The sequence below is a fragment of the Podarcis bocagei genome, assembly GCF_964188305.1.
Source record: "Podarcis bocagei genome assembly, chromosome: 5".
NCBI classification, from domain to species: domain Eukaryota; kingdom Metazoa; phylum Chordata; class Lepidosauria; order Squamata; family Lacertidae; genus Podarcis; species Podarcis bocagei.
The window spans coordinates 2,246,541-2,389,424 of NC_138129.1; the positions used below are offsets into that span (position 1 = coordinate 2,246,541).

The 142,884-nt window shown below is 49.9% G+C and overlaps 1 protein-coding gene across 1 annotated transcript; it reads left to right on the plus strand.

Annotated features, from left to right (window-relative positions):
- The first annotated feature begins 19,212 nt into the window (after positions 1–19,212).
- CTNNBL1 (catenin beta like 1) lies at positions 19,213–113,322 on the plus strand. Its single transcript, XM_081196419.1, has 16 exons — positions 19,213–19,570; positions 38,958–39,143; positions 39,816–39,922; positions 44,291–44,430; positions 49,726–49,823; positions 53,394–53,487; positions 54,941–55,032; positions 56,951–57,023; positions 57,326–57,384; positions 58,625–58,773; positions 69,785–69,966; positions 97,886–97,983; positions 100,211–100,291; positions 106,891–107,028; positions 108,155–108,227; positions 113,086–113,322. Exons 1-16 carry the CDS (start codon positions 19,541–19,543, stop codon positions 113,172–113,174), a joined length of 1,689 nt encoding a protein of 562 aa, XP_081052545.1. The 5' UTR covers positions 19,213–19,540; the 3' UTR covers positions 113,175–113,322.
- Positions 113,323–142,884: the final 29,562 nt, after the last annotated feature.

The window sequence follows — 142,884 nt, forward strand, 5'->3', positions numbered from 1 at the left end:
CAATTATAATGTTATGAGTTTGTGGGGTACCTGGACTCCTATTCCAATGCCTGGGTGCCAGACACTAGATTTAGCATGTTCAAATCAAGCCTGCCTAGCTTAGCTTGCTTAGGAGAATGCCTGGGGTGGGTCATTCAGAAGAACCTTGCAAGGGGTTGGTCTTGATGACCCTCAAGGCCCCTTCCAACAATCACAATAATTGTAATTATTATGATTTTAACAAAAGGAAAGTGATGAGCCATTAGGAATCTCGTCAGAGAGGAGGGGAGGCTCCTTCAGCTCAGGGGAAGTAAGAAGACAAAAGGCCAAAGTTTCAGAGAGAGTTTAGGATTGAGTTTTTGCAGAAAGGTTGCAGTCTGTAAAAGTCAGCAAGCTGGAGAGAAGGTCAGAGCCACATTCGATCTCCGTTGAAATCTTAGGCCATGTCTATGGGAAAAGTGAGACCCTTGTGGGGTGTCAATGCTGTGAGCCCCTCTACTGGAGGCTCAGATTGCATATATGCGTAAATAAACAATATGCAGTGGTACCTTGGTTCTCAAACTTAATCCGTTCCGGAAGGCCGTTCCAAAACCAAAGCGTTCCAAAACCAGGGAGCGCTTTCCCATAGAAAGTAATGCAAAACAGATTAATCCGTTCCAGACTTTTAAAAGCAACCCCTAAAACAGCAATTTAACATGAATTTTACTATCTAACGAGACCATTGATCCATCAAATGAAAGTAATAATCAATGTACTGTACTATAAAACAAATAAGACAATATTGTAGATAATAAAAAAAAAAATTCTTACCTGCATTGATTATAGTCATTGTTTGGATGGGGGGTTTTTATCCATTTCCGCAGCCACACAATCAATCAATCAATCAATCAATCATAAAACAAAAAACAAGCCACAGACACAAAAATGAAAAAGCCACACAAACAAAAATGCAAAAAATAGCAAAAACAAGGGCGCCAAATATCACCTCAGAACACTGCAATCAGAAACGGAAGGCTTTAATTACGATGGGAAGGACTTAAATTTGCTGCTTCAGTGTTAAACGGGAGGGGAGAAGCCTTAATTACTATGTGGGGGACTCAAATTAACTGTTCAACAGTGAAAACGGAAGCTCAGGAGCATGTTCGGCTTCCGGGGCAAAGTTCAAAAACCGGAACACCTATTTCCAGGTTTGCAGCGTTCAGGTTCCAAGTTGTTCGGGAACTAAGTTGTTCGAAAACCGAGGTGCCACTGTTTCATAAAGACACACAGGCTCTGCTGTGCCTCACTTCTAAAAGGAACCATAGACCCTGAGTAAGTGCCTGGAACCCCAGGGATCTCACACCACTCAGAAATCAGGACTGCATGTAACAATGCAACAATCTAGATCAAGGGAAGTAATAGTGCCACTGTATTCTGCTCTGGTCAGACCTCACCTGGAGTACTGTGTCCAGTTCTGGGCACCACAGTTCAAGAAGGACACTGACAAACTGGTACGTGTCCAGAGGAGGACAACCAAAATGGTCAAAGGTCTGGAAACGATGCCTTATGAGGAACGGCTAAGGGAGCTGGGCATGTTTAGCCTGGAGAAGAGGAGGTTAAGGGGTGATATGATAGCCATGTTCAAATATATAAAAGGATGTCACATAGAGGAGGGAGAAAGGTTGTTTTCTGCTGCTCCAGAGAAGCAGACACGGAGCAATGGATCCAAACTACAAGAAAGAAGATTCCACCTAAACCTTAGGAAGAACTTCCTGACAGTAAGAGCTGTTCAACAGTGGACTTTGCTGCCAAGGAGTGTGGTGGAGTCTCCTACTTTGGAGGTCTTTAAGCAGAGGCTTGACAACCATATGTCAGGAGTGCTCTGATGGTGTTTCCTGCGTGGCAGGGGGTTGGACTCGATGGCCCTTGTGGTCTCTTCCAACTCTATGATTCTATGATTCAATGGTTTCCTTTCTTCCGGTGCAAGAAAACAGGAGGCAGTTGTGGTTATTTTCCTCTTCCTCTTGTGTGGCTGAAACAAAGAAGCTTCACCGTCATCCAGTGCAGCAGCTACTCAGAGCGGTGGCCCAGAGACCTGTGCCAGTCCACCAAGAACTGACTGCTGGCCCACAAGAACCCCACCACACCCAGGTTGGGTGGGATGTTTCAAAGACCAAATATGGTACCGGTTGTGGCAAAAAGAATTTTTGGTTCTCCACATCAGATAGTACATTGAGAAACACTGATCTAGTCCACCTTGAGGGAGGGGATGCACTGACAGGGGGCCAAATCTCCACATGTGGTGGACCTGCAAATCTGTACATAAATTTTGCAGAGGAGTTTTATAGGGAATGTCTGAGATTGAAGGCAGAGCAATGAATATCCATGCCAGGCTATGTTTGTCATCAACATTCAAAAATGGCAATAATAATAATTATAATTTAAAAAATCATTTATACCCCACCCTCCCCAGCCAAGACCGGGCTCAGGGCAGCTAACACCTGATATAAAAACAATTGATTGATATACAACTTAAGAACAAGATTAAAATACAACATTAAAACATTAAAATACAGCCTCATTTCAGTGGAAACTCAAATCAAAAACTTTTTTGGGGATGAAAACGTCAAGTCTTCACCGAGGCTAACTATCCAGACTGGTCCTACGTGGGGGAGAAAAAAGCCAGGGGAGTCCCCAAATAGGAGTTCCATCACAGAAGGAGAAAGGAAAGAGGGGGAGGGGATCAAGTTGATTTCAAGCCAAAGGCCAGGCAGAACAACTCTGTCTTACAGGCCCTGCGGAAAGAAATCAGATCCTGCAGGGCCCTGGTCTCATGAGGCAGAGCGTTCCACCAGGCTGGAGCCAGAGTTGAAAAAGCCCTGGCTCTGGTTGAGGCTAATCTGACTTCCTTAGGGCCCGGGATCTCTAGGGTGCTGCTATTTATGGACCTTAAGGTCCTCCAAGGGGCATCCTAGTTTGTAAAACTCTTATTATATATTTGTTAGATGCGTCCCAATGATGGAGAAACACACCAGACTTTCCCCTTCACGTTCAGAAGACTCTGCATTTTGAACTTTCATAAGAGATGACTCATTCGGTGTGTGTTTCAAAAGGCACGGCCAAACCAACAGAATAGGCCGCCATATGGTGGATGTTTTTGACATGTATTAAAAAAGAAACTCATGGCTGGCCATTTGATTTTGTTTGGCACTGACTGCATACAAATATCCACTGCTAGTACTCGTACTCTTGTCTCCCATTTTCTTCTCTGATTTTGGATCAAACCTCTTCATGTTCCAATGTCCTATCCAAGCATGACAGGATTGAAGCCCAAGAGGAACTCTCCCCTGGTTTCCAGCAACTGGTATTCAGAAACCTTGTTGCCTCCAACCATAGGAGGCAGAGCACAACCATTATTATGGCTGGTAGTCATTGAAAGTCCTTCCTCCATAAATTTGTCTCATCCTCTTTTAAAGCCATCCAGGTTGTTGGCCACCACTGCTGTGGCAGGGAGTTCCGCAGTTTAACTCTGAATGAAGAAGGACTTCCTTTTCTCTGTCCTGAATCTTCCGACGTTCATCTTCCCAGGATCTCCACGAGTTCTGGCCTTATGAGAGAGGGAGAAAATGTTTCCGCGACCCGCTTTCTCTACGCCACGCTTTTTCTCGAAACGAAAAAGACGGGAACGCTGAAACCTTTTCTCACAGGGGAGTCGCTCCCGCCCTTTGATCATTTTGGTAGCCCTTTACTGAACCTTTCCCCAATCTACAATATCCTTTTTTGAGGTGAAGCGTCGACCAGAAAGTACTGTGCATCTATCAGCCCGTATGTACTATGGATCTAGAAGAGCGAGCGGCCTGATTCTTCGGTTTCCTTCGCTATAATATTAATAATAATAATAATAATAATAATAATAATAATAATAATAATTTTATTTATACCCCACCCTCCCCAGCCAAGACCGGGCTCAGGGCGGCTAACACCCGATATAAAAACAATTGATTAAAATACAACTTAAAAACAAGATTGAAATACAACATTAAAATAAAGCCTCATTTCAGTGGAAACTCAAATCAAAAACTTTTTGGGGATGAAAACGACAAATCTTCACCAAGGCCAACTCGCCAGACGGGTCCTACGTGGGCCAGAAAAAAGCCAGGGAAGTCCCCAAATAGGAGTTCCATCATTTTATAGAACATTTCGATTACTTAATAAAGTTCAAATAAAAAAATTCCTTCCAGTAGCACCTTAAAGACCAACTAAGTTAGTTCTTGGTATGAGCTTTCGTGTGCATGCACACTTCTTCAGATACACTGAAACAGAAGTTGCCAGACCCTTCTATATAGTGAGAAGGTGGGGAGGGGTATTACTCAGAAGGGTGGTGGGAATGGGAGATTGGCAGATAGCTGAGATGAGCCTGTTGACGACTCTTAACGACTGTAATAGGTCTTACAGGAAAAGGCAAGGGGTGGGAAGGTGAGAAATGGCTTAGTAATAAAGTTACTAATAAAGTTCAAAAGAAAAGTTAATAAAGTTAATAAAGTTCAAAAGAGAGAGGACAGCACACGGAGGGATCTGTGCAAACAGCGATCGAGTGGGGGTTGTTCCAGCCGGCGAGCAAAGCGCTGCCACGATTTGCTAAGGCGCCTGCCTGCCTCCCCGTTCCGCCGCGCGTCTTTGCGCATAGGAGGAAATCCCTGCCAAGGGACTATGCCGTCGAAGCGCAAAACCCGCCCGGCGATGTCCAAGCCCAAGGTGCGCCCGTGGCCTCTCCAAACACCGCTTCTGCCGCTGCTTGCTGCTGTTGCAGATTTACTGCCTTTGCTCATGCTAATTTCACTCTTCAATTATAAGCGGCTCGCATTTTCTCGTTTTAATAAAAACGAAAGCATCCGGAAACGCCGCGGTGCCCGGGAAAACGGCAGATCTGACATAATTAAAAAGTGGCTTCGATCAGGCTGTTTTCCTAATGGTTTGTCATATCAAGCTGCAGCTCCCAGAGAGAGAGAGAGCGCCCCCCCCCCGCCCCACTCCGACTCCCAGCCCCCTGAGGCATCATTTACATTTCTTAATAACCCCTCATTAATATTCATGACGTGGGGAGGGCCACGACGGCTGAGTGCACACCACTAATTCAATTTCGCCGAGCCTCCGTGTGTTTAGTTAATCACCGGGGGACCTGGGTGGCTCAGTACAATTATTTATTCGGAATGAGATCTGGAGGCATCGGCATTGCGAAAGGAGCCGAGGAATACAATGCAGGAAAAAGGGGGATTCTCCGCCTCATCCCTGCAGGCACCTCGTCTGGTCCCCAGGAAGGACTGGAGAGAAAAGCCTCTGTTTCCCTGCCGGCAGTTTTGTGGTAAGAAGTGGGGAGTCATCTCCGTCCCTACAGCCCTTCAGACGCAACGCGCAGCTGCAAGCAAACGTCCAGGTAACCAGCGACTATAGGGGGTGGCCAGGTGGCTTAGGTGCACAGTCCTCCCCCTGAGGTTGGGAACAGGAAAAGAAAAGGAGAGCCTTCTTGGGTCAGACCGATGGCTTGTCCAGTCCAGCATCCTGTTCTCACAGTGGCCAACAATGTTTAGGCAACACGATGACCATGTTGTTGTTTTTTAGTTGTGTCCGCCTCTTCGTGACCCCCTGGACCAGAGCAGGCCAGGCCCTCCTGTCTTCCACTGCCTCCCGCAGTTTGGTCAAACTCATGCTGGTAGCTTCGAGAACACTGTCCCACCATCTCGTCCTCTGTCGCCCCCTTCTCCTTGTGCCCTCCTTCTTTCCCAACATCAGGGTCTTTTCCAGGGAGTCTTCTCTTCTCATGAGGTGGCCAAAGTCTTGGAGCCTCAGCTTCAGGATCTGTCCTTCCAGTGAGCACTCAGGGCTGATTTCCTTCAGAATGGAAAGGTTTGATCTTCTTGCAGTCCATGGGACTCTCAAGAGTCTCCTCCAGCACCAGAATTCAAAAGCATCCATTCTTTGGCGATCAGCCTTCTTGATGGTCCAGCTCTCACTTCCATACATCACTACTGGGAAAACCATAGCTTGAACTATACGGACCTTTGTTGGCAAGGTGATGTCTCTGCTTTTTAAGATGCTGTCTAGCTTTGTCATTGCTTTTCTCCCAATAAGCAGGCACCTTTTAATTTCGTGGCTGCTGTCACCATCTGCAGTGATCATGGAGCCCAAGAAAGTAAAATCTCTGACTGCAAACATAACAAGTTCAAAATGAAATCTTAGTCTCAAAGTCTCTGAAAATCTTTAAATGAAGTGAGGTACCAAACTTTGAATTACGAAAGATAAGCTGTAGAGCTTTGTGTATTCAGCAAATATAATGTCCAACACTGAACAGAGATTCCGGATATTGACTGCTGTTTCGTAGATCTTCGTCAGCGTGGTGGGAGAATATAGAATTGTTTCATGAACCCATCTTATTTCGAATGAATATATGTGAATGAAAATATCAACGTTCTCTTTGTCAACGTTCTCTTTTGCAACATTGTCAACGTTCTCTTTTGCAACACAGGGGTTTTTTGCAACACGGCTACCTATCTACTACTGGAACCATGGAAGGCACCACATTGAGCCGTATGAAATGGAAGTCCATCAACCTCACCAAGAAACTTGCACAGGTACAGACTGATATCTTCTTTCTTACTAAATGCAAGAACCTGGACATTATACCCAAGGGTCTTAGAATTAAGAACCCTCTACAATCCACGTATCCCACTGAATATGCAAGAAAACTATGCAACACTTTCTCTAAGAAGCTGCTCAAACATCTGATCAGCGTTCTCTACTCTAAACAGAAGCTAATAAAGGAGGAACTCCTTGTATTGGACAACTCTATCAGGAACCACCAAGCTTGGCAAGAGTTCCAAAAGGAAAAACAAAACATTTACCACTCTCAACTGGAGCTACTGAAAAAACAGAAAAACAAGAAACTCTCCAACCTTTCCAACCTACAGGCTACTAATCAAAACAAGATCAACAATATTGTCAATCTCTCACAACAAGCACTCAGCCCAGCCGAGGAATCAGTCCTTTCACGTGGACTGTCATTCTGCCCTGCCAAATCCCCACACATGATTCAGTTCTACGGGGACTTGGAAGCATTTTTCCGCCGTTTACGCCTGAAGGAGTATTTTCAACACACACAACAACAAGACAAATCAGAGCAAACAACAACTTCACAACACAACACCTCTCAACCCACTGGAGAACAACAACCACCCTCCCAACAGAACACGGACCACCAACTACCACCGAAAAAGTGTTACACAAAAAGGGACTCCACATGGACCCCTCCTGATGGACGCAATACCACACTGGACTTGTACATTGACTGCTTCCGCCACAGAATCCAAACAGAAGTGACCAGAAAACACCATCGCTTACAACAAAATCTAAACCATGCTGAAAGGAGAGCCATAAATAATCTCAGAAACAACCCAGATATTATAATTAAAGAAGCAGACAAAGGTGGAGCTGTCGTCATCATGAACAAAACTGACTACATTCAGGAGGCTCACAAACAACTTTCCAATACCGCCTTTTACACAAAATTGGACTCAGACCCCACACAAGAATACAAGAAAGAACTAAACAAGATTGTTAAGGAGCTACCCCCCCCCACATCCAAGAACAGATCCTCACCAACACACCAACAGAACCTCGACCAGGAACTTTCTATCTTCTACCCAAAATACACAAACCAGGAAATCCAGGACGCCCCATCATTTCAGGTATTGGCACTGTTACAGTGGGTGTCTCCGGTTATATGGACTCTGTTCTGAAACCATATGCCATCAATGCTCCCAGCTATGTACGTGACACCACAGATTTTCTGAGGAAAATACAATCTTTAAATAATCTTCCCAACAATACTATACTAGCTACTATGGATGTGGAATCTCTGTATACCAACATCCCACACAACGATGGTTTACAAGCTATAAGGAACACCATATCAGATAAAACCACAGCGGACCTTGCCACTAAACTCTGCCAATTTGTCCTTACCCACAACAACTTCAAATTCGGTGATGACCTGTTTCTTCAGATCAGCGGCACAGCAATGGGCACCCGCATGGCCCCACAGTATGCCAACATCTTCATGGCAGATTTAGAACAACGTTTTCTGAACTCCTACCCACTCAAACCTCTCTTGTACCTGCGATACATTGACGATATTTTTATCATCTGGACACATGGTCAACAGACCCTGGACACCTTTCACCAGAAATTTAATGATTTTCACCCCACAATCAACCTTACAATGAATCAATCTATGCAAGAAATACATTTTTTGGACACTACTATAAAAATACAGGATGGGCGCATAGACACCACCTTATACCGCAAACCAACTGACCGACAAACATATCTACATGCCTCTAGCTACCATCCCAAACATACCAAACAGTCCATTGTATATAGCCAGGCACTACGTTACAGCCGCATCTGTTCCAATTCTACAGACAGAGACTCTCACCTAAGGGATCTACAGCAAACCTTCTCAGAACTAAAATACCCAGCAGATGAAGTTAGACAACAGATCAACAGAGCCAGACTGATACCCAGAGAGAACTTGCTGCAAGACAGACCCAAAAAAGAAAATAACAGAACACCTCTAGTCATCACATACAGCTCCCAAGTTAAAACAGTACAACGCATCATCAGAGATCTACAACCTCTCCTGGACAATGACAGTTCTCTTTCTCAAGCTCTGGGAGGAAGACCTTTCATTGCCTACAGACAGCCACCCAATCTTAAACAACTCCTAACCCACAATAATACTACAACCAGACTTAACACAGACACTGGCACCAGAGCCTGCAATAAACCCAGATGCCAACTTTGCTGCCACATACACCCGGACAACACCATTACTGGCCCCAACAACATCACACATACCATCTCGGGACTATTTAATTGCTCATCGTCTAACATTGTGTATGCCATCAAATGCCAACAGTGTCCTTCAGCTCTCTATATTGGACAAACAGGCCAAACCTTACGCCAAAGAATAAACGGACATAAATCTGACATCAAGAATCACAGAACAGAGAAACCAGTAGGAGAACACTTCAATCTCCCAGGACATTCTATACAAGATCTCAAAGTAGCTGTTTTACTACAAAGGAATTTCAGAAATAGACTGGAAAGAGAAGCTGCTGAATTACAACTCATTACCAAACTTAAAACCATGAAAAGACCTGGACTGAACAAAGACATTGGATTCTTATCTCACTATACATAACTAAACCATTTCTCACCTTCCCACCCCTTGCCTTTTCCTGTAAGACCTATTACAGTCGTTAAGAGTCGTCAAGAGGCTCTCTCAGCTATCTGCCTATCTCCCATTCCCACCACCCTTCTGAGTAACACCCCTCCCCACCTTCTCACTATATAGAAGGATCTGGCAACTTCTGTTTCAGTGTATCTGAAGAAGTGTGCATGCACACGAAAGCTCATACCAAGAACTAACTTAGTTGGTCTTTAAGGTGCTACTGGAAGGAATTTTTTTATTTTGACTATGGCAGACCAACACGGCTACCTATCTACTACTGAAACAGGGGTTTTTGTTTTTTTTGATACTCACAGTGGGCAGCCTGACGCCTGTGGGAAACCAGGAAGCACATGAGAAAGACTCTTTCCCCCTGTGGTTTCCAGCAACTGGCAATTTCTGCAAACATGATTTTAGGCCTTGCAACATCAACTTTGCCCTGTGGGAATGCCTTGCAAAGGACCACAGTGCCTGGAGACAGGTCCTGCTTCCATTGCAGTGACCAGAGGAGGAATGACCGCTGGGAGGAGCGCAAAGAGAAGAAGCGGCCTGGTACATCTACAGCAGCACAACCGGATGCCTTCCTCTGCCCCAGCTGCAACTAAACATGTCTCTCCCATATCAGTCTCTACAGCCACAGCAGGCGATGCAGCCTTTCACCAATGTGACTTCTCCCTTGAAGGAGCACTCCTCCGTTGTCTCCCGGGACAGATGGATGCCAACTGTTCAAGTCATCATCATCATTTTATTTGTATGCCACCTTTCCATTGTTAAAATAATGCTCAGGGCGGCTTACAGCATGACAAGATTTACATAATTACCAACATAACAAAAGTCATAAACAATAAATAAAACACATCAAAAGCACACAACCAAACGGAAAACAATTCCCACATAAATGATAAAATCTAAAACTAAGAATACAGTGGATGCTCAGGTTGCAAACGTGATCTGTGCGGGAAGCACGTTCACAACCCGCAGCATTCGCAACCCGCAGCGCCACGTCTGCTCATGCGTGGGTTGTGATTCGATGCTTCTACGGATGCGCAAGCATCAAAACCCGGAAGTAACCCATTCTGGTACTTCCAGGTTTGGCGCAGTGCGCAACCTGAAATCACGCAACCTGAAGCGTCTGTAACCCGAGGTGTGACTGTACAGCATTAATATCAATCAAAATTTAAAATGACATAGATAAAAAATAAAAGCAATTTGAAAACAAGGAGGGGAAAAAAATGGAGCCCTCTCTGCCCAGCAGCAGCAGCAGCAGCAGCAGCAGCAGCACTCCTTTATGGAACCTGTCAGGCCCCACCCCAAGCCAGGTGAAGAGAAGTAGGGCAGGGCCCTTCAGGCTGTGGGGGCAGAGCTATCCTGGCCAGCTGCTGTCCATAGCCCTCTCCTCCTCCATTAATTCGTCCAATCCTCTTTGAAAGCCATCCAAATTAGTCATCACTGCCTCTTGTGGGAGGGAGTTCCATAGTTTAACTGTGTGAAGGAGGACTTCCTTTGATCTATTCTGAATCTCCCAGGCCCTAGTCCAGCACTCTAACCACTGCACCACACTGCCTCCCTCTCAAGCTCCAGAATATGGGTGATCCCAGAATATAGAAGCAGGATAAGCACCCCAGAAAATCAGGGTGGGGGAGTGAAGACTGCTATAGGGCGATCCTGGGAGGGAATATGCCTTTTGAGTTGCAAGGGCAGCTTTTGAATGATGTTCTGCTTCCAGGCGAGCTAATTTTGGGCTTCATTGGAAGCTGTTTCCAGGCAGCCGCGTCTGGGCCTCTCTTTCCTGGCTTGCATTACATGGGGGGAGCCTCTCAGTACCGAGCCCCCCCCATTCCAGCGCCATGGCTGCCCCCGCACTGCTTCCAGTCACTCACTGGGGATTGTCAGAGGCCCTGACAAACAGCTCCGCGGCTGCTTCATAATGCTGCCAATGATGGAGTTGTGGAGGCAACGGCAGGGAGAGGAGCCAGGGGTTGGGGGCTCTTGTCATAACTTTATTTGTGGGAGACGAGCGCTTTGTCGGGGGTTTGATGGATGGGCCAGAAGCAGCCTGCGAGGCGCATCCCCTGCGTGGCTCGTCATCGGCACAGCGGAGCAACCTTGCAGCTGAAAAATGAGCTGGGGGTGAGAGAGAAAAGAGAAGACAATGGTTGCAGTTGCTGTTGCAGTTGCTGGTTTGTTTGCACAAAGGAAAGCAGCGTTGATATGGGGCCTTGCAAATCCAACTTATCTAAATTGCAATAACATGATCCTATCTATATCTATCATCTATCTATGTGGCTATCTCTATCTCTATCTATCATCTATCTATCTATCTATCTATCTATCTATCTATCTATCTATCATCTATCTATCTAATCTATATATCTATCTGTCTATCTCTCTATATCTATCATCTATCTCTATCTATCTATCTATCTATCTATCTATCTATCTATCTACCTACCTACCTACCTATCATCATCTATCATCTAAGGTAAAGGTAAAGGGACCCCTGACCATTAGGTCCAGTAGTGGCCGACTCTGGGGTTGCACAGCTCATCTCGCTTTATTGGCCAAGGGAGCCGGCGTACAGCTTCTGGGTCATGTGGCCAGCATGACTAAGCTGCTTCTGGTGAACCAGAGCAGTGCACGGAAACGCCATTTCCCTTCCCGCCGGAGAGGTAGCTATTTATCTACTTGCACTTTGACGTGCTTTCGAACTGCTAGGTTGGCAGGAGCAGGGACGGAGCAACGGGAGCTCACCCCGTCACGGGGATTCGAACTGCCGACCTTCTGATCGGCAAGTCCTAGGCTCTGTGGTTTAACCCACAGCGCCACCCACGTCCCGTTCATCTATCATCTATCTATACCAAACTTTTTCAGGTCAATGCCCTCTCAGTTGCACAGACTCCCCCTTAGTGAGTCTCACCCCACCCTATAAAAAGAATAGTTAACAACCCACTGAGGAATAAAATTCAAAATGGCAACAATTGCACATTTATTCAAAATCCAATCAAAATGAGTTCAATTAATTCAACAAAACTGATGGACTTGATCCAGCGATACTAGCTTTTCAAAGTCTGCTGGTCATTTACAGCTTCAGCGCCCCCCCCTTCCCTCTTAGCGCCCCCCCCCGGCCATCGAATTGCTTCTCATTGGGTGTTACCACCCAATTTGGGAACCACTGGGCTAAACCGAAACCATCCCATATCCAACTGTAACCAAGCCAAAGTTCAAAGCGTTAAGACCCCAGGAGAACTTGCTTCTCCATTAGTCACAGCTTTGGTTCCAGCACAGAGCAAGCAGGTCTCTGGGTCTCCAGATTCCACCTTTGCTTCCAGCCCAGCTCTATCACACCTGTCGGGCTCTTGTTCTCCTACCTGGCAGCTAGGTGAGGGGAATAGAGGAAAGGCCCATCTTTAAGCTTGGAGGGCTCAATCTCTTAGTTGTAGCTCCTGCAACCTTAGCTCATTATTTTGGGGTGCCGATGAGGACCCTAAAGTGGCCAGCTAAGGTCACTGCCTTTGTTATGTACTGAGTTGAATAGGATCCAAAAGGCAGCAATCTGATTGGTCCTAGAACAATAGGATTCAGAATGCAGCAGTCTGATTGGTCCTAGAACAATAGGATTCAGAATGCAGCAGTCTGATTGGTCCTAGAACAATAGGATCCAGAATGCAGCAGTCTGATTGGTTCACAGGAGCCACACAATACAGCTCCAGGTGGAAGTGAATCCGCAACCTGATTGGCCTACAGGAGAATCCCGGAATTAGCCAATCACGTGGGGCCCATTGTGTAAATAATGTATATAAAGCAGACATTTTGGGGGGAACTTCCATTCCTCCTCACCACCATGAGCTGAATAAAGAGCAGAAAATCCATTCTCGACTCTGAGTATATTTCAGCCTTAGAGATTTGTCTGACCAGTTCAGCAAAGTCCTCCATTTGATTCCCACCCCCACTGGATACAGAACCCTAAGAAATGGAAGGAGCTCAGGGCACCGTTCAGACTGACCCCTCCCAAACCCCAAGCACCTGGAAAACTTGTGCAAGATAATTTAATTCGTGTTTTCTTCTTACATTTACACTTCCCTCTGTGCTGTATCAGGCTCTATGTGTTTAAAAAATGATTTAATGAGAGCGGACATGTGGTTGCTTGGTGCCCTCGCTCCCATCGCTTCCTTTTTACCTGAGGCTACAGTTCCACCCTAGCAGTCAGCCAGCCTGCAACGTGCTCCCAGCCGCCCCTCCTGTTTTCTCCAGCTTCTCGTCTTCGTTTGCTTTCTGTATTTGCCTTTAATTCAATATTTTGTCCCCATGCTCCATCTCCCTTTATTGGATAACACTGCTCTGTTATTGAATCCTCCCTCGCAATCGTGGGGGAGAGAATTTAGTTTCCCAGGCAGCAATAAAGCCGGATTGGAGTCTTCGGAGGCCAGGAACGGCGCTACAGTTCGGAGGTGTGCGAGAGAGGAGCCCCAGGGGCTTCTGGGAAAGCCAGACCTCTGCAAGGTCTTGTCTGTTTTTCTCAAGTTAGCAAATTGAGAAAGCAGCAAAGAGCCATCGGAGACGGCCTTCTCCAACAACAGTGATAACTTGTTTGAGGATTCCAGCCCACACCCATTTTATTCATTGTAGCCATCATCAAAAATATTTATATACTGCTTAATATGCAAAATCCCTAAGCGGTTTGCATAAAACACAGCAAGATGATTTTTTAAAAGAAAAATGCCTACACAACAATTAAAACCGAAAAGGCAAAGAAACGCATCCGTAAAGACAGAGAAGCTGTCAATAAAAAAAATCATTTAAATATCAATAAATAAAGGAGAACAATGTGGCGATTAGTGTATATCCAGGAGGTGTGGCGCTGTGGGTTAAACCACAGAGCCTAGGACTTGCCGATCAGAAGGTCGGTGGTTCAAATCCCTGCGACGGGGTGAGCTCTCATTTCTCAGTCCCTGCTCCTGCCAACCTAGCAGTTCAAAAGGACGTCAAAGTGCAAGTAGATAAATAGGTACCGCCCAGGCAGGAAGGTAAACGGCATTTCCGTGCGCTGCTCTGGTTCACCATGCTGGCCACATGACCCGGAAGCTGTACGCCGGCTCCCTCAGCCAATAAAGCGAGATGAGTGCTGCAACCCCAGAGTCGGCCAGGACTGGACCTCATGGTCCCTTTACCTTTACCTTTACCTTAGGAGGTGTCAGAGTTCCCCTCATTCCTTCCATGTGCTCAACACACACAAATACACCCCCCTCTCTGTGGCTGAAGACATCTGCAAATGCCCCCCAGAACCCTGGCTCATTTGAAGCTTCCACCCAAAGGTCCCACTACAAATCCGCCCCCAGGCTGTGCACAAATTTCAGCTCGGCAGCTGCAGGAGAAACCTGAATTGTTTTTCCAAAGAGGAATGCCAGCCAGCAGACCTGCCAAGGGCCCAGGTGGGTTCCTGGTGATGAGTTGCTGGGCAATGCTGTGCATTTGGGTGGCATCACTTGCCTGGTCCGGGCGGCAGATTCGAGGCTAGATTCTGTGGACGACACAGGAGGCTGCTATCTGGCGCTGCCAATGGTTGCATACAAATTTAACAGATATAATACTAGAGTGATAATAACGATAAAGGACTTCAGCCTTGATGGATCCATAGTGATGGTCTCCGTCGGGAGGTGGTGCACTCTCCTTCCTTGGAGGTTTTTAAGTGGAGGTTGGATGGCCATCTGTCATGGATGCCTTTGCTGAGATTCCTGCATTGCAGGGGGTTAGACTAGATGACCCTCAGGGGTCCCTTCCAGCTCTAAGATTCTATGAACTAGCGGAGCTATCGCAGAAACATCCACTCAGATGGGTCAATTGATTCTTTTGCTTGTGGTGTTACACCTGCTGGGCTTTCGGTTCTGTTTTGCAGTACAGACCTTGGTTCTCAAACGCCTTGGTACTGAAACAACTTGGAACCCAAACAGTGCAAACCCAGAACTAAGTGTTCTGGTTTGCGAACTTTTTTCGGAAGCCGAACGTGCTCCGTTTTGAGTGCCACACTTCTGTTTCGAGTGTTATGCTGAGGCCTGTCTCTTTTTGCTATTTATTTTGTGTTTCTCATGGCTATTTTATGTTTTGTTTTTGTGACTGTGTGGAACCCAGTTCAGTTCATCTAATGATTAATTGATTGTGTGACTGCAGTACATTGCTTATTGCTTTCATTTTATGGAGCAAGGGTCTGGTTAGATAGGGAAAAAATCATGTTAAAATGCTGCTTTAGGGTTGTTTTTTAAGTCTGGGATGGATTAATCTGTTTTGCATGACTTTCTATGGGAAAGCATGCCTTGGTTTTGGAACGCGTTGGTTTTGGAATGGACTTCCGGGATGGATTAATTTTGAGAACCAAGGGACCACTGTAACTCTTTCCTTTTTTACTCTTGTGCAATGCCTCTTTTACATTTCCTAGGCGGCCATTCTAAGAAAAGAGAAGAAGACCCTGCTGGATCCGTGCCAATGGCCCATCAAGTCCAGAAGACAAGAAGACAACCAGATAGATGCCCATTGTGGGAAACCTGCAGGCAGGATCCGAGCGGAAGAGCCGTCTTTCTTCCCGTGGTTTCCAGCAACTGGGACTTGGAAGCAATAGCAGGGTCCACTTACCTTAACTGAACAGGACATGGGTCTGAGCACATCATGCGTAGGCTTGTGCTGTCAAGTGTTTGTTCTCTATTTATTTGTGTACAAATTATTGTGCCTTCTTGCTCAGCGCTAGTCATCAAGCTTCCCAGTAACTCTTCAACATTCCCAAGAATACACTGATCTCCGCAGCGTAACTGCACTGGCGTCCCTTGGTCACAGCTGGCTCTATCTGGATGCTCAATAAAAAGGATGATGCAATAATTATGTGCCATTTATCTCTTCTTTAGAGCAGAGATTTGTGGAGTTAATTTCATCCTGACTGGTTCGTCGTCAGCTACACTGAAACGACTGGGGCGCTGGCTGAAGGCGTCTGTCAAAAAATTATATATGTTTTTAATTTCAGGCCTATCTTTCAAGAAAACTCCCACAGAGATAACTGTGCGTACTCCGCTGTTGTTAATGATACAGGAGTTTGTTTGTTTGTTCGTTTTCCTAAAGGGGGTGGGAGAAAAAGACACACTACACAATGTTTTGCAGGATTCCGTGCAATTAGCTTTCTTTTCCAATTTGTGCTGGCAGTTTTTGCTTTTCACTACTTCAGATCTCCTGCAAATGAAATACATGGATCACATCTTTGGTTTAACGGAGGAGTTTTTCTCCACTTTCCTTGAGCAATGAGGGGGTTCTCAGCGTAGCGGTCTGCAGAATCATTTTCCAGCAGAGAACACATAGCACACTTTTGCAAGAAATAGTAGTGGGGTTTATTTGCAAATCTGGAGAAAGTGGATAAGAAAAAGTTTTTCTCCCTCTCTCATAGCATTAGAACTTGTGGACATTCAGTGAAGCTGAATGTAGGAAGAGTCAGGTTGGATAAAACAACAAGTTTCTTCACGCAGCATGTAGTTAGGTAAAGGTAAAGGGACCCCTGACCATTAGGTCCAGTCATGGCCGACTCTGGGGTTGCAGCGCTCATCTTGCTTTATTGGCCAAGGGAGCTGGCATACAGCTTCCGGGTCATGTGGCCAGCATGACTAAGCCGCTTCTGGTGAACCAGAGCAGTGCACGGAAACGCCGTTTACCTTCCCGCCAGAGCAGTACCTATTTGTCTACTTGCACTTTGACGTGCTCCCGAACTGCTACGTTGGCATGAGCAGGGACCGAGCAACAGGAGCTCACCGTCTCGGGGATTCGAACCGCCGACCTTCTGATCGGCAAGTCCTAGGCTCTGTGGTTTAACCCACAGCGCCACCTGCGTCCCTAAAGCATGTAGTTAAAATGGTGGAAATCACTACGACGACACCTTTTTTTTTTTTGAAAATTCAGGTAGATAGCCATGTTGGAGCAATGACAAACCTAGACAGCTACTTAAAAAGCAGAGACATCACCTTGCCGACCAAGGTCCGTATAGTTAAAGCTCTGGTTTTCCCAGTAGTGATGTATGGAAGTGAGAGCTGGACCATCAAGAAGGCTGATCGCTGAAGAATGGATGCTTTTGAATTCTGGTGCTGGAGGAGACTCTTGAGAGTCCCATGGACTGCAAGAAGATCCAACCTCTTCATTCTGAAGGAAATCAGCCCTGAGTGCTCACTGGAAGGACAGATCCTGAAGCTGAGGCTCCAAGACTTTGGCCACCTCATGAGAAGAGAAGACTCCCTGGAAAAGACCCTGATGTTGGGAAAGATGGAGGAAAGATGGAGAAATATAATGTATTTCTCTTAAATACATTATAGATCCCCCCCATTCCTTCTTAAGAAGAAGAAGAAGAAGAGTTTGGATTTGATATCCTGCTTTATCACTACCCTAAGGAGTCTCAAAGCGGCTAACATTCTCCTTTCCCTTCCTCCCCCACAACAAACATTCTGTGAGGTGAGTGGGGCTGAGAGACTTCAGAGAAGTGTGACTGGCCCAAGGTCACCCAGCAGCTGCATGTGGAGGAGCGGAGACGCGAACCCGGTTTCCCAGATTACGTGACTACCGCTCTTAACCACTACACCACACTGGCTCTCTCTAAAGTTCTTCTCTTCCTGGTTTCCGATTTTCCCAGTCAGTTTCGCCATTTTGGCATAATCCATCATCTTCATCAGCCATTCTTCTCTGAATGGAACTTCCACACCTGGGATTTTCTACATGCAAAGTGTGCTCTTATATGAATCTAGACACAACATCTGCATATACAGAAGCTCCCCCCCCACCTATCAAGGGAGGCATCACCCCCACCCTATCTTTGCTGAATTTTAATGTGTAGCTTTATTATTTATAAAGCGGGTGTGTGGTTTTTATTTTTTCATAGGTGTTATGAAATATTAATGTATCATATGACACCCCCTCTTTCCCCTTCATCTCCTTCTGTTTTTGTTTCTCCCCTTTGGGTGACAAGCAGCCAACAAATTTAATGCATGCAAACATCATTTTATTCGGATGCTGCCCTTCCATAGTTAAAAACCACACTGTAGGCAGCTTACGACATGAAAAATACCCACATAATTACGCACATAACAGAAGTAGCCATAAACAACAAATAAAACACTGACAGGCACACAACAGATTTCCACATATATCATGTTGTTGTTGTTTAGTCGTTTAGTTGTGTCCGACAGTTTGTGACCCCTGGACCAGAGCACGCCAGGCACTCCTGTCTTCCACTGCCTCCCACAGTTTGGTCAGATTCATCTTCGTAGCTTCGAGAACACCATCCAACCATCTCATCCTCTGTCATCCCCTTCTCCTTGTGCCCTCCATCTTTCCCAACATCAGGGTCTTTGCCAGGGAGTCTTCTCTTCTCATGAGGTGGCCAAAGTCTTGGAGCCTCAGCTTCAGGATCTGTCCTTCCAGTGAGCACTCAGGGCTGATTTCCTTCAGAATGGAGAGGTTTGACCTTCTTGCAGTCCATGGGACTCTCCAGAGTCTCCTCCAGCACCAGAATTCAAAAGCATCCATTCTTCGGGGATCAGCCTTCTTGATGGTCCAGCTCTCACTTCCATACATCACTACTGGGAAAACCAGAGCTTGAACTATACGGACCTTTGTTGGCAAGGTGATGTCTCTGCTTTTTAAGATGCTTTCTAGGTCTGTCATTGCTTTTCTCCCAAGAAGCAGGCATCTTTTAATTTCGTGACTGCTGTCACCATCTGCAGTGATCATGGAGCCCAAGAAAGTAAAATCTCTCACTGCCTCCATTTCTTCCCCTTCTATTTGCCAGGAGGTGATGGGACCTTATATACACATCATAAGAAGATCTAAAACAATGATAGGAAAGATTAAAATCATCAGTAGCAGCCTCCCCTCCACCCAACAAAACCGCCTAAACAAGACGCAGGATAAGAAAATAATCATAATCATAATGATGGGGAGGGAAAAAAAAGCTTGGGAGCCGCCGCTCTAACCGCTGCGCGACACTGCCTCCCTCGCAAGGAGGGCGGGGGAAAGGAATGCCGCCAGGAAGCGCGCCGATTCCCAGCCCGGCCGCCAGGGGCGCCAGACGCAATAGCCGCCGCCGCCGCAGCTCCTCCTTCGGCCGAGCGGCGCCTCCACGTGCGGCGCGCGCGCTTTACGGCGGCGGCCCTTCTCCCTCCCCCGCCCCTTCCGGGCACTTTGCGGCAGCTTCGCGGCCTTTTGCGACAGTCCGGAAGAAGAAGAAGGCGGCGCAGGCGGCGAGAGAAGCGCCGGTTGGCGACGGGGAAGGGGCGCGCCGGCATGGACGTCGGGGAGCTGCTCAGCTACCAGGTCAGCGGGGGCGGAGAGGGGGGCGAGCCGGGGAGGGATCCCCACCACCTCCCCGCCCCGGGGCGAGGAGGCGCCTGAGGTGTCGCCATGGTTACCGGCGGGGGGAGGGGGGCTGCATCATGTCTTGTTGTTTCGGGGTGGGGGAGGGGCCCGGGGGGAGCCCTGCCTCCCCCCCCCCCCATGGTTGCTCTCACTTGTTAAATGTGTGCATGTAAGACCGCCTTTCGCCCGAAGATCGCACAGGGCGGCTCACGACAGGGAAATCATAATAATAATAATAATAATAATAATAATAATAATAATAATAATAATAATAATAATAATAATAATAATAATAATAATAATAATAATTTATTATTTATACCCCGCCCATCTGGCTGGGCCTCCCCAGCCACTCTGGGCGGCTTCCATAAAAACCAAAAATACAGTAAAATGTCACACGTTAAAAACTTCCCTGAACAGGGCTGCCTTAAGATGTCTCCTGAATGTCAGGTAGTTGTTTATCTCTTTGACATCTGGCTGGAGGGTGTTCTACAGGGCGGGTGCCACTACCGAGAAGGCCCTCTGCCTGGTTCCCTGTAGCTTTGCTTCTCGCAGTGAGGGAACCGCCAGAAGGCCCTCGGCGCTGGACCTCAGCGTCCGGGCAGACTGATGGGGGTGGAGACGCTCCTTCAGGTATACTGGACCGAGGCCGTTTAGGGCCTCGCTTTTAATTTGTATATCTTCCAGTAGCGCCTTCGAGACCAGGTCAGTTAGTTCTTGGTATGAGCTTTCGTGTGCATGCACACTTCTTCAGATACACTGACACAGAAGTTGCCAGACCCTTATATATAGTGAGAGGGTGGGGAGGGGTATTACATGGAAATCATCATCTTCATCACCATCGCTTTTAATTTGTGTATCTTCCAGTAGCACCTTCGAGACCAACTCAGTTTGTTCTTGGTATGAGCTTTCATGTGCATGCACACTTCTTCAGATACACTGACACAGAAGTCACCATCCCTTATATATAGTGAGAAGGTGGGGAGGAGTATTACTCAGAAGGGGGGTGGAATGGGTGACGGGCTGAGAGGTGTGGTAAACCTGTTGACGACTGTTAACGACTGCAATTGGTCTTAAAGGAAAAAGCAAGGGGTGAGATGGCTAAAAATAGCTTTATCATGCATAATGAGATAACAATCCAATGTCTCTATTCAGACCAGGACTCGCCATGGTTTTAAGTTTGGTAAAAGGTAAAGGGACCCCTGACCATTAGGTTCAGTCGTGGCCGACTCTGGGGTTGCGGCGCTCATCTCGCTTTACTGGCCGAGGGAGCCGGCGTACAGCTTCCGGGTCATGTGGCCAGCAGGAATAAGCCACTTCTGGTGAACCAGAGCAGCGCACGGAAACGCCATTTACCTTCCCGCCGGAGTGGTACCTATTTATCTACTTGCATTTTGACATGCTTTCGAACTGCTAGGTTGTCAGGAGCAGGGACCAAGCAATGGGAGCTCAACCCATCGCGGGGATTCAAACCGCTGACCTTCTGATCAGCAAGCCCTAGGCTCTGGGGTTTAGACCACAGCGTACAAGTAATTAATTATTATTATTATTAGAAGTTAGAAGCCTGTGGGGTGGGGGTGTGGAACGGAGATGTCTTATCCAGCCTACTCTCTTTCTACCCATAACAGATCTTGGCAGGCAGGATGGAGCAGGGGGATGGTATGTTGTTCTTTTTTGCAGCATGGAATAAAAGCATGATCACCAGCAAATGCCTGCACATTGGACGTAAGTGTTCATTGAGGGACCATAACTCCAGGGCAGAGCACAGGCTCTGAATACAGAAGCGCAGTCCCTGGCAGCAGGTGGGGTGCATAGCCAGTAACAGCAACAGCAGACAATAGTGGCCTAGTTGGACCAATAGTCTGATCTGATGTGAAGGACCACTGCAATGCCCAGTGGGAAACTCAAGCCATCCTACTTCCCCACCAATTACTCTGTAAGGTAAAGGGACCCCTGACTGTCAGGTCCAGTCCTGGCCGACTCTGGGGTTGTGGCGCTCATCTCGCTTTATTGGCCGAGAGAGCCGGCGTACAGCTTCCGGGTCATGTGGCCAGCATGACTAAGCCGCTTCTGGCGAACCAGAGCAGCGCACGGAAACGCCATTCACCTTCCCGCCTGGAGCGGTACCTATTTATCTACTTGTACTTTGAAGTGCTTTCGAACTGCTAGGTTGGCAGGAGCAGGGACCGAGCAACGGGAGCTCACCCCGTCACAGGGATTGGAACCGCTGACCTTCTGATTGGCAAGCCCTAGGCTCTGTGGTTTAGACCACAGCGCCACCATAACAACCTAATGCAATACAAACGTGATAATGAAGCAAAACTTTAAAATAAGCAACCTGCATCAAATAAAGTAACATTCAGCAATCATTAGAATACTATAGAATAATAATATTGTGTTATTAAATATTTAAAACCTTTTTAAAGCATTTTCTGGCCATTGGTGTTTATTTCATAAAATTTATTCACTGCTTGATTGTAAAAAAACAAACAAACTCAAAGTAGTTTTAAAATGTTGACTTAATTGTCCTCTGCTCACTGTTTTCTTGTCTCTGCATGTCGTTTGATGCAATTTTATTGTGCTGTTTTATTCTTGTACCAGTTGGGTAATTTTACAGTGTAAAGCAGTATACATTGGTACCTCGGGATGCGAGCGGGATCCATTCCGGAGCCCCGTTCGCATCCTGAATGGAACGTAAGACGCGACGGCGCGTGTCGCGTTTTGCCGCTTCCGCGCATGCGCGTGATGTCATTTTGAGTGTCTGCACATGCGCAAGCGGCGAAACCTGGAAGTAACGCGCTCCGTTATTTCCGGGTTGCCGCGGAGCGCAACCCAAAAGTGCTCAACCTGAAGCATATTGAACCCGAGGTATGACTGTATAAGTCTCTTAAAAAGTAATAAACATTGGAGTAAGAGAGACAACCTGTGGCTTGGTGGATAGAAGCACCAGCTTTGTGTGTAGAAGTTCCCAGGTTCCGGGCTCAGCATCTCCACGTTGAAAGGACCACAGGTGTCATCAAGACTAGGAAGGACTCGCATAAGGCCTTGGGCAGATGCCTGTCTCACCATAATACTAGAACCAATGATGCCCTCCATCCATTGAATACCATTTGCTGGGAAGGCGTAGTTGAGGAAGTACTGTTGCCTCCATGTGCCATGTTTGGGCTTCTCAAGTGGCTTCTGGTTGGCCACACTGGGCAGCAGGATGCTGCTGCACTGAATGGCCTGCCTTCGTCTGATCCACCTTCAGGGCTTGTGTTCTGTGAGGAAGCCTCGTGTGGCCTCTCTGGGCTCCACTTCCAGCTTTGGGGAAGAGAACGGGGAAAGACAAGTAACTCTGGAGAAAGGGTTCCATGGGTGGCTGAAGATGGCTGGAGAAACAAAGTCTCTCTTGGGGAGCAGCCAGGTGTGTCTCTCTTGCACCTGGATTGTACATGTGCTGATTGCAGGTACTTGGCTCTGCCTCTTTCCAGAGAGTGGCTTCACCATCACACAGGTGTGCACTTGAATTCATATCTTGCACCAAGCTAAGCTACCTTCAGAATTGATTTCTCTATTTTCTGAAAATTCTATTTTTGAGTTTGTTGTTTGATTTTTAATAATTACAGTATTAAGATTTTTATCACTTCGGGGGGGGGGGGGAGGAAGCCGTTAGGGCTGCTGTAGCTGAGAATGATGATGCCTCTAGCTAACATTTTTGGATTCTTTCTTACACTTTGTCACTTTCGTGTTCTTGAAATGCGGGTGGTGTGGCCTTTGGTGGTAGGCACGTAGCCTTTTGCATTCATTCTAATGCCCACCTCATAAATATCAATCACTTAAGGTGCCATGGAGCAGTGATGGGAGACTTGTGCTGCTGTGTGGTTCCCAGCATTCCTCACCACGCTGGCTGGGGCTGGTGGGAGTTGGGGGTCCAGCACCCATCTGGAAGGCCTCAGGTTCCCCTGTTAAAGCTCAGTGCTCAAATGAAGCAGAACATGCCAAAGAGAGAAGGTTGTACCAATAGCAGGAAAACTGTAGGAGGCAGACCTGGGAGGTGCATTTGAAATAAATAGCTCCTCGACAGTTTTTAGTCATGCTTGGAGATGCAATTCTATCCATGGAAAGCTAAGAGGAGATGCAGCTTTGCTTCTATTTAACAGTTGAATAATTTCTCAAGACTGAAGGTATTTGAAATGGGTTAAATTAAAGTTGCACCTCATTTGCTTTTCCAGCTTCCATGTAACAAAAATAGGTGATTTTGAGAACCAATTTGATGCTCCGTCTCACCCCTTTCCATTTTTTTTATGTTGTTCCTCCCCCACCTACTCCCCCCACCCCCCGGCCCCTTCCTTTCCAAGCTTCTAGTCCTGGGTCCCTGCTAGGTGAGTTTTAGGGACTCTCCCTTCCTCTTCTCACAAGGACCACCTGCAGATCCCCTGCTGTGAAGCAGGCACACCTGGAGGGCCAGAGGTTCCCTATCCTTGTTTTGTGCTGCTGCAAGGCAATAATATTTGGGAATACAACAACGACAACAACAACAATAATTTATTTATACACCGCCCATCTGGCTGGGTTTCCCCAGCCACTCTGGGCGGCTTCCAACAAAATATTAAAATACAGTAGTCTGTTAAACATTAAAAGCTTCCCTAAACAGGGCTGCCTTCAGATGTCTTCTAAAAGTCTCGTAGTTGTTTTTCTCTTTGAGATCTGGTGGGAGGGCGTTCCACAGGGTGGGTGCCACTACCGAGAAGGCCCTCTGCCTGGTTCCCTGTGACTTGGCTTTCACAGTGAGGGAACCACCAGAAGGCCCTTGGCGCTGGACCTCAGTGTCTGGGTAGAACGATGGGGGTGAAGACGCTTCTTCAGGTATACTGGACCTAGGCCATTTAGGGCTTTAAAGGTCAGCAGCAACACTTTGAATTGTGCTCGGAAACGTACTGGGAGCCAATGAAGATCTTTCAAGACCAGTGTTATGTGGTCTTGGTGGCTGCTCCCCGTCACCAGTCTAGCTGCCACATTCTGGATTAGTTGTAGTTTCTGGGTTACCTTCAAAGGCAGCCCCACGTAGAGCGCATTGCAGTAGTCCAAGCGAGAGATAACCAGAGCATGCACCACTCTGGCGAGGCAGTCCGCGGACAGATAGCGTCTCAGCCTACGTACCAGATGGTAAACAGCTGCCCTGGACACAGAATTGACCTGCGCCTCCATGGTCAGCTGTGAGTCCAAAATGACTCCCAGGCTACGCACCTGCTCCTTCAGGGGCACAGTTACCCCATTCAGGACCAGGGAGTCCTCCACACCTGCCCGCCTCCTGTCCCCCAAAAACAGTACTTCTGCTTTGTCGGGATTTAACCTCAATCTGTTAGCCGCCATCCATCCTCTAACCGCCTCCAGACACTCACACAGGACCTTCACCGCCTTCACTGGTTCTGATTTGAAAGAGAGGTAGAGCTGGGTATCATCCGCATACTGGTGAACACCCAGCCCAAATCCCCTGATGATCTCTCCCAGCGGCTGCATGTAGATGTTGAAAAGCATGGGGGAGAGGACAGAACCCTGAAACACCCCACAAGTGAGAGCCCAGGGGTCTGAACACTCATCTCCCACCACCACTTTCTGAACACGAACCACTGTACAACAGTGCCCCATCTCCCAGCTCCTATAAACGGTCCAGAAGGATGTTATGGTCAATGGTGTCAAAAGCCACTGAGAGATCCAGCAGAACTAGGAAACAGCTCTCATCTTTGTCCCTAGCCGGCCGGAGATCATCAACCAGTTCGACCAAGGCAGTTTCAGTCCCATGATGAGGCCTGAATCCCAACTGGAAGGGATCCAAATGGTCCGCTTCTTCCAGGCGTGCCTGGAGTTGTTCAGCAACCACTCGCTCAATCACCTTGCCCAAGAATGGAAGATTTGAGACTGGGCGATAGTTGGCCATCGTGGCCGCATCTAAAGATGGTTTTTTAAGAAGCGGTTTAATAACCGCCTCTTTCAGCGGGTCTGGGAAGACTCCCTCACAGAGAGAAGCATTCACCACCTCGCAAAGCCCATCGCCCAGCCCTTCCCGGCTAGCTTTTATAAGCCAGGATGGGCAAGGATCAAGGAGACTGGTGGTTGGTTTCACTCGTCCAAGCAGCCTGTCCACATCCTTGGAGGTAACAGATTGGAATTGAACAGTTGAGCCTGCAGCATTTTGTCTTTCTTGGGATCCAAGGAGTGCATCACTATCCAGAACAGGTTGGCTCCCATCCACCCACTAACTGCCTCAGCCTGGTTTGGATTGAGCTCCAGTTTATCGGCTCTTGCCAGACCTGTGGAGGTACAAAGCAGAAATAGTGCTGCATGTCATCAGCATATTGATGACATTGCAAAACAAATATTCAGGTGACCCCACGTAGCCGTTTCGTATAGATGTTAAGTGGCATGGGGAGTATGATCAGCCGCTGTAGAATTCCATATTGGAACACCCCCCACAAGCACCTCTTTCATCCAAAAGCAATTAGAACCACCACAAAGTGGTCCCCCCACCCACAACCAAGGCAGCTGAGTTGATTCAGAAGTCCCAAGGCAACTTATATAAAAGAATGAAATCTATCTAATCTCTTCTAACCTATCTAATCTAGCTGTCTGCCCTCTTTATTGTATTGGGCCCAACACTTTTCAGGCTGTGGGGAGCAGCTGCTTGCGCTGGGTAAGAGGAAGGTTTGTTACTGAATCTTAAGTTGCCTCCAGCCCCCCCTTCTAAAAAAATCTCTTTGCTACAATGCCCAGGGGGCCTATCATTTCTGCTCTGCAAGCGCGAGCAGCCCCTTGAGGGAAAGTTCTTTTGGAGGTGCCCAGAAAGTGACGTCTGATCCCAGTCGTTGCACCTTGGGATTCCTTGCAGTTCTGCAGAGGATACTGAGGAATAGCTCCTGGGGCGCCTGTAGTTGCAAGGGACTCTATCTTGCGACTCTTAGAGCACATGCTGTTTTGCTGAAAAGTTTCTGCCCCCCTATTGTGTAACCTCGAGCAATCCGATCATCTCAGTGTCCAGTCTGAAATGGGAATAACACTTGTGAGGTCAAACAAGTTAGGTTCATATAATTCTTCCCTTCCTTCCCCAGTTCTAAAAATGCCGCACTGCTATACAGTGGTACCTCGGGTTACAGACACTTCAGGTTACAGACTCCGCTAACCCAGAAAAAGTACCTCAGGTGAAGAACTTTGCTTCAGGATGAGAACAGAAATCAGGTGGTGGTAGCAGGAGGCCCCATTAGCTAAAGTGGTACCTCAGGTTAAGAACAGTTTCAGGTTAAGAATGGACCTCCAGAATGAATTAAGTTCTTAACCCGAGGTACCACTGTATCTGGGATGGGGAACCTGGAGCCCTCTAGATGTTTTTGGCTTCCAAGTCCCAGCATGGCCAGCAGTCCAGGATGTTGGGGGTCCTAGTTCAGCGGCATCTGGACATCTCCCCCCCCCGCATGTGTTCCACACCCCTTTGCATTATAGCCATGCCTTTATATTGATATCCTCCGTGCGTCACTTCACTACCACCCTTGATGTGGCATTTGTGAAACTGAAATCTGTATCTTAAGCACATTTCACTGAGCTCTCTTCATGTGGCAAATGGAATTTATTTCAAAGCCACCTGCATGGGTGTTTGAAATGTGAAAACAGTTATCAGAAAGGTTGGCTGTGCATGTGATATCCCCTAGAAATGTGGCAGTGAGTTGGTGCTTTCTGTTCCCGTTAATCGATAGGGTCTTCATGACGCCCTTTCTTCTGTGGCAATCCGTACTCTGCCTTCTGCTGTAGCCTTTTCAACTCTGGAGCTGATGGCATTAAGAGTGTGCAAATAGAAGCAGTGCTTATTCTGATACGCACAAAAATGTGAAAAGCATTTTTAAGAGCCTTTTGGGGAAATGGCTCCATTGACGGGCAGCAGGCCAACAACTGCCCCATGGTGTGATTTTTTTTTTTGCTGGCTGGCATCCTTGGCAACCTGTTCAAGTGCTCAGGGATAGTTTTCTAGGAATCTGTGGTCAACTGTTGATTTTCCCTCCCCTTGCCAGAATAACCCTGCAAGGGCAGCCGAATGCAGACTCGCTAAATTTGACTGATGTTTTTATAACAGTGTTCTGATCCATTTATTTGCGCAGGGCCCGGAGTTTCATGCTCCAACAAGCTTATTCTTCATCTGACAATTCAGTGGGAAGCCAAAAAGCAGTTAAAGCATTAGCCGGAGTCATTACAGAGGGACATTCTCATTTAAGGGAGGTTCAGCTAGATTGATTTCCTCAGAGTCTAGCAGTTGGAGATGTCTTGGGAGCAGCTTCTGTTGGTAACCTTGCTGTTGCTTCGGCTGCAATCGCACTCGGGAAGATGCTTTATCTTCTTCACAGCAGTGGCAGCGGCTGGGAGTAGATGGGTGCGAGTCTGCTGCTTTTAGAGTATAATGGGAACCGCTCACCCTGTGTGGTTCTTTTTGCATAGGCTTGTTGGGGCGATACCTTCTTTGCGTCAGAATCATAGAGTTGTAGAGTTGGAGGAGACCCCAAAGGATCGTCTAGTTCAGCCCCCTGCGATGCAGGAATCACAGCTAAAGATTCCCTGACAGATGGCCACCCAACCTCTCTTTAAAAACCTTCAATGAAGGAGAGTCCACCACCTCCCAAGGGAGTCCATTCCACTGTCTAACACAGTGTTTCTCAACCTTGGGTCCCCAGATGTTGTTGGACTATGACTCCCATCATCCCTGAGCTCTGCCCTTGCTAGCTAGGGATGATGGGAGTTGTAGGCCAAAAACATCTGGGGACCCAAGGTTGAGAAAGGCTGGTCTAACAGCTCTTAACTATCATTAAATTCTTCCTAATGTTTAGTCCAATTTCCTTTCTTGTACAGCTTGAATCCCATGGTTGGAGCCCTACCCTCCAAAGCAGGAGAAAACAAACTTACTCTATCTTTCATGCGACAGCCCTTGAGATATTTGAAGATGGAAATATCATGCCACCTCTCAGTCTTCTCCTCTCCAGGCTAAACATGCCCAACTACCTCAGCCGAAAAACCCTTGCACCTTCCTGATGTTCTGGACTGCAGCTCCCACCAGCTGCAGCATTATGTGGCCACACTGGCTGGGACTGATGGGAGTGTTAGTTCAAAACATCTGGGTGGCGCCAGGTAGGCAAAGGATGCTTTAGGGCAGGGGTCAGCATACTTTTTCAGCAGGGGGCCGGTCCACTGTCCCTCAGACCTTCTGGGGGGCCAGACTATATTTTGAAGGGGGGGGGGAATGAATGAATTCCTATGCCCCACAAATAACCCGGAGATGCATTTTAAATAAAAGCACACATTCCACTCATGTAAAAACACCAGGCAGGCCCCACAAATAACCCAGAGGTGCATTTTAAATAAAAGTACACATTCTACTCATGTAAAAACACGCTGATTCCCAGACCATCCACGGGCCGGATTTAGGCTATTGGGCTGGATTTGGCCCCCGGGCCTTAGTTTGCCTACCCATGCTTTAGAGTTTCCCCTCTAGGAACTGCAAGGACACTTCTCAACTCCCGACAGCTTCACTTCTGAGTATACTTTGGATTTCCTGGAAACATTTCTGAATTGCCTTTCTCTGGCTGATCTTTGCCACAATCCCTTCTCCCTCTGTGCAGTGCTTGGATCTTCACAGGTTCCTGATATAATTCCCTCTCCCCACCATCTCCGCGCCCCCAACCTGACTCCTGTACATTCCACACATTGTACAAATTCTTCATCTTGCTTCTAATCCCAAGTGAAAACATTCATTTTTCGCCTGTCGTTGTCTCTCCAGTTTTCATGGGTTTCGTTATTATTTATTACCCTCTTATTTAATTCTAAGTATTTTTGATGCAATTTGCATGTGGCACAGAAGACATTAGAAAATGTAATGCTGCGCTGTATTTCATCGAGCACCGCTTGTTTCAACAGCTCGTCTGGAAAAGAAGATTGATTTTGCTCATATTTTTTCTTCCCGGTTTTAGAAATGAAAGGCTCCCGCAGTGAAAGGAAAGGGGGGCCTGCATCTATTCAGGCATATTTCAAATCCCTGCAACATTTTCCCCCCCTTCTTCTTTCCCCCCACCCAAGCTCCACATTTCCCAGTGAGATGAGGCTTCTGCAAGCAAGGTTGGGGAAAATAAACATTCATTTCCTTATTTGTTTGCCTGTTTTCAAAGCATAGTCTGGGTATTACTTAGGAGTCAGCCTCTGCCCATTTTTCCTCCCCCTTCCACTTCTCAGACCCCCCTCAGGCGTTGGCCTGCGCTGCGCTTGGGTGACCCGTCTGCCGCTTTCAATGAAATGGCCCCATCACATCAGAACGCTGTCATTCATTCATCCCCCGGGGAGTTGTGTGAGGCTTGGTTTACTTGCCTGTTGTCTGGTGATATCCCTTCTGGGGATGCATCCTGTTCACTCCCACTTGGTGCTGGTGCCACGCATGACCTGTGGGGATTACGGAGGCTGAGTCTGTGAGCAGGGAGGCTTGCGGCCACCTTCTTCCTACCAGACTAGCAATATATTTGATGATTATAGAGAGATGTGAAAACATCCCTGAAGGAAGACGGTCTAAGGCAGAGGTTCTCAAAAGGGTGTGGCATCAGAGGATGGTAAGGGTGGCAGGAAGATTCAAGGGCAATCAAATAAACATTTACACAGCTCTGTGTAGTATAGTGCAGTATAGTATTAAAATATCATTATTATTATTTTGTAGAGTATAGATAGGTGCCTTTTCAAAATGAGAGCAAGAGCATCAGGTGATACCAAGCACAATCCTAGTTGCGTTTTCCAGTGCATTTCTTACCAATAAAAAATTCGGTGTGGTGCGAGCAAATTTATGTTCTGAAAGTGTGGCCCAGAGGAAAAAAGTTTGAGGACGACTGGTCTAAGGTTTGGATTCTCCCCCTTCTTGTAAGATCCGCAATTATTTACTTATTTAGTGGAACAAATGTTTTTGAAGTGGGGTGCAATAGAAAACAGGGTTTTTATGTGTGCGTGCCCTTCAGATGCTGATGCTGCCGCTTGTCTTGCATTTGGATGGCAAGGCGCCCTGGAGGGCTGAGTCACATGGATCAGCTTGCGCCCAGGCCTCCACGTGGGGAAGCTTCAGCCCCGCCTCCATGGACTTCCTTCGGCCTTGCATTCCTTCCTCCTCCGATGCCATTGAAAGAGTTATTTGAAAACAAAGACTCTGGGCTATCTGTGTTGAGGCAATTGTTGAACACATTATCTTAAAGTGGCAGTTAATGGCGTGCATGCCCTTGTTTCCTCTGTTTTTCCGCGCTTGAGGCAATGTTGGGCTGCGTTGAGTGTGCTTATGATCTTTATTCCACGGAGTCAAGGGAAAAGATGGTGATTTGTTTGCACCCTCCGGACCGGAGGACAGAATGCTGTGTCTGCACCGCTGTCAGCAGCTGGCGGTGAGCTATTCGTTGGCAGCAGGTGTGGGTCAGGGGAGGAGCCCTGCGTGGTTTTGCTGACATTGCCAGCAGCCCGATTAAATGGAAGCCAGCTTTGTATTGTTGTGTTCCCAGTCTGAGGCCAGTTAATTCTGGTGCAGAGGCTTGGAGAGTTTGCTTCCAGGTGTAATGTGTTTGCTCCAGGCAAGGCTTTTGGTCCCGACACGGAAATGGATTGGTGGTTGTGCAGAGTGCCATTTGGACGGCTCCCTTGGCCCTTCGTGATTGGGTTGCCGAGGTCCTTAGGAACACGGCTCCCCCCTTTTCTGAGCCAGCTTGACTAATTGCTTTCCCATTTTGATTGTCCTGGATTTCTCTTCTCTAAACATTTAATCTATGCTGTGCTCCATCAAATAGCGGCTCTGTCTTCGTGCCAGGTTTGGCTTGGGCGACGCTGGGCACCGTGCCTCTTAATTCGGCACCAAACATTTGGTCAGGGGAGGGAGGGAAGGAGGGCCCCGCCTGCAACAATTGCACTGAGTACAGCACCTGTCGGTTTGCAAAGAGCTCAGGAACCCGTAAACTTTTACACAGCGCAGCAAAACAGTTGCAGATGGCCTAAACTGATGATTAAATATTGCTGCTGTTTTGCCCAGAAAGGCTGTGCCCATACCCCATGTGTCTGGTTTCTGATTACTTTGGGTAATTAAGGGGTCGCAGCCAAGTCCAGCTATTTCCAAGGGTTCCTCTTCCAATCCATCTCGGGAGAGCAGAGGGGAAAGCAATTGTCACGATTGCCAAAAGCTGATTTGTGCTGCTGCAGTCAGTCAATTCCCAGTTGCCGCTTTTGGGCCTCGGAACAGAATGCCTGCGTGATGCTTGAGGACAGCTGAGAGAGGCAAGACAAGGATGGATCGCGGGCTCTGCCTGTTGCCGGCGGCGGTGCAAAAGCGATTGAGATTGCTCTGGTAGGCAACAGGCTATAAATCTGCCTGTAGCGAGCCCACTAGATGCCAGGGGCAGCCAGTTTGACAAGACGCAGCCTTCTTGCAAGCCCCTTCCCTCACAGCCTTCCCATGTTCCCCACAGTTGAGAGGCCATTTTCTAGTGGGATTCCTTGGGAGAGTTCTGCCCTGCTCACTCCTCAAAGAGCCACCCAGGAGATGAGGAGAGGGGCCTGGGTAGTGGAAAGCTCAGCCACTTCCTTTGCCTGAAGTTACAGAGTTCTAAAACATGCCAGAACTGATTTTTTATTCAGTTTTTATTCCCTCGAATAGCAGACTCTGTGTTCGTGTGTTGATGGACTTGGAGGCCCAGTGGAACCACAGGGAAAAAATAGGGAGATTTCAGAATGGTAGGGTGAACCCCAGGGGATGCAGAGATATAAACAAGGACATCCCCATGAAGAACAAAATGTTGACCTATAAAGCGTTAATGGACTGCAGTACCTAAAGGACTGCCCCCCTGTTGGGATATTTCCGTTCCACCTTAAAAGGGAGCAGGATGTGTGAGTCACAGAGTCTGCGTATTTCCTGTTTCACAGGATGTTTAAGTTTGCTGTTGCTTTCGTTTCTCTCTCTGTCGGAGACACTGACGCAGAACAGTCATGTCTTTCTTTTGTTCTGATCAACGCTGAATAAAAGCATGTAAATATGCTCTCCTGCTTGCAACTTTTGGCTGTGCATTATCTGCTGATAAGAGTGTGCATGAGTTCAGGAAACTCATGTCGCTAATTGCTGAATCTACGTGACTACGGGAGGTTGATGGATCGTCCGGCAGCTGGCTTGGGGCCATGATGGACTATATCTCCCTGGCAGTATCCCAACACCCCCCACTTACCCCAACCCTTTGATCCTCATCTGGGGCCCTTCCTTGTGTTCTTCCTCCATGAGAGGTCTGGACGACGGTGACATGAGGCTGGGCCTTGTCTGTAGTGGCTCCCCACTGGTGGGATGCTCTCCCCAGGGAGGCCTACCTGGAGCCTTCACTGCATATTGTTAGGTGCCAGGAAAAACGTTCCTCTTCTAGACCTTTGACCAATGAAACAATCTATAGCCTTTTAAATGTATCCGTGGGAGGCGGGTTCTTGTTACGTTATGCATTTTGTGTTTTGTACTGTAAACTGGCCACCTTGTGATCTTTGGATGAAAGGGGTGTGTGTGTGTAACTGTATACATTGAATTAATAGGAATCATAAATAAAAAATCCCATGGGGGGGCTGAGCATGCTCAGTGGTCTCCAGAAGCCACAGAGCATTGAGTGCTGGCTAGAAGATAAAAATGGACGACTGGGGACTGGTGTGAACTAACCAGCTCGAGACCTTGACAGAGTTACAGCCGGGAGTGTCCTGCAGGATTATTAGCCACAATATTTTGTTGCATTTCCTACATTAGTATGTCAGGAATCCATAGATCTGCTCTGTATTTTAATTTCCTATTGTCTGTATTCATCCTGGCAGCAGTGGTCTAGGTCGTTTCCTAAACACCAACATTTTTTTTTAACATTTCCATCAGCTGTGGGCTCTCATGAACGGTTCTAGTCTGTGGGTTATATAGCGACTCTGAGAAACGTTCAGCTTAGTTGAGGCTCACCCTCCTAACCTGTAAAAGGGCCACCTGCAAGTGTGTGTTTTTGCCCCCACTGGAAATGAGTGGTGCTGGAATAGGATCCGGTGGCTCTTGCAGCCGAAGGCATTTGTTGAGAGGGCTGCTGTCAAAAGCTCTCTTTTTGCTGTCTTGGCAAATAAAACAAGAATGGAGCACACATACTCACACACACCCCTTCAGCAAAATGCCAGGCAGGGAAATCTTGAGAGTCGCCTGGTTCTTTAATCTGTTTCACATTCCGCAAAGTGGATGCTTGTCTGCTTTCTCATGTCTCCGGAGGCAACAGGAAAAGCTGTCTTGACAGACTTTGATGTGGAGCATCTGATCTGTAGGAATTCTGGTGCTGCTCCTCTCCAACTCTGCCGGTCTGCTTATTGCCTCCATTATGGCCCAGATGGCCAAAGCAGAACTTCCAAGCAGTGCTGGGTGTACCAAAAGTGGCTTCTCCTGCTTCTCTGTGGCCTGGGGGGGGCAGTTTGCTCCTTCTGCACCTGCATTTGCTCCCTTGTTATGCCTCCTTGCGTTGCTTTCCAAAACGGAAATGGGAAGATGGTGTAAGGAGGGACCACTTTTTTCAGGTGACCGTCTCGCCTTCTCCTGTAGCTCCAAGGTTTGTCGGAAAGTTTGGGGTTGCTGTGCTTGCCGGAAGACAGTAGAACAGTTACGCGGTAAACACAGTGTGCCAAAGTGGAGAACCCTCATTGCGAAATACCCTGGCCAGCATCCTGGCGGAGCTGCGTCTTGGACCAGCTGCCATTTCCAATCTGCCCCACATAAAAGGGCATTGTAATGCTTCATCCAGTGTACAACTAGTACGTGGGCAGGCAAGGTCACATCAGTCTCAATAAACCTACCATTAAAATTATGGACTGGTCATTTCTTCGTCAGAGGGCAAATGGGCAATGTTAGCAGGGGATCAAATACTTCCCTCCCTCACTGTATTATCTTGAATTGTGCTTATGGGGCAGTGGGGAGCCATTGCAGGCCCCGGGGCACTTTGAGGCTTTTGGCCCACTCTTTGCGCCAGCCTGCCCCCATTATGGAGAATGGGCAGGTTCATCCCTTCGGAGTTTATGGCGGTGAGAATCCTAGTCTCTCCGTGCAGACAGAGCTGTATGCATGCAATTTCTTTTCTCTGTGCTCACTTGTTAGCTAGTATGAAATGTACTCTTTAGAAATGCCCATGAATTTTCCTCTGCAAGGCAGCTTAATTTCCTAAAACGAAAGGGTGGGGGGGGGGAAGTGTTTAGCTCTTGCTCTACCTGACACTGCTTATTGCTTTTGAGATGCACTAGAGAAAAGCAGGATTGAAGGCAGGCTGGCTTAACACAGGTGTTAGAAAAAAGATTAAGAGGTTGGAAAGATATCGCTGGAGATTTGAGGCTCGCTTCCTGAAGTCTCTCTAAATTGACAGCTAATAGGTAGTTCTTCTTGATGGCTCTTTCCAGCTATATTCAACCGGCAGAGATCCACGCACAAAGGGAGCCCTTTCACTTCCAAAGATTCATTTCACATTTCTTTTAACAAATGATTTCTGAGCTCCACGGTAACAAGGTTATTTTGCTTTTGCACCATGCAAAGCAGGCACTTTGCTTTTATTAAGCAGACTTTATTAATTCATTTCCAGATTCTTCTCCCCCTCCCCTTCTCTCCCCCCCCCCCGGCTTTTTATTCTCCATTTCCAATCACACCAAGTTGCTGATGAAGGCCTGCCAGTCACTAGAGCTAAGCTCCTCAATTCACTCTTCCACTGGAAGGAGCTAGGGAAGGCGGACTTCTCCGAAAAGAACTGATTCGGGGAGCCAGTGCTGCTGTCAACAGGCCCTTGTCTGGTCACCTGCGGCAAGTTGCAGCTGCAGCAGATCATTTGCGAGGCTTCCAAAGAGCCTGCTTTTTCAAAAAGCCATTAAAATGCCACAATATGTACAGATAAGTCCTGTATACCTGAAGGAGCGTCTCCACCCCCATCGTTCAGCCCGGACACTGAGATCTAGCGCCGAGGGCCTTCTGGCGGTTCCCTCATTGCGAGAAGTGAGGCTACAGGGAACCAGACAGAGGGCCTTCTCAGTAGTGGCGCCCGCCCTGTGGAACGCCCTCCCATCAGATGTCAAAGAGATAAATAATTACCTGACATTCAGAAGACATCTTAAGGCAGCCCTGTTCAGGGAAGTTTTTAATATGTAATGCTGTACTGTTTTTAACACTGACTGGGAGCCGCCCAGAGTGGCTGGGGAAACAGCCAGATGGGCGGGGTATAAATAATAAATTATTATTATTATTATTATTATTATTATTATTATTATTATTATTATGTTGATGCTGTGGCTAGGAGAGCACAATCCTTTCCTGGACACCCGCTCCCCAGCTGAAAAATTGGGTGGATGTCCCAGGCCCTCACATAATTGCCCGTCTCTAATAGCATGCTGGGTGCTTTAGAAGTCTATTAATTAGAAATGTATGGAACCTCTTGTGGGGGGCGAGGAACAATCTGTTAAATGGGTTTCCAGAAGAACCTCAGCCTGATGGTCAGGATGAAAGCACTCTTTCTTCTCTTTTCGAGGGTATGAAAAGGAGGATCCCAAAGTCTGCCCCCCCCGCCCCAATGATCTCTCATAGCAACCAGCCGGGTGCTTTTGGGAGGCCGGGGGGATGGGCAGGACAGAGAAATAGCATCTTTCCCCTCTTGTTTCTCCCCAACATTCCCTGGCATTCAGAGGTGTATTGCCCTTGAATATGGAAGGTTTGTTCTTTGAGACAGTATTGGTGACCTGATCACTCATCTCCCTGTTGCAGTATTGATGGCTGTTTTACTTGGACATGGTTTGGCTTCCTGTTGGTGATCATTTGATACTTCCTTGACCTGGTGCCGTCCAGAAATTTCAGATTGCAACTTCCATCACTGCCGCCCACATCACTCCCAACCGGCACGGCTGTATGATGCTGAGTCTGATGGTAGTTGTAGGTCAAAACATCTGAGGGGCACCAGGTTGGGGAAGGTTGTCGTAGAGTTCTTTGAAGTGGAAGACTCCTCCCATGCGCCTTGGGATCTGCGCATCATAGTTTTTGTCTAGGAATCCAGTTATGTTCGGGTGCCAGTGGGTTGGCAGCATTAATAATTACACTCGAGGCACTTTCATAATTTATCCTAATGACTCCGTTACTGCATATTAGAGGAGATTTCTCCCCCCGCCTTCCCCAATTGAGGTCGAAGCAGATCGTAACTGCCGATAATGACATCGATTGCAGGCTCGGAGGAAATGGAGTTGGCTTTGTAGTGGAGTTTTAATTTAGCAATTGTTCTGGTGATGTAGCCCTCTTCTATGGTACATTACTTTGCGTCCAACCAAACGGTGTGCTCCCCTAGCCCCTCATTACGGCTGCAGTCTCATTGCTTTTTAATTAAAAAAAAAATGGAGGGAGAAAAACAAGAACCGGCAGCCTTAGATTGCACGCTGCCTTGATAGGCAGAGTCGAAAGCAAACGCTTGTAGCCATTTCAGAACTTTCAACTTGCAATTTCAAGCTGGGTGCGAGAGCCGTTCCTTCTCAAGGAAGCGGAGCTTAGCGGGGCATCTTTCCTGCCAGAATGTTTTTTCGCCCCTTAAGTGGAGCTGAGTGAGGGCGGAATTACATGTTGCTTCCATTAAGTGCTTATTTCCAGACTTCTGTTTGCCCAAGTAAAGTGCATGCAGGGAAAGAGGGGCATTTAACTGGCAGCAGCAGGAGGTGCTTGCTTGACCTTTCCTACACCTTCCTATTTTTGCTGCTAAGCCCCTCCTCCCGCCCACAAGACCTTTTGCTCTCCAGCTGGACCCTTCCCCTCTTTTTCTCATTCCGAGGCAAATGCCAGGTTTGCTTTGTAACACTAGACTAATGTGCACCTCCAGTCTTGGCACACCTCCTTTTGGGGCACCGTAAACTGAACCTCGTCTGTTTTCCTTGTAGGCCAAGAGCGTCTCTAATCACAAAGGCAGTGCTGGGTTGCAAACAGTGCTTCCCCACAGCACTTCCAAACAGCTGTGGTTTCTGGGACTGAATGTGGGGTGTTTTCCCCCCTTCAGCTGCAATGTAATGTGCCTTGATCTGCTCCGCCTCATGCCAATCCCTGCCACTGAAAGGGTCTAGTGCAGGGATCAGCAGACTTTTTCAGCACAGGGCCGGTCCATTGTCCCTCAGACCTTGTGGGGGGCTGGACTATATTTTGAAGGAAAAAAATATTATTGAATTTCTATGCCCCACAAATAACCCAGAGGTGCATTTTGGATAAAAGGACGCATTCTAGTCATGTAAAAACACGCTGATTCCTGGACCATCCGTGGGCCAGATTTAGAAGGCAATTGGGCTTGATCCGGTGCCCGGGCCTTAGTTTGCCTATTTGTTATTGGTATGAGCTTTCGTGTGCATGCAGGTATCTGAAGAAGTGTGCATGCAAATGAAAGCTCATACCCATAACAAACTTAGTTGCTCTCCAAGGTGCTACTGGAAGGATTTTTTTTTATTTTGTTTCAACTACGGCAGACCAACATGGCTACCTACCTGTAACTGCCTTTCCATAGTTAAACCACACTCAACGTGGAAAAAAATACATAATTACAAAAATATAACGAAAGTAATCATAAGCAGTAAAAAAAATGTCTCAATAAGCGCTCAGTAAAAAGACAAAATCTCCATATGTCATGTTAAGGCCTAACAATAGAGATGCAAGAAATCAGTACCAATAGCAGCAAAAGGTAAGCACCTCCAAAATGAATTCTTGACTCCAGCCAAAAACCCCTGAAGGAAACCCCACCCCAAGAGTCTCTGGGCACCGTGAGCCAGGAGGTCCTGTGAGACGCACAGCAAACATGGTCTCTGGCCTGTTCAGCAGCTTCATCCTTTGTAGCTGGATTGCCCAGGCATCTCGACTTGCCCTACATCCCGATGGAGGATTCTGAACAAGTGGGGGGGGGGAGCTTTGTGTCTCCGTTCCACTTGATTCCCCAATCCCAGCAATTCCCACCTCTACCTGTATGGTAGGATTGGAGCTGCAGCTGCTGCTTTTGTTGGTTACTTTTTAAATTACTGCTACAAATGTTCACATACATTTATAAAATTGATTGTGATGACATTGCAGCAATGTATAAATACATTTAAACGTGAAGCAAACATTAAGAAATCTGGGTGCCTGCTTACTAGAGGGAGGATCTCTTGTATGCATCTGGACTTTATAAAGCGTGCCAATGTGTCGAGAGCAACCCTTAAAAGAAATAACCATTTGTTTTTATTACTTTTGCCTGTGTGAGGGAAAGGGATGGAAGTGGGTTCTCTTGGATCATTATATATTTTTCCCCCCTGTCCGCAGCCGAACAGAGGGACAAAACGGCCTCGTGAAGATGAGGAAGATGATCTCAAAGTGCGGCACAAGCAGGGTGGTGCGCGGGAGCGTGGCCGCCACCGGGAAGAGGAGGCACCTGTGACGGAGGAGACGGAGGACGAGAGGAAGAAGGTCCTTCATATCATTGAGAAGGGCGAGGAGGAAGAGGAAGAGGTACTTTTCTCATGAGGAGGCTGTGCTGCCCCTCTGCCCCTCTTTCTCTGGAAAGCAAAGGCACGTGAATTCAGTGTACAATGGTTTGTGGTCTGCAGCATGGGAAGAATTTCCCTGATAGCTGGACAGGATTATTTTGTAGAATTACAGAACTGTAGAGTTGGAAGGAACCCCAATGCAGGAATTTGTGCCCTTCAGCTTTCGGCTTAGTAAATACCCACTTTTTTTGCGGATGCTGAATTTCCTCTTTGGTTGAACAGCGTTTTGTGCTTATGTGGAGGAGATAAGATTTGAGTTGCACCCCTTCCTTCTGGACCCACAAGTGTACTTCTTCCTCTCCTCTTCTCCCCCCCACCACCCCCGCAGCAGGAGCAAGATATTCCACGGGGCTTGGGAGCTGATCCCACTCTATTTGTGTAGCAGTTAATAGGCCTGGGTGATCCAAACACTCATGGAGGCCTGCCCTTTCTGTTGAAGGTTTGGCAGGGGACAGAATGAGGCTTGGGGGTTGAGGAGAGACATTTAGCAAGCTTGCTTCTGTGTAAGGGTCGTAAAGGGAGGTGGGCAGGTGGGGAGACTGCACAACTTAGAACCAGTTCACAGCTGCTGGGTTGTGAGAGCCGAGGAAATCATGCAGTCTCGTATGATGAGCTAATTTGTGTGTTTGGCCAGGAGGAACCTCTGGACGAAAGCTCCGTGAAGAAGATGATCCTCACTTTTGAGAAGAGGTCTTACAAGAACCAGGAACTTCGGATCAAGTTCCCTGATAACCCAGAGAAGTAAGTCTTGGAATGATTTGGCTTTTTCCCCCTTTTCTTTTTTTTGCTTCGTCCAACGTACTCAGGTTACTAACTCGAGTTCCCTGTTAACAAAAGGTCCGGCCGAGAGAGACTTCAGCTGGTGGATAAATCTTTGTTGCTTTTTAATGCAGAGAAACCTATTTTGCAGAATGAGAGCCAGGCACTCACAGGCTTTTAACTGAGACCTCTTTATACTTTGGAAATAAGCCTTCAAAGTCAGGCAGCTCCTTGGTTCAGAAACAAAGCTCTCAGCAATTTCTCGCGGATCCAGTGGCTTGTGAATTCGATAGGTCAGCTTCTGTTCTTGCACATGATCTGGCAAGCTGTTATTCAGTGCAAATCTGTACAGCGAGGCTCTGCCCTGCTGTCGCTTGGTGTCAAGAAAACAGACCTGACCAGAGGGATGTGCTTTGCTTTACATTCTCATCATGCCAGATATAGCTCAGAAACAGCGTTTGAAAGTAGCAGGAGGGGCTTCACTGAAGCTCAAGTAGCATTTAAGAAAGCTATATAAGGCAGAAAGTGGCATGAGCTAGTACAGAAACCAGCTGAGCATCGGGGCAAAACACTATGGCTTCATTTTGAAGTATTGGTAGTTAGACAGATGGCTGTACAACCTCTACTTAAAAACCTCCAAGGAAGGAGAACCCACCACCTTCCCAGGGAGTCCATTCCACTGTTGGAACAGCTCTTACAATCAGGAATTTCTTCCTAAGGTTTAGTCGGAATCTCCTTTCCTGTATGGATTGGGTACCGAAAATCAGCTTGCTCCTTCTTCCTCCTTGAACGCTTTTGAGCTCATGCTTGCTTACAGCTCAGTTTTCTCTCTGTCCACCTCCTCTCAGTCAATTATTCTTTTATTTTCCCTTTAAAGAATTCATGTAGTGTTTCTGAGCTTTCAAAGATCTCCGCCTACTCAATATCTTCTTGTAATCCTAAAACAACCTTAAATGGCAAGTCAGTTATTATCACCCCCATATTACAGATGGGGAAACTGAGGCTGCAAGAGCTGTTTCCCCAAGGCCACCTACCTAGTGACATAGAATCATAGAATCATAGAGTTGGAATAGACCACAAGGGCCATTGAGTCCAACCCCCTGCCAAGCAGGAAACACCATCAGAGCACTCCTGACATATGGTTGTCAAGCCTCTGCTTAAAGACCTCCAAAGTAGGAGACTCCACCACACTCCTTGGCAGCAAATTCCACTGTCAAACAGCTCTTACTGTCAGGAAGTTCGTCCTAATGTTGAGGTGGAATCTTCTTTCTTGTAGTTTGGCTCCATTGCTCCGTGTCCGCTTCTCTGGAGCAGCAGAAAACAACCTTTCTCCCTCCTCTATGTGACATCCTTTTATATATTTGAACATGGCTATCATATCACCCCTTAACCTCCTCTTCTCCAGGCTAAACATGCCCAGCTCCCTTAGCCGTTCCTCATAAGGCATCGTTTCCAGGCCTTTGACCATTTTGGTTGCCCTCCTCTGGACACGTTCCAGTTTGTCAGTGTCCTTCTTGAACTGTGGTGCCCAGAACTGGACACAGTACTCCAGGTGAGAGGTGAGATTTGAATCCGGGATTTCCTGATTTGCAGCTCGGTCTCTTGCCCCTTAGATGCCCCAGCATCTCCTGTGCTCCAGGGTCCATGTCTTTTTGCATCCCGCATCTCCACTCTAGCCTCTGACAGGCTTGTTGCACTCCTCGTAAGCTCAGCCTAGGGTGACTTTTGTTGTCTGCCAGGTGCAGGCCTGCCTGCTCACCTGCACCAGGTTCCCATCATTTTTTTAGAATGTACTCAGGACTTGCCAGGTTGCCTGAATGGCACTTCCAGCTGCAGCTGACTGTTGGTTCATGAAAGTCATTGGACGCTGCACCCAGGGAGGAAGGGAGGAGGAGCTCTCCATTCAGTGGCAGGAATGGGTTTTGCCACTCTGCTGCAGACCTTTTTGAGTAGCAGTTTCTTACGGACCAGGAACCGTTTCCCCTTCTTTGGGGCTCTTGCATTGCTAGCTCTTCCTTCCCTCAGCTGCTGTCACCGTTCATCAGCCCTGCCGGTTATCTTGGCTGTCTGCTACCCTGCTTAGCCTCTGCTGGCACTTGCTCTTTCTCAGTTCCAGAGCCCAGTGAGAATCCAGATCTCTCGCGGCCCATCAGGCCGTGTTTGTGACCCCTGGGAGCATCAGGCGGGTGTGCTGAGGCTGAGCTGCAGCTCCCTGCTTCGGCTGTTCCTCCCAGCTGGTGAATTGCAAGCAGTCGATCCATGCCGGATCCCCCAGGGCACCCTGAGCCTTTCTGGAGGGCAGAGTTTCCTTCAAGTGTGGAGAAAAAGCTGCTTAGCAGAACGCCTTGGACGGAATTGATAGGGTCCCAGTGGGCGAGTTAAAGGCAGTGTGGAAAAACAAAACGAAACCCCCCTTTGCTCCGCGGGCAGAATCACAATATTGTATCTGGTTCAAATTTAGTCTCTGCCAGCGTTGTGTTTGCAAGCCTTACTTTCTGAATTTCAAACAGGACTTTTTGTTTGGCAAGTATAATGGCGCCAAAGCACACGGGGAAGATGGATGGTGTTTTTTTAAAAAATGTTGTTAAAATACTGCATGGAAAAATAACCACATTTTAACTGGACGCTGTGCAAGGCAGTCAGTGTCCCCAAAATAGCAGGCTTGGACTTCGCAGTCCTGTTTGTGGTAGGAGGCAGTTCTGAAGACGTGCAGTGAGAGGAGCGCCCTTCCTTTTGTTTGTGCACAAACATCTCCTGCGGATCAATATCATAATAGCCCAAAGCGTTGGACCTGCCGGCATCCACACAAAAGAGCTGGGCTGAGCCATTTGGATTTCCAGTTCCCAACCCCATGGTATAAACTGGGTGCATTTGGAATTTGTATAATTAATTTACATCTGAAGCCACTCTCTTAGGAATGCCCAGGATGAGCTGAATATGTGCCATCGTTTTCGGTGGGTGTTTTTACAGCTCTAAGTATGCAGTCTTGTGAAAGAACAACATAACGTTTTTTTCTGGGTCCCGGCAAAATGAAAACCCAGCAAAATCTTCCTCCAAACTCTGCTTTGCTTTTTGCAATATTGAAATGGCCTTTGAGAAGTTCTGCGCCCTGTCTCCTTTACTTTCCAATTGAAGTTAATAGAACGTGCACTGCATGTAACTTACTGATCAGTCGTCAGCAGCAGCCGTGTTCTCTATTCAGCGCATTGGCACTTGGTGCCCTGATATGGGCAGTTATGCTGATGTGCGCAGTTTTGGCTGATCGGGTCTTCGCCACAGTCCTGTAGCTTTCAATTTCACAAAATGCCTGGATCCTTCTTGCATGCTTTCTCTTCTAAATGACAGAGTTATAAATTAAATTTTGGGGATTGCTGGAACACAGAAGAGCCCACAAGGTAGTCTGGTGGCTGCGTGGGTGGATGGGGTGGAGTAGGGGGAGGATTCCAGGGTCTGCATAAACAGGATCTGCTGGGTTTGGGATTTGGGGAGTGTCTTTGGCCTTGATAGGAAGGGAACTCCTGCAGGCGAGATGGTGGCCGTGTGGGCACCTGACATACATCTGGCTCCACTTGTCACTGCTTACAGTCTAGAATGTAAGTCTGAGCAGGGTTAGGTCTAGAGAAATGAGGAAGGCAAGGGTCAGGAAAATGGGTGAAGGAAAGCAAAGAAGCCTTGGAAGCACCAGCAAAACCCATTATCAATGAGGCCCAGTTCTAATGTGCAAGAGTATGATCTGACCTCAAAACCAGTAAGAGCCAGTTAAGGAGTAACCTAACAGCTAAATGCTAGAGTGAAAAAACAATTCCAAATAAGGTACAAGGAGGGTTCTGATATGTACAGTAAGGGGGAAAAGGGTTGAGTAAGTGTTTCTAAGGATTGTGGTTGGACGAGTGATGGGCCTGGCAGAAGGTGTTTGAGAAGAAGATGAAACAGCCAAGGGGACACACATCTTGCCTATACAGTTTGCATTCTAATGGAGAGCTCTCTTTGGATTCTGCCCTGTAATGCATTCCTGAATAAAGTCTGAGCAGTTGGGAACTTGGTGTGCATCTCTGTACATGAGCCCCCAAAGGGAATTCGCACCACGTTGGCTAGTCCAGGGCTGCAGAATGCTGCCTATTTACTAAGCATGTATTAAGCCTTAGGGGAAGAGGTGCATCGGAGGATGCTGGACTAGATGCACAACAGGTCAGCCTTCCCTCATCCCCTTCCTGCTTCCTTCTTTGCTTCGGGGTTTCCTATGGCCAGTGAGATGACAGCAGCCATGTCTGCCCCAGGGGGCACTTAGCTGGCCGGTGGGCCATGGACCTTTGCTGGCCCTGCTGAACTTTGCCCTGCTTCCTCCTGCAGGTTCATGGAGTCTGAGCTGGATCTCAACGACATCATCCAGGAGATGCACGTCATCGCGACTATGCCGGACCTGTACCACCTGCTGGTGGAGCTCAACGCTGTGCACTCCCTCCTCGGGCTGCTTGGCCACGACAACACCGATATCCTTTCTGGGGTGGAGGAGCCAGGCTCTGCTGTCAGTGCCCCCCCCCCCCGTAGTTCTGGTTTCTTGCCGCTGCCCCTCTCTGTGTATTACCACTCACAGCGCAATTGGGATTCTCGTGAGAGTCTGAAGCCAGGCATGCATGCTCAGAGCAGCATGCTGTGGCATTGTCACTCGGCCTCAAAGCCAGCGGGGGGACCTTGGGCTAGAGGGGGCGTGAGCTGTGCTGATAGGATTGATGTTGCAGAGGTCAGTCTTGGCGGGGGAGGAACCCAGTCTGGGAAAAGCAGAAGAAAGAAAAAGCAGACCACGTCTTGGGAGCAGGTGAGACTGGGAATAGTAATTCAAGGCTGCAGAGAGCGCAGTGTTTCTCAGAAGGTGCAGACACATGCTGACAGCTGCTAGGAGCCACAGGTGAGAGTTGTGTGCAGGATGGGGACCAAAGGTGGACAAAGGACCCCAGAAGGAGCACAGCATGTTCTTCATCAGAAGTACTACCCCCTTTCCCCCCACATCCCACATCAAATGAAACGAGCTTGGTCTGCTAGGCACAGAAGTGCCATGGCAAAAGGACTGCAAATGAGCAGGCAGGCTAAACACACACACACACACACACACACACACACACACACACACACACACACGACTTGTTTATAAGGATTTTCCAAAGTTCTGAGTCATTTAAGGATGACCCTGTTGCAGTGGGAATGTTTAATCGCAAGTTGGGCAGTGTGTGTCCAAAAGGTGCAGGCCAGATTCTTCCATGAAAATGTACGTGGTTTTTGTGGAGAGCTTTTCCTGTGAGCTGCAGCTCTCCAACCTGTGACTTTCTCACCTGGCATTCAGAGCAAGACAAACCCTTTTCTCCTGGGTTTAGCGGGATTCTGTATTAGGCTTTTTGCTGCTTGCTCACCACTGCAGAGAACAACGTTCTGCAGATCAAACCCCGCTGCTCATCTTCTCCCTGGTCTGGAGTGGAAAAATTGCGAAGTCAATTGTCTTTGGTCCCGCTGGCTGGAGTGGTGAGTGGGCCAGTCACAGGAGACGGGGCATTCTTGGTGGTGGTGCCTGTGCTCACAGAACTCCCCCCCTCACCCGGTTGCTTAACAATAACATCAAATAACCCTGCAGGAGAAACCTGTAGATAAAGGCTAAATACATCTTTATTTGTCCAGATATACGGTTTGGAGAAAAATGCTTTTTCAGTGGTGCTGGAGATGATTGTGCCAGTTGCACTCTGTTAAGACTTGTGGGTTTGTGGTTTTAATTGTGTCTTACTGTTCTGCTGCTTCACTTGATTCAATTTACGTTAGCCCCCCTGTGCTCCAGTTGCAGGAAGAGCAGGTTACCAGAACAATGAACGAGTATTAAAGCCCAGTGAGTGCAGCAAAGCAGGAAGCGCCTGCTGTGCCTCGCCATCTCTGTCACCTTAGTTCGTGGCAGTGCAAAGCTTTGGCCGGAGACGAGGTTTGCGGGCAGCTTGAGAGTGGCATTTTGTACCCAAAGGTCAGCATGGATTTGTCATTCTCGGGGAAAAACACAAACAGTGGGGGGTTTGGCTGGGACTTGGTGGTCTTGCTTGCGGTGACCTTTAAGAGGAAGGAATGCAGAGTGTTGTGTCTCTCCAGCCCTGAGAAGCTAATGCCTGGGAGTGACGGCCACTGCTGACGACTTGTCAGAATATCCATCGCTCAGCCCTGCATTGAGCAAAGCGGGGTCATCCTGTATCTGTCATTTAGATTGGGGGCAGAGGCTCGGCTGGTGACCTGCAGGCCCCCTGGGGAAGGCGCCGTTGCCAAGAGCTGCTGGAACTCCTCTGAAATGTTGGAAGGCAAAGCAGTAGACTTGAAACGCTGCGTTTTAGCAGAAGTGAGAATGCAAGGATCATTTGAAGTGAAGTACCTGGGCAAATGCGGCTTTGTGGAAAGGGAGACCAGAGAGATGTTTTGAAGGCTCCCCCCCCGCTCCCCCCCAAAAGGAGTGCTAAACTGAGCTGGCTCTTCACACTTGATTTAAGGTTGGTGCTTTGGCAGGAGGAGGACGGAGAGGCGAGGTGGATAAAATCCCCAGCGATAAAATTAATTTGTGGACAAGGCAGCTCCTGTGCTGAACCAGAGCCAAGGATGCGAGAAAGCGGTAATGCTCAGGTGGTGGCTTAAATTAGCAAAGGCTGAGAGCCTCCTGGGAAGAGAAGCTGCTTCCTTATCCAGACCTCTTCAGCCCAGCTGGCAACATCTGCAGCAAGTTGATTCTGAAAAAAGCTGCCTCTTAATGGAGAGGGATTGCAGACTTGAAACAGGCCTTGTGTGAGCTTGAAATTTTATTTTGCAGCGATGGCAACTGGAACGCAGAAGAGAGCTCTCTCTCTCTCTCTCTCTCTCTCTCTCTCTCTCTGTGTGTGTGTGTGTAGCCAAGCTGAGGCTTGAGGGCATGGCTGACAGAGACAAATCCTGCTTTCCTTATCCCCTCCTTTTCTCCCCCTTTGGCCTTTCCAAGATGAATTAACGGCACAGGGACTTCAGCATCTTCTTGATTCCCTACCTGCAGAGCTCTGCACAAAGATATTTATCCTGCTGCATCCCTGAAGGGCCGCAGTTTACAATGATAAGTTAAGCCCCCACCCTGATAAATCTTGACACTAAGCCGCACTCTCTGATCCACCCAGATAAGGACTGCAAGCTAAATATCCCTTCTCCCATCGTACTTGCCCCCATTCACTAGAAAGCCAGCTTTCAGATGCTTGTCTTAACAAAAGTGAGGGAGGTGTGCAAGAGTGGAAGAGAGTTCGTTACATGATGGAGCAAGTTTCAGGATACACATGAGCCCATGACGTGCCTGTTTGGTATGCTGTTTATTTGATCGATAGAACCCTCCTGGTGATCCCAGTGGGACCTTTGAGTGGGCTGGGAGGCTGCTGGCGGAGCCATCACTCCAGCATATAATGTATTTTATTTGTTTATTGCATTTCTATCACACTTTTTGTCTTGGAATTTCTACCTCCCCCTGCCCCAGTTAGCACAGCCAGGGTGTTCTCTGTGGCAGCCTCTAAACTGTGGAGCCCTCTCCTCACAGATTTGCTTCTGACACCTAATTGATTTACCGTATTTTTCGCCCTATAGGACGCACTTTTTCCCCTCCAAAAATGAAGGGGAAATCTGGGTGCGTCCTATGGGGCGAATGCAGGCTTTTGCTGAAGCTTGGAGAGCGAGAGGGGTCGGTGCGCACCGACCCCTCTCGCTCTCTAGGCTTCAGGAAGACATCCGCAGCCTAGGCAGCCCTGCGGGAGTTCCCGCAGGGCTGTCTAGGCTGCGGATAGCAGCCTGCTTCCTGGAGCGCCGGGCGCGCTGAAAGGCGTGCTGAAAGGCTTCGGGAACACATCCGCAGCCTAGGCAGCCCTGCGGGAGTTCCCTGCAGGGCTCCCCACGCTGCGGATAGCAGCCTGCCACCCCTGGCGCGAGGGGCGCCCTGAAGCAGAGCACCCCTCATGCCGGGCAGACATCGGCCAGCCCCACAAGCTCGGAGGACAGCAGGGAGGCGCAGCGCCGCCATCCCGCTGTTCCTCGACCTGGTTCGGTTTCCCCGACCTGGTTTTAGGGGAGGGAATGGAAATTTCCCCCCCTTTATTTACCCCCCAAAAAACTAGGTGCGTCCTATGGGACGAAAAATACGGTAACTGATTTACACTGTACTTTTAAATAGTTGTAGTCCTCTCTGGGACCCCATTGTAGAGGGCCAACAGCAACATATCTAATGAATAACAGCTACAACTCCTCTTTCCTGGTGGGCCAGAGAAAGTTTTCAACATTTATGAAGTAGGCTTTGTGGGCTCGACATTCAGCAGGGCCTTTTTTCCCTGCTGCAGGCAGCTTCAGTCTTCTGTGGAGAAGCGACAACTCTGATGCTGTGCTATGTTGGGGAGCCTGGCCTTGGAGTCCGACTATGCATTCCAGAAGGAGGGAAAGGAGGAGCACGAGAGGAAGGCAGTGAGCTTCTCTGCTGCCCTAGGAAGTTACTTCAGGAGGCCTCTATGTAGGACACCTCAAAATGTGGGTTGCCTTTTGTGACGTGCAGAGAATAGGTCAGGATTGATCGTCGCGTATTGGAGAATAGTCAAGTGGGCCTAACGAGCGGGAATGTTTCTGACGGAGCTGCACTGTGGTTTAAAGGATCTATCTGTTACATAAGCCCCGAGTTACAGGTTTGGGAACAAGAAACCAGAAGTTTGGAAACCAGAAGTTTTTGGTGGCAGCAGCATCCTGGCCCAGTTGAGCACGGCAGCCTCATTAGGAGTCTGTTTGCTTTCAGGTTCGCAATGGCAGCATGACATCCACAGATTGGATTTTTGCAGTCTTTGAAATTATTCCCAAGTAAGATAGCGAAAAACAGAGAAACAGGAATGGGTTGACCCCAGAAGCTTTGAATTTTGCAGGATGCCTTGGCTGTCAGATCACCTCCCTTCCTTGTCAATAAAATTAGGGCTGCTGCCCATACTAAATTCTATGATTCTACTCTGCCTGTGTGACATGCCCTGCAGCCATACCCAAATGGTCTAGCTTGCTGTCAGCTAATTCAAACATGGGTCCTGGTACCTCGGTCCCCTGCTGCTCCATGGACTGGTGTTGAAGATAAATGGGGCTATCAAGTCTAGGGCAGGTTGTAGCCCCAGGAGCAGCCGAGTGGTGTTGGGTAGAGCCATAGATGTCATGGGCCTTGCAAAGACTCTGGGCTGTCTCCTGAGAAAAGGGGAAGTCAAAGAAATTAGAGAGCCAGGTGGGATTGCAGATAAACTCTAGCCACAAACAAAATGTTCAGCCACTGCTTCCAAGCCATAGCTAAAAAGATTAATCTAAATTGGCTAACGATCACTTTCAGATGCAATTACTGCAGGCAGCACCTGGCACTCCCAGGCTCCCCAGCACCACTTCCTAGCCAGGTGTCACCCTTGACATCACTTCTTTCATCATCTCCAGAACCTTTGATTTGTATGCCGCTTTTCCATCATTGAAACTCTGTTTGAGGCAGCTTACTACATGAAAAGATTTGCCTAATTACAAAAATATAACAAAAGCAACCACAGGCAATGAAGAAAACGCATGTCAAAACACACACCACCAAATAAAGCAATTGCCATGTTGGTTACTGACTAACTTAAGTACTGGAATCTCGTTTTGCAAGGGATCCGGTTGTTGTGGTTGCAGTGTCTGTGTGTGCACAGCGGAAAAGGGGTGTCTTCATTGCTGCTGCAAGCAGCCTTGCCTACTTGGAAAATCTGGCGTTCCTTAACGTTCTGTACATGTGTCTATAGCTGTGGTGGATCTTCTGCAGGAGCTTACAGACATCGACACCCTTCATGAAAGTGAGGAAGGAGCTGAGGTCCTCATAGACGCGCTGGTGAGTAGCCCCTTCTGGCCAGACCACCTGCCTGGGTGAGAGCCCCCTGTGGTTGGCTCTTGGCTTGCATTTCCTTGTAACACCAAGCCAGGATTTCCTTACCACGGCCATACACAGCCATCTGTTTGGTTGCGACTATTGAGAGATGAACAGTGCTTTCAAAGGCAAGCACTCAGCTTGAAAGAAGAGGGTCAGGGCCAGTGTGCATTGCCATTTGATGTTCTCGTGAGAGCATGCAAAAAGCCTCACAGGGTGAGGCCAAGAACCCACGTAGTCCAGCATCCTGGTCTCAGCCAACAGCTGGACCTGGTGGGCCCTGAGTGCAACACCCCCTCCTCCCTCATGATCCCAAGCAACCTGGAAGGGAGCACAGCGTCTGAATATGCTCTGAACAGCAGGTGGAGAAGCTCAACCATTGTGTCTAGCAGCCACGGATGCGCTTCCCCTTTTGAAAAATGGTTTCTCCACGGGAAATCTGGGGACAGAAAGGACTAAATGGCAATAAGAACAAGAGGAGAGAATATCCTTGGTTAGAGACATCCATGCTTCCGAATACCACTTACTGGAAACCACAGAAGGGAGAGGGCTGCGCTTGTGCCCAATTCCTGCTTGTGGGTTTCCCTTTGGGGCGTCTGGCTGGCCCCTGTGAGAACAGGATGCTGGGCTGGGTGGCCCATTGGCCTCATCCAGAAGGCTCTTCTGATGTTCTGACGTTCCCTTCTTCCTCCTAAACTTCCGTTTCTTCCCTGCTGAGCTCCCCTTCCACCTCTCTCTTCCAGCCCCTCTTGTTTCGCAGCAAGCGATGGTAGGCAAAGCAGCTGACATAATTGAAGGGCGCTCCTCCTCCACTGCGGGAAATGCATCCATGCCCTAATCAGAAGCTTGCCTTTTCCTGGGGAGAATTCTTGAAGTTTAGCTGGCCAGAACTGCCGAGCTGAGCGGGCTGTATGGGGCTGTGCTGGAAGGGACGCCAGGCCAGCTGTCAGCGCTAGTGCGAACATCTCAATGTGAGCCTTTCCACCCTCCATTTCGAGGGGAAGGGGTTGCTGCGCTAGTGAAACACCTGGGCTGCTCTGCGGCCTTTTGGCTGCTCTGCGGGGGTGGAGAGGGCAGGGAGCTGTCAGTTTGGAGGAGCAGAGCAGCGGCTGCAAACTTCTCCCCGACAATCTCTCCTGCCTCTCCGTTTGTGATGTTACCTTCCAGAGGTTAATTACCGTTGCCCCAAATGAGTTCTTCTGGCTGGCCTCTGAGCTTTTTTAATTACCGGCTCTTCGTTACAAGAGCCGGCCGAATGAATGAGATGGCGAGGCTGGGTGGGGGTGGGGGGTGGGGAGACCAGAAGTAGGTGCCGAGGCTGTGTTCTGAATCTGTTGCGCAGAGAAGCAATAAACCTGGACAAAAGCTCCTTTTGTGCCTGCTCCTTTCTTCCAAGCCTGCTGACAATAGCCAGGTTTCGAGAGTGCTTTATTGTCTACCTTGAGCGAAATGGGTCACGGTTGACTTCTGAATGACTCCCCTTTATTTTACGGGAATAATTACTTTCTGGACATTCGAGCCAAGGTCACTGGATTGCCCGCTAACGTGATTTCACACCCCACGAGTGTTGTGGTGTTCTGACATCAAATTGTGAGGGTGCTCTGGTCCGTGGAACTGGATAGGGTATCTTAACGGACCATCTAGTCAGATCTGCTGGAAGAGCAGGAGTTGGTCATGCTCAGCTCTGTCCACATGGTTAGATTCCAGGGGATGCTTTCTTGAACGATTCTTGTGCCAGCAAATCTTCAGGATGGAGCATCAAGGAAACTCATTACTTACTGCATTTATTTATTGAATTTATACCCCACCTTTTCCTCCGAGGAGCTCAAGGGGGTGGACATGGTTCTCCCACCCTTCATTTAATCCCCACAACAACCCTGTGAGGTAGGTTAGACTGAGAGGCAGCGACTGGGCCAAGGTCACACCCAGGGAGCTTCATGGATGAGTGGGGATTTGAACCCTGGTCTCTGTCAGGAGTGCGTGCAGGAGCCAGGCCCTGGGACCAGTAGGGCTTTGCAGGACTGGGGCCTTCCTGAGTTTGTTCTGGGGAGGCAAGGCGCGGCCGCACAGGTGAGGCCGCTTGGTAACTCACTGCACCTGGTGGCAAGAGCTGGGCAGGGATATAAGGTCCGCATTTCCCTTTGGCTCTTTGCCACAGCAACATGCTTCCTACCTTGCTGCGTTTGGCTTCTTGCTTCCTGATCCTTGAACCGTGGCTTCTTGACTCCTTGCTTCTCGACCCTCGGACCCTTGACTTCGTGACTCCCTGCTTCCTGACCCTCTGACCCCTGGCTTCTGGACTCTCGTTCCTGCTCTCACCCCGCCATCTTGCCCCCAGTCCCGACGTCCTCAGCTGGGACTTTGATCGCCCGTAGACCGGACCGTGACAGTCTCCCAGGTCTTAGTCCACCACGAACCCCCACACCATTACTGACTCTCCTTGCTTCAGGTCCATCCTGCGGACTCCTACCCACCCAAGAACTCAGGGTCCTATGGATCGCCCTTGCGGAGCCTAAAGACATTGTGTTTAGGTTTTCCCACCCTAATGTTTGCCCGCAGGGCTGTCAATGGCTCCTAGCCACAGTTGGAGGCAGCAGAGCTTCTCCGTACCAATTGTTGGAACTGCAGGAGGGGAGAGGCTCTTGCGCCTGAATCCCGCTTGTGGGCTTCCCACTGGGGCATCGGGTTGGCCCCTGTGAGAAGAGGATGCTGGGTAGATGGGCCCCCTTTGGTCTACCCCAGCCGGCTCTTCTTACGTTCTTAAATCCAGTAAATAATAGAAATAAACAATGAGAACCAGCTCAGTGAAATCGGTTGCAGCATAATAGCAGATGTCTTGGCTTGCTAAATTGTGCTCAGAGTGAATGTTGTTCGTGTCCAAAGATAATTTTAATCAGATAAAATTACCGTCAGCTGCGTCCGTTGTGTAGGCTACATCATAAAAGGCAGGGAGTGATTGCTTGGTGTGAGTTCCCTCCCCCTCCCCCTTTTGAAAAGGCGGCATTTCTTCCCTACGGCTTTCATTATGCGTAATTGCTGGCCCTTGGATTGTGCCCTCCGCAGGCGAGCAGGGCTGGAATCCTGCTCCATCCGCAACTGGCAATTGCTTTCAAGGCTGACAGGCAGCTGATGCCCAGTTGGGTTGTTCCGCTTGGCACTTTGGAATGCGGGGAGATTATAAGTCAATCAAGGCGTGATTTAGGGAATAGCAGACATGTGACAAGGTTCACATTCTTCAGGTGTTTTTCTGTCGTGTCTGACGTAGGAAAGTTGTCCAATTAATTACGGGGGAAACACTGCAGTGGAGTTTAAGGGGGAGGGGAGCTTTGAGAGCCAGCTTCTTCCCTTATCAGAGCGCATCTCACTGCAGTGTTGGTTGTAGTTGTTATTATTATTATTATTATTATTATTATTATTATTATGTTTTGACTTCTGACTTTCCGCCAACTCCTCTGCTTTGCACTGATTTCTGCCACCCCCACTCCCTTAGGAACCCCTCTCCTAACCTTTATGTCTCCCTCTTTTGTGGCTCAGGTTGATGGGCAGGTGGTTGCCTTGCTGGTCCAGAATCTGGAGCGCTTGGATGAAAGTGTCAAGGAGGAGGCAGATGGTGTCCATAACACTCTGGGTAAGGAGGGCTTGACGGACAACCTCTCATCGTGGACCCAGTCGGCAAGGACACAGATGTGTGTCACTGTTTTATAATGTTCATAGAGCTCCACGTGGTGGATCTCATTTGAGAGCAGATGTACCTGCTGGTGTCGGGGTCTGGGAGCAGGTCTTAGAGTGCAGCCAGGCCTTGAAATGTCAGCTGTGCTATCTCTTAGCAGTATATTTGAAGGCAATCAGCTGAATAATAACTCCATTGCTCACCTTGTTCCATAGCGAGGGCTTCCACGTAACATTAGGAATGTAGGGACATACCTTCAGCCATCCATTATTGAGTGGAAATAATGAGTTGAGGTGTATCTGCGACTACCCTGCTTTCATTCACACTGATGTTTCCCTCGCAGCCGGGTGCTGGAATCAGATGACAATCCACTTAAGCGCCCTGTTTCCTTGGAGCAATCTCTTAAATCGGCTCCACCACATTATAATGGCCAGCAGCTCCTCTGAATCTGTCATCTTCCACTCAGTTTAAAAAAAAAGGTTGATATTTTGCTGACTAGATATACCTGTAGAGGAGATAAGAGGGAAGGAAAATGTCTGAAGACTTGGTGCTGGAGTCTGGGAATCTGAAATTCCTTCTGGGTGCAATAGCTATTGAGGTGTAGATGTAGATAGATGAAAATTGAGTTTTGTAGCTGGGGGAGTAGCGGGGAGTGCAGGAACTTGAGGTTCTCTCTCTCTCTGTGTATGGATAGTTCTTCACTTTATTTGGATGCTGGAAAAGGAAGTTGCTTCTCCCCATAAACAGAGCAAGCAGCAACCAAGAAATGCCTTTTCCATACACAGAATCGCTCTTCCTGGGCGACATTGCAAAGAATGACCCCAAAGTAATGGCACTTGTGACAGAGCTGGTTGGTTTGTCAACAGAGAAAAAAACTTCACAAAAACAAAAGACCCTCTGCTATGTAAGGCTTTTTACCAATTCAAGAAGAGCAGCTGGTGGTTTTTTGGGTAGGGTGTGTGTGTTCATAATTATGAATTCTGGTTTAAGCCTGGATATTTATTTTCTTTTTAATTTTTGTTGATTTATTAACTACCCCAAAAGTGCAATCTTAACGAGATGAAACCCCTCCCCACACCAAGAATCAAAAGTTTAAACCATAAAGTGTCCCAGCTCCGGAGGCAAATAGTTCAAATATAAAGAGCAACTCCAAAGAGGGATAGTAAAGTATTAATTCATACAGAGATTCCCTTTACAAATAATAAAGATTTATAAAATATGAAAGTGTTCTTCATCTGTGAGTTCCATCCTAATCGAGAATAAAGTTTCTATATAGTATTAAATGAGCCAGAAATTTGCATGTACTGTGACAGCACTGAGTCACCATGTGCCTTAATATCTGTAAAAGAAATAAAACCGTGCCGTAACTTTCTTTTTCTTACCTGTCCCTTCCCCGCCCTTCCTTCCAAAGCTATCATTGAGAACATGGCAGAGTTCCGGCCAGAGATGTGCTCAGACGCTGCCCAGCAGGGCCTCATGCAGTGGCTCCTCAAGAGGCTGAAGGCAAGTCACACAGGCCTCTCCTGGCTCATGCGCCAGACACTGGTTTTGGCACCTCTTGTCCTCCCTTTTTATTGCTCCCCCTGGCTAGCTCTCAGCCTGTGGTGCAAGGAGGGAGCTGTGGCCCAAGACAGGTGTTTCCTTGCCAGCTCTTCTCCCACCTCCTCTAAATGACTTCGGATCTCCAGGGCCTGATGAGCTGCACCCAAGGGTACTAAAGGAGCTTGCAGATTTATTCCCAGAGTCGGTAATATTTGAGAATTCTTGGAGAACAGGCGGAGTCCCTGCAGACTGGAGGCAGGCAAATGTTGTCCCCGTCTTTAAAAAGGGGGAAAGACTTAGGTACTACCGACTTACCGGTCAACTTCATATCGATACCAGGAGAGGTCCTAGAACTTAGATGTGTTCTAAAGCAGTGCTGCCTCCAACTGTGGAGAGCAGAGCAGAGCCATCTTGGCTAGGAGCCATCAGCAGCCCTCTCCGATTCCATGAACTTGTCCAATCCTCTTTTGGTGGCCATCCCTGCCTCCAGTGGCAAGGAGTTCCATAGTTTAACTCTGCGCTGTGTGAAGAAGTGCTTTCTTTTAGGATGAGGAGGCAAATGAAGGCAGTGTGCCCCCAGTCTGCGCTCTCCTTGTCCTTCATGCCTTTCCTTTCAGAAAAGCTGGCTGAACCAGGAATGCCCAAGGGCCCAGTTTTTCGTTTGAGCAGAGCCATTGTCCTTCCATCTTCTCCTGCTCTCTGGCTGCCACAGGTCCCCTTGCGCACTCCTGTAAGGAATATGCCGCCTGCTGCAGAAACCCATAAATGTTCCTCTGTGACCCTATGCACTTGTTAGCAGAAGCAATTTGTAATTTGCTGGTTGCAGGTGATAACAGAACTTACGTTTTCTGCTCTCTTTCCCCCCCCCCCCAACCCAACCCACTATTCTAATTTTATTCTAGGCAAGTCTGTCTTGAGCATAAAACTGGTCTCTGCTTTGTAATTATCCTGCTAACTCAGTGTCTTAGAAACTGGGGCATCTAGGAATAGCAATGCAGCTCCTCCATTTCGAGGCACCACCGTCGCCTTTAAAATTCCCAGTCCTCGGTGCAGGATCCACACCTTTCCCCTCTTACTTCCCACACTGGAGGGTTCCACTGGGTTTGATGAAATGTGACCAGGTGGCAGAGACATCCCAGTATAGAGGAGGGTCATTAATGGGGAGCTTGCTCGTTCGTGGGGCAGTGATCTGGTGACCTTCCCAGGGTTTTCCTCCCTGTTTGGAGAAAGGGAGAGTAAGAGGCAGCATGATAGAATTGGATAAAATCACGCATGGCATGGAGATAGTGGCTCAGGAAAGGTTTCCCTCCCTCTCCCATGACACAAGAACTCATGGACGTCCAGTGAAGCTGAATTTTGGAAGGTTCAGGACAGAAAAAAGAAAGTCCTCCTTCACACAGCCCATGGCCACCAACCTGGAAGGATTTAAAAGAGGAGGAGTAGTAGTTTGGATTTGATATCCCGCTTTATCACTACCCGAAGGAGTCTCAAAGCGGCTAACAATCTCCTTTCCCTTCCTCCCCCACAACAAAGACTCTGTGAGGTGAGTGGGGCTGAGAGACTTCAAGGAAGTGTGACTAGCCCAAGGTCACCCAGCAGCTGCATGGGGAGGAGCAAGGAAGCGAACCCGGTTCACCAGATTACGAGACTACCGCTCTGAACCACTACACCACACTGGCTCCCCTAAAAGAGGATTAGACAAATTCACAGAGGAAATTCCTGGAAGCCACAGGAAGGCTGAGTGCTCTCGTGCCCGGATCCTGCTCTCTGGTTTCTCACAGTTGGCCTTCATGAGAGAGCAGGGTGCTGGGTCTGATCTAGCAGATGCTCTCCTGATGCTCTCACCTGACCGGCTTCTCTGCTCTGACTCTTCCAACAGGCAAAGATGCCCTTTGACGCCAACAAGCTGTACTGCAGCGAAGTCCTGGCCATCCTCCTCCAGAATAAGGACGGTGAGAGAGCTGACCTCGGCGGATTGGTATTCTGCTGGGCTGTGCCTCTGGCTTGTTTCAGATCATGACAGCTTCCGCACTCACTCACTCTCCCTCTCTGCTTCCCTCCCCATCGGTGCCTCGCCCCTCCTGCCTTTGGCTTCCCCTTCCTTCTGCTCACTCTCTGTCTCCTTCCCTCCTCTTTCTCTCCGCAGCTTCTGTACTCTGTCAAGCCATATTGATTTTGTTTGCTGATATATCGGTGTTAGATGGCTGTAAAATCTGACAGTTGGCTTCATTCTCCCCCCCCCCTCTTCCTGTAGACAACAGGGAATTGCTCGGGGAACTGGATGGAATCGATGTGCTGCTTCAGCAGTTATCTGTGAGTAATTCGCTGCCATCTTCCCTGCCATTGGGAGCCCCAGAGCCAGGCTTTTAGAACCGGGGAGGAAGGGCAGGAGCAGAGAGCAGCTCCCAGCAGTGGCAACGGCAGGTGCTTCACAGCATCTATGCGCTTCCAGGCGCATGCCTGCCATCCTGAGGGGGGCACATCCCCATTTGCTTGCTGCCAGCTTGGATGACTTTAAAAGAACCATTGTAGAGTTGGAAGGGGTCTAGTCCAACCTCTTGGGGCATTCATGGAGAATTTGGTCACGAGGGGCTCCTTGTCGTTACTTGCTTTATTTATTTCATTGCATTTATAAAGGTAAAGGGGCCCCTGAACATTAGGTCCAGTCATGGCCGACTCTGGGGTTGCGGCGCTCATCTCGCTTTATTGGCCGAGGGAGCCGGCGTGCAGTTTCCAGGTCATGTGGCCAGCATGACTAAGCCGCTTCTGGCGAACCAGAGCAGCGCACGGAAACGCGGTTTACCTTCCCGCCAGAGCGGTACCTATTTATCTACTTGCGCTTTGACGTGCTTTCGAACTGCTAAGTTGGCAGGAGCAGGGACCGAGCAACGGGAGCTCACCCCGTCGCGGGGATTCGAACCGCCGACCTTCTGATCGCCAAGCCCTAGGCTCTGTGGTTTAACCCACAGCGCCACCCAAATCCCCTTTTCTCCGAGGAGTTCAAGGTGGTGCACACATGGTCCTCCCCCTCTTCATTTAATCCCCACAACGACCCTGGGAGGTAGGCTAGGCTGAGAGAGGCAGTGAGTAGCCCCCAAGGTCACATCTAGGGAGCTTTATGGCTGAGTGGTGGGGATTTGAACCCTGGCCTCCCAGGTCCTAGTCTGATACTATTACACCGCCCTCACTGCCAGCCACCCACCCACCCACGGCTGCTCCCGGAAGCCTCCATGATCCCTCGTTTCGGCCATCGTGTCAGCGCAGAATGCCTTTTTAAAAAAGCTTCCTGCATGCAGGTTGTTAAGGAACCTCTTTGTGGTGCTGGCGATGAGCAGACCAGCCCCACCTCCCAGTGAGAGCTGGATATGACCTTGTGGGTCCTCTGCCTATGTCTTCCTGTGCTGCCCTAGTTTATTTTCCTCACTGCACTCGGATGTCAGTAATTAGGGGGCGCACACATACAGCTGATGTTTATGAGATTGTTTCAGGGGGTGTTGCTTTTCAAGGAGGGACAAGACAGACAATAAAGCCTTCCGGCTTCCTCCCCACGCAGGTGTTCAAGCGGCACAACCCGGGTGCGGCAGAAGAGCAGGAGATGATGGAGAACCTCTTTGACTCCCTTTGCTCCTCGCTGATGCTGAGCTCCAACCGGGACCGTTTCCTGAAAGGGGAGGGGCTGCAGCTGATGAACCTCATGCTCAGGTGAAAACTGGCGGACATGAGACATGGTGCCTGGCCCCTTGTGGCAGCGAGACCTTCCTCCCCACAGCTCCCCCCCCCCCCAGTATATCCAGGAGTTGGGTATTAGTACTAGCATTATATTCATTTCGATCCCTTCTTTTTCCCTGACCAGGGACTCAAGGCTGCTCACAGCTAAAACAGAAACATAAAAACATAGTGGGCCGAAAACAATCATTTAAGAACAATTAAACATTGACAGTATGTTCCTGTGTATGTATGCCCTGTTAGAATATACAGACCATTACAATAAAAACAGCAAAGGACCAGGCCTTTCGTTATAAACAGTCAGTTCCCCAAAGCCTGTTGGAACAAGAAAGCCTAGGACTATCTTCTCTAGGCAGGGAGTTCCAAAGCTTCCTGATAGCAGCCACCACCGAGAACGCCCCTTTCCACATCCCCACCAGGTGTGCCTCTGAAGGTGGCAGGGCTGAGAGAAGGGCCTCTGCCAAAGATCTCAAAACCCGAGCAGGTTCATACGGAATAATACGGTTCTTCAGATGGACCTAAGCCGTATAGGGCTTTATAGGTCAGAACCAGCACTTTGAATTGTGCTGGAAACTGACCGATAGCTGGTGGAGCTCTTATGGCAAGGAGGATATCTTGAAAAGAGGATTAGGCAGCTGCATGGAGGAGAGGGCGATGGAGAGGCCGATTAGCCAGGATGGGATGCTGGATGCTTGTGAATAGCAGCTGCCAGAAGCCACAGGAAGGGAGAGTTGCTTTGGAGCTCCAATCCTACTTGTGCATTTCGCATTGGGACATCTCGTTGTCCACTGTGAGGACAGGATCCTGGACTAGGTGGGCCATTGGTCTCATCCAGCAGATGTTCTTCTTAAGTACTAGACTGAAGGCCTGTATGGCGCCCTGAGATGTTGATGGTGGTCACTGAAGGCTGCAGGCCCATTTGGAGACGCCTCCCTCTGCCGCCAGCTCCTGCTCTCCCAGAGATGTTTTCATATACAGCAGCAAAGGCATCTGTGCAAACGGCTTGTGCTTTGGGGCGGGGGTGTGTGTGTGTACTGGACTGAAGGCACCCCACATGGGCCTTTATTCGGAGCCTTGTGGTGTTTGTGAGGGAGGTGGGTCTGAATGGCAGCCCACTTCCTCTCGGTGTACACAAGACACACGCTTGTCACATTAGACTTCTTTGTCTTTTGCATGTCCAAAATTCACAGCTGGAATCAAAGTGCTGCCAACCAGGCTTTGTGCTGGAGGCTTTTGCTGGCCGCTCAATCATTGTTTCTTGCCAGTCCCACGAGTGGCTATGGACAGACATTCTGTGGAGGTAGATAAAAAGCTCTGGCTCTCTTTTTATCCCTGCTCCCCCCTTCTGTTAACCCTGCTAAGAGTGAGCCTTTTTAATGAAACGGCTTCTGGACCCTCCTCCCATTTTTTTGTTCCCCTTTGCGTGCCCAAGTCCCAGCCTCGATGCCTTCCTTGCCCCCTCTGGCTTCCAGCTCTCCTTGCCCGTCCCCAAACCGCGCCCTGCCCAGGGCTTCCTGCCTGCCCGCTTGCTCTCTCGTTCGCTTTCCCTGGGTGGGCTGAGCGGCGCAGAGAGGCGGCTGGCAAGTGCTGGCTGGCAAGAAATGATCTATTCCTGCAGACTAAGGCTGGTAATGTGCAACGGCAGCAGCAGCAGGGAACTGAATAAATAACCAGGAACGTGGATTATTATTCAGACCGGAGTGCTGAGTTTTCTTAAGGCTAATTAAAGCAAAGCTGCAAAGCTCTGAAACCCTGAACAAGAGGGAGGCTTCTCTCTTCTCTCTTCTCTCTCTCTCTCTCTCTCTCTCCCCCCCCCCCCCGCCTCCTGGATTTCCCGTCCTTTTCTCCTCTGAACGCTAAGCTTGCACGGCTAGCCTTGCAGAACTAATCACCTGGAGTCCTTGAGCCATATGGGTGGGACCTTGCATTTTAATTTTTAATTTTTTTTAATGGCTTCCCTTCCTTTTTGGGTGGAGTGGGGAGGGGGCTGTGCTGTTCACCACCCTTCTCTTCCCTGGTACTAGCTGGCAAATAACAACAAGGAGAAAATGTCTCCCTGGACGCAGCTGCATTTAAAAGGAGCTCTGAAGGGCAAAGCGTAAATAAACCAGCAGCCCCATCTGTTGCTGCTGCTGCTGTAACACCTCTACCTCCACCATAGAATGGAGTGGGACGTCTTTTTCCCTGATAGGGATGGCTTAGGCATGGCGGTGGCGGTGTGTGTGTGTGTGTGTGTCATGCATAACCCAGAATGTGCAGCCATTTCCCATTGCTGTATTCGTGAGTCTTCAGATGGCACAGCGTCAAGGCCTCCAAATACTAAAGGCCAGGGCACAGCCAACATGGTGCCTCCATATGCTATAGATTGCAGCTGCATCATACTTGGCCGTTGGTTGGGACTGACTGCAGTTGTAGCCCACAGAATCTGGACCAAATTATTGCAGTGTTGCGTACTTGGGGTTGCCCTTGAAGACGACTCTTGAAACTTCCAGCTGGTCCAAGATGCAGCGGTCCGATTGCTGACTGGGTTGCCTTCAGAACCCCTGCATTTCCTGTTCTAAGACAGTGACATTGGCTGCCAGTTCTTGCCCCGTTCAATTCAAGGCACTCACTCTAGTGTTCAAAGCCCTAAAGGGCTAGGCCCCAGGGACCCTAGAGACTGCCTCCTTCCCTGCAAACCCTCTGGGGTTTTGAGATCAGCAGGGAGAGCCCCATTGTTAGTTCCAGCTCCCTCAGAAGTTTGGGGAGGAGTTAGTCTTGGAGAGGCATTCTCTGCAGCAGTCCCTAAGTTGTGGAGTCCCCTTTCCACAGAGGTGCATCTGGCTTCTTTACCCTACAGCTTTTGGTGACTGCTGAAAGTGCACCTCTACCCCTACCTTGGACACCTGAGATACGTGTTTTCAGGACCTACCCTTTTCCTGTAATCTGTTTCATTTTAAATCTGAATTTTAAATGGTTGTGACCTGTCCTGGACCTGGTGATGAAGGGCAGATCATCATCATCATCATGGTATAACTTGACCCAACCTCACCTCCTCCTCAAACTCCACTAGCTTCAATGAGAGACTTTGCCACTGGCTAGAGCTGGACCTGGTGCAGCAAGTTGTGAAAATCTGGACTCTAAATCTTCCATGTTCTAGAGGGGAAGGAATTAAACTCCAGCCTATATCCTTCCCTTCATGCCGGAGGAATGGTCCATAGGTTAGTGGTGAAATGCATGCTTTGCACACAGAAAGGCTCAGATTAAATCGCTGGCGTCTCCAGCGGAAAGCATCTTTGGCCGCTGGTCATGGGCAGGAACCATTTCTAGATGGCCTAGGAGAGCTCCTCTCGCTTGAAGAAGACAGCTTGATGAATCATAGAATCATAGAGTTGGAATAGACCACAAGGACCATCGAGTCCAACCCCCTGCCAAGCAGGAAACACCATCAGAGCACTCCTGACATCTGGTTGTCAAGCCTCTGCTTAAAGACCTCCAAAGAAGGAGACTCCACCACACTCCTTGGCAGCCAATTCCACTGTCAAACAGCTCTTACTGTCAGGAAGTTCTTCCTAATGTTTAGGTGGAATCTTCTTTCTTGTAGTTTGGATCCATTGCTCCGTGTCCGCTTCTCTGGAGCAGCAGAAAACAACCTTTCTCCCTCCTCTATGTGACATCCTTTTCTATATTTGAACATGGCTATCATATCACCCCTTAACCTCCTCTTCTCCAGGCTAAACATGCCCAGCTCCCTTAGCCGTTCCTCATAAGGCATCGTTTCCAGGCCTTTGACCATTTTGGTTGCCCTCCTCTGGACACGTTCCAGTTTGTTCCAGTTTGAGTCTGACTCTGCACAAGAATATAAGAGCCCTGCTGGACCAGGCTGGGGCATCCTGTTCCCACAGTGGCTAATTCACAGGCAGGATTTGAGCACAAGGATACCCTCCTCAAAGTGGTTTCCAGCAACTGGTATTGCTGGAATACCAGTTCCACTGGTTTTACTAACATCTAGAGTGCACTGAGGTTGCTTGTTTCAGTGGCAAGAAAGCAATGTTTTCTGGAGTGAATGTGGATCCTGTGAACTGAAGGGGGCCGGGGCAGTTAGGAGTGCCTCATCCGTATGGAGATGGGGCACGTTCTCTCCGTGCAGGGCAAGGGGAGGCCGCTGGAAGGAGCTGCATCATTTTTGGTCCAGATTTGAAGAGTCTGCATGGGTGGGATTCCTGTTTGCTTATTCAGCAAGGGACGTGGGGAGGGCCTTTGCCCTCGGACCACCTTCCTGTAAATTGGATGCGCCCCACGCGAGGAGGAGGAGAGAAGGCCAGGCCAGGGAGGAGGCGAGATTGCTTGCTTGCATGTGTGCACTCTGTTCCATCAGTGGGGAGCGTATTTGCCTTGGCTGCAAATGAGCAAATGCAGTTTGCAAGTTGGTGGCCTCCAACTGGAGGTTTAGAAATGTCACATCCAATTAAGGTCTCTCCCCAAGCACAATTCAATTTCTTTCTCCAGATTGGGAGCTGCCTGAGGCTTCCAGGAGAGAAAGTGAGGTGCCCTTCTGAGGCTTGCAGAGAGAGAGAGAGAATCGCATTGTCAAGTGCCTTGGGAGCATTGTCACGAGACTTATTACACCCCTTCTTGTGTGGAGGAGAAACCCTCCTTCTCTCAAGCAGCTGCCTGGGAAGGCCTCACCCTGTATTTATAGCAAGCAGGGAATGAGCTTGTCTTGACTTTTAAGTGCCAGGAAACACATGGGGGAAATGGAGACACATATTGTGTGGGGGGGAGAAGGTTCGTAAAGCTTTTATCGGCGGGGTGGGGTGGGGAGGATCTCTTGCAAAGCCATTTGTGGTCGCTTCCCTTGACCACCTTTGCTGGCTGCAAGAGGGTTGTGGGCCCAGTCAGGAATAACGCATGAAAGTCAGGAGTGTGTTTGCATGCAGAACGCACTGCAGCAGCCCCTGCAAAAATATTTCATTACGTCTCTTGTTTTCATGTCACATCAGCTCCTTGGAAACCCGAAAATTAATGTGTATCTACTGAAATTTCCTTTCAGCACAGCCTCACGCTGTGTTTATCTAGCAGAATCAGAGCCTCGCGCCACTGTTTCCTAATGCGCACCCTTCTGCAAACATCCTGCGATAACAGTCCTTTGGTGAAGTGACTTTGGCTTCTGGTACCCTGCTTTGGGGGAGTTTCTTGGGGCCTTTTGTCTTCCTTCCTGACAGGGACAAGGAAGGGAGTTGCCTGATGGGCAGGGTTTGACAGCAGTGCTTCTGAAGACCAGTTGCAGGAGGCCACAGGAGGGGAGAGGGCTGCTCTTGTGGTGGAATCCTGCTTGTGGGTTTCCCATAATGGGCATCTGGAGGCTGGGTGGCAGAGGCCACTGGCTTGACTTAGTAAGCTCTTCATATGTTCTTGGTCATTTGGCATCAGTGTCCTGTGGGTGCCTCTGGTCATTCTTCCATAGATTGCCAGGATTTCAAGGTATCTGGGGAGGGAAGGAGGGGTTGGACCCAGCAGCTGCCGTTCTCACCTCTCTAATTCTGGAGGTTAGACTGCCACACAGGGGCTGCCCTTGACTCCTAACAGCTTCAGAGCATGTAGCATACAGTCCGCCAAGAGTGGTTTCTGGATGCTTTTTGAAGTGCTCTTCGGACGGCCTCCTTCCTGGAACCCTCCGCCACCATCGCCATCCCTGTGGCTGTCCTCTTCTCCATCTTGGAGGCTGATCCACCTTCACTCTCCTGTCTTCTTGCATAACTTGTGACTCACCAAGCCAAAGGCAGCCCACTAGCTGTGCTTGGTGACCTGCTGGGTGCCTAATATATCACCACCCCCATTTCTTTCAGTTTTGGACATGTAGCAAAGCCAGGAGGTTTTCTGAGCCTTCACATGAGTTGTGCTTGGCCTGGTGGGCTTCCAGGGCCAGGAAGTTGTCAGTGCAATGAGTTTGTTCCTGGTCTTTTTAAGGCCCAGGTCAGTCGCTCGTTTGGTGAGGCTCCCAGGCTGTGGTGTCTGAATTAGTTCTCACCCAAGAGAGATTTCAATAAGCCCAAGATGAGACTAAGATAAACTGCTTGCCCTCTAGTAGAATAAATATTTCAAATAAAATCAACCTGAGACAGTCCAGTCAAACAGCTATTGATCTCTACAAGCCTGAACTTAAACCCAATGAATATTCCAGAGATCAGCTCCCTGCAACCTGCCTAAATGCTGATCAATATGCAATTACTTCCCCCGAAAAAGGAGTCCTGAAGTTCTCCAGCCAAAACCTGAACTTTATTTTTTAGCCTTTTATTATTGCTGCTTGCAAGGTGAAGGAGAGCTGGATGTGGCAAGGGCAGGAGAGGGAGGAGGAGGTGAGTGGATTACTTTCCACAGCAGGCTCCTTCCTGCAAACGTTCTGTGCTGCCCTGCTGAGCACTCAAAAGGGTAGCCTGTGAAATGGGTTCATCTTACAGTGACGTTCTATCCAAGCATCAACTCACTTGGCCTGCTCCACCGTACAAGGTTCAGATTTCTTGGGTAGCTTTCTTTATCGCTTTACATTGTGCTCCCCTTTGAGACATCTTGTGAAAAGGGGTGTAGAAATTTTCTCAGTAGATGAATCAGGGCAGGCTTCTAGTAAAGCAGCTGGCAATGTGGTTGCACATTTAAGTTGCAATAATTTACCTCTCGGTTTACCTCTTGGTGTTAAGATCTCAGAAGTGGCTTCACCTACCTCGGAGAATTTTTGTCGGGATAAAATGGAGGCATGGAGTGTGAGGTGTGTGTGCTGCCTTGAGCTCCTTCTCTAGGGTGCAATTGTGGTTGGTTACTTGGATGGATGGCCGTCTGCCAGGGATTTCTGTGTTGCAGGGGGGTTGGACTAGATGACCCTTGGGTCCCTTCCAACTCTACAGTCATGATTCCACAGACCTGCAATCTAACACATACTCTTTGTGCCATCATATTTTGCATTTCCCAGCCCCTCTTTTGCATCATTTGCATCCCTGGCTGTGAAACACGCGGCAGAAAGGCACTCTGGGCATGGGCAAGTTGGACAGCGCATTATGGAAGGGCAGTGGTGGTGGAATTTATCCTAAAGACACTGCTCTTTGCCGCTGCCATGTGTGCAATCTTAATCCTGCTCCTCTTCCTCCTTATGCCTTCTTGGCTTCCCTCGAGGCTTCCCTACACAGCACAGGGCAAACAGGATGTCTTACGTCTGCCTCTGCCTTTGGCAAGGCAGCCCTGTGTTCTGGGATCAAGGAGGCAAGGAATTGACCCTCCTTGGCTGGGCCCAGCGTGAGGCTGTGCTGGCCTCTTTAGCGTCGTGTTGGAAGGCGTTGGCTTTGACTTACAAGAAGCTGCCAAGATTTGTTCATCCTCTTTCTTCCCTTCCTCTCATCTGCTCATGTTCCAATTCAAGCATCTTGGTGGCTGTTCTTCTCTTTTGGTTTTGCTTTAGGAATTTTGTTTCTCCAAATCGGATGCCCGCCCCCGAACAAATTGGGAGTTATGCTTTGCTGAATGGAGCTGTGTCGGCAATCAAACGCCCGCTTCCTTGCATTCTCTTTGTTGGCATGAATTTCAAACATACGTCCGCAGTGGCATTTTGCAGCAGCATTTTGCGAAGTGCCTGTTTCATTCCCTGCTGCTGGCAACAGCCATGGAAAAAGGCAGAAAATCCTGGCTGATTTGCTTACTGGTGTTCTGCATTCACAGGCCAAAATGAGGGCTGAGTTCCAGCTTTGCTCTTGAACACAGGGAAGAAAAACACACATACACCTAAAATAATTAAGTTGGTTGCTGGTAAACTATTGTGGATTGCTGGGTTCTGTGGGTGGGTGTGAGAGGATGGCATCCTATAAAGGGCCACTTCACATATTGCATGCTTTAAGCGTATGTTTGAAACGAAAATGTGAAACGGAATTGAGCAGCTGTAAGAGCCTGAACGTGGCTTCTTCCTTTCCTCTATTCCCCATTTCTGCTTCCTTGCACACACATGTAGCTGCCATACAAGAAATATGAAACATTATTAGCGGATCAATATGGCTATGAGTAGGGAGTGCTTCCCCCCCTTGACATATCCATTGCGCCTCATCCCTCTTGCTAGTTACAGCTGTAAGAGGGGAGACCCAGTCCCCGTGTACGAATGGTCAATAAAACAACAAGAACACCTTGTGCGAAATAAATTTGCACTCTTGTTTCAAGTTTGAGAATTAGACTGTAATCGTGGCTGGCTTCCATCCTCCCCCGTACTGGGGATACAGCTTACAGGAATCTCTCTTGGCTTCAGAAAGGGAGGTTGTGTGCAGTTGACAATCCAGGTTCTCTCGAAAGGTTAGCCTAGCCTTCCCTGACCTTGTGCCTTCCAGATTCCGGCTAGGGCTGATGGGAGTTGTAGACCAAGCCATCTGGATCAGGTAGCAGGTTGAGGAAAGCTGGAGTAGTGTACGAAATCGAGCTTTGGAATTGAAAGGGTTCCAACTCAGGCACTGAGATGGTTGGGGGCTGTTCTGGTTTTCCTTATACACAGTTGTACTTGGAACTGGGAGACATGGGTCCCGTCTCCATCATGTGGTTGTTGTGCAGGCTTGGTCTAGTCACTCTCTCAGCTTCTGTTTCCACATCTGTGAAATGGGTAGAGCATTGATCTGCCCTATGGTTGCAAGCACAATGAAGACTGTAAAGCACTAAGTAATAATAATAATTTATTATTTATACCCCGCCCATCTGGCTGGGTTTCCCAAGCCACTCTGGGCAGCTTCCAACAGAATATTAAAATACAGTGGTCTGTTAAACATTAAAAGCTTCCTTAAACAGGGCTGCCTTCAGATGTCTTCTAAAAGTCTGGTAGTTGTTTTACTCTTTGACATCTGGTGGGAGGCGTTCCACAGGGCGGGTGCCACTACCGAGAAGGCCCTCTGCCTGGTTCCCTGTAACTTGGCTTCTTGCAGCGAGGGAACCGCCAGAAGGCCCTCGGAGCTGGACCTCAGTGTCCGGGCAGAACGATGGTGGGGGTGGAGATGCTTCTTCAGATATACTGCACCAAGACCGTTTAGGGCTTTAAAGGTCAGCACCAACACTTTGAATTGTGCTCAGAAACGTACTGGGAGCCAGTGTAGGTCTTTCAAGACCGGTGTTACGTGGTCTCGGTGGCTACTCCCAGTTGCCAGTCTAGCTGCCGCATTCTGGATTAGTTGTAGTTTCCGGGTCACCTTCAAAGGTAGCCCCACGTAGAGCGCATTGCAGTAGTCCAAGCGGCAGATAACCAGAGCATGCAACACTCTGGCAAGACCGTCTGGGGCAGGTAGGGTCTCATCCTGCGTACCAGATGGAGCTGGTAGACAGCTGCCCTGGACACAGAACTGACCTGCGCCTCCATGGACATCTGTGAGTCCAAAATGACTCCCAGGCTGCGCATCTGGTCCTACAGGGGCAGTTACCCCATTCAGGACCAGGGAGTCCCCCACACCTGCCTGCCTCCTGTCCGCCCAAAACAGTACTTCTGTCTTGTCAGGGTTCAATCTCAATCTGTTAGCCGCTATCCATCCTCCAAATTGAAAGTGCCAAATGATGATCAGTAGTGTTTTTAAACAGAGGTTGGGTGGCCATCTGTCAGGGATTCTTCAGCTGTGATTCCTGCATTGCAGGGGGTTGAACTTGCTTGCTCTTGGACAAAAATACCGAAATGGTGACAAAACTGATTATTAAGATAGAACCAGTGACAAAGGAAACAGAAGCGGTGGAGGTCTTGATGCAAGGGCTGGAGGAACTTTTTTTAGAAAATTGGAAATTGTGATTGATATGAAGAAATACCAGGAGACACTAAGGGCATATATGGATGGCATGGGAGGTGGGCAGGAAATATTTGGGAATGCCTTGGTGGCTGAAATGAGGCAGAAATTACAGCCTCTGAGACTAAGAGAAGACTGTGAGGAAGGTGAGCAGGATTTTAAATTAGACTTAACTGATAGTCGCCTTCCAGTGAAATTTAAATATGCCAAAGTTAGGAAAAAGATTGGGAAACAGTTATTATATATGTGCAAAATAAATTAATTGATACACTGGCAGGCTCAGATTACACACTTGCAATCAGCAAAATTTGGATAAAATTAGAAGAAGAAGAATTGACGAAGTACAGTGGTACCTCGGGTTACATACGCTTCAGGTTACATACGCTTCAGGTTACAGACTCCGCTAACCCAGAAATAGTACATCGGGTTAAGAACTTTGCTTCAGGATGAGAACAGAAATCGTGCTCCGGCGGCGTGGTGGCAGCAGGAGGCCCCATTAGCTAAAGAGGTGCTTCAGGTTAAGAACAGTTTCAGGTTAAGAATGGATCTCCAGAACGAATTAAGTACTTAACCTGAGGTACCACTGTATGCATAAGGAAATGCAGAAGAATTTTGTTAGAATCAGAAGAAGAACTGATGAAGTATGTGTATGAAAATGCAGAATTTTGTTAATATAAGGAACCAGAAGAGAGAATGGAGAGAAGTCATGAGGGCTAAAGAACATCAAAGATAAGGTTTTGAAATGTTTTTGGGTATGGGGGCATTTTTGTTTTTGTTTTTTGTGGTTAATTGTGGAAATTAACTTGAAAAAAACCAAATTATTTACCCCCAAAAAAGAACTTGATTGATCTTGGGGCTCCCTTCCGACTTGCAGATTTCTAATTCTAACTGTGTGAAAGGCTTTTAACTGGATTGGTTTCTTGCCTACTGAGGTGCAAGCAAGTTTCTCATTCATTGGTGCTTACTTATGCGGTGGACCTTAAAGAGCAGGTGTGCCCTTTTGCAGTTGGTGCAAGAGGAAAGGAGGCAGAGAAGTTCACTGTGTCTCAGTGGCCAACCCAAAGTAGAGAGTGCTCCGATCCTCTCTCTTCTGCGGACTAAGACTGAGCTTTGTTGCTTGTTCATTATTGTGTGCAGCCTCATCCTACTGGTGGAGGGAAACCTTCTGTACCTTGTGGCAAAGTGCATTGCCCAGTTCACTGACAAAAGTCCTTCTGCTTCTACAGAGAGAAGAAAATCTCCCGGAGCAGTGCCCTGAAGGTTTTGGACCACGCCATGATTGGGCCCGAGGGAGCAGACAACTGCCACAAGTTTGTTGACATCCTCGGCCTTCGGACCATCTTTCCGCTCTTCATGAAGTCCCCCAAGAAAATAAAGAAGGTTGGGACCTCCGAGAAGGAGCACGAAGGTAGGATTTAATCCCACACAGGCTGCCTTGCTGACCATGAACCCTTCGCCAGCCTCATAGTTTGCAGTGCAGCCTCAATAGACTTGCACAGCCAGGAAGCGCTTGTAAGGCTGAGTCGCTTGCCAGCGTCTCCTCCTCTCTGGCTGCTACCAGCATGGCGGTTAATTAGCTCCTGCATATGTGCATGTGAGCCAGCCGTTTGAAGCTGTCTCTTTGATGCCAGGCTCTTTTGAAAAGAGTAATGAGCCAACTGCAAATGTCACCTCCAAAGCCGTGTTTTTTCCTGGCTCCGCGCACTGAAGTGTGACGTGAACATCAGGCGTCGCAGGCACAAACTGCTTGTGACTCTCCTGTGTCCCCCCTCCACCCCTTTCTCGGTTTCCTTCCACCACCCAGCCGCCCGCTCCCTGGAGGAGATCCAGAATCTTCACCAACCTGATCTGCCGCTGGTCTCGGCGCTGGCGCTGCCGCTACTGCCAAGGGGTGGAGACGCAGGCAGGAAAGGCCGACCCTCCTGTGGCAGGCAGTGGTGAATGAAAATGACTCACCACTGGCTAGTGAGGATTATCTATTAAACACACACACACACACAAACCAGGTAGACAGTATTGTTTGTTGCACTGAAAAAACGAGTGCCGCAAAAACCACAGCAGAATGCACGTTCCAAATGGAGAGATGGGGTGTTTTTTCCCCACCCTCCTTACTTCTCCAGAGCAGAACATAAGCTGAGAGATGTGTGTTTTTTCTGCCTGCTGGAAAAGGAGAGGGCAGGAGCCTGTGCTGTGATGTTGGCAAGATTGCACTTGGGGGCGAGGGGCGGCGGGGGGGGGGGGTGTGTGACTGGTTCAGCGAGCAGCTGTTTCCCTGCTGAAAAATGTGCCAGTGGGTGAGCTGGTAACAGAACATTTGCTTTAGAGCACCAGCATTAGGAACGCGATAACGTTATATTAATGAAGGCAATGGGTTGGCAAGACACGTTTTCACAGGGATGTAATAGCTGCCCAGTTGAGCTTCTGCGCCCTGGATTCTCCGCTGGGAACGGGTGCAGAGAGGACTCCAGGCAGAGCAGCAGGAGGCTTTGGAAAGCTGCCATCATGGATGGTAGCCTTTGAGGTGGGAAGGGGAGGCCTGCTTGCCACACAGAGGCAGCCAATTCTGTGTGGCAAAGTGGAGTTTTCACTTCCTTCTGAGATGGGGTGGGATAGAACCACGGGAGGCTTGGCAGGGGTACAGCTTTCCTTGCACCCAGCATGCAGTTCACCACCCTGGTTGGTGAACGAGGGCGTCCAATGGGTGAAAGTTGTTACAGGGGAGAATGGGTTAGTTTTGTTTCCCAGGCCCTGCCTGTCTCTTAAGGTTCCCAGGAAATAAGCAGGGCAGGATTCACAGAATCTAGGAGTGGACTTGATAGACTTAAAATAGTGGATTTTTTTTTTTTAAGTGGGTTCAGTTTTCTTTGTTTTGCATCACTGGGCAGGTGAGTTGTTGAGATTGTAGCAATTCCAGTTAATAGAGATGTTTAACCGGCCTCCCTAGAGCTTGGCTGGCCATTATACTGATGAAGGAGTGTGTGTCTGTTTACGTGTGTGTTTGTGTGTGGTGCAGCAGTTTCACATCCTTCCCAAGCCACCCCTGATTTCTCCTTGTGCTCAGACAGCCCGGCAGGGCTGTAGGCATAGATGGCTTGAGAGGGTCTCTAGGTCTAGCCGTTTCTGAATCTGAATCCTGTGCCCCACACGAGCCACTGGTGGGCCATTGTTTTCCCCTGGGCCCTATATTTACAGCTGGACCATCTTCAGCTCAGTTGATGTAAGCAATGGATGCAGAGCTTGCCCCCTGCTTTGTATGCGATCCTGTAGTGTCCACAAACTATTTTTGTCTTTAAAAGTTACAGTGGAACCTCGGGTTACGTACCGTCGTCCTTACAAACGTTTCGGGTAACGAGCTCCGCTAACCCGGAAGTAGATGCTCCTGGTTGTGAACTTTGCCCCGGGATGCGAGTGGAAGTTGCGCGGTGGCAGCAGCAGGAGGCCCCATTATTAGCATAAGCGCACCTCATGTTAAGAACAGTTTTGGGTTAAGAACGGACCTCCGGAACGAATTGAGTTTGTAACCAGAGGTACCACTGTATACAACTAACACTGGATGTTTGGGGGCCAGCCCAGCTTAGTGGTTAAGAAAGAGCAATCTATCAGAATAATGCCCATTTTGGGAAGGCAAAACTCTGAATTCTCTGGAGTTGTTAACCCCGGTTGACCTGGTTTCTCTCCAGTGCTCAGATTTGACCCCCTTGTATACTGTAACAGGGAATAGAATGGCCCTAGTGAAATCGGGGGGGGGGGGATGAAAAGGAAGGCTAATTGTGCTACAGTACAAGCATATTTACAAGCTCAAACCAGCTGGCCATCAAGCCCAATGTTCTCCTGCCTCTAGCAGATGTCACTCAGAGAGCCCTCCATGCTGATTAGAGACCTCTGGGCTCAGTTTGTCCCTTGGCGTGTCCATCAACTTAACCGCTTTGGTCTGCTCTCATCTGTCCTCATCAGAATTACTGTACAGCGCAGCCCACAAAATCTCCCTCCTTCACAGACCCCCATACCCTCCCAGACAGCATCTTCAAAAGACCAGCTGCAGGATTCTTGCATGCAAGATCTCATGCCACTGTCTCCTCCACTCCCAAAGACCCACCAGAACCTTCCTTTTGCATTCTTGACGGTATTTGCTTGCAAAGACAGGTGTCCTGGTTTACCCAGGCATTCCTCCTGGGTTGCATGCTATAATGAACCTCAGTCTCATTGCGCCTAGTAGATGTTCATTGCTGACCTCATGGGTGTCAGGAAACACCCAAATTTCAGAGGACATTAAGAACAGATTGCAGCACCTTTTCCCTCTTCTAGCAGCGGCCTCTTCATTGCCTCCTTCCTCCTATGTCGTCTTTCTGTTCTTCTCGTACAGAATTTAAGATCTTAAGTCACCCTGAGTCATGCTCAAACTGTGCTTTTGGCACCACCCTTGTCTGAAAAGTTGGTAAACAGGTGGTTACTGAGAAAAGACATGGTTCAGATATGGTAAAGGCTACTCAGAGTCAGTACTTGCTCTTATTGTTGAAGCCTTAGTCTTGGAAAGGAATTGGTCTGCGTTGGTGGTCCTTGATGAATGAATGGCAGCTCGATAGGATTTTGTGTCTATAAAATCAGCTAGCAACACCACCCACTGGTAAGGCCATTATTATGAAGATATCTCACCTGCCCTTCACTCTAAGTCCCTAGAGCAGATAGCAGCAATTTTTAAAAAACGCTGTATTAAAAACAGTTCAAAACTAATTACAATCACAAGAATAGGCTGGCTCCTAAAAACACAAATCCTCGGCTGTCGGAGGCCATTGTAAAGAGGTCACCCTCAGCATCCGCCAGGAATTTATATGATGTGGGGAGGGTGCTCTGGTCTTGCAGGTATTTGGAGCCTGAGATGTTTAGGGCTTTAAACCCCAACGTGGGCATCTTGAATCTGGCATCGCTCCTTATCGCTGTTCCTCTTCGGAGTCAGCTTTTCCTGCTTAATCAGAGCCTTTGGGATAGTACCTGCGTGCAACACCTAGCTGGACCCCGAGAGGTGCAAAATCCTCCATGTGCTAGGCACCTGTTTGTGCGTATACATGTGTGCATGCCACCTACCCTTCTGAGCCAGAAATCTCCAAAGAGGATTTTTTTTCCTGCCAGACTATAAAGCCTTAAACACTCAATGCCATTTAAATTAAAGAATGGCATTAAGCCGTTCACTAACAGGCACTTTGTGTTAAACAAGGATTAAAATGTGTGTCTTGATGGTTTTTGGTGGTGTTTACAAAATCTCACCACTGAGCTTGGATCTACTTCGCTTCAAAATTCCTCCAGCATCCCTGCCGGCTCTAAGCACCTCTCCCCACCCCTCCACGGGCCCAGTATTCATCCAGCCCCTGTGCCCACACCCTCCACGCTTAGGGACCTGCGTGGTGTGATTCTGCAAAATGCAGAATTTGAAAGCGGACCCAGAAATCGGCACCCGAAAGAAAACTCTGCTTCAGAACAGCCGCTTGATGTTTTTGAAAGCCTGTTCCCAGGAGCTGCGGCAAAGTGCAGGCAGAGAATACCTTGCAGAAATCAGAGCGTGATGGAGTAGAGGGGGCAGGTGAGGAAAGGAAAAAAGAAGAAATGAGGTAGGTCAGCTGAGCAGCAAGATCTGGCATCAGCAGGGGGAAGGAGGTCTCTTCCATGCTGCTCAGAGCTATTCCCCCTACCCTTGGACCAGTCGAAGCAGAAACTATTCTTTCAAACGAACAAAAAATATACGCCTGCATTTGCTTCAAGGCATGTGCTTTCTACAGGTTACAGAAAGCTGGCTTTTCTTGGTGAGCAATTTGAGCGCTGCAAGGGATGTTGACCAGGCCAGGCCCTTAGTCCATCTAAGCCCATTAGTGTCTGTTCTCACCATCAGCAGCTCTCCAGGATCTCAGGCTCAGAGGGGCTTGGCTATCCCTGCTTACTGGAGATGCTTGAGGTTGTGGACTGAAGACAATAAGGCAAGACCTTCAGCCATCGACCTCTGGCCCTTGCATACTTCCTTCAAATACATTTCAGCGTGGAGCAAGAACGTAAGAAGTGCCTCCTGACTCAAGCCAATGGTCCATCTAGTCCAGCATCTTGTTCTCACAGTGGCTGACCAGTTGCCTCAATGGGAAACCAGCAAGCAAGAACCTCCTGCGGTTTCCATCAACTAGGATTCAGAAGCATTGCTGGCTCCAGCTGGGAAGGCAGAGCAGAGCTGTCAGGGGTTCAGGAGCAGAGACGCAGAGAAGGGAGGAGACAGAGAGCGAGGGGGAGGAATACGAAGGAAAGATGAGTGGGGATGACGAACCGAGATCGCCGAGCTTATCCAGTGAGTCCGAGGATTCCCAGAAGGGAGCGCCAGCGGTCAGAGCAAGGGGGGAAAGCAGGGGGGCACCCCAGGAAGAAGGGTCCAGAGAGGAATCAGAGAGCAGCAGTTGGAGATCGGGACCCACGTACCCAGCCGGGAGCAGCGGGGAGAAAGGGGACCAGATAGCGGGTTCCGGAGGCTTTCAGAAGGAGGGAGGGCATGAGTCAGGAGTAGTCACGCCCACCTCGGGGAGCGACGAAACGATCAAGAGGAAGGTTGAGAGTTGGGCGCGCGCGCCAAGTTCAAATGTAGCGGAAGCTGGCGCAGTAAGCAGCCCAGAGAGTGAGCCAGGTCCCAAAGCCCGCCGCAAGGAGGCGGAAGGGTCAGGGGGGTCCGCGTCAGAAGAGAGTAGGAAAGAAGAGACCCCGGGGGGCAGAAGGACCCAGAGACGGAAGGAAAGGCGCAGGAGGTGGAGCAAGGCTAGGGTATTAAGCTGGTGTGCTAGAGGCGGAGACTCAGACGGGTCTTCGCCGGTCTGACCTAGAAGAAGTAGGGCTGCACGTTGCAGTTTGGAAATGGAACCTGTAATCCAATAAAGACTCTTTTAACCTGAACGCTGGCTAACGTGGTCCTATGTGAGCTGGGACTGAGTGGCAGCCCTGACAGTAAGACCCGTCTCCTTAAAGCTTCGGACACCTGATACCTCGCAGCGGAGGCAGAAGCAGCGAGAGGAGGAAATTGGTGTTTGGGAGCGAGCTCACAACGGTTGGCAGAGATGACGGAAGCAGAGAAAATTTCAGCGCTGCAACAGGCAGTGACCCAATTGAACGCGGAGGTACAGGCATCCAAGAAAAGGGAGGAGGATGCGGCAGCCGCCTACAGAGATCTCCACGCCAGGTTTGAAGCATTGGTTAAGCATGGGCAGCCAGGACCCAGACCGGAGGGGGTTGGGTTGGCACGGAGAGCAGGAGGGCTTGTGGCTCACTTCGATGGGAATTTACAACAGTACCCCAATTTTCGAGCAGACGTAATGTGCGCACTGCAACTGCTGGCGAAAGACTTTAGGGATGAGGAAGAGAAAGTGGGGTTTATACTATCCCATTTGCATGGGGATGCTAAAGCGTGGCTACGCAATTTGTGGAGGGATAAAGATCCGGCGCTTCAGAATGCAGATGCCTTTATCAAAGCGATGGATGCATGCTTTTTATCTACCATTGACGTGGATCTTGCCCGACGGGAGATTCATGGACTGAAACAAGGGAGGGCGAGCGTACGCCAGTATCACGCCCGCTTTTTTGCGCTGGTCAGTGCCTTGGAATGGGACCGGGATTCGCCCCCAGTCAGAGACCTATTCTGGGAGGGTTTGAGCAGTGCTGTTAAAGACGAAATTGCGAGGGGGGAGAGGCCCCGGAGCACGCAGGAGGTGGTCCAAAGGGCGCTGACTGTGGGGGTGAGGCTGGAAGAACGTCCGTGGTGCAGAGACGAAGGACGTGGAGGGCGCGAAGCAGCGAGAAGTTTCTCTTTCGTTCCCAGGGAAGCTGCGCGTGCGCAATCCACACCTCCGCCAGGAGGGGGAGTGGAACCTATGGAGGTGGGAGGCGCCAGGGCTCAGTCAGCTACCAGAGCCCCTGCACCGGCGGCAGTCAAGACTAAACCTCCTAGAGGGACCAGGAAGTGTTATATATGCGACAGCTCTCAACACTTGGCGAAAGAGTGTCCCCAGAGGAGCTCCAAGCACACTGCAGCCTCCGCAACGGTGAAAGCGGCCACGCAACACAGCGAACACCAGCAGGGAAACGACGATGTCTGGCTGGAGACAGAGGCACTGGGGCCCAGCCAGACGCATCACTGAAGCAGTCCCCAGCGATCTTGCAACCCACGGACCCCCTCCCACCCAAACCAGTAGTGCAACTCACAGCATCTCTCCAGCTGCCCGATGGCGTCACTATCGAAGTGCCGCTTTCTGTGGATTCTGGAAGCAACGCAGACTTTATAGCACAGGATTTTGTGGAGCAGCACGCTATACAGCTATTACCGGCCACTCTGCCCCTGCAAGTCGTCACAGTGGATGGCAGGGAGTTGCTGGGGGGGCAGGTGGTGAAGCAAACGCCGCCAATGGTGATGCGCCTTGGCAACCACAGGGAAGTCATCAGTTTTAACGTCACCCGACTGTCGGACACACCCATTGTGTTGGGCATGAGTTGGCTGGACAGGCACAGTCCGACACTGGCTTGGTACCAGCGACAGCTGATCTTCGGCTCCTCTTACTGCGCAGAACACTGCATCCTGCCAGGACAGGAGGGAGAGGAGGAGGAATCACAACTGCAGTTGGGAACGTTGCAAGCAGTCCCCCACAAATACGCAGACTTTCTGGAGGTCTTCTGCGAGAAGGAGGCAGACAAGTTACCACCGCACAGGCAATATGACTGCAAGATTGACCTCCTACCAGGGGCGACGCTACCGAAGGGGAGGCTGTATTCCATGTCTGAGGATGAACTACAGGAACTCAAACAGTTCATAGATCACAATTTGGAGCGCGGTTTCATCCGGGAGTCCAGAGCAGTAGGGGGCAGTCCTGTTTTCTTTGTGAAGAAGAAGGACACGCCCCAAAAAAGGCTGGTGGTGGATTTTCGCCTCTTGAACAAGATGACCAAGCCCTCTGATTTCCCCATGCCCAGGATTGACGACCTACTGGCGACGGTGCGCAAGGGACGCGTGTTTACCAAGTTGGACCTGCGAGGGGCGTACAATCTCATCCGCATGAGGGAGGGCGATGAGTGGAAGACAGCCATGTTCACGCCTCTGGGCACCTACGAGTACAGAGTGATGCCGTTTGGATTGCAAAACGGTTCTCACTGTTTTCAAGCTTTCATGCATCATGTGTTGACGGGACTCCTCTACAAGAAGTGTGTCTGCTTTCTGGATGACATCCTGATATTCTCCGAGTCGCAGCAAGCGCATGACCAAGACGTTCGGGAGGTGCTGGAGAGGTTGCAGCAGCATAGACTGTACGCCAAACTGGAGAAGTGCCAGTTCGACACGACGGAGGTGGATTTCTTGGGTTACAAGTTGTCGGACAAGGGGCTAGCCATGGACAGCGCAAAGGTTCGGGCGGTGTTGGATTGGAAGAGCCCGCGCAACCGGAAGGAGGTCCAGCGGTTTGTCGGCTTCGCCAACTTCTATCGCAAGTTTATCAAAGGGTTCGCGATGCAGACGGCGGCTATTACGGACACGCTAAGCTCCAAGAAAAAGAAATTCATCTGGACGGAGCAGGCGGAGCAGTCCTTTCAGGCACTCAAGCGTCTCTTCGCGTCGGAAGAGCAACTGCTGCATATCGACCCCAGCAGACCGATGCGGGTAGAGACGGACGCGTCCGATAGAGCAGTGGGAGCTGTCCTGCTGCAGAGGGACCCACAGGGGGTCTGGAGGCCGGGAGCGTTCTACTCCAGAAAGCTCAGCAAGTCGGAGCAGAACTACACCATCTGGGACAGGGAGTTGCTTGCCATTCATGCAGCCTTCAAGGCGTGGAGACACTTCCTGATCGGCGCCAAGCACACGGTGCAGGTCTGCACGGACCACAAGAATCTGGAGCACTGGCGCACGGCGAAGTTCCTGAACCAGAGGCAGATACGTTGGGCGGAGTTCTTTGCTGACTTCGATTTCCGAATAGAGTACGTCCCAGGCAACACCAACATCATGGCGGATGCACTGTCCCGAAAACCGCAATACCTCGAAGAGGCGACGCCAGCGGCAGCCATGCACATCTTCGCGCCAACAGCGTGGGCGTGCGCTTCAGCCACAGTAGACCTGGATGCGGTGCGGCGGGCGTTGCAGGACGACTCATTCGCGCAGGCGAAGATGGCCGAGGTGCACAAGGGCACGGCGAAGAGCGACGAGTTCCAGATACGGGACGGCTTGCTCTTACGTAAAGGGGCCATCTACGTGCCGGGAGATGAACTTCGCGCCAAGGTACTGCAGCAGTTGCACGACGCACCCACGGCCGGGCACTTTGGCACGGAAAAAACAGTGGAATTAGTCGCAAGGGACTTTTGGTGGCCCAGACTGAGAGGGGAAGTCGCGGACTACGTCGCGAGGTGCGACACCTGCCAGAGGGCCAAGCCGGTACACAAACCACCGGCGGGACTGCTGGAACCGCTGCAAACGCCGTTTGAACCGTGGGAGAGGGTGGCCCTGGACTTTGTCACGGATCTACCCAGCTCGAGAGGCAAGACAGCTGTACTAGTGGTGGTGGACTTGTTCACCAAGATGGCACACTTCATACCGTGTGCGAAGGTGGCCACGGCAGAACAAACAGCCAAACTGTTCATAGATCACGTGTTCAAAGTGCACGGGCTGCCGCGGTCTATACTGTCCGACCGCGGTCGCCAGTTCATCTCGAATTTCTGGCAGAAGCTGATGGGCTTCCTGAACGTCAAGATCAACCTGACATCAGCGAGACACCCACAGACCAACGGGCAAGCGGAGAGGGTCAATGCCATCATGCAGCAGTACCTGAGATGCTATGCCAATCAACAGCCGGCGACGTGGGTGGATTACCTGCCGCTCGCCGAGTTCGCCTACAACAACACGAAGCACGTGTCCACAGGGGTGACGCCGTTCTTCGCCAACAATGGGAGGAATCCCAGAACCTTCCCGGGATTGGACAGAGTGGGGGAAGGGGAACCGCAGACGGCGGACGCTTTCGCGTCTGAGTTGCAGGAGGTCCACGATCAACTCCGACGGCAGCTGGAGCTAGCGAAGCACGCATACAAGGTGCAAGCGGACAAGCACAGGCGGGTTGGCGAAGAGATCCGAGTGGGAGACTGGGTCTGGTTGGCAGCCCACGCAGTGCCGACCAGATCGTTAGCCAAAAAGAAGTTGGGGCACAAGCAACTCGGTCCATACCAAGTCGAAGCGCAGATCAACCCAGTAGCTTTCAGGCTGGTGCTACCGGAGGGTTCCAGGATGCATCCGGTGTTCCACAGGTCGGTGCTCACTCCCTACAGGACACCTCACAGGTTCCAGGAACCAGGAACAGCACCAAGTCCGTCTCAGGAGCGGACGGAGGCGGGAAGATTGCCACAGCAGGACCCCATCAACGAAGTCACAGAGATTTTGGACTCCAGATGGGGGGAAGACGGAGTGGAATACCTCCTAGCCAGAGAGGGCACCCGGGCTAGTGCTAATAGCTGGGTGCCAGACTACGCTTTGGAGGAACCCCTGCTCAAGGACGAGTTTCATGCCCTTTTCCCACACAGACCCATGCCAGCAGGCTTCTTCGACGACTGGTTGTTCACGCCCACACTTTCCTCCAGCACGTTCCATGGCTTCGACTCGGACGGGGAGCCCGCACAGCGCGCACGTTCCCCAGAGGGGTCACCGGAGGGTTCGGCGTCCGACACCTCGTATTGGTGGGACGATCGGCCAGAGGAGCAGTGGCGCCGGAGGTGGCTGGGGATGCCAGGTCCAGCGACCGACGCAGAGACTGACATGGACGTGTGCGGGGAGGATCTCGGTTTCGAGCACGGCGGCACTGAAATGGAGGCGGAGCAGCTCAACGTTGACGAACGCGAGGAGGAAGACTCGGAGGTCTTCAGTTGGCGGCCAGCGACGAGGAGCGAACTGTATCCGGCATTCACTCCTGTGATGATGGAGCACCCGGCAACCACCCTTGAAAGTGGGGAGGGGGGAAGGGGGGCTTCGAGGGGGGGATGGATGTCAGGGGTTCAGGAGCAGAGACGCAGAGAAGGGAGGAGACAGAGAGCGAGGGGGAGGAATACGAAGGAAAGATGAGTGGGGATGACGAACCGAGATCGCCGAGCTTATCCAGTGAGTCCGAGGATTCCCAGAAGGGAGCGCCAGCGGTCAGAGCAAGGGGGGAAAGCAGGGGGGCACCCCAGGAAGAAGGGTCCAGAGAGGAATCAGAGAGCAGCAGTTGGAGATCGGGACCCACGTACCCAGCCGGGAGCAGCGGGGAGAAAGGGGACCAGATAGCGGGTTCCGGAGGCTTTCAGAAGGAGGGAGGGCATGAGTCAGGAGTAGTCACGCCCACCTCGGGGAGCGACGAAACGATCAAGAGGAAGGTTGAGAGTTGGGCGCGCGCGCCAAGTTCAAATGTAGCGGAAGCTGGCGCAGTAAGCAGCCCAGAGAGTGAGCCAGGTCCCAAAGCCCGCCGCAAGGAGGCGGAAGGGTCAGGGGGGTCCGCGTCAGAAGAGAGTAGGAAAGAAGAGACCCCGGGGGGCAGAAGGACCCAGAGACGGAAGGAAAGGCGCAGGAGGTGGAGCAAGGCTAGGGTATTAAGCTGGTGTGCTAGAGGCGGAGACTCAGACGGGTCTTCGCCGGTCTGACCTAGAAGAAGTAGGGCTGCACGTTGCAGTTTGGAAATGGAACCTGTAATCCAATAAAGACTCTTTTAACCTGAACGCTGGCTAACGTGGTCCTATGTGAGCTGGGACTGAGTGGCAGCCCTGACATGAGGTAATAAGTGCAGCACCGAGATCAGACTCTGTCGGTCTCCCTATAGCTTGGTTCAAAATGTTGCTACACTAGAGTTGAGTTTTGTTGCCCTTGTTTTTATATATATATATCTGTGTTGCTATGCAAGCATGATATTAACATCCGTACATTAAAATCAGCATCTGGGAGACCGAGGTTCAAACCCCCACTCACCCACTGGGGTGCCTTGGACCAGTCACTGCCGATCAGCATAACCTACCTCGCAGGATTGTTGTGGGGATTAAGTAAAGAGGGGAACCGCTGTGTGCCATGTTGAGCTAGGGTGGAAAGGTGGGGTGTCAAGGCAATACATAATTTGAGTGTGCAAATGCGTCTGTTTGGGGCAGTTCATGGTGTTCTTTCTGTGTGGGTTAGTGCTTTGGGGTTTGCATTTGGGTCTGTACAGAATATTGAACTTCGAAAGTTCATGTCCTTGGGAGAAGGGCTACAAAACACAGTGGGTAGACTCCATTGGGTGTTTGTGTGTACGTGTGGAGAGAGCTAGTTGCAATCCCTGGCCCCTCCAGCTGAAAGGATCCAATTCAGCCAGGACTGAACAAGACCATGTAGAACCACTTCCATTTAGAAAAGGCAGGAGAGGAATAGACGGGAAGAATCGTCCGGTTCCTGGAGTAGCTCCTTCAGCTTCACCTCCATTGTTTTCTGGGCCTAGGGAGGTGATTATCATCTCTCATGAGTGTCTCTTTCCCTCAAATGAAAAACAATAGCCTCCCTTTGCCGAGATGTGAGGTTGCAAACATCCGACTATGCAGCGGCCTTGAGGTCTAAAGGCACATCCTCATGAAAGGCTAATGCAGAAGCAAACTTGGAACTTCTTTTGTCAGTGGTCTTGAGATCCTGAAACAGACACTTCTTATCTCTGCTTAGGAGAACAGGTAGCTGTCGTGTTGCAGGTCAGACTATTTCTCCATCCATTCCTGCCTTGTCTACTCTGGCCAGCAGCAGCTGCTCTTGCCGGTGGTCTCTCTGCCTTTCTTTCCCATCACCTGTTTTCCAATTCTTTTAACTGCAGACCCTGCCAGGAAATGAACCTGGAACCTCCTGCATGCAAAGCTCTGTCACTAGGCTGTGGCTCCTCCCTTGCAAAATTCTTGATCTTTGCACTTCACATTCTTATCCTAGGAGGAAATGCTTCAGCGCCATCCCCCCACCTCTTTGCCTGCCCTTCCCTTGTGCAGGAGACCTTCCTGGCAGTTGGTACCTACAGCGGATACCTGGGCGGGGCAGGGCTTGCCTGGGGCGGGAAGGAGGACACGTCCTTGGGCCGAAGCGGCAGCCAGCCAGACGTTTTGCAAGCCCTGCGTGTGGCACGCGTCTTCTTGTCCGCCTTTATGGCCCATTAACTCAGAAGTCTAATTACGCCAGCTGAGATGACAACCTTCCTGAAACGCTTTGCCAGTGAAAAATGTGTTGGTTGCATCTGCTTGTGACGCACACGCTCCCAGGGCAAATTTCCCCGGAAGGGAGGGGGCACCTTAAGCACTAAGCGGAGGACGATGTCTTACAAAAGTGGGTCTGCTGGCAGCAGCTCACAAGGGGGCGCTTTCCTGGCTGTTGCTGCAGATAATTAGCTGTTCCTGTGATGACCCCTTGGTTCTTTCTCTGAGTCAGATCCAATGTGCACAGAGGAGCACACCTGTCCAGCAGGTGGATCAAATCCAAACATGGTTTGCCTGTCAAGGTAATAGAACTGTAGAGCTGGAAGGAACCCCAAGGGTCATCTAGTCCAACCCCCTGAAACACAGGAACCACCGCAAAAGACTCCGTGACAGATGGCCACCCGACCTCTGTTTAAAAAAACCCATATGAAGAAGAGCTTGCCAACTTCTCCGTTCCACAGTCAAAGGCTCTTACTGTCAGAAAGCTCTCCTTGATGTTTAATTGGAATCTCCTTTTTTTGTAACTTGAAGCCATTGGTCCAGATCCCACCCTGTGGAGCAACAGAAGACACTCTTGCTCCACAGATGAGCCCTGGAGCCCCCAACAACCCTACCATTCTGTGACAGCCCAAGGGCAGAGAGATGGTGTTGCCCTTAAGGGATGGGGCGTTTTTTTCACCTGCCCGGAGTTTTATGAAGGCAATACAGCTCCCACGGCAGATGTCTCCATGGGCAGAGAGGAGCCCCACTTGGAAGGCGGGCTGGCAGTGCCTTTTCCTCCCTCTCCTGGAGCTCCCACAAGGGGTGCCCACCCTGGCATCACACTCGACAAGATGGAACACAACTGAGCCCTCCTGCGCTTCATGTCGGATTATGTGTAGAATAACATTGATCCTCTTAGCCAAAGCTCTTCCCCCAACTGCCGGCATGTATTATTTCATCAAGGTGGCTTGCGCAGCTTTCCTTTTGTTACAGAATTCCATGGGCCCTCATTAAAGTATATTACAGGGGAGAAATTTTAAAGCTATTTATCTCTGGGAAGTTTATGGTGCGGTATCAATGCCTCACAATGGAACAATTTCTGCGGAACTCTTAATTCTCCTATTTGCCACCATACCACTTTGATTTTTAATACTTTAATGAGAAATACTTTTCTGTAAGTAGCAGTGCATAGTTAAAACTGTGGAACTCCCTCCCACAGGAAGCAGTGAGGGCCACCAACCTAGAAGGCTTTTAAAGAGGATTAGACAAATTCTTGCAGGAGAGGGCTGTTAATGTCTCCTAGCTACAATGGCTATGCTGTGACTCCACTGTCAGAGGCAGTGATGCTAAAACCCTACTTGAGGGTTTCCCATATAGGCATCTGGTTGGCCACTGTGAGAACAGGATCCTGGCCTAGAAGAGCCATTGGCCTGATCCAGCAGATGCTCTTTGCATGTTCTTTGCAAGTTCTTCTGGAGAGGTTTTGTGAAGAAAGGGGATGACTGACACCTCGAGGCTCCTAGTCCCCTCAGGCCGTTCTGGGATAGGCCGAAAGTGTTCAAGGTTTTCACCAAGTCCTGTTTCTTCTATAGATTTTTTCAAAAAAATTCCACGATACATTATCGAAGGCCTTCTCCGCATCTATTATGACCTAGTTGAGATTCCTGCATTGCAGGGGGTTGGGCTAGATGACCCTCGGGGTCCCTTGGTCTCTGATTCAGGAGGCCTGAGCTAGGTCTTATGACACCCAGAACCGACTCGACTGCCTCTTTTCCAGCCTCCGGGTTACAAGTGAGCACACCGGCATGGGAAGGATCTCTGCTAGGACCCCCCCCCCCACCTGCTCCATCCAGAGAAAGCAGCCAATTTTTCCTCCTATAAATTTTTAATTATTGCTCTTATCTGCTCCTGTGATAACACTGCAGCTTGGAGAGCCTGCCTGTTGTTTATGCCCCCTTCTGATCTTGTATGTACAAACAAAACTTCTTTTGATAGGAGAGATTATTTGCTTGCCTTTGCTGCCTCAGCCCGGAGGCCGCAGCATGCGCCCTAATCTCCTGGCTGTGCGGCAGAGATAGGGAGTATAAATTTAATCGAGGTGAACTTGGGAGTGTTTGAAGATTGCAACAAAGCCTCATGAATCCTGCCACCTTTTGCACTCCCGATGAGCTGGATTTCTGTACCCAGAACCTCCGAGGTTATGGAGGGCAGCAAAGATTGGCAGCCGACAAAATCTAGAATTTAATTGCTATTCATGAGGTCCGCAGGTGGCACTAAAATCTTGATAACGAAGTGGCTTGGAGCTGCAGCTGCCCGAGCCTTTTCAAATGTCAAAAAGGGAGAGCTGCTTTTTCCCTTTGCCTGTCCCTGTAGAGACTGCCGTATAGTTTTGAGGGTAGTCATGTATCTGGAAACACATCGAGGAGAACCAATGATGCCTTCCACTGTCTCCTTGTGTCATGACAACAATCATGTTGGCAGAAAATGTGCTTGACTCTGTTAACTTTGCTCAGTTGAGGGCAGCAGGGGGAATCTGCCTACCGGGTGCAGGTGAGCTATGGGTCAAATCAAACTTTGGTCAAGAGAAAAAAATTCCTTCCAGTAGCACCTTAAAGACCAACTAAGTTAGTTCTTGGTTTTGTGATTCTTGTTTCTTGTGAACAGAGAAACCAGTAGGAGAACACTTCGATCTCCCAGGACATTCTATACAAGATCTCAAAGTAGCTGTTTTACTACAAAGGAATTTCAGAAATAGACTGGAAAGAGAAGCTGCTGAATTGCAACTCATTACCAAACTTAAAACCATGGAGAGACCTGGTTTGAACAAAGACATTGGATTCTTATCCCATTATACATGACTAAGCCATTTCTCACCTTCTCACCCCTTGCCTTTTCCTGTAAGACCTATTACAGTCGTTAGGAGTCGTCAACAGGCTCATCTCAGCTATCTGCCAATCTCCCATTCCCACCACCCTTCTGAGTAATACCCCTCCCCACCTTCTCACTATATAGAAGGATCTGGCAACTTCTGTTTCAGTGTATCTGAAGAAGTGTGCATGCACACGAAAGCTCATACCAAGAACTAACTTAGTTGGTCTTTAAGGTGCTACTGGAAGGAATTTTTTTATTTTGACTATGGCAGACCAACACGGCTACCTATCTGTATTTGGTCAAGAGAGGCTGGGTCATGGTTTTAGCAGGCCTGAAATACCTTCATTTCCCTGGAAATACTGTCCTTTCTAGATGAGAAGATGCTGCAAGCAGTGGACAATCTAGCAAATGTTTTCACAGGGGTGGGCAGATTGCAGATGTCGGCTAAAGTTACTATTTTGTCTAGTGGTCTCCCCAAAACAGGTTGCTCTAAAACACTGCGTTTGTACTTGCGCCTTCCAGTAAGTGTAGACCTAGGCTATGACCCTAAACTGTCAGCCTCATTTTTGTGTTCTTTGCCAAGGCGGTTGCAAACTGCTTCTGATCTCTACTGACCTTGTCCTCAGTGCGAAACATGCCTTGCCCTGTTTCAGGTGCTCTTCTTAGCGCCATTTTCCTCCACTTCCTCTGCCTCAGGTGAGGCTCTCACTGCCATTCAACCCAGTCTGTGCCACTGCTTTGGGTGATTTTTCTGGCAACACCACCTGCCCTGAGCACAGTCACTTGTTGACAAAATCACACATGGGCAGCCAAGGCAAGCTGGGCCAAGAGGAGAAGAAGAAGAAGAAGAAGAGGAGGAGGAGTTTGGATTTGATATCCCGCTTTATCACTACCCAAAGGAGTCTCAAAGCAGCTAACAATCTCCTTTCCCTTCCTCCCCCACAACAAACACTCTGTGAGTCTGAGAGACTTCAGAGAAGTGTGAATAGCCAAAGGTCACCCAGCAGCTGCATGTGGAGGAGCGGGGAAGCGAACCTGGTTCCCCAGATTACGAGTCCACCGCTCTTAACCACCACACCACACTGGCTCTCAAGAGGGAGGAAGAGGAGGAGGAAAATCACACCAAGGCAAAACAGACGCTGCCGCGAGAACAGAAACCCAACCAGTAGCCTCAGCTCAATGTGATCATTTAGTGACGGAGACATCTCTTGGCTTCATATACTTTTGAAGTGCCCATCACAGTCAGAGAGCATCTGTTGCGGTTCTCTGCAGCCTGTATCACACGATACAGGTATGCTCACCTGGGAGCCAAGATCTACTGGCACAGCAGCAAATTCAGGTTTGCCCTGTATCATACATTAAAAGCAGCCTTTAGCGTTAATGAAACCCGTTAGCCACCCCCCACAACACGTTACCCAGAGGGAGGAGGGGGCCGCACAGGGAATTGCTTCCAGTGATGTCACATTAATGACTGAAATTAGCGTCGACCAAAAAGTTTAATTCTGCCCGGCGCTGGGGCTGTTTGTTTTGGGATTAGCTGCTTGTTGTAATCTTCTTGATTAAGGATTATGATCCCTTTAGAAGCATAAACCAGGCAAGCCTCCCAGGAGCCGACGGAGCGCCGCGCACAATGTGCATTGCGGCGCCGCACTTGGAGGGAGTGACCTTTCCCAGGCAGGCAGCTAATCCAGACAGCTCAGCAGAAGTTTTGTGGCCGAGGGTAGCGGCCCTTGCTCTTGGCTCCATTGGCACAGGGCACAGCTGGCCTCTGAAAGGAAGCGTGCCACCTGGAGGCATTGGTGGGCACTTCCTCCTCAGCGGTGGGAGAGGCAAACAGTGCCCAGAGGGCCAACCAAAGCCAGCTTCTTCAGCATCTGAAACTCTTCTCTCTTCCAGCGGGGACTAGAAAAACGCTTGACAAACCAGTGGCTGCGGGAGGCTCTCCTGAAGCCAAGTGACGCCCTGTATTTCGTATACAGGCTGGAGATGTCTTCATGCCTTCGATGGTCAGCTGCTTGGAGAGAGAGAGAGAGAGCCAAGGCCGATGCTGGGAGCCGAGGCTCTTGCTCCTTCCCTTTCCCACTGATGGGAGATGTCTGCCCCTGCAAAGAGCACACCTGTGCTCAGATCTTAGGCCCGGCATCTTGCGTGAACTCCCGCCTACATCTTGTGGCTCTGAGGAAATAGTTGCACCTGAGATTTTTTTTTTCTTTTTAAATTTTATTAAAGATTTTCTTGTTTTACAGAAGTATGTGTAATGTCTCTCGTATTTTTTCCATGTAACATTTTTACAAATCAGTTTCATTTGTTGAGACATTGGGAGGGGGAGGGGGGAGGGGGAAAGAGGGGTGGGGGTGGGGTCGGGTGGCAATGTTTCTAATTTGCTTAATGTATGTAGGGTTCCATGTCAGCATTGCTCGTGCAGGTTCTCGGCTGTTCATTTGTGTTTCTTTGGTGTTGAGAGAGGTTGGGGTTGGCCTATGGTGTGGTTGTTTGTTTGTGATTGGCTGTGGTGATCTTTGTTTTTGTGTGTGAGTGGGGTGGGTGGATGTTTTGGATCAGGTTATTCATATTGATTTGTATTCTGTTGGTGGGTTATTGTCATTGTCTTGTTGGGCTGTGTATGTGATAAAGGGGAGCCATACCGGGGTAAAGGCGTCTTCTTCTATTTGCCCCCGTGTCAGTTTCAGTTTATTGGTTAATTTTTCTAGTAAGGCTGTTTCCCATACTATTTGGTACCATTGGTCCATGCTTACTCCTGACAGGTCTCTCCAGTGTCTGGTTATGGTGTTTCTGGCTGCTGAAAGTAGGTGGGTTATGAGTTCTTTGTGGTGTATATGGGCATTGTTGTCTTGGAAGATGTTTAGTAGGGCCAGTTCTGGGGTGGTGTCTAATACTTGCTTAGTTATTTTACATATTTCTTGTATGGCTGTTGTCCACAATAGTTGGATTTTGGGGCACTCCCACCACATGTGGAGGTATGGTTGCACCTGAGATTTGTGGATCGGCAACAGATACACAAGAATGTTCAGAGTCGTGCATGTGGCAAGAGGCAGCCCCATCCCGAGTTGAGGCCTCCTTCTTGGAGCAAGTGACTTCCATCACCTGTCAAGAGGAAGCCTTTGGCTCTTGATGGGGATGAGAGTCTCTTTTCTTGGAGGTTTTTTCAGCAGAGGTTGGATGGCCACCTAGTTGAGATTCCTGCATTGCAGGGGATTGGACTACATCAGTGTTTCCCAACCGGTGTTCCGCGGCACACTAGTGTGCCGTGAGACATCGGCTGGTGTGCCGTGGGAGGAAGGCGGGCGAGTCGGGCGGTGAGAGGCGGCGGCGGCGGCGAGGATCCGCGTCGAGCCGGGGGCGGCTCCGTGGTGGTGGTGCCGAGCGGCGGGGCAGCGCGCGCAAAAGGGAGGATCGCGAGACAGCGGAGGAGGAGGAGGCCGGCATGTCCGGGCAGCAGCAGCAACAACAGCAGCAGCAACTCCCGCCGCCGCCCCCTCCTCCGCCCGCTATCGCCGCCACCACCACAACAGCCGCCTCCGCCTCAGCTGCCCTCGCTCTGCTGCCTCCTCCCACCCCGGCAAGGGGGAGGGAAAAAACTTTCGCTTTTGTGCGTCCCTCCCGGCGTGACGCTGCGCGCTGACGTCACGGGGCGGGGCTTTAATGGTGGTGTGCCGCGAGATTTTTTTCCGGCTAACAGGTGTGCCGTTGCCCAAAAACGTTTGGGAAACACTGGACTACATGAACCTCGGCGTCCCTTCCAACTCTACAGTTCTATGATTCTATGAAACAGCACTTTCATTCTCACAGGTGGTGGGGTTTGAAGGCTGGTTCACTCAGAATTTGCAATCACAGGTAAAATGAAGAGTTGACAAGCACTCCAGTGCATGCAAAAAGATATTTCAGGCACCCACCTGGGCCATTCATAGAGCTCTTTGTGTGGTATCTGTAGAACAGATGAAAGAGGAGCTAGTGGAAAAAACCCTTTTTGAGCTTTCCAGTGGCCATGGATCGCTTTTCATGTCACTTCATGCACGGATATGCTTGGGGGACATGGAAACACATTCCAAGTTGATATGCCTCCAGTTCTGGGTGCTACAATTTTAGAAGGATGTTGACAAGCTGGAACCATGTGCAGAGGAGGGCAACCAAGATGGTCAAGGGTCTGGAAACCAAGCCTGATGAGAAAAAGTTGAGGGAATTAGGTATGTTTAACCTGGAGAAAAGAAGACTGAGAGGTGATAGCCATCTTCAAATATCTGGAGGGCTGTCCCCTGGAAGAGCGAGCAGACTTGTTTTCTGCTACTCCAGAGGACAATAAAGGAAATTCCAATTAAACAATAGGATGCTCTTTCTCACAGTAGGAGCTATTTGAAAGTGGAATGGACCACCTTAGAAGATGGTGGGCTCTCCTTCCTTGGAGGTTTTTAAACAGGTTGGGTGGCTAGATGTCATGGATTTGTTGGTTGTAATGCCTGTATTGCCAGGGCGGGTGGACTAGATGGCCCTTGTGGTCCCTTCCAGCTCTACAATTCATTGGTTCTCTGCGTGTGGAGGGATTTGTCCCAGGATAATTGGTGGCACAAACCGGTCCTGCTCCTGAATCCTCCTTTCTCAGCTAGCTTCAGAGCCTGGCGGTGCCAGATGTCCTTGGGCCACAGAGCTGCGGTGCTTCTGAGCTTCAATCAGCTGCCTGTTTAACTTTCCCTGTGACAAGCTAAGCTGACATCCAGCGTCAAATGTGTAAATCGCCTCGCCACCAAAACATGCATCTCACTTGCAGCATCACGAAAGTAATGAATCAAAGTGTCAAGTAGCTTGAAGAAAATGAATTTGTTAATTGCCTGCATACTCAGACTCGGGGTAATATAAAAGGGAAGACTTGGAAACGCTCAAGTAGGAGGCAAACTGTGACCTCATTGCTGTTACTGAGCCCTGGCAGGAGGCGGAAAATGGAGGCGGCTGTGTGATCAGAATAATAAAATCACCACCTCGGAAGAGGCTTGGGTGCCCCTCCAAGCAGCCAGCACAAGATTGCAGGTTATGGAATTGTTCTGGGTCTGAGCAGCGCCCATAACAAGCCAGCAGCTGGGCATAAACAAAGCCATTCTGGTGCTAGTTTTTCATGCATCACAAAGTTAGACAGTGGAACTTGCTGCCACAGGAGGCAGGGGTGCCAATCAACCTAGACTGCTTTAAAAGGGGATTAAACAAATTCATGGAAGAGAGGACTATGGATAGCTCCTAGCCAGGATGGCTCTGTCTCCACAGTTGGAGACAGCAGAGCTTCTGAATCCCAGTTCTTGAAAACCACAGGAGGGGGAGAATTGCTCTTGTGGTTGGATCCTGGTTATGGGTTTCCCATAATGGGCGTCTGGGCGGCTACTGTGAGAACAGGATGCTGGACTGGGTGGGCCTCTGGCCTGATCCAGAAGGCTCTGTTTATTCCAGGAAGTGAGAAAGCATGGAAAGGCAGGATATAAATGTAACAAATACATTTCTCAGCAAGCAAGCTGTGTTGGAATGCCTCGATATCCGCTTCTTTCACCCTACGGATATTGGGTGTGTCTCCTGTCTTCGCAGGTGTGGGAGTCAGATCCACGGGTGAATGGTCTGTGCTCTGGGAGTTGGCACCATGTTGGAGTTGCCAACAGGCTTTCTCAAGTGCACATTTCCAAGCTAGGCTGAAGAGCTCACTGGTCCATCAGCGAGTCAGACCCCCTCTCTGCATCTGCCTCCTTCTCTGTATCCCACCGGGATGTCTTCGGACAATTGAGGGGGTTCCCTTCCATACACAAAATTTGCAAAGTCACACAGCAAGGCATTCCTGGCGGCTGCTCCCTAGTTTCCACATTCCTTGCCTGCACAGCCTGAAATGGTTCCCTAAGCAGATGCAAAATATTGCTTATTTGGGCCAGCATTTGGGGCTGGAGACAAGCCTGTTTTGGGCAGACGCTGCATTTATTACACGCTCTGAGGTGTTGCCTGCCCTGAGCCTTTGGGGAAATATGGAAGGATCTCTTTCAAATAAGTGCACCAGCTGAATCCCAAACACTCCCTGGCAGGTTTTCAGACAGGGGTGGATCTTATCAGGGAGCCAGATCCTAAATCCACAGTTGCGTTTCATGTGGTCCTTTGGAAACAGTCTTGCTTGTGCCTCAGCTGGAGCTTCTGTGCCAGCCTGGGGGCGGAAAGCACAGCTGAGCTCTCCTGCAGCCCCTGTTTGTTTCAGCGAGTCTTACATGGAAGCTCTTTCCCCTCCCACACTGCACCATGGTTAATTGACAGTGCAAATATTTTCAGTCTCTTCAGCTTCATAATACCTTAACAAGATCCCTTTAGCACATCTACGGCTGTTGACAATGCTCTGAGAACCAAGAGAGGGGCTTTGTTTTGTTTTGTTTTTTGCACACAGAGGCAATGTGCAACGTGTCTCAAGGCTGCCATCACACCAGCTCCCTCTCAGTCCAGCGCGGCTCCACATTCTAGGCTGTTGCCAGGATGCTTTGTTTCCTTGCAGTCACAAGAGTCTCTGTCTGTGTACACACACACATGCCTGCCTATGGTTTTTGAGTCTTGCAGTGTCATTATCCTCTTGGAATCTGGTAACTTCTTCAGAGAGAGAAGCACTCCTGAAGTCCACCCCAGTAGTGAAAACTGCAATCAGGGCCTTGAAATGCTTTCAAGGCGTTATCATCCGAGGAAGATATTCCAGACAGGACCTTATCTGGAAGGCTGTCTGTTGTCAGCTGCTTGAAGCATTCTTCGCTATAATAATTATTTTTGTCCGGTATGGTTCTTTGTGAACCTTGCTGAAATGCGCACTTTGTGAACCTTGCTGAAATGCGCACTTTGCAGTTGTAATGATACTTTTATTGAAAACTACGGGCTCATTATCAATATATTGCTGCAGCCAGGTGCGCCTTGCAGCACTTTGATAGAACTGTGCCCTTGTTTGTGATCTTGCAAAAGAGTCAGCATGCCAGGGTTCTCTGGCCAAGCCCAAGGAGCAGCCACACCGGCGGGACACTTGACAGCCTCAAATTCAGTTAGGACCACCATGACTTTGCTTGCCCCAGAGATCATCCTCACCTGTAGGCGATGAGTGGCAACTTTGCCTGTTTTGCATTGTAAGTCATCCTGTACTACCTTTGCGCCTGCATTGCAGGGGGTTGGACTAGATGACCATTGGGGTCCCTTCCAACTTCACAGTTCTGTGATTCCTGCAGCACCTCACAAAGGCATCTGTTGAGAGTGTTGATATATTGTGCAAATGCATTTTAAAAGTAGCTGATTGTTTGAAACGGTGCGAAATGCAGTGCTTTGAGTGCCCACTGGGGTAGGATACCCCCAACATGCCACCCCACTGTGGAAAGAATTGCCCTGGCTTCCAGTTAGCTACTGGGCCAAGTTCAAGGTAGCAACGTTGGTGTACAAAGTCCTATACATTTTGGGACCAGGATACCTGGTCTCATACCCCTTGTGTACCCAATAGATCACTGTGCTCTGCAGATATCTTTTCAGGAGGTTCATTCCCCATGAAATAGGGACCAGGTCTTCAATTCTGTGGCACCTCCTGCCTTTGGAATGTCCTCCCCTTAAATATCAGGCAGACACTGCCACTGCTGTCTTTATAGCTAAATATAAAGAAGGCGGATGTTCTTGCTGGCCTGGCTTTGATTTCCAACACCTGGGGTGAAGTGCGGGCTGCAGCGAGCTTTTCCTTTAAGGGAGCATTCCATGCCCTTGTCAAAAGCTGCTCTCATCTCTGTGTCTACATGGTAAAGCCAGTGATCTGACCATTGCTTTTCAAGACAGACTCGTGCCAGTGGCACAGAGGGAGCCTCTGCCTGTTGTGGAGATGGGGAGTGGCTCGGGGGGACAGTCTCTGGCAAATGCAAAGCACCTTTGTGGGGGGCTCCTTCCGTTCTAGCAGCTCAGCTGTGGATCCGGGAAGCACTTTGCCCAAAAGAGGCAGCCTGATCCTCTTTTTCGGGGGGGGGGCGGGGACAATGACAGGCGGTGAGGAGCAACTCTCCGGAGCCTCTTGCAAACACCTTGTTCCATCCTGGCAAACACAGCAAACGGACAAAGCCGATTGGCATGGAGGGCACGAAGCCCAGCTCCTCTCCTCCCTTTCTGCTCCTCATCAGAAATCAAGCCAGGATCTGGAGAGGGTCTTCAGGCAGCTCCTGTGGCTTCGCTCCACTCCCCTTCCTGAGCTTGTTAGCGAGGAAACTGTCCTCCCAGCTCCCTCCACCCTCTGTCTTGCCGCGTTTTATCTTGGATCTGCTCTAAGAAGTCCACAACACCCTCCCTTTGTGAGGATCCGCAGCGCTTTGTGTGTTGCCGTGTTGGTTTTTCCGAGGGGGCTGTGTGTTTTCTTCTGAGCCGGCATCAGTATTCTGCCCGAGTGTGCACAGGCTTCCACTCGGCCTGCTGCCTTTCGCCTCCCCTGCTGGGCAGATGTCCATTATAACACAGTGCAAAAGGGGGTGGGAAGAAGGGGGGAAACAACAACAACAAAGGCAGAACAACGCTGCCGGGTTGAGGCACGGTTTGACGGGACCTCCTGCAGCTGCCAGCACGCCAGCCACGGAATAGACTCATCTGCATTCCGCCGCTCAGCCGCCAAAGCCAAGATCAATCTCATTAGGATGTTTTCGACACTCCCTGCATCCCAAAGTCTCTCCCCAGCCCGGCCCCATCCGCTTGCCCAGGGGTGGGCAGCTTGGAACTGGCCTGAGCACAATCTCCACAGGGTAGAGTGGGGCAAGACATCCAGCACCCTGGTTCAAATGGCAAAGCAGGGCAGCCGGCTTCCTGACACCTGATCCGCACTTGCAGAACATCCCTCTTATCTGAGGAGAACAGTGGTCGTTGGAGAGATGCTCATGGGGCTCTGGATCTGTGTGGGGTTTGGTTTCGTTCTTTAATTGGGGGAAGGGGCAGAGCACATGCTTGGAGGGCAGAAGGTCCCGGGTTCAATCCCAGGCAACATTTCCAGGTAGGGCTGCAAAACACTGCCTGCCTGGAAACCCTTGAGATCTGCTGCCAGTCAGAGTAGGAGCTGCACAGAGCTAGGTGAAGCCCAGTGGTCTGGCACAGGTGGACCCTGCCAAAAGGCTGGAGACAGAGATCAGAGCTCCACGGGGAATTATCGACTGCCTTTCTGTTAAGCGGAGGCCTATGGCAGCCCACTTATCTGGCTCAGAACTCTTGTCTCCTCCATCCCGCCCTGGGACTTAAGAGGCTGGGAAAGTTAACTTTATTGTTTGTGTCGCTGCCGCTGTCTGGGAGCTTCCTTTGCAAAACTGCAGGCTCTCAATTGCGATGCCTGGAGTGTCGCCCCAAGGCCTGTCAGTAGTCTGCAGAAAGCTGAAACTGGCCCCGCAGCGGGGGGGGGGGGGGAGATCAAATGTGATCTGCTGCAGGCGCCTCGCTTTGTACTGAGCTCAAAGTGTGCGCTGGCGCCTTCGGCCCCTCTCGCATCCGGCTGAGAGCTGAGCCTGGTGCTGGGTGCGTTTCTTTTGAGTGTGCTGAGTTTGGTGACAGTACGAAAACAGCAGGTACCAAAATGGCAGGAGCACCCCTCTGGTTGTTCCCCTTTCCCCTGCGGCTGGCGCTGCTAGTACAAAGCAAACCAAATGCACAGCAGATTGGCCAGGCATGGAGCAAGGAGAGAGAGCCGTGGCTCCGTCTCCCCCTTTCTCCCTCCCCACAGATGCTGCGAAAACAGCAGGATCTCAGGTTTGGCTAGGAGGGAACCTTTCTTAGGGAAGGTGGGCCAATTCTTGAGCCATGTCAACACCTCAGCATTTCCTAGGCTGTTGGTGTCTGTGCTTTAAAAAGAAAGTGCAAAAGTCCCTTTTGCTGTTGTCTTTCATGGGGAAAGGGGATTATCTTCAGTTTTTTGGCATGAACCAAAGTCACGTTGGCAATGCACCCTTGCATCTCTCCACATAAAGGCAAGAACTCCCGGGACTGGTAGTCTTTGCAAATAGCCTTGCCTGGGGTTCTGAATTTCTCTCCCCACACTCCTTTAGAGCAGAAGGTTCTGATTTGATAGAGCGACTGTGTGTGCGCGCGCGCATGTGTTACAATGTGGTTGCTTGCCACTGTACGCTTTGCTCAAACAGGTTGTGCGTTGGTGTCTCTCCAGCTCACCTCCATCTTGCTCCGTCGGAGTAATGGAGCCACTGAGCTGGGCTGCCCACCAGATAACAGGTTTATCGCCTCTCCTGTTCCTGCTGTCAGCTCCTCTCTCCCCTCCACCAATCTCCTTGGTGCATGAAAAATTGACACCCCCTCAAGTTGAAATCTGTTGCTGAAGGAGGAACATTTATTAGCGGCTTAGAAAACCTGTTTGCCCAGCAGGCTCTCCTTTTGCTTGTCGCCCTGCGCTGCCCAGGTGCAGAGTGTGGGATCCCCGGCACGAGAGAGGGTCTCCTCTGTCACTTGGGATCCCCCATGCCTGTTGCAGAGCCCTTCCTGCGAAAGGCCGAGACACCGGTTTATTGAAAGCCCCTTGCAAAGAGGTCCTGTCGCTCCTGTTCCATGAGCAATTGATCGCGGCTTCTCTCAGGCCCCCGGGCTAAGGCAGAGCTGTGGAAACTCATGTTAATCTGTCTTGACAGCAATGAGGAGATGATCCCTCTTCTCCGTACATTGCATTTTCCTCTCTGAAAAATAACAGATTCTGACACCCCTCTCCTCCGGCAAGCCAATAGAGGCAAATTTTATGGCCCCCCTTGCCTCATCAATCTTAATCGGCGGGATTAAAGCAAAGGTGGCGTGGAGAGGTTGGAATTGCATTTGCTCTGAAATGCCTGCAAGGCGAGGCCGGCTCTGAGCGCAGGAGGGAGCAGCCGCACCTGCCTTGGCAAGAGGATTTGCGCTTGGGCTCCCTCAGTGCAAAAGTGGACAGCTCTGCTTCTCTTTTACAGTGAAGACAGACACAAGGTGTTCACAGCAGTGAGCGTTCAGTGTTCCCTTTTAGGGTCTAGCAAACCAATCCGCAGGCTTGGAACAGTAGCCCACTGGGCCCTTGTCATGCAAAACCTGGAACAATTTTGCACCCTGGTGTTGCTTGTTATGTTGACTGTTCAGTGCCTGCTAAACCCAACTTGGTGCCTCTAGACCATGGCTGCCTGTCATTGCCAACAGCAGTGCTGTCTGGGGATGTGAGCTGGCACCCAAGGAGGGCACCAGGTTAGCAGAGGCCACTGCTGGGGCCACATAAGCAACTGCTAGCCGTAGCTGCTGGCCCCACTGCTTGCAGCTGAACCCAAGGAAGCAAAGTGTTGTTGGAAGATTCAGGGCAGATTAAAGAAAGGACTTCTTCACACAGCACATGGTTAACCTGTGGAACTCCGACCTGCAGGAGGCAGTGATGGCTAGCAGCCCGCCTGGCTTTAAAAGAGGAATAGGCAAATTCATGGAGGAGGAGAGGCGGCTATTGGGGACTGTGCTCTGCTTTCAGGGTCAGAGGCAGCAGTGCTTCTGAATACCACTTGCAGGGGGGCAGGGGACTCGTGTGCTCGCATCCTGCTTGCTGGTTTCCCACAAGGGGCACCTGGTTGGCCACTGGGAGAGCAGGATGTCTGTCTGATCCAGCAGGGCTCTTCTTCCATCTCTAAATTCCCATTTCGCTGAAGGATGCCTTTGCCTTGGGCCCTTCAGGATCAGGCCTGTGAAGGTGCAGGATGGAGATTTGGAGTGGAACTGTTGGTCTTGGTGCCAGCAAGAGCCCAGCGGAGGCAGAAGCAGAAGAATAGTAGTTTCCTTTTGGGGCTTCTGCTCTCCCTCTTTTCCCAAGACTTGTGCTGCCTTGAACTTGACCCGTCAGCAAAATCTGAGAGGCTGCAAAGCAGGCAAGAGAAAGCTCATTATTTTGGGCAGCCTTTGTGCCTAACTCCGTGTTTGGCACAATGGCCTTTCTGTGAATAGATGCAAGCCTAGTTGCAGAATCCGCTCCCGCTGCAGCTAAATCAGGCTCCGCGGTCAGGAGTCGTTTGTTCCTGTCGTGTCCCAATTGCCATCCCTTCAATGGGAACTTGTTCAGGAGAAGAGGCAAGCCTCTCTCGAGTTGCTTCTCTTCGTACTGCACTGCAGGGTGTTGGACTAGATGACTTCTGGGGGCCCCTTTCAACTCTATGATTCCGTCACACTCAGCTGCGCAGGAAGCCGCTGACTCCTCTGCCCTTTGGCAAAGAGATTGGGGGGGGGCAGTCTTAGCTACCCGACCTGAGTGTGTGCATCTCTTTCTCTTCCCCCAGAGCACATCTGCTCCATCTTGGCCTCCCTCCTGAGGAATCTGAGGGGACAGCAGAGAACTCGGCTGCTCAACAAGTTCACGGAGAACGACAGCGAGAAGGTGAGAGAGATGGGGGGCAGTGTTGGGGAGCTGGGAACAGGAAACGAGCATGGTGGGGGCGGGAGAAATTGGGCACTGCCTCAGTGATACTGTCCAAATGGTAACCAGGGTGGTGAGAGGCAGTGTGGTGTAGTGGTTAGAGTGTTGGACTACCAGGACCTGGGAGACCTGGGTTCAAATCCCCCACTCAGCCATAAAAAGCTCACCAGGTGAGCGGGCAAACACTGCCTCTCAGGCTGGGATTAAATGTGGGGACCCCCTTGCATGCCACCTTTAGTTCAACCAGTTATCTTTTTTCCTGCCCCCACAAGTTCTGCTAACATTTGGCACAGTGTTCCACCTGTCATGGATGCTTGAGTTGTGATTCCTGCATTGCAGGGGGGTTGGACCAGATGACCCCTGAGGGTCCCTTCCAGCTGCTCAATTCTGTGATTCTATGACAGTCCTCCAAAGGAGTTCCCTTGCGCAAGACCCACCGTGCTGTTGCCCCTTTCCTATTTCAGTGGGGCTTGTGCCCCGTGGTGCAACACTGCTGCCCACATCCTGCCAACCCCTCTGCCAGATTCATGGCAGGGTCATGGCTTCATGGCTCCCCCTCACTGCCAGGTGTGTGCTGCGTGGGTGTCCTGTGGCATGAAATCAGTGGTACCTCTCGTTGCGAATGGGATCCGTTCCGGAGGCTCATTCGCAACATGAAAAGAGCGCAAATCGCAGCGTCGCGTCTGTGCATGCACGGGTTGCGATTCGCCGCTTCTGCACATGACATCATTTTGCGCTTCTGCGCATGTGCGAGTGGTGAAACCCGGAAATAACCCTTCCGGTACTTCCGGATCTCTGCAGGAGGTAACCTGAAAGAACGTAACATGAAGCGGACGTAACGTGAGGTATGACTGTAGTGGCATAGGCTTCCTGCAGGGACCCTTCTTGAGACCACCAACCCCCTGGAGCGCAGCCCTGCCCTGGCTGCATGGATAGGGTGGGCTGCCGGAGTCCTTAATCCTTGGCTTCCCCGGGGAAACCTGCAGTTTCAACCACCAGCATTTCAAGCTAAGGAAATGGTTAGTGCTCTCAGTGCTCCTGAAAATTGATATTGGCTCTGAGGACCTGTATCTTCTTTGGAAATCAATTAGAGGAGCGGAGAGGGAACCAGGGATGTCCCGCTGGAGGGGAGGGCCTGAGCAAGCCTGCACTTCTGGTGGGACTTGCAAAGTGGGTCCCCAGGGGCTGCTGTTGGTTTTGTTCTGCAAAGAGCAGCCGCTAATGCATCCTGAGAGCTTCAGACGTCTGCCGCCGGAATAAAATCTGCCGTCTCCACACGCACCCACCCTGAAATATATGTGGGAGAGCAGGTCTGGCAACGGCTGCTGGCCAAGATAGCTGTCAACGAGGGGCAGAGGCAGGGAGGTTGCTCCTGTGCCCTCCTTGTGGGTTTCCTGGCAGCACCTGCCTGGGAGCCTAGTGCTGATTTCTCCCCTTTTGGCCTTGGAAATCTTGCCTCTCGGGAGACGCGGATGCAGCTGAGAGAATGGTGTAAAGGGAGCCCCTAGGTCAGGCCAGCTTAGAGGAGCAATGATCAAGGGGGCGGGAAGGGAATTGGGTGCTGAGGTAAGCAGAATCAGTGCGATTTCAGAGCATCTGGGGCTGTTGGGTGCCGTGCATTCTGTGAGCAGGGAATCAGCAGGACCTGTCCCGTTCACTACGGATGTGGCACCCCGGCTTTAAAAGCCCAACTTGTTCAGTGCAGAGGCGCCTCGCTATCCATGGGCCCTTCGTCTTGCTAGGGTAGCTGAAGGAGCGTCTCCACCCCCATCGTTCTGCCTGGACACTGAGATCCAGCGCTGAGGGCCTTCTGGCGGTTCCCTCATTGCGAGAAGCAAAGCTACAGGGAACCAGGCAGAGGGCCTCCTCGGTGGTGGCGCCCGCCCTGTGGAACGCCCTTCCAGCAGATGTCAAAGAGAAGAACAACTACCTGACATTTAGAAGACATCTGAAGGCAGCCCTGTTCAGGGAAGTTTTTAATGTGTGGCATTTTAATGTGTTTTTTATCTTTGTTGGAAGCCGACCAGAGTGGCTGGGGAAACCCAGCCAGATGGGCGGGGTATAAATATTTAACTGTTGTTGTTGTTGTTGTTGTTGTTGTTATTTATTATTGTGGGATGGCTGTGTGATGAGTTCAAACCTTTTCCACTCTTCTTCTCTCTCCCCCCTCCCCCCCCCCGGCCGGCAGGTTGACAGACTGATGGAGTTATATTTCAAGTACCTGGATGCAATGCAAGCAGCCGATAAGAAGATCGAAGGAGAAAAGCATGTAGGTGTCGTCACCCCCCACCCCACCCCCTCCTGTCAATTCATTATGAAATGATGCCTGCAAGTTCCCTGAAATGCTAAAAGCTCCCCATATGAACCAACCCAGACCCTGCGGCCATTATTCGAGGCCCTACTTCGTGTGCCCCCCCTCCCCCTCGGTGAGAGATCCAGAGGGCGCCAACGCGAGAACAGGGCCTTTTCTGCGTTGGCTCCCCCTTTGTGGAACGCTCTCCCAGGGAGGCTTGCTAGGCGCCATCACTACATTATCTTTGGGCACTAGCTTAAACTTTGCTCTGTAGCCAGGCCTTCAGCCTTTAACTATCAGTGGCCTTTTAGAAGTGAGCGGGATGTTTTTAATGTAAACACACGCACCCCCATTTGATGCATATGTCAGGTTTCCTTTTACCTCTTTGTGCTTTTAGTGCATTGAGTTGCTTCGGGCAAGGTAAAGTGCCTAACACATTTAATTAATATTATTAATAATAAATAATAGTATTAATAATTTTTAGGTTCTTAAAGAGACAGCTGCGGTTTGCTCAAGGGCTCGCTTGCTTCCTGCCCCACTGCTTGCGAGCTCACCAAAAGCGTCCTCCAGACACAAAGGCCTGCTGCCCAGCTTAAGCAAGGGGGCATGCGTGGGTTGTTCTCCATTCAGTTAAGCACTGGAGAATAATTTGCAAAAAAACTGCAGTTATAGGGCGGTTTATAAATCCAATTAATAATACAGTAGACCCCCGGGTTACGTTACTCTCGAGTAACATAAACTTCAGGTTGTGAACGCAGCAAACCTGGAATTCTTTTTCTGAGTTTCGCCGCTGCGCATGCACAGAAGCGGCGCCTCTGGGTACGAATTTTTTGGGGGGCGCTTGGACCCCAGGAACGAATTAAATTCGTATCCAGAGGGTCCACTGTAGTAATAAGAATAGCAATAACAATACCTACCACGAGTTTGGTTTTTAAAGTTTTTTTTAAAATATTTTATCGAAGTCTGTCAAATCCATTCAGAAATAATAGCAAAAAAGCAGCACAGTGTATCCAAGAGTGGCTTTATATTTGGTTGGTAGAGGACTTAGGGAAGCCAGATTCCACATTGTCCCGTGGAGAAGGCATCCGTCCCTGTGCATTGAAACACAGCAGAGTCACAGGTGAGGAAGCAGGTGTCCCTGCAGGCAGGACATGGCAAGAACCCCAAGGAATGCTGCCGCTCAGAAAATCTCAATGTGTCAGGTTTTGGCGAACAAGTCTCCCCTCTTCCCCAGTCCATTTCATGTTTTATTTGAGAAAAAAAGTGGCAAGCCACCACAGCTCTTTAACTCCCTCAGAGACGAGGTGCAATTATAGAGCCTCAGCGGTGATCTCTGCAGAAAGGGAGGCAAAGGCAGGTGATGACTTAATGCATTTCTTCTTAGTTCTGCGAGGAAATTATGCTCAGCAGGTTTATTCAATAAAAGCGCTCTCGCCGGATACTTTGCGCCATAACGACTTACAAATTAGATGCTAATTGTGCCACTGTTAAGTCATTCCATCCTTGAAAGGGAGAATCGGCTTCCGTGGGCTTTGATAGCCTAAATGGGGTTTTGGAATTAACCTGGCATTTGAGTGGGGCAGCAAATGGCTTGAATTGCACAGAAGTGCCTTGCGAGAGGGTGATCATGAAAGGGGTTAATGCGGAACAGCAGCGTTTGCCGGAGGCTCCGCAGCCCAGCTGAACTTCCTCAGCTGCTCAGACCTTCCTCACCTGGGCTCTGAGCTGAAGCCCCTTACATCCGTTGCCGGCTGAGAGCACAGCTGCTCATCCTAAAAGCCCCATGATGTCTCATCCCAAACAGAGTGAAAGAACTTGCAAGGCCTGCACCTGTTTTATATGGGCTGACTCAGCTCACAGGGAACGCTTTGCTAGATTGGCCACGGGCCTGATCCTGCAGGAATCTCCTTATGTTCTTCTGCAAATGTGACTAGCAACAAGCAACGTTGTCCCTCCCATTAGCCCAACACCGACTCCTCCTTCAGGGCTTCTACATTTGTGTGCGTTTTGCATCGCTTATCATTTTGCCCTGCAAGTGTCGGGTCTCACATCTGGTGCCAAACTTGCAGCTCTCCCCCACACTTGAGCCTCTAAAGGAAGTTTTGAGCCCTCCTTCTTGAGGCTGCAGCTGTTACATAAATGCCCCTTCAGTGCCAACTCTGAAAGCTGGAGAGAGAAATCAGGCCTTCAGTCCAGTGTTTTCTCCTCCCTTGGTTTGAGCGCCCCTTTATGGGGCCGGTGTGTGTGTGTGTGTGTGTGTGTGTGTGTGTGTGTGTGTGTGTGTTGGCCTTCAAGGATCAGTCCTCCTCCCCCCGCCTGGCATAGATTTGAGTTGGCCCCCTCGGCCTCTTCCCCTCTTCCAGCAGCCCCAGCTGGTGGAAGCAGGAAGATCTTGCCTCTGCCAGCCTCCTTCATCAGCCTTTGCTCAGCTTCGCCGCAGTTGCTCCTCACACCCCAGCTGGCCTGACGGGCTGTCCCAACCTGTCTGTCACCCTGACAGCTGATTTTAATTGGGCAGCGGGAAGAGATAATCTAGCCTGACACTCGTGCTTACCTTGCACAGAGCAGCCGGAGCGGTCTGCGCTGCTGTGCCCCCTGGCCGCGAAAAGGTGTGCCAACAGGGCATGTGCCACCGAGCCGCGTCCTGCAGAAGTTGCTCCTCCAGGAGGCAGTGGCAGCCACCAACTTGAGCTTTGAAAGGGGACGAGACAAATTCGTGGAGGAGACTATGGACACTTGGAGGCAGCAATGCTTATGAATATCAGTTGCTGGGAACTGCAGAAGACGGGAAGGCTTTTGTGCTCATATCCTGCTTGTGGGTTTCCCACAGACACCTGGTTGGCCACTGGGAGAACAAGATGCTGGACGAGATGGGCCACAGGCCTGATCCAGCACAATCCTCTTTCATTTTTAAGCAGTGGAAGAAGCAGCAAAATAGCCTTCCGAGGACGTTTCCGAGCACAATTCAAAGTGTTGGTGCTGACCTTTAAAGCCCTAAACTGCCTCAAAGGCCCAGTATACCTGAAGGAGCGTCTCCACCCCCATCGTTCTGCCCAGACGCTGAGGTCCAGCTCCAAGGGCCTTCTGGTGGTTCCCTCGCTGCGAGAAGCCAAGTTACAGGGAACCGGGCAGAGGGCCTTCTTGGTGGTGGCACCCGCCCTGTGGAAAGCCCTCCCACCAGATGTCAAAAGAGAACAACTACCAGACTTTTATAAGACATCTGAAGGCAGCCCTCTTTAGGGAAGCTTTTAATGTTTAATAGGTTATTGTATTTTAGTGTTCTGTTGGAAGCTGCCCAGAGTGGCTGGGGAAACCCAGCCAGATGGGCGGGGAATAAATAATAATGATGATGATGATGATGATGATTATTATTCCTGGACCCCCTGGCAGAGGACTAGGAGGAAGATCCTTCCTAAGCCCCAATAAAGCAGCCAGCCACTTCCTGTCCCCTTGCACACCCGCGGAGTACCCAAGGGAAATGGCCTTGATGCTTGATTTTCCAGCACCCAGAATCCTGCCACCCACTGTGGCAGGCCGGGGTGGCTGAGAGGAGAGGAGCAGGGGCAGAATCTCCTCTGGGATCAGGAAGCCTCTCTGCTTGACTCTGCAGCAGGCCCCGCTGGGCTTTGGCAATCGTCATTTTGCCATTCCCCGACTGCCAGTCCAGCCTCATTACTGTGAGGGGAGCTTGCTTCAGTTTCACAGGAGCCCATCTTACTGCTGTCGTCTCCCATCAGCATGGGGCATCTCACGCCAGATAAGGAATGGCACCTGAGCATTCATTTGGAGGTTAGCATCTTGACGGCTGCACAGGGTTTGGGGGGGGGGGAGAGAGAGAGAGAGGCAGAGTGGCTGTTTGCACGGGGAAAAGATTAACAACAGTTTGGAGGGGGAGGAATGGTGGTTGTGAACAGGGCTTTAAAAAAATGGCATGGTGGTGCCGCAGCCACCCACGCACCAGCTCCCTGCACACTGGCAAGCAGCTTTGGCTAAGTTTCCCGGAGCTCGCCGTGTTTTTTGCCTTGCTGCCAGCCCCGCAGGGAGAGGCTCCCGCCTTGCACGAGAGAAGAGCCGTCCCGGTTTCCGCCTGCGCAATCAGCGGATCCGGCCTCCAAATCACTTCGTTATCCTGGATTGCAGGTGTCGTGCGCCTTGCGCCTCAGATGTCAGCTTGAGCTGCCACGGCTGATGGCTTCGAAAACACTTGCCATTCGCATTTCTAAAAAATAAAAACCAAGAGCTGTCAAGGCAGAAGGGCAGAAATTAGGAGCTGGAGAGGCAAGGGGGGGGGAGCCTCCTGCCAGGGCTTGTAGATTGCCAGTGACATTCCTGCTAATCCTGAGCCAGGATTTTAAGGGTCTTTGAGGCTCCAGCGCATTCTCCGAGAGGCAGCCGCCACAAGCCAGGTCAGTGCCTGGTTACAAGAGGGCAGGTCCTTGTTGTAGCAAAGGGTCTGGGTCACAGAATCATAGAACTGTAGAGGTGCAAGGGGCATCTAGTCCAACCCCCTGCCATTCAGGAGCCACACCTAAAGAGTCCCTGACAGATGGCGACCCAACCTCTCCTTAAAACTATCAAACCAGAAAAGGGTGGGGTGGCTTGCCAAAAGGCGGCGGGCTTTGAACATCCAAAACCGAGAGACTGCAAGGTGTGGTTCTGGAAAAGCTGGAGCGGGGAAGCGGAAGAAGTGAAAAATCAGGAATGGAGCTGAACAGGGCGGTCCCTTTTTGAGTCTCAAACTCTCAGGGGAAGGGGAGCACACCTGTTTTTGTCTCACCTGCCTTGACAAAGAGGGGGTGTTTCCAAGGCCCTGGCAGACCACAAGATAAAGCTGGGCGAGTCCTACGCTGTGCTGCTTGGCTTTTGGTCTTGGTCAGGTGGGCAAAAGAAGCCCGTTGGGTGGAAGTCGGAGGACAGTATAGGAATACGAGAGCTCCAGAGGGCAGCAACATGAGAACGGGGCCTTTTCTACGGTGGCTCCCTGATTGTGGAATGTTCTCTCCAGGGAGGCTCACCTCGCACTTTCATTACATATCTTTAGGCGGCAGGCAAAAACGTTTCTCTGTCACCAGGCCTTTGACTGATTCACATTCTGTGTCCTTTCCAGTGTGTTTGGCTGGGGGGCGGGGGCGGTTATTGGTTTATTTTTGTTTTTATTATGTGTTTTGTGTTCTCGTTTTGTATTTTTCTGTTGCGAGCCACCCTGTGATCTTCGGGTGAAAGTTAATAAATAAATAGGTAAATAGAAACCATTCTCTCCTGATAATACCCTTCGTTAAACTATGGAACTCACTGCTACAGGATGGATGACTTTAAAAGAGGTTTAGACAGTTTCACATAGGAAAGGGCTCTCAGTGGCTCCTAGCCATCATGACTGGGCTCTGCCTGCAAGGTCAGAGGCAGCGATTCTTCTGAATTCCCATTTCTGGAAAGCGCAAGATCCCAAAGGCATCTAGTCGGCCGTTGTGAGAGCAGGATGCTGACCTGGGTGGGCCATTGGCCGGATCCAGCAGGCTGTTCTTAGGGCCTTAAGTTCTTAGCATCGCTGCTGTCCCTGGACTCTTCCCGTGGGCTGCTGCTTTGCTTAGCAGTTTGCTTGCAGACCTTCCTCAGTCTAGGACCTCTGTTGCTTCGTGTGGGCTCTGGGGAAGGAAGGTCTGGGGCTGGGCAGCTGGCTGGGGGAGCCAGAGGAGCTTGCCACTGCCAAGCAGCCTTGCCTTTCCCCTGTTTTTGCTTGCGACACACACACACAGGAGGGGGGGTCCCTCCTTGCCAAGTCTTGCAGGTACAGCGGGTGCCCGCTCTAATGAGGAGACATAGCTCCGGCGGACTGCCACGCACCTGCTGGGCCGCCATATAATAAATCACAGCAGCAGCAGGGAGCTCGCGGGTTGGCAAAACAAAATTCCAGCGTGAGGATAGCAAAAGGTCACGTGTGGCATGCATTACTGCTGGCGCAGGGCCAGCAGGAAACGGAGGGTGGGCTGGCAGGCTTGCGCCGGGGAGTGGGGGGCCCGCAAGGACGTGTTTTGCCCGGGAACAAAGGGCTCTTTCACTGCGCGAGGGATTTCTGTGGACTTTGCAATCGGAGTTCCTCCTGGTGCTTCTCTTCTGGGTCTTGCGCGATGCTTTGGTTGAGACTTTAATTGTGGGGTGCTGGACTAGCGGACCCTAGGTAAAGGTAAAGGGACCCCTGACCATTAGGTCCAGTCGTGGCCGACTCTGGGGTTGTGGCGCTCATCTCGCTTTACTGGCCAAGGGAGCCAGCGTACAGCTTCCGGGTCATGTGGCCAGCATGACTAAGCCGCTTCTGGCGAACCAGAGCAGCGCACGGAAACGTCGTTTACCTTCCCGCCAGAGTGGTACCTATTTATCTACTTGCACTTTGAGGTGCTTTTGAACTGCTAGGTTGGCAGGAGCAGGGACCGAGCAATGGGAGCTCACCCCGTTGCGGGGATTCGAACTGCCAACCTTCTGATTGGCAAGTCCTAGGCTCTGTGGTTTAACCCACAGTGCCACCCGCGTCCCAGGGGACCCTAGGGGACCTTTCCAACGCTATGATTCTGTGATTCCAGGACATGGTCCGCCGGGGAGAGATCATTGATGATGACATGGAGGATGAGTTCTACCTCCGCCGCCTGGACGCCGGCCTCTTCGTCCTCCAGCTCATCTGCTACATCATGGCGGAGATCTGCAATGCCAGCATTCCCCAGGTGAGGGCAGCACGGCTGCCACATTACCCCACACCCCACCCCCAGTGTTCATGGTCTGGGGGCCCCCACTGGACTGTGTCTTTGCTTCTGTGCCTCCCTACCAGAGAGGACCCAGAACTCAGCGCATTTGCATCAGGAGGTGCTTGGTGTACACATTTTATGTTGCAACCTCTTTTTTGAGTTTCCCCTTGGCTAGGGATGAAGGCAGTAGCCCTATATGGCTTAGGACCCTCGTAGCTACGGGACCACCTCTCCTGGTGTGTCCCACGGAGGACCTTACGATCTTCAAACAAAAATATCTTGGAGGTCCCAGGCCACAGAGAGGTTAGGCTGGCCTCAACCAGAGCCAGGGCTTTTTCGGCTGTGGCCCTGATCTGGTGGAACGCTCTGTCACAAGAGACTATGGCCCTGCGGGACTTGACATCTTTCCGCAGGGCCTGCAAGACGGAGCTGTTCCACCAGGCCTTTGGCCAAGGCACAGTCTGACCCCTCCTTTGGTAATCCTCACAGAACTCTAGCCCACTGGTTGCCTTTAATTTGATCCTGAAGTGATTTTAGAATGAATTGGTTTTAGAGTGCTGTGTTACTTTTATTGTTGTTAGCCGCTCTGAGGCCGGCTTTGGCTGGGAAGGGCGGGATATAAATAAATTATTATTATTATTATTATTATTATTATTATTATTATTATTATTATTATTATTATTTAAGGTGGCAGCCTTTCTAGAAGGTGGGTGTCCCTGTTTCCCCTCCCCTCCTTGGGCTAACACACCTGGGTGGAGGGAGGGAGGGATTCAGCAAGGTATTCCTTTGCCCACACGGGCTGCTTCCTGCCACATGCAGAATCATGGAATTGGAAGGCCTCCAAAGGGTCGTCTACTCCAACCCCCTGCAATGCCCTGATCCCAAGGCCAGATATGGAGGGCTGCTCATTCCTGCTCGCACAGATAAAGGCCGTGTGAGTGTGCTGTGTCAAGATCCTGGCACAGTTCAACCAAGCTGCCTCCCTGGGGGGAAAAACCCAACTCTCCTGTGGGTTTTTTGTTCTCTGTTTCCATTACAATTACGGCAGATTTCTCTCTCTCTCTCTTTTGCTCCCACCCTCTCTTGTTTTTCATTCCCTGGCCAGATTCGTCAGCGAGTCCATCAGATCCTGAACATGAGGGGAAGCTCCATCAAAATAGTTCGGCACATCATCAAAGGTGAGTCCTTGAGCCCTGGAGTGGGGGAACGGCTTCCTCTGAGGTCCCACTCAGGCTCCTGTTTGGCCAGCAGAAAGCAGGGAGCCAGCCTCTCAGACTCAGGCACGTGGAGCCGGGCAAGAGACCGCCTCTCTGCCTATTCCTCCAGCCGCCGTGTCCCTTTGGGCAGACCTTGCCTTCCAGCCCCATTGTGCTGCCTACGAGATTGTCGAAAGTAAATGTTCGGTTCAAAGCCGTCGCCAACAGCAAGGTCTGGGCTGGCCTCTGTGGCTCCTGGCCTGTGGGCTTCTGCACATAGCTGTCAACGTTTCCCTTTTTTTTAAAGGGAAGTCCCCTTATTCCGAATAGGATTCCTCGCAAGAAAAGGGAAAAGTTGACAGCTATGCTTCTGCACTGAAGAGGAGCGGTGGCATTTAGGAGACCCCTAAATTTAGATGCAGGATGCTTTGATGGCAGGCCTGCTAGGCAAGGCTTGGGGAGAGAACCAGTGTGGTGTAGTGCTTAGAAGGTCCGACTCTTAATGCAATAAATAACTAAAAACAAAATTAATAATAATAATAATAATAAATAATTTTATTTATATCCTGCCCTCCCCAGCCGAAGCCAGGCTCAGGGCGGCTAACAACAATCAAACAATCAAATAATCAAACATTCTAAAAACATTTCATTATAAAAATTAATTAAAATCAAATTGATGGCAACCGTTAAGCAAATTCTGTGCAGGTTGCCGGAGGAGGGAGTCAGGCTGCGCCCTGACCAAAGGCCTGGTGGAACAACTCTGTCTTGCAGGCCCTGTGGAAAGATGTCAGGTCCCGCAGGGCCCTAGTCTCTTGTGACAGAGCGTTCCACCAGATTGGAGCCGCAGCCGAGAAAGCCCTGGCTCCTCTTCCACCACCTCTAGCCTCCCAGCCCTAGATCTCCCACTGCAGGGTCCTGAGTCTCCCTGAGAAATGCACAGTTCACCTTCTGACCTGAACTGGCACACGTGAGGTTACAACAGCACCCAGGTGGTCTGACCCACCTTAGGAGGGTCCAGGGCAAGTGGGGCTTCCTCAAGTCCCCCATCAGGCTCCAGGTAGCCACCCCCCTCCCCCTGTGTGTGGGGGGGGCAGAGCTGGATTCCTGCTTTTCTCCACCGGTGTGGGATTCTGCTCACCTTGAGCCTCGCACAGCTGGAGTCGTAAGCCATTCTTGCTGCAGGAAGAAGACAGGTTCTTCTTGAGGGAGGGGGTTTCTCTGGGGCTTGGAGCCAGATGGTGGTGGGGAGTGGCAGGAGCACCCAAGCAGCAGCTGAAGCCGCTCCCGTTCCTCCCCATCAGCCGAGGCTCAGCTAATTCAGCATCTTCTGCCTCCTTCCCTTTTCCTGCTTTGCATGCAGGGCTCCGGTCCCCTTCTCTCTCCTGCTTTTTTGCATGCTAATTGGAAGCCTGTTTCTTAGTTTGATTTTTATGGCCTACATATTTTTCCTGTTTCTCTGGCAGCCTGACAGCTGATGGGTCCCTGGGGAGGGCCAAGAATTGCTTCGGATGCAAAGGGAGAGAGAAATTGGGCTCTCCATTTATTTTAAGTGGGGATGGAGGCAAGCAGGGAGGGGAACAGCCTCATTAAGGCTCCTCTCTGATGGCTGACCAGGCTGGGCTTTGGGGAGAAATTTTGGAGGTGGGGGTGCAGCTGCCTTGGTGTGGGAACCGACAGCGTCTAGGAGAGACAGACCAGCCTGGGTGCCCCACTGAGGCAGGGGACTTTGGGGTGTGAGAGATCCAATAACTGTTGAAGCAGGTGTTGGCGATAGGTTGAGCTCCTTCTCCCTCTCTCTGAGTGCCATGTATGGGGTCCTGTTTATTGGGATTTGTTAAAGCTATATTGATGGGAGTGGTGACCACCAAGCTAGATAACATCATTGTTAGCATTAGCATTCCTATACCACTTTATATCAAAGCAGTCTACAACACATTAAAACAATCTACAACGAAACATTGCTGAATAAAGTACACATTCAGAGCAGGAATTAACAGGAAACTAAAATGCTATCTTAAAATTTTCAAAATAAAACATTGCAAAACAGGTCAACTACAAAATGCACATTTGAGTCAGCAGAGTTAACAAAAAAAAGTAGACATTTTAAAAGAATGAGAAAGAGAGAGCCAGATGAAATTGCCGTTCCCATCTCTTTGACTGCTGGACTAGATGGGCCCAGGGCCTGATCCAGGAGGCTTTTCTCTTGTTCTCATATATTGACCTCTGCTTATTTGCTTGAGCTTGAATGCATTAAATTGTTCCTTGCCTGTAGATACTTCCTGCCTCTTCTGTGTCTCGTTCACTCCCTGGGACACACAGTCATTTGAACAGTACAGATTAATCAGTTTGGCTGTGTGTGGATCCTGCCCTAAGATCAAAGTGTGGGAGCAGATTTCCTTTTGGGTGCCTTGGTGTGGGCTCACTTCCCAGGGGGAAGGGGAACATGGGAGAGGCACATCCCACCAGACAGAGCAAGGAGTAGCCCTCCCATTTCCACCTCCACCTTAACTTCCCTAGGCATCAGAAGCCCGCAGGCCTTCCCACCTTCTCCAGAAGAATGCTTGACTTGCTGCTGCTGCTGCTGCAGAATTTGCCACCCCAAAAGAGTGGCCTCCTGGTGGTTAGTTAAGAAGAGTGTTGGCTCGCTTGTCTGCGTCTTCCAGTTCAGCCTCCTTAGGTGGCTAATGGCATCTCGTCAGCCCAGCGCTGAAGATGCAGGGGAGAGCAGTAACCTTGAGGTGCCTTCGCAAGTGATGTGGAGAAGCCATTTCTCTCCCTAATGGAGCCTCGTTGTGCTCAGGACTCGTGGATATGGTTCGTGGGGCGTGTAAGGCCAGAATCGGCTCTCCAGGAGTTGAGTGATGGCCTGCAGTTTGACACATCTTGCCAGGTGTGCTCTCGGTCGCGGATGCTTTTGTTTGGCACAGAACAGCACTGGGCGAAGGCCAAACGGGAAGGGGGGTGAGACTCACACCTTAGGAAATGGTGGCTGTAGCATTTCTTCTGAGCGTGATAGGAGAGCCTCCTGTCTGAGTTCCAAGCAGAGTAAGAGAAATGCCAGAATCGGCTCGTGCAAAAATAACCTCTCTTGTACCGGTTGTCTGCAAAATGCTTTGAAACTCTTACTTATCCATGCAGCAGCCCTGTGTGGTAGGAGAAGGCAGACAGAGAGGGAGAAAGAATTGCAGATTTCAGCCCGGACTTCTTCTGAGCCAGTCCCTGCCCCCACTTCCCACTGGCATCCCACAACCTGCATCAGCATTAAAAAAACACACAATTACAAACATAACCATAAGCAGAAACAATAAATAAAACATCAAAAAGTATGCAACCAAACTGAACGATTTCCACATATGGCATAATAAAATCTAAAGATACAACAAATTAATACTGATAGCAGCAGCAGCAGCAACAACCTGAAACAAAAAACCCCAAACAAGACCCCTTTGGGAGAGTCTGTTCAGCAGCTTCAGCTTCTGCAGCTGGAGTCAGTCCCAGACCCACTTCTCATGCCAGATGGAAAAGGCCTGCAAGGCAGGGAGCAGGTCTCCCAGGACTCCCAGCCAAGAAGGGCTTTTCCTGGCCTGGTGTCTTGCTGACCTTTTGGACTCCAGCCCTGCTGGTTGGGACTGACTGGAGTGCTGGTTCGAAACATCTGCAGGGGGTCAAGCTGGGGGAGGCTGTGGTGGAACAAGACCAGAGACGAGAAGGCGCTCTTTGGAGAAGCAGGGATGAGCAAGCCTAGATTGGGGGGGCTGGTTTGTAGAATCAATACACCACTTACTAGCAAGGTGTTTTGCGGTTCTTGCCCCTTTTGTGCTTACAGTGCCCCAGTTACTGGGGGGGGGGGGAGAGAGAGAGATGTGCAAATGGTCCAGGGATTTAAGCCTAGCTTTGAGGCCATCGCTCTGCCCCCCTCCACCCTGCAAATGTTGCAAGGGCTGCTGAGCAGGCAGGTCTCTCCTCTCTTTCACATAAGCCCAGAGGGGCAGCTGCTGCTTGCTGCTGTGACTTCTCCCTCTCGGTTCCCCTCCTCCCTGCAGTCTCTGGAAGTGAGGAGCAGAGCCTGCCCTGCCTGTTGGAGCAAGTCGAGCCATGGAGGGCACAGCCCCCATTGCAGCAGCTGCTGCCAGGCTTGGGCTTCATGCATATTCAAGGCTCTCCTCCCAGGAGCCCTGGCAGAGGCGGCAGCAGAGCAGCGTTGTTTGTGTGTGCTGCTTGAGGTGAGGGGGGAGCAGCGTCCCCATGCATTAGGGGGCTAACAGACCCCCCTGCCCTGTATTAATGGGAGCCCTTTGCCCCGCAAGCTGTTAGGGCTCTGTTTTGGAGACCGGGTGGCACCCTGCACAGGAACGGAGAAAGCTGCTCCTTTCCCCTCTGAGGCACCTCTGGAATTACTGGGAGAATGGCAGGTTTTCCACAGGTATCTGGGTGGCTGCTGTGAGAACAGGATAGTGGACTAGATGGGCCACTGGCCGGATCCAGCAGAATCTGCTTGAGTTCTTATGTGGTCACAGGATGGGCTGGTTTGCCATGCCCTGCTCAGCTCCTGGCTGCCTCCCTCTGCTTCCCCTCAGCTGCCCTCCTTCCCATAATGAATATCCCCACCCCACCCCCATAACTAGCCCCCAAACATGGCACCAAGTATGTCTGCTGATTTCAAGGGGGGGTGAGGCATTGCTTAATAGGGCCCCTCACCTCCTAATTGAAGCTCAGAAGACAAAGCTTCTCCCTTTCTGTTCCCATCTTACCTGGATTTCAGTTGCTGGGGGGGTTGCCCCAGTTGTGGAGCTACAGCCGCGGCTTCTTCTGCTGAGCGCCACCTCTTGTCTTCCTGCAGAGTATGCGGAGAACATCGGGGACGGGAAGAACCCCGAATTCCGGGAGAGCGAGCAGAAGCGGATTGTGGAGCTGCTGGAGAATTTCTGAGGGTCCTCCACTCAGCGGCTGCAACACCACCCCTTTCAGGACCCCGTGACCTCGTGCTGCAACTCTGGAGCCACAGAAAGGACTTGCTGGAGGAAATAAGCCTCTGGGCTTTTTGAGATATTAAAGGATATTTTGTTTTGGTTTTTTCCTTATGTTTCCCGACTGATTCTCTGCTGTGGGAGCACAGGATGAGGCCCACCTCTTTGAAGTGGAATGGATTGCTTTGGGTCATAGTGAACCATGTCTGCATCTGTTATGTCCCACTTTATTTCCAGGTTTGGGGCAGGCTAAAAGTTGAGGGGTTCTTGATGCTATTTGGTGGTCCTTTGCAGCATCCATTAGATCTTGTGATGGTGGCTGCTCTGCATTCCCAGCTTCCCAGCTTCCTTACCCCTGTATGGAGCCCAGGGTGCCTTTGGGTTGACTGATTCCATTTTTATACTCTCCTTTCTCCCACGGGAGCTCAGAGCTGTGAACAGAGCCAGTGTGGTGTAGTGGTTAGAGCATTGGACTAGGGCCTGGGAGAGAGACCAGGGTTCAAAACTCTACTCAGCCATGATGTTCACTGGGGGTGGCTGTGGGGCCCAGCCGCTGCCTCTCAGCTTAACTTACGTCGCAGGGCAGTTGTGGGGATTAAGTGGGGAGGAAGAGAGCCACGTGCTATGCCACTCTGAGGCCCTGGGGCGGGTGGGAGGGGAAGCGGAATATAAATGCAACAAATAAATAACCTATGCATTTCTAAAATCAAAACTGCACAAGGCAAAACCAGCTGCTAAACAATCAGTAAACAATATTTATTCATTTCATAAAATTTATTCATGGCTTGATTCTGAAAAAAATCTCCCAAGTGGTTTACAAAAGAGAAAACACTAAAATAAAAAATGTACAACCCTACTTAAAAGCTTACAAAATATGAAATACTAAAACATATAAAAATTACCTAAACTTTCTTATCATTTGGGTAGGCTTGTCTAAACGAGAATGTTTTTAGCAGGTGCCAAAATGAACACTTACTTCAATAGGCAGGGAGTTCCAAAGTGCAGGCGCTGCCACACTAAATGATCAAGTTTGTACAGAAGTGGAATACATGTTGTGTGGCCTCTGTAGCAGCGCCATTTCTGCTGGTTGGAGTGGCCAGTTGAGCACAGAAAGAGCTTTTAAGCTCTCTGCATTCCTGGTGCAGGCAAGGGCTGCCCTGGTATGCTGTCCGAGAAGTTGGATGGCCCTGGCAAGGTCCAGCGAAAGCATCCCCTAGCCACCATGCGGAGCGAGCCTTGCCCACCCCACTCCCTGGAAAGCAGAGAGCCTTCAAGCTCTTTACGTGCTGGTTAACCCCGGCCAGACCTGGCAAAAAGAGCTTGCAAGACCTGCTTGGTACGTGGACTCCTGAAGTATGGAGGTTTCTCTCTCCCCACTGGCCACGGGGGAAGCTCCAAGGGTCTTGGCACACACACTTTTCATGCCTACGCTGAACTCTTGGAACAGAGTCCAACATAAGATGTGTCTGTTGCTCCTTTGGTTATAGCTGCTTAGACTAGGATGTTCCTTGGGGCTCCCTTCTGACTCTTATGATTCAAACTTCCTTAAGGATCAGAGCCCAAACCAACTTTTTCTCCTGCTGCGGTTGGTTTTTCTGGAGTCGCTTTCCATCCCCCAACGCTCGTGCCATCCCCGTAGAGCAGGGGTCAGCAAACTTTTTCAGCAGGCGGCTGGTCCACCTTCCCTCAGACCTTGTGGGGGGCCAGACTGTATTTTGAAAAAGAATATGAATGAATTCCTGTGCCCCACAAATAACCCAGAGATGCATTTTAAATAAAAGCACACGTTCTACTCATGTAAAAACACGCTGATTCCCAGACCATCTGCGGGCCGGATTAAGAAGGTGGTTGGGCCGGATCCAGCCCCCGCGCCTTAGTTTGCTTACACGTGCCCTAGAGCGTTCTCTTTCCCTCCCAGAGCTTTGACCTTCCTGTCCAGCCTGAGCTGCTGATCCTGCCCTGTTTCCTCCAGGGTAGGGAAAGAGCCCTGCTCCTGATGTGGGCCTCCTTCCTGGGTGTGGGTCCTCCTGTGCCTTTCCCTTCAAGGTGCCCCTGTGGGGCAGAGGGGATTTGCCGCAGCTGCTCTGCCTCCACTCTCTCGGCGTTGTCCCTGTCCATCTCCCGTGGACCTGGGCTGGGCCTCATTTGGAGAGATTTACATGCTGGCAGCATTTGTTCCTTATCTGCAAAAAAACGCCTTGTCAGGGAAGCTTAGAGGCGCCTGTTGGCATCGCAGGCCGGGAGGCTGTTATTTTGGTCACCAGCCTGGGATCTGCAGAGCCCACTGGCTGGAGAAAAGCAGTGGAAGCATTTCCAAGGAGGCTCTCGGGGCCTTTGCCTCTCTCCTTCCTCTTTCTGTACAAATAACCTCCCTCCATTCTTTGGAGCGCTGGAGGGAGTCCATACGAGAGACCCCCGTGGCCTCCCCACGCAGTGCTGTTTACTGGCAGCTGCAAGCTGCTCCAAAAGGACCTGGGACCATGTTGAATGAGGCCACAGGCAACTCGTTTCCTTCCAGAACCACAAGAAAACCAGATGGTGGGGAGGTGTGGACCCGTATTGTGCATTTCTGCGTGGGTTGCGTCTTGCCCACTCGGAGATGTTGCAGACATGTCAAGCAGCAGCGTCCAGAAAAGCAAAATACTGATTAATATGGAATGAGTACCTGTGTTTGTGTGTGAGAGAGACAGAGTATTGTTCAGAACAATTGCATCTTAAGTGCATTAAGCTCACTTGATTTCAACCATTAGCAGCAGGAATGCTTGAAATTCCACCAGCTAAATGCAAGCAAGGGAGGGAGCTTAAAAGCGCTTTTCCTGCCAGGAAAACCTGGCGCAAAAGGAGCTTTTGAGCTCTCTGGTCCAAGGATTGGGGAAGGGCAGGTCTTTCTCGTGCCACCGTCTCCAGCACACTAGGGATGCTCACGTGAGGGCCGTTTGAGCATATGCGCCATCTGCAACATAAACCCCTGTGTGAGATGTGGCCATACTGCATTTTTTCCAACTTCTCTCCAAGCTAAGGGATATTTGGAGATCAAATAGTTGAAAATGCCCTAACGCACACATAGAAATTGGATTTGGCATTCCCCAACCTGGTGCCCTTGAGATGCTTTGGACTACAACTCCCATCAGCACCAGCCACTAGGACCTTGCTAACTGGGTTGCAGCTCCTGCAGCCTAGCTCGTTCTTTTGGGATGCTGATGAGGACACTTAACTGGGTGGCGCTGAGGGTTAAACCAAAGCCTAGGACTTGCCAAGCAGAAGGTCGGCGGTTCGAATCCCCGCGACAGGGTGAGCTCCCGTTGCTCGGTCCCTGCTCCTGCCAACCTAGCAGAAGGTAAACGGCGTTTCCGTGCGCTGCTCTGGTTCGCCAGAAGCGGCTTAGTCATGCTGGCCACATGACCCGGGAGCTGTACGCCGGCTCCCTTGGCCAATAAAGCGAGATGAGCGCCGCAACCCCAGAGTCGATCACGACTGGACCTAATGGTCAGGGGTCCCTTTACCTTTAAGGCCATTGTCTCACAAAGAGACTTGCCTGACCAGCTCAGCAACAGAACCCTCTATTGGATTCTAACCCTCTGGGCACAGGACTCCAAGAACTGGAAAAGACTCAGGGCATCATCCAGACTGACAACACACACACACCCCAGGAGAAAAAAAACCACCGACATGCATGTGTTGCTTGCTGCTCTCTTGAGCTGCAGGTAAAGGAACCGTGCAGCTGCTCCTGGAAGTTGGTGAGACAGACGTGTTGGCTTCTGGACCACTGGGAGATTCCTGGCAGGTTTTCAGAGGAAAGGGCTGCCCCACAGCCCAGCTCTATGGAATGGGACCTCCTTGACACATGTGCTTTCATTAGGGATCATGGAAGGGACCCTGGGGGTCATCTAGTCCAACCCCCTGCAGTGCAGGAATCACAGTTCAGGAATCCATGCCAGGTGGCCATCTAACCTGTTTAAAGAAACTCCAATGAGTCATGGAATCGCAGAGTCGGAAGGGGTTCCAAGGGCCATCTAGTCCAACCCCCTGCAATGGAAAGGATGAGTCAAGAACCTGCTCTGACCCTTGGAGTTCACACACCAGATCTCTGGACACGGAGTGCTTTGCACCGACCTTTCAAGATGAAAGTGCTTCCCTTCTCATTGAAGGAGGCTCTAAAGAACAGCGGGAGCTCCCCCCGCCCAAAGCCTGCAAAGATAATTCTTGCTTGTTGTCTTCCTCCTCGCCCCCTCTCTGCGTTTCTTCTCCCAAATGAAAGAAATGTTTGAGGGGATTATAAAAAAAAACCTGAAATGCCATAGCTTATCGGAGTACAAAGCAATCTTGGTATCTCGTCCCTGTGATGGATGCTCAACGAGGCTCCATATGTTGCAGGCATTAAGCACACAATTCCTGTTATCTGGGCCAGGACTGGCTGTCACTAACCAACGCTGCTAAATTCCTGCAATCCCAATGCCTTCCAAACTTATCTATTGCTATTTTGTTCATGCATCGCATTTATAACCCACCTTTTTCTCTCTGAGGAGCTCAAGGGGCATACAGCGTTTCGCCTCCTCATTGAATCAGCACAACGACCCTGAGAGGTAGGTTAGGCTGGGAGGCAGTGAGCAGAGCAAGGTCACAACCTGGGAACTTTATGGCCAATGAGGGAGGATTTGAACCCTGGCCCCCCAGGTTCTAGTCCTACACTCTAACCACTAGGCCACCCTGGAGGGGAGGAACAGGGGACAAGCGGTTGACTACAAGCCCTGGAAACAGGCGAGACCAGTCAGAGTTCAGGCTACGAGCAAATCTATCCCTGCTCCAGCATAGATTTAGCATCTGTTTGCTGAATGATTTATGTTCATCCGCCACTTCATCACAGTTCAAAAAATTGAAAAAGCAATAGGAATATAAGCAGAGCATCTGCTGGATCAGGCCCATGGGGGCCCATTCAGTCCAGCACCCTGTTCTCACAGGGGCCAGCATGACATCCCCAAGCAAGACCCGGGTGCAAGAGCCACACTCCCCCCTCCTGGGGTCTCCAGCAAAATACTCAGTGCAATCGGATGCTAAATATCGCAGAACTGCAGGGTTGGGAGGAATCCCAAAGGTCATCTAGACCAACCCCCTGCATTGCAGGAATCGCAGCTAAAGCACCCCCCCACAGACCCAACCTCTCTTTAAAGACCTCCAAGGAAGGCACCCCCCCGAAACTGTTAAGCCTGTTCCAGCTTCACTCTGCACTGGTCGCGTTCAGCAGACTCAGAGGAGACTCTGCTGCTCCTTTCCTGCTAGAACAATTTGACATTATTTCAGCATTTGCCCCGTGTTGGATGCTGTTATGGGGGGAAGAGGTCCTTTCCTCCAAGGTGGTGTGCGCAGTCTTCCTCCTTCCCATTTTATCCTCACAACAACCCTAAGAGGTAGGTTAGGCTGAGAGGGAGTGCCTTCCAATGCTTTCCAAACTTATTTATTGCTATTTTGTTCATGTATTGCATTTATAAGCCAACCTTTACTCTCCAAGGTGCTCAAGGTGCCATACAGGGTTTCGCCGCCTCATTGAATCCGCACGACAACCCTGAGAGGTAGGTTAGGCTGAGAGGGAGTACTTGGCCCAAGGCCACACCCTGGAAGCCTCATGGCTGAGAGGGGATTTGAACCCTGCTCTCTCCCAGGTCCTCGTCTGACTCTAACCACTGCGCCACACCACTGTGCCCCAGCCACCTTTGCCAGCTGAAGGTGCAGGCAGGCCAGTAATGCTGGAGCTTCTATGAGAGAGGAGAGGCCTTTTCCCTCCACTGAAAGGGTCTTGAGCAGGACATGAAGGAGGGAAGGAGGGAGAGAGATGCTCCGGAAAGAGCAGCGTGGCTTAGCGTGTGTCTGGCAAGGCAGTCCTGGAGCTGCCAGCCCATAAATAACAGTAATCACTAAATAGGGACAGTGCCTGGGCTGGGCTGGCGTCTCCTTCCCACATGCAGTAAAAATTCATTAGGAAAGGAAGCTGCAGCGTTCCAGCAGCGCGAGGGCCATAAATCTCCGGCCAGGCTGCTTCGGGGGCCGGCTGCCTGCCTCGCTGCCTCCGCGGGCCTCATCCTTGGGCCCTTGCCTGGGTCTCGGGGCAGAGCCACCACCTGCCATGGCATCCCCTCGACCTCCAGCGGGGAAGCGTGGCTCTGGCTCATGGAGGGACCCCCAGAAGCCATCTAGTCCAACCCTCTGCAATGCAGGAATCACAACTAGAGAATCCCTGACAGGTGGCCACACGACCTCTGTTTAACAACCACCCACCACCTTCCCAAGGAGCCCAGTCCAATTTTGAGCAGCTCTTACTGGATGTTTTTAAAGAGAGGGGGGATAATAATAATAATAATAATAATCATCATCATCATCATAATCATCATCATAATTTATTATTTATACCCCACCCATCTGGCTGAGTTTCCCCAGCCACTCTGGGCAGCTCCCAATCGAATGTTAAAAACAATACAGCATTAAATATTAAAAACTTCCCTAAACAGGGCTGCCTTCAGATGTCTTTTAAAGATAAGATAACCGCTTATTTCCTTGACATCTGGTGGGAGGGCATTCCACAGGGTGGGCGCCACTACCAAGAAGGCCCTCTGCCTGGTTCCCTGTAACCTCACTTCTCGCCGTTTAGGGCTTTAAAGGTCAACACCAACACTTTGAATTGTGCTTGGAAACGTCCTGGGAGCCAATGTAAGTCTTTCAGGACATGCGTTATATGGTCTCGGTAGCCACTCCCAGTCACCAGTCTAGCTGCCGCATTCTGGATTAGTTGTAGTTTCCGGGTCACCTTCAAAGGTAGCCCCACGCAGAGCGCATTGCAGTAGTCCAAGCAGGAGATAACTAGAGCATGCACCACTCTGGCGAGATAGTCTGTGGGCAGATAGGGTCTCAGCCTACGTACCAGATGGAGCTGGTACACAGCTGCCCTGGACACGGATTTAACCTGTGCCTCCATGGACAGCTGTGAGTCCAAAATGACTCCCAGGCTGCGCACCTGGTCCTTCAGGGGCACAGTTACCCCATTCAGGACCAGGGAGTCCTCCACACCTGCCCACCTCCTGTCCCCCCAAAACAGTACTTCTGTCTTGTCAGGATTCAACCTCAATCTGTTAGCCGCCATCCATCCTCCAACCGCCTCCAGACACTCACACAGGACCTTCACCGCCTTCACTGCTTCTGATTTGAAAGAGTTACAGCTGGGTATCATCTGCACACTGATCCATCCAGCAGGAATTCTTCAGCAGCTATTCCTGTATTGCAGTGGTTAGACTAGAGGACATTCAGGGGTCCCTTCCAACTCTACTATTCTATCTTCCTGTTATTCCAGCAGGGCTGGTGGAGAAGGAGAATGCCAGAGTGGGCGCTCATGGCCAGGTCTGCCTGGCCCCTCTTCTGCCCTCCTTCGCAGGTCCCAATCCAGCCTCCTCCTCCCCTGCCAAGAGAGGAGAGTCGAAGATCCCCTGTATGCATGGAGCAAGTTTTGTGTGTAATTCCTCTTAAACCTATTAGTGGATGAATGCAGAAGACTGACTTGGGAGGATTAAAGCCTTTAAACCCATAGCAAGGGCTGAACACCTGCCATCCCTTCAGAGTGGAGGGGAAAGTGGGCTTTCTGGAAAGGCAGGTGGGGGAGAGAGGCTCCTCCACTGCCTGTTCGCTTGTGCAATAGTGCAAGGAAGAAGCTGCAGCCCAGCCAGTGGGCAAGGGCAACAAAACCAGCCGCATCGCAGGGCCATTCCAGAGAGAGCATGCGCCACCTGCATCTGCACACAGTCTCCTTCCCAAGGCCTCTCTTGGTCGGAATCTCTGACCCACCCCATAAAAATAAAAGAAGAGTGCTGGATCAGGCCAGGCCAGCATCCTGTTCTCACAGTGGCCAAGAAGATGCCTCTGTTGGGAAACCAGCAAACAGGATCCGAGCCCAAGAGCAGCCCTCTCCCGTCCTGGAGAGAGCTGACATTTGTCATCATCATCATCATCATCAGCATCTTATTTATTTATTTATGCATACATACATACAGTGGACGCTTGGGTTGTGAACGTGGTCCGTGCGGGAAGCACATTTGCAACCCGCAGTGTCCGCAACCCGCAGTGTGCCGCATCTGCGCACACATGGATTGCAATTCGGCGCTTCTATGCATGTGCAAAGCACAATTTAGCACTTCTGCGCATGCGCAAGTGCCGAAACCCAGAAGTAACCCATTCCGGTACTTCCAGGTTCGGCGCTGTGCGCAATCCAAAATCGTGCAACCCAAAGCGTCTGTAACCCGAGGTATGACTCTATATACATACATACATACATACATACATACATACATACATACATACATACCCTGCATACCTGGCTGGGTTTCCCCAGCCACTCTGCGTGGCTCCCAACAGAATACTAAAAACAATAAAACATCAAACATTTAAAAGCTTCCCTGAACAGGGCTGCCTTCAGATGTATTCAAAAAGTCAGTTAGTTGTTTATCTCCTTGACATCTAATGGGAGGGCATTGCATATGATGGGAGCCACTACCGAGAAGGCCCTCTACCTGGTTCCCCGTGATGTTGCTTCTCGCAGGGAGGGAACCACCGGAAGGCCCTCGGAGCTGGACCTCAGTGTCCGGGCAGAACGACGGGGGTGGAGACGCTCCTTCAGATATACTGGGCTGAGGCCATTTAGGGCTTTATAGGTCAGCAGCGACACTTTGAATTGTGCTTGGAAACGTCCTGGGAGCCAATGTAGGTCTTTCAGGACTGGAAGCATATCTTCCTCCAAGGCAGAGCAGAGCCATTCTGGATAGTAGCCATTGATCGCCGTCTCCTCCTCCACAAATGTGTGTGACGCTCTTTTAAAGCTCTTACTGTCAGAAATTCCCCCTGATGTTTAGTCTGAATCTCCTTTCTTGTAGCTTGAAGCCATGCCATGTAGATTCTATTTTTTAAAAAATATATCTTTATTAATGTAAAATACACTTATGAAAAACAGACATACATACAAGTAAACAAACATACAATCAAACAAACAAATAACAGGAAAATCAAACAAACCATCACACTATAAGACGATTAATATAATTATCATCATATATACTCCTGGTATTGAACAGAATTATAAAATTTATAGAAAAGAAATTTAAAACTGACTTCCAATTAATTTCACTGTACTTTGTCTATGTATTACTTTATACCGCACAGTTACATATTTCTTATGTAATTTCTTTTTATCTCCCTACAAACTTATGTTTATACAATACAGGGATCAGCCTAATTCTGCCAAGATGTTTCCTTTTATTCCATAGTTTTCTAAATATTCTTTAAAGATTCTCCAATCCTTAGAGACTTAAAATCCTTAAAGCAATTTCATCGAATCGCAGAAGGGTAGAGTTTCTGACAGCGAGAGCCGTTGGACAGTGGAACTGTCTCCCTCTGGAGTTTGTAGACTCTCCTTCCTTGGAGGTTTCCAAGCAGAGGTTGGATGGCCATCTTTCATGGATGCTTTGGCTGGGATTCCTGCATTGCAGGGGGTTGGGCTAGATGACCCCAGTGGGTCCCTTTCAGCTCTACAATTCCATTATTTGAATTCTGTGTTTGTTGCCTCTCCACAGCTAGGCTGTCTCCTTGGCACCCCGCCAGGCAACGGAAACCCGCCGAATGGAGAGGCCTTTGCTGTGCCTCCTCCTCCTCCTCCACTGGCTGTTTCTGCTGCTAATTGAGCATGGAGAAGGGAAGGCGGCTGAGCCAAGCTTTTCTCTCCCCCGCTGGGGCAAGCATGCCGGCTTGGTCTGCCTAATTCCCCAGCAAGTTCATTAAGCAAAGGCCCCAGAGCAAGTTATTCCAAGCGAAGATCTGCTGCCTTGCATCCAGTGGGAAGGAGGGTTTGCTGGGGAAACGGGGCGATCTCCTGCTCCGATGTTCTGACTCGAGCTCTTGCCTGCATTTGCAATGAGATTCCGGTTCGGAATGTGAATCCGTCCGGCAAACAGTGCTTGGTTATCTAACAAGCACAGCACAGTTTGCCGGGAAAAGAAACCTTTTCAGTCAAATGTGACCTGGCACAAGCCCCAGAAGCCAACAGCCAGCAGAGCTGGTTTTAGGAGATGGGTATGTTTAGCCTGGCAAAGAGGAGACTGAGAGGTGATGAGAGAACCATCTTTGACTCTCCAAAGGGGTGTCACATAGAAGATGGAGCAAGCTGGTTTTCTCCTGCTCCAGAGGGGAGGACCTGAACTAATGGATTCAGATTTTTAGAAAGGAGATTGCAGCTGGGCATGAGGATGTCCTTTCTGACAGGGGGTGGAATAGATGACACTCAGGGGTCCCTTCCTACACAGTGATTATATGTCTCTAGGAATTTCTTCCCTCTCTGAGTGCTTCCTGTAGAGAGTATACCTGAAGGAGCGTCTCCACCCCCATCGTTCTGCCTGGACACTGAGTTCCAGCACCGATGGCCTTTTGGCGGTTCCCTCATTGAGAGAAGTTAGGTTACAGGGAACCAGGCAGAGGGCCTTCTCGGTGGTGGCACCCGCCCTGCGGAACGCCCTTCCAGCAGATGTCAAAGAGAACAACAACTACCAGACTTTTAGAAGATATCTGAAGGCAGCCCTGTTTAGGGAAGCTTTTAATGTTTAATGCTGTATTGTTTTAAACACTCGATTGGGAGCCATCCAGAGTGGCTGGGGAAACTCAGCCAGATGGGCGGGGTACAAATAATAAATTATTATATACTCAGGTTGCAAATAAAACCATCTATTCTGAAGACACCGCAGTCTCCACTGACCTTCGCTCCAACCTGTGGGAATGTTCAGGGATGCAGGAGAGGATATATTCTCTGATTATAGCCTTTCCAACTTGTGTTAACAAGCTCACAATTTAGCAGAGTAACATTCCCCTTTTTAAACTTGCAGCGGATGCGTTTGCTCAGGCTCACTAAAGCCTCTATTCTGGTATTTCCCCCTTATTCCCTCATAAAAGATAAGACACAGTCTTCTATAAAAGTATAAAAAGGTTTACTCACACATCATTCTGTTCACAATCGGATCCCAGAAGGCAGACTTAGCTTAGAAAAGTAACATATACCTAGAAACTATCTAATAAGGAGACAGTCTCTTTGTTCTCTCTCGGCTGGAAGCATCTGTGGTTAAGCAGATGTTGGTTCTTTGATGCATGTGGTCAAAAAGAGAGAGATGGCTGCCCTGCCCTGTGCTTTTGTGGTTACCTGCACAGGTGAGGCCACGCCCACCTCTAGTCACATGCAGAGGAAGTCTGTCCCAGCCCAGAAGGAAACAGAAAGTTTATCTGCTGGCTGGACAAACATTCCTCCCCATGTGTAAACATGTTCACTCTAGGAACCAGGCAGAGGGCCTTCTCGGTAGTGGTGCCCGCCCTGTGGAACGCCCTCCCATCAGATGTCAAAGCGATAAACAACTACCTGACATTCAGAAGACATCTGAAGGCAGCCCTGGTCAGGGAAGTTTTTAATATGTGACATTTTAGTGTATTTTTCATCTTTGTTGGAAGCCGCCCAGAGTGGCTGGGGAAACCCAGCCAGATGGGCAGGGTACAAATAATAAATTATGATGATGATGATGATGAAGAAGAATGTTGTACTTGACTGCTCTTGTGTTCCACATCCCACACAACCTGGGTAAGTGCCTGGAACCCCTGGAGTCTCTCACTGCTCAAAGATTGGGGTGGCAGGTCACAATACTTTGAGGTTCTCCAGGGACAACAATCTTTCATTCTTATTTAGCATCTTCAAGGGATGCCAATTTGGGGCACGGATGCAGGTGTCTTTTAAGTCTTCAGGTGCACACAAGCCTGCCCTCCTTCGAAGGAGGTTTCTCACTTCGAAAAGCAAATCCTGCGAATGACAGAAATTCAAGGGAGGGACAGAGCCAGGCTCTGACTTGAGCCCCTTCCATCTCCTTCCATTTCCCTGCAGGGCTAGGACTGGAGAAAGGGAAGGAGCCAATTTATTGCCTCTTTGTTTGGGGCCATATTTTCTTGTCTCCACTTGTAAGCAGATTTGACTAAAGAGGTAAATTAGAAGTTAATTAGTGGAAGCATGATTGATCGAAGCACTTGGAGGCGAGGGGTGTGGAAGCGGAAGGCAAGGGAGGGAGGGAAGTGGCCCAGCCACTATTGCTGCTCCTGCCCATTTCCACAGCAGCTGTTGCCCTTGCTTGGGGGGCAATGGGTGGCATTTGGAAACCCTCATTGCAGACCCTCCCTCTGTGAAGCGATGGGAGAAGAGGAGGAGGAGAAAAAGGGCTCCAGTATGTAGAATGCAAGAGGGGCTGCAAAATCCCAGCTCTTGCTGCTTGTAAATGATCACATTTATAACATGTAAAAGGTAAAGGGTAAAGGGACCCCTGACCATTAGGTCCACTTGTGGCCGACTCTGGGGTTGTGGCGCTCATCTCGCTTTATTGGTCGAGGGAGCCTGCGTGCAGCTTCTGGCTCATGTGGCCATCATGACTAAGCCGCTTCTGGCGAACCAGAGCAGTGCATGGAAACACTGTTTACCTTACCTGCTGGAGCGGTACCTATTTATCTACTTGCACTTGACGTGCTTTCGAACTGCTAGGTGGGCAGGAGCAGGGACCGAGCAACGGGAGCTCACCCCGTCGCAGGGATTCGAACCGCTGACCTTCTGATCGTCAAGTCCTAGGCTCTGTGGTTTAACCCACAGTGCCACCTGCGTCCCTTTATAACATGACTGTCCCATTAAAAAAATTAGCTCAAGGGGAACACATGCAGACACTGCTGGATTTTCAGTGTTGCATGCCTATCCATGGAATGGATGGCACGGGGCTCCCCTCATGTTCCAGCCTTCATCTTTCTTGGGCAGTGACCAGGGTTAGCAAAAGTCCACAGCAAGCTGTGGTCTGACTATAGCTCCCATCAATGCTTAGCACATTGGCCAAGGCAGATAGGAGCTATAATCCAACAATTTCCAGAGGGCAACAGGTCGGGAAAGGCTGGCCAAAGGTGCCCCTCGCTCCTGCCCCTCCCTTGTTCCTCAGCACCATGGGATCTCACTCTAGGCCAGCGGTTCTCAACCTGTGGGTCCCCAGATGTTGTTAGACTACAACTCCTATCATCCCTGAGCTCTGGCCTTGCTAGCTAGGGGTGATGGGAGTTGTAGTTCAACAACATCTGGGGACCCACAGGTTGAGAAAGGCTGCCTAGGCTCACTCTGTGTGTGTGTGTGTGTGTGTGTGTGTGTGTGTGTGTGTGTAAGAGAGAGGGGAGGGAGAAAGATGTTAGATGGGTCGATGGGGGTGGCTGGTTTGGCCTTTGGATAGGTGGGACTTTGGTGGTCTTTGAGCAAGTCACAAAAAATTGACTCTGTGATCATCGTACAGCCTTGAGAAAATTAAAAACAAGCCCAAACAGATCTGAGTATTTGCCTTGTCACTGCTTTTAGCCTTCTCTTGTAAGGAGGTGATGGGCCACAGTTTGTGGTGCCTTTCACCAAGGAAACTCTGCTTGCTAAAAAGCATCAAGGGACAAATTATTAACTCATTCCGTCCTGTTGCAGGGAGTTGGACTGGGTCCGTTCCAACTCTACAGTCCTACGATTCTGTATCTTTTTGGCCCCAATCAGATGTTTGAATCTCCTCCTCAGCTCTGAACGTTTGTGGAACAGCGCGTTCCAATCTCCATGGCAAACTGGCTTAGCGAAGCCTCCCTGTCAGCAAAGGAAGGCTTAGCTCTGTTTTGCAGGAGCAGAGGCAACTACAGACGACTCTTCTCCCTCCTTTCCAGTGCCAGACTCTCGAACAGAGGGTCCGTCTGCCGGGTCTAGACTAAACACTGAGTGGGTGGTTCTGGAAGGGCTCGGAATCAAAACAGGCAGCCTCTAGGAGTTCCTGCCCTTTTCTTGAGTAAGCCACAAATTTAGGCCTAAAGCGACAAATAAGAGGCCTGTGTGCACACACACAAACACGCTGTTATGGAAATTAAAGTTGTTAAATGTTACAAATATTATGCCTGAATGTATCCTTTCGACTTGACAGCTCAGGGAAGATACCTAGCTTTATAAATCATATAAAATCAACTCCTTTGCCAGTTTCCTCCATTTCAGCACTATTTTTCCCTTGGAAAAAGGACTCTTTTCCCTGCCACCTCCCCAAGCATGAAGACATGTATACACACCTCCTACCCCAGGAAGGAAGTGCCCAGAGATGACAATTGCTGAGCTGGTTCTTGGCCAAGGAAAGCCTAATCCCATCACCAGACTTGCCAAGGGGTCCAGACATGCAAAGGAAGTTCTATTGTACTTTGGGTGGTGGGACTTCAGAGGTGTTTGCCTCTGCTCATCTTATACCTGGATCTTGCCCTGACATGTCTGCTTATGCACCAAGGACTTGTCTGACATGTTTGCCAAGGTTGAACTAGTGTAGTCCCTGTCTACCCCTCCCCTTTTTGTGACATGTCAGTGATGTAAAGATGATGTATCAATGATGCTGTGCGAACTGTATTCTGGGATGTGGTGGGAAGTTTTAAAAGTCAATGTCACCCCATGCTCTGGGTTCACTCGCTGTTGTTGAACCTGTTGTGCAACAATAAAGGATCTAAGTCTACTGACTACTGCTTTGCTCCAAATTGCTTGGCTGGAATTTCCTTCTTTTACTGACCACATGGACCCGTGGGGGACTGGTACCCCGACGAGCTGGGCTCTGAGTAGTCCCTAACTCCAGAATTTTCCCTATCCACACGTACGCAGAGACACTGATCCAGTTTGTGGCTCCAATTTGTAAATCTGGTTCAGGACCATTCCGGACCTGATCCGACCAGATGCAGATCTAAGTTTTGCAAATCACCAGAAATTCCATTGTCTTGCATTGTGAAATGAAAATGGCTGTAACGTTCTTATTTTTTGACATACAGACATGGCCTTTGGGGACATGGTAGTCATAATCCTAAAGGGTCATCTAGTCCAAGTACTGCAGGAATGAGAGCTAAAGAATCGCTGATGGATGGCCATCCAACCTCTGCTTAGAAACCTCCAAGGAAGGAGAGGCCACAACCGCCCAAAGGGGTCTGTCAAACAACACTTACTGTCAGAATTTTTTTCCTGAATGTTTAGTCAGAATCTCCTTGGGTTCAAGTCCTACCCTCCAGAGCAGGAGAAAACAAGCCTGTTCCCTCTTCCATGTGACAGCCCTTAAGATATCAGAAGATGTCTATCATATCTCCTCTCAGTCTCCTCTTTTCCAGGCTAAACACACCCAGCTCCTTCAAGTGCCCCTCGTAAGGATTGGTTTCCAGACCCTTGATCTTCTTGGTTGCCCTCCTCTGCACACCTTCCAGCTTGTCAATGTCCTTCTTAAATTGTGGCACCCAGAAATGGACACAGTACTCCAGGTGTGGTCTGACCAAGGCAGAATAGAGTGGGACTATGACTTCCCTTGATCTGGACACTAAACTTCTGTTGACAAAGCACAGAATAGTGTTGGCTTTTTTTGCTGCTGCTGCTGCTGCATCATGCTTTTAATTCATATTAAGCTTGTGGTCCAGGGACGCGGGTGGCGCTGTGCGTTAAACCACAGATCCTAGGACTTGCCGATCAGAAGGTCGGCAGTTCGAATCCCCGAGACGGGGTGAGCTCCCGTTGCTCGGTCCCTGCTCCTGCCAACCTAGCAGTTCGAAAGCACATCAAAGTGCAAGTAGATCAATAGGTACTGCTCCAGTGGGAAGGTAAACGGCGTTTCCGTGCGCTGCTCTGGTTCGCCAGAAGCGGCTTAGTCATGCTGGCCACATGACCTGGAAGCTGTACGCTGGCTCCCTCGGCCTATAGAGCGAGATGAGCACCACAACCCCAGAGTTGTCCACAACTGGACCTAATGGTCAAGGGTCCCTTTACCTTTACCTTTAAGCTTGTGGTCCACCAAGACCCCTGGATCCTTTTCACATGTGCTGCTAGCAAGCACATCTTATATTTGTGCATCTGGTTCTTCCTGCCTAAGTGCAGAACCTGACATTTCTGCCTGTTAAATTTTGGACCAGAATTCCCACCATCAGCCCCAGCCAGCACAACTGTGGAGGCTGATAGTGGAGGGAGCTGCAGCAGCCCTGAGCACCTGGAGGGCACCAGGATGGGGAAGGCTGTGGTCTGCTCCTTGGGCCTGTGCAGATAAGGAGCTGCAGTCCAAGAGGATGCCAACCTTTTGCTGCCCCTCATGTCCAGCTAATGCTCTTTCTGCCTCTTCGAGACACCAAGGGCAAGTTGTCGTGACTGTAGATGTCTGACCTGATGCCACCCGCCCTCATCTTACTGAATGACACTCCCCCCCCCAGCATTTGCACCCAAAGCGGGGGGGTGTCCCCCTCCCCCCTCTTGTTCCCGGAGATCTGTGTGCATCACAAGATGGCATTACCAGCAGCCAGCGATCAAACAATAGGCAGCGTTTTATTACACAAGCATGTTACAAGAACGATAACAGCTCCATGGAGACAGCTAAGGGCAGATTTTAGATATAAAAGGAATAATCAAAAGGAAGGCTGTGCCAAGGATTTATGGCAGCGCTAGCAGGGAGAGCTGCCCTATTTATTCAATGGGAGAAATAATGCCGGGCTGGCTGGAGATGGATTTAAACGCTGGTGGGATTGGGTGACTTCGGGAAAGGGTGGGCTGGAGGGGCGGGGGAGGGGGAGAGGAAATTGTGCGCTTGCGATAGAAGCCCAAGGACACGGAAACCACAGAGGCTTCTTACCTCTGCCTCCCTTCCCTCTCACTCCACCATTGAAATGTAAACTGTAAGCTCATTGGAGGCAGAGGCCTGGATTTTCCTGGTGCTGATATAAAAAAGGTAAAGGGACCCCTGACCATTAGGTCCAGTCATGGCCGACTCTGGGGTTGTGGCGCTCATCTCGCTTTATTAACCGAGGGAGCCGGCGTACAGCTTCCGGGTCATGTGGTCAGCATGAGTAAGCTGCTTCTGGCGAACCAGAGCAGCGCACAGAAACGCCATTTACCTTCCCGCCGGAGTGGTACCTATTTATCTACTTGCACTTTGACGTGCTTTCGGACTCCTAGGTTGGCAGGAGCAGGGACCGAGCAATGGGAGCTCACCCCGTCGCAGGGATTCGAACCTCCGGCCTTCTGATTGGCAAGTCCTAGGCTCTGTGGTTTAACCCACAGCGCCACCCACGTCCCATGTGCTGATATAAAGTGCCACTTATAATGCAGCCTAACCTACCTTACAGGGTTCTTGTGTGGATAGAATGAAGACTGGCAGAACCACGTAGATCACCTTGAGCTGCTGGGGGGGGGGGGGGAGATGAAAGGAAAGACCTGTCAAAGGCTCCTCGCCAGGGTGGCACTGCTCTGACTCCATAGCTGGAGACAGGGATGCTTCTGAATCACAGTTGCTGGAAACTGCAGGAGGGGAGATAGTTGGTCTTGTGTTCGAATCCTGATTGCTGGTTTTCCACAGGCAACTGTTCAGCAACTGTGAGAAGAGGATGATGGGCTAGATGGTCTAATCCAGTAGGAACCTCTTATGCTGCTATGCTCTTGACAATGACAACGCCAAATGAACTTGCAATCATCTTCTCTTGGGTTAGTTTGCTGTGATGGGATGCCATGTATTTCCTCAAAGGCCCCGGAAACTTTGGCTTCTTCCTTGCTTCTCTGTCCCCTGCCCTAGACTCATAGAATCCTAGAGCTGTAGTTGGAAGGGACCTCAACGGTCATCTAGTCCAGCCTCCCTGCCACGCAACCCCCTGCAATGTAATTCCGTTCTTTGATTCCACCCTCAGTGCTATTGCAGGAAGTGGCCAATGCCAGCTCCTTTCATTTATGTAAAGTGTTTCATCTGCAAATGTATTTGCAGTTTTGTGTGTGTGCGTGAGTTTGTGTGTTTGCCTGTCGTCTTTCACACATGCACTGTGACAGGCACAGATTTCCTTCTCATTCTGTAAGTAAAGGAACTGAGATGAGGAGGGGGTGTCTGGGCTGAGGCAGAGATCCAGCTGGGTGGGGAAGGGGCTCCTGGTACCCTAGATATAAGTCAAGGCATCTCCTAGGGCCTGTGAGTGGATGTGGCAATCTGTACATTGAAGGAATTAACTGCTAATGTTTACAGAAGGAACCCCAAACCAGAAGCAGATGCAGCAGGTCTGGGAGAAAATACCTTTGCTGCAGAACCTGGGAGAGAGGAGTATGGGCTAGTTGGACCTCTGGGAAGAATCCTCAGGTAGCAGCTCCTTGTACTGAACCACTGAAGGGTTCAGACAACTCAGGGCTGATTCCCACATCATGGCTGGGCAGGCACCCTTAAGAGGGGACCGATATGAGTGGGAGAAACATCTGGAAACAGTCTGTTAAGGGGGGGGGGAGATGGATGCCTTCTGGGGTCTGGAGAAAAAAGAGGGCCAAACCAGTTCTTCCCAACAATTACATCTCCCTAGCCCCAAACCCCGCCCCACTCTCCCACTATATATAAGGGTCTGGTGACTTCTGTTTCAGTGTATCTGAAGAAGTGTGCATGCACACAAAAGTTTATACAGCGGTACCTCTGTTTAAGAACTTAATTCGTTCTGGAGGTCCGTTCTTAACCTGAAACTGTTCTTAACCTGAGGTACCACTTTAGCTAATGGGGCCTCCTGCTGCCGCTGCACAATTTCTGTTCTCATCCTGAAGCAAAGTTCTTAACCCGAGGTACTATTTCTGGGTTAGCGGAGTCTGTAACCTGAAGCCAAGGTACCACTGTACCCAGAACAAACTTAGTTGGTCTCTAAGATGCTACTGGACAATTTTTTTATTTCTTTATTTATATCCCTAGCCAGGCGCAGGATACCCTCTTTGTTAGGTAAATGAGGGTGACAACCAGGATGCCTAAAGAGGACAGCCTTTTCTCGCCCAAGACGGAAACTGAGTTCTGTGAGAGGAGAACAACAGAATGGCAGGTGTGGAGTTGCACAGAGATGGAGAGAAAGGGTTGCATTGCAGGGGGGTTGGACTAGATGAACCTTGGGGTTCCCTCCAACTCTACAATCCTATGAGTTTTAGAATCTGCAAGCTGAGAGTATTTGTGGGCAAAGGACATCTGCGGGATGAAGCTTATCTCATGCTTTGTGTGGATAATATCTGATGCGGCAAAGACACCTACTGAGCTCACTGTGCCCCCCCCCAACACCCCTTTTCTTTTCGTCGAAGCTGCTTCTCTGTGAAAAGATTGTTTGCTTTGAATAATTTGCCCCCCTCGCTTCCCTTTATTTAGCTGGTTCCGCTGCATTGTATTTCGCTGACAGCCTCCCTGCAGAGGATGCCCCATTACCGCAGATCAGGATTATTTCTGTGACGATTTCACATATCGATTTTTCAGGGGGCAGGAATCAAAAACCTGAAAGGAATCGCCCGATTTGCCTCGCTTTGTTTTATTTTCCTCGGCCTCGGATAAAACATTCCTGGCCACGGAGATCTTAAGCAGAGGGGAAACAATGGCAGGAGGAGGGAGTATTTGTGCTTTTGCAAACCTGCGCTCCCCTCCGTCCCCCAAATGCGACGGTTGTCTCTTTGCATTTGGCCCTGCTCCTCTCCCCGTCCGAAGGCTGCCATAAATTATTCTTCACTCCTGATTTCGGCTCGTTTTCCTCCTTGCTCCGAGGCTCCAGAGCATCGCTCAGGTGGGATCAGAAGAGGAGGTGAGCAGATACGCACCTCGGTGAAGCTGCCCCACGGGGGACCCTCTCAGCAGCTCCCGGCAGCTGGTGGGACATCAAAACCGGAGCGCTTGCATTGCCCAAACTGAGCTTTCCCCAGAACCCATTAGGAAGGCATTTAGGCTGCTTTGCATAAGGTTCCTCAAGCTGTCGCTGCCACCAAACCTCTCCCTGGAGACTCTGGGCTTGCAGAGAGGAAGCAGGAGGCTTGGGGAGACAGTCTTTGCTCCTTAGATGATCAGCCAAGGCTGTGGACATCTCTAAAGAGGTCTTTTAAAAAATAATAAATAAATAAAAATGCCTGGGCCTCCCAACCAGCTCAGCTCGTTCCCTGGTTCATTTAATCATTTCACACACACACCCCAACACAGCAGGGCAAGAGGAGCAAAGACTGGATTTATTGTCCTAGAAAAGCAGATGGGGACCCAAAAGAGGCAAACAGGATTTGTCTTGTATAACTTCTGCAAAATTCGTATCGCTTCCCCTACAAATCTGGTTCAGCATCCAGACCAGTTCTTCAAGGCATCCAACACAGAACTATCATCTCATGAGGGTCTTGTCAAGTCAGGATTTGGAAACTTCAGCCCTGGGGGCCAAATGCAGCGCTCCAGGCCTCTCCGTCAGGCCCTTGGGGCTGTTCCTGGGGCCTCACCCCTTTCCCAGTCACACCGTCTCTCCCCAGGCCACCCCCCTTGCCAGTCTCACTTCACACCCACCTTTGGGGCTGGAATCTGACCTTGGCCTCTGACAACGCCTCAGGCTAGCTTGTCTGCAGGACAGGCAAGGGTGTCAGGTTGCATGTGAGGAAAGCAACCTGCTGTGCAAAGGTAAAACTCACACTTGCTGCTCCAATGTGATTGGAAGAACCAAAGAAAATGATAGATAGATATAGATAGGTGATGATAGATATAGATAGATAGATAGATAGATAGATAGATAGATAGATAGATAGATAGATGATAGATAGATCTATTGTTGTTGTTGTTTAGTTGTTTAGTCGTGTCCGCCTCTTCGTGACCCCCTGGACCAGAGCACGCCAGGCACTCCTGTCTTCCACTGCCTCCCGCAGTTTGGTCAAACTCATGCTGGTCTCTTCGAGAACACTGTCCCACCATCTCGTCCTCTGTTGTCCTCTTCTCCTTATGCCCTCCATCTTTCCAAGCATCAGGGTCTTTTCCAGGGAGTCTTCTCTTCTCAGGAGGTGGCCAAAGTCTTGGAGCCTCAGCTTCAGGATCTGTTCTTCCAGTGAGCACTCAGGGCTGATTTCCTTCAGAATGGAGAGGTTTGGTCTTCTTGCAGTCCATGGGACTCTCAAGAGTCTTCTCCAGCACCATAACTCAAAAGCATCCATTCCTCGGCAATCAGCCTTCTTTATGCTCCAGTTCTCACTTCCATACATCACTACTGGGAAAACCATAGCTTGAACTGTATGGGCCTTTGTTGGCAAGGTGATGTCTCTGCTTTTTAAGATGCTGTCTAGGTTTGTCAAGATAGATAGATAGATGGATAGATAGATAATTTATTATGGTCGGAGACCAGCTTATAAAACACACTTGGGGGTACAGTCCCAGAAGGAAAACAAACAATTAAAACAATGTACAACAATAAATTTAAATTTTATAAATGCGGTAAGTGTATAGACACTTTAAAACTTTAAGATAAGCTACTGCAGAGAGATGACCCAGAGTCACCCATTGAACCGAGTTTGGGGTTTTTCTTAATGAACTAGTTTGAGTCGGGGGGTGGTTTGCGCCTCCAGATTTGTACACCAAAGAAGTTGCTCTGTGCCATAGAAGAAATGGGGGTGGCCTCCCTCCATCTCACACCCCTAGCTGCTAGGAAGGAGAACAATAGTCTGCAGTTTCCAGCAGACTCTCCTTACGTTCTTGCAAATGCACAAGCTCCTGGAAGTGTGGGGGTGTGGGGGTGTCCTGTCCTTCTGCATCAGTGTCATTCTGAATTCACTCTGAATATAACCCCCAGAACTGTCTGCAAGCACAAGCCCTCTGCCTCTTCACAGGGTGAATGAAACCCCTGCACGCTTCCAAGAGGACGGAATCCTCCCCTTCTGCAGAATCCCATTCCCTCGTATGATAGGAGGGGATGACAGAAGGTCTTCATCATTGGGCAGAGGATGCTGAGCTCTGCAGCCGCCTGCCTGGCTGCCGTAGCCTCCGAGTCAACCCTCCATGGATGACTTACGGGCCCATTTGCCCTCTGGCTGGGGAGGCAGAAATCTTCTGGAGACGGAGATGGATGGGGAGCAGGCCTGCTCCCCACCTGGAGACGCTCCTAACTTTGTGCGCGATTTATGCCCTCCTCTGCTCCCACCTAGCATGATTTAAGCACATTTGATTATGCAATAAAAGTTCTTAGCAGGTTTCAGCCATTTAAATGTAATTATGCAACATCGGCACCGGGATCCCAGAGATAGATCATTAATACGTCTGCTACCTCTGCGTGGCACAGCTGCTAGGCAGGCAGAGCCTGACACAGAAACCCACCGAGGGCAGGAGGCAAGCGGGAACGGCAGCAGCCCAAGCTTAGGGGCAACTTTTAGGGGCAACTTGAATGTGGCAACTTATTCACGCAGCTCACAGTTAAACTGCAGAACTCACTTCCTCAGGAGGCAATGATGGCCACCGACCTAGATGGCTTTAAAAGACCATTTGACAAATTCATGGAGGAGAATTAGGCTATAGATGGCTGTGCTGTGCCTTCACAGTTGGAGGCAGCCATGCTTCTGGATACTGTTGGAAACAAAAATCTGCCTCTTTTCCCCTTATGGGGTATCCAAGAGCCCATACAGAGTCCTTACATAGGTTCCCTATTGGTAGGAGAAAATAACAGAGGCCAACCAGAGAATATTGAGAAGCAAAGCAGCTCGTAAGCCTGATCTTTGTTGATCTGTTGCAACAGGGTGCTCCACTCACACACAGGGAAGGAGGAGGAACGCAGAACAATGGCGTGCAAGGCCTTATATAGACATTTTAAATTCCCTGCCCTGGAGTCCAAGACCACCCCCAGATACATCATACCTACATCACAGAAGGGGCGTAGCTCAAGGCCACCTGCCAGACACATCATACCTACATCACAGAAAGGGTGGTCTACAGCAGAAATCTGAGTGCGTTGTTTATCTCCTGTCGTTGTTTATCTCCTGTCTGGCAGGTTACCTGTTAATGCTTACTTGACTGGATACCCTGCGGAGCCTGGCCAGTCTTTTGTAATGATTCACATCTTAAATGTGCCCTTAAGACAGGATTTGTGAGGAAAGAGACAATGGGGAGGTTTCCCACTTTGACCTTGCAGAGAAATATTTGAGGCCAATTTGTTCAGGACTTTTTTTCTGTGGGGTTTTCAGACATGCGGTTTATATATATATTTATGTACGTGTTTGCTTGGTACATTTATGAACATTTATTACATATCTAAGACCTTAAAATTCTTATAACAATACCAGTTGCTGGAAACCCCAGGAGGGGAGAGGGCTGCTTTTGTGTTCGAATCCTGATTGCAGCTTTCACACAGGCATCTGGCTGGCCCCGTGAGAAGAGGATGCTGGATTAAATGGGCCATTGGCCTGATCCTGCAGGCTTCTCTTATCTTCATAGCTGATGCTTAAGGTTGATGGGAGCTGCAAACCAGCAAAATCTGGGAGGCCTTATCCAGGACTGTCATTTTAAAGGCGCAGATAAACAAAGGGGCTGCCACATGCCTGGCCGGCCGTCTTCCTGGGAGTCCCCTTGTTTAGACTTTGTAGCTGCAGTTGGTAAGGACTACTCTTGGTGGCCTCTCCTGGCAGCTGCTGGTGGTGTGGAACTCCAGATGTTGTGGGTGGAGATGGCTCAGCGTGAGGATTGCCCTTGGAGCAGATTGCTTCTTGTTGCATGCACCCTCATGCTGAGATCCAGATGGCACATTCAGCAGTGGTCTGGTGCCCACACAAGCGGGCAGCATTGTCAGGCTAATGGCGTGTCCTGAACTCTGAGCATGCGTTGAGTTTTAGCCCACTGGTGAGAGAGAGCAGAGAACATCAGGGGCTCCTGAAAGCTTGCAAAAAAGTCATTATTAGCCCATCCTAATGAAAGTTCATTGTCCTTCAAGCTCAGTGGGTCAACTGATTTCAATGGGATTTTAATCACCAACTTGCCTTAGAAGTCTGTGCATCACGATAGCCTAACCAAACCTGCTCAGAACCTTTGACTAATCACTATTGGGAACAAGATGGAGGGTGCTTAAATTTTGTAGCTAATGAACACTTTGAACCAAGTGAGGCTCACACAGCTGAGTTTTCATTTGTTGTGAAATGCTACAAGTAACTAATACCATTAGCACCACAAGCAGGATTTGACTGCAAGAGCCTTCTCCCCTCCTGCAGCTGTAGTTCAGCCACATCTGGAGGGCTATCCCTGATCTGAGACTGTTCTGCCACAAGGAAGACAGACCAGGGTTGTGGGCTGAAGCCAACCACCTTGTCAGAAATTGTAGCCAACTTCAGTGAAGCCCACCATGCCTTGCAATGCTCACTGAGTAATGCTACACTTTTGGAACTGCCCGGTGGAAGTTGTGGTGCCTTCCAGCTGCGTTGGGTGACAACCCCCATTGGCTGAGGCTGGCTGAGGTGGATGGGCTGCCAGCTGGAGGGCACCATGTTGGGGGAGGCTGCCCTACATTGTTGAGCTACATGTCCTGATGTGACATGGTGCGCAAATTGTTCTCACCTTTCGGCAGCAGGAAGGATCACATTCACACATGCATTTCTCATACTCCTTGCCACAAATGATTTGGCACAAGAGTGATGTGTGAAGATTTGGGACTCAACTGGCAGAGGAGCATTGCCTGACCGTGTTGGATTGTGGCCAAGATACTCATTGGGCATTGGCCCTGAGCTGCCCTCCAATCCAATCTGGATAACGTCCAACCAAGTCCTCCCTGGAGCAGACCCACTGAAATTAATGGCACTCATCTAGTAGGTTTACTCTGGGTAGGACTAGCAGTGGATACAACCCAACAGTTTCCTTTGGGAAGGCTTGGTGGGTGGATTTTGCTCATTTTCAGCTCCACTCTTTATGGGTGTCGTGAAGAACTTTTGCCTCCAACCGGATTAGCCCATCACCTGCCATGGAGAGTTGTGGGTCAGAGGGTCAGAGATTGGTCTTTGTTGCAGCTGGCTGAGTGGTTCTTTTCCATGTGGGGAAAATGAGACGTTTGCCCGGTCTGTGCCTTTCTGGGTTGCAAATAACTATATCGGCAGGTGATGCAGCCGGGACAACCGCAAAGCTATGAACCAAAAACGTCTTGTTCTAGAATGTCCTGAATCCCATTTGATTTGGGAATGTACACTTGCTATTTACTCTTAAATTGCTTCAGGATGTTTCAATGAGAAGCGAAATGTAAATGAAATGAAACAAATAAATATTTGCTGCATGCAAAACAAACAGCCACATATTGATTTCTCTCCCTCTCGGAAGGAGTGAGTGAAGCACAGCAGTCGCTGCATCCTTCCAATCAGCGTTGATGAAGTCCGGGCTGGACCACCCAGGAAGCTTGGGGAAGCTGTTGCCTCAGGGCAGCTGGTTGGGAGGAGAGGCAGATACAGGCCCTGTTTCCTCCTCTGACCCTACCCACCCACCCCCCACCCACTTTTCATGGTGGCGGGAGGGGGGGACAGACAGCATTTTCTGTTTTGCCTCAAAAAAGCGCATCTTCCTGGGCTGGTCTTGGCTGGAGCATTGTGTTGGTTCCCTGCTTGGGACACCCTCAGGGTTCTGACCTGCTCAGGGTGATCTGGGTGGGGGAACTGGCAATTGGTTGGTTTTGTTTCTTGGTGGAACCTTCTGGTTCTTGTGTCTCTGCCCCCCCCCCCGACCCAGGGGCTCAGGCTTTATCCAGAGCCCAGGCAGAGGTGCTCACCCAGCTGAAAGGGAAAGAGCAACACACAAAGGCAGCCCAGACACAGAAGCCGGATTAGCTTTTACATCAGTAAATAAAATCTCCCCATAAAGTTCTCTGGGCTGGTCTCTCCAGGCATTGGCTTTTTATAGCTCCGGCATATTTCTCTCATTGCAACTGGTAGGCAGCCGGCTCCCATCTTCTCCACCATGCAATTAAAAGGTGAAATGCAAATTATAATGGGACGCTTGACTAAAATGAAATAGTTATGGCTAATTGCAGCTGCCCCCTTCCCTGCTGCCAGATGCAAAATGCATCACTTATGAATTACTGTCTAGCAGAGAGAGAGAGAGAGAGAGAGAGAGAGAGAGAGAGAGAGAGAGATGATGAGGGAGCCCCAGTGGGCAGATGCAGCTGAGTGGTCTCTTTTGGGGTTGAAGGATATGGAGGGAACTGCCTGGTGCCATGAAAGACCACTGGGCGCTTCTACTACCACCAAACCCCAATGGAAGTTTAAAAAACATGGGACCCACACAGTTGTTTGTTTGTTTGTTTGTTTGTTTGTTTGTTGCATTTCTATTCCACCTTTCCTCCACAGAGCTCAAGGTGGTATGCAGTTCCTATTTATCCTCACAACAACCCTGTGAGGTAGGTTAGGCTGAGAGTGAGTGGCTGACCTAAAAGGTCACCCAGTGAGCTTCCTGGCTGAGTGGGGATTTGAACCCAGGTCTCTCCCAGGTACAAGGAGAAGGGGACAACAGAGGACGAGATGGCGGGACAGTGTTCTCGAAGCTACAAACATGAGTTTGACCAAATTGTGGGATGCAGTGGAAGACAGGAGGGCCTGGCGGTTCTGGTCCATGGGGTCACGAAGAGTCGGACACGGCTAAACAACTAAACAACAGCAACAACAGCTCTTCCAGGTCCTGGTCTGACACTCTAACCACTGCACCACATGGCGTGCTACATGAGGGCTAATTGCTCTTCTTTGTAGAGACCCTGAAGAATTTTTATTCAAAATTCAGCCAAATAAGATAGTTGTTTTTGTGGCCCTTCCCCATTTTTGCTGTCTTTGGGAACATCCTCCCCCGTGGTTTCTAGGTTCCACTTAGCTGGTCCCAGCTAACATGCTTTGGCTATCCTGCCCTCCAATTTCTTAATTTTCATGGATTTCTACAGCCAGTGCTATTTTTTAAGGGAAAAAATTCACCCTGAACCCCTCCCTCATTCTCTTAGAAAGGCCACGCTGCCCCCTTGAGAGGGGCTGGGACCCAACTGAGGGGTGCCAGAACTGAGTTCCAGCTGGGGGGGGGGAAGCCCAGTCTATAGCCCACCCCTCTTCTGCCACTTCTGCCATGGAACCCCCAAGTTGGAATGCCTGGGGAATTCCCTCTAGAGACCCAGACCCAGACCTGGTGGCCTTGTGCGGCCATTTTACTCTGGGATGTAAGGAGGATGCATAAACCATCCAAAGCAAAGGGCGGTTTGCAAATTATTGGAGAGTTGAGGATTGCAAGAGGAAGTTAAGGCACCAGCAAGCAAACCTTGCCTTGCACATTATTTCAGCTTATATGAATCCAATTTATACATTCTGTTTGGCTGGACACAGCAATCTCCTGCCTTAATTTCCTCGGCCGGTGAGGAGGGAGGTTGGGCTGCAAGATCTCCCTGGACTTGTCGGTTCTTGACTTCGTTGATGCCGCAACTGCTCACCGAGCTTGAAGGAGGCTGACTTTTTTATATATACACGAAAGGTCAGATTAAATCCCTAAATGTATTTCTTCCCCGTTTCCCTATTTTGGGGTGGGACGCACATTTATCGCTATTAAAAATGCATTCATTGCTCTCCCTGATTTTCTGGTTAAGTGGTCTAATCTCTCTCTGTTAATAGGGGAAAGTAAAATGCAAGAGTGAGGGCCATGAAATATAAATGGTGAGAACCCATAAATGCTGCATTAGGCAAGGCTGTTTGCATACATTATGCACGCAACATATTGAGGGAGAAGAATTCGTGTCCCCCCTCCCTGCAAAGTGCGAGAAGCACATCGCAAATCACCGCTTTGCCGAGTTCCCCTTCATAAGAGGATACAATAAAATCAAAGCTTAATAGTCTCTAATACGAGATTTGAAGGCTTCGCCACCTACTCTGTACCAGCGCGGAGCAATAATCTATGCAAATCCGATGCCTGTGTTTTCTACATTTGGGTGGTTTATAGGAGTGGGCCGGGCTTGGAAGGCCTTCCCCCCCCCCTCTCTCTCTCTCGCTGGAAAGTAAATTATTTATACAGAGAAATAAAAGAATGATGAGGCAACGCAACTCAGCCGCCTCAAGTCCTTGCCAGGCTCCACCCTCTGCTCCCCCCCCTTGCAGGTCTGGGAGAGGCACCTGCTCCAGCCACAGCGCACCAAGGAAAAGCACATGGGCACATAGGAAGAGGCCTTCTGCTGAGTTAGCAAAACAAACCCCCGTGTTGCAAAGAGAACGTCAGCAATGCCCAGACAACACGATGACCATGTACATGCGCAAGAGACAATCTTTATATACTGAGTTAGGTCATTGGTTCATCTAGCTCAGTATTCTCTACACTGACCGGAAACAATGACTCTCCAGGAGTTCAGGAAGGAGTCTCTCCCAACCCTGCCTGGCTGATGGGCGCTGTCACTCAGCAGCCTTTGGAGTGCCAGAGCTTCCCCACACCTTCTCTAGATGAAGGGGCACCAAACGCCACTCACTGTGGAGCCATCTCCTTCCTTGGTTTACCCCCCACCTGTGAAGCAGGGTCTCCCATGGCCCTCCCACCACCTCTGGTTCCTGGCTTGGGCCTTCTGCTGGCGTTGGGAGTGCCCTCTTGCCTTCCTCCTCTGGGAGTCCCACTTCTTCACTTGATGGCCACCCCTCTTCCTCCTCTGGCGCCTGTCCTTTTCTCTCCCCCTCCCTGCAAGCCCTTCCTTTTTATAGCCTGAAGACCTCCCCCAGTCTTCCCCTCTTGTGTTAATCCCTTGGTGACCCTGCTGCCCACCCCATCCACAGTTGTTCCATACTCTCCAACATTTCTCTGATGAAAATAGGAGGCATCTTATTCCATTATTATTACAGTGGTACCTCGGGTTAAGAACTTAATTCATTCTGGAGGTCCATTCTTAACCTGAGGTACCACTTTAGCTAATGGGGTCTCCTGCTGCCGCTGCACAATTTCTGTTCTCATCCTGAAGCAAAGTTCTTAACCCGAGGTACTATTTGTGGGTTAGTGGAGTCTGTAACCTGAAGCGTCTGTAACCTGAGGTACCACTTTGTTGCTGTTGTTGTTGTTGTTGTTGTTGTTGTTGTTGTTGTTGTTGTTGTTATACCGCACCCATTTGACTGGATTGCCCCAGCCTCTCTGGGCGGCTTCCAACATAACATATTTACTAATCTAATCTAATACACCATCAAATCTAATGCGCACCTCAATTTTCAAAACCTTGAAACCAAAAAAGTATCTGCTGGCTAAGGTCAATGCGCCATCAAATCTAATGTGTGCCCTAATTTTTGCAACGTAGTTTGGTGAAAAACAGTACACATTACATTCGAGTAAATACGGTATACGAAAACATAATAAAACATTGAGCATTTTAAAAATTTCCCTATAAGGGCTGCCTTCAGATTTCTTCTCAAGATTGTCTCCTTGGCTCAGGGCTCACATAACTCCATACCCTCCAATATTTCTCTGATGAAATTGGGACATCTAAGGAAAACTGGGACATTCAGGGATCAAATCAGAAAGCGGATGGATTCTCTAAATCAGGGACTGTCCCCTGAAAACAGGGACACTGGAAGCAGGGAAGCAGATACGGTGCCGGGGTGCAAATAGCCGCCCAACGCCACCAAATTACCATGGATAGTGTTGGGGTGGCCTTAGCTGTGCACTGCCAGTCATGGGGGGGGGGGGGAGGCGCAACTCTCCCCTATGCCGCTGCAGGAGAGCGATCCCCGCGGAGGCTTGGGAGTGAAGTTGCGCCCCCCCCCCAAGCCTCCTTGGTAGGAGAGCGATCCCCACAGAGGCTTGGCAGGCTTGGAAGGGAAGCTGCATGCCCACCAGCCTTATGGTTGGCGGGGTGCAGCTGGC

Bases quoted from the DNA above. Each gene is read 5' to 3' on its own strand.
- CTNNBL1 (XM_081196419.1), top strand. From the start codon at position 19,541: ATGGACGTCGGGGAGCTGCTCAGCTACCAG. The intron at 39,923-44,290 runs GTAAGTCTTGGA...TTCCTCCTGCAG, and splicing joins TTCCCTGATAACCCAGAGAA to GTTCATGGAGTCTGAGCTGG. The intron at 58,774-69,784 runs GTGAAAACTGGC...CTGCTTCTACAG, and splicing joins CTGATGAACCTCATGCTCAG to AGAGAAGAAAATCTCCCGGA.